The sequence below is a fragment of the Melopsittacus undulatus genome (assembly GCF_012275295.1).
Source record: "Melopsittacus undulatus isolate bMelUnd1 chromosome W unlocalized genomic scaffold, bMelUnd1.mat.Z SUPER_W_unloc_4, whole genome shotgun sequence".
NCBI lineage: Eukaryota > Metazoa > Chordata > Aves > Psittaciformes > Psittaculidae > Melopsittacus > Melopsittacus undulatus.
Genome location: NW_022993946.1, coordinates 1726627 through 1870805, shown reverse-complemented (window position 1 = coordinate 1870805; position 144179 = coordinate 1726627). Strand labels below are relative to the sequence as shown.

At 43.6% G+C, this 144179-nt stretch overlaps 1 protein-coding gene and 1 long non-coding RNA gene across 5 annotated transcripts; both read right to left on the bottom strand.

The window, feature by feature from the left end:
• Positions 1–25062: 25062 nt before the first annotated feature.
• On the bottom strand, positions 25063–128628 carry LOC117438279 (unconventional prefoldin RPB5 interactor 1-like). 4 transcript variants are annotated; one of them, XM_034073810.1, is made up of 11 exons: positions 128299–128628; positions 90111–90145; positions 87164–87242; positions 84076–84211; positions 66056–66144; positions 65778–65838; positions 45317–45578; positions 44578–44842; positions 43883–44025; positions 41809–42067; positions 25063–25179 (listed from the first exon to the last, which is right to left on the bottom strand). In XM_034073810.1, the coding sequence occupies exons 1-11, from the start codon at positions 128368–128370 to the stop codon at positions 25162–25164; spliced, it is 1419 nt and encodes a 472-aa protein (XP_033929701.1). In that variant the 5' UTR covers positions 128371–128628; the 3' UTR covers positions 25063–25161. The 4 variants fall into 4 exon arrangements, with proteins under 4 accessions (XP_033929701.1, XP_033929699.1, XP_033929700.1 ...); XM_034073808.1 differs by lacking the exon at positions 25063–25179 and adding an exon at positions 38726–39559; XM_034073809.1 differs by lacking the exon at positions 25063–25179 and adding an exon at positions 38726–39559 and having other exon boundaries at positions 45401–45578.
• Positions 128629–142601: 13973 nt separating this feature from the next.
• On the bottom strand, positions 142602–144119 carry LOC117438268 (uncharacterized). Its single transcript, XR_004550678.1, has 4 exons — positions 143784–144119; positions 143290–143424; positions 143083–143201; positions 142602–142996 (listed from the first exon to the last, which is right to left on the bottom strand). It is a non-coding gene; the product is annotated as an uncharacterized lncRNA (long non-coding RNA).
• Between the last annotated feature and the right edge of the window lie 60 nt (positions 144120–144179).

The following is a 144179-nucleotide window of genomic DNA, read 5'->3' as shown; positions in this document are numbered from 1 at the left end:
CTCCTCCCTGGCAGAGCATGAGCTACTGCTGAACCCATGACACCAAAGCTCATCTCCCCCTCCACCTGTTTCGCTAGACACGGCCAATGGGCATCTTCTGTTGCGGTCGATTAAAGAGACAAAGGCATATACCTGCCTCCAAAGGTGTGTCCAGATTGACACTCACATGTTTGAACATCAGAACAGTGGGTGTCCTGAGTGCCGTTCTGCACTAATTGCTCATGAACTGTCATGACTCGACATCGATATTGCTGTTCTCAGTGAAGTTCGACTTCATGAGGAACATGGTGCCGGCTATACACTCTACTGATCAGGCAAATCCAAAACTGAAAGTCATCTTTCTGGAGTTGGCTTCATGATTAAAAAGTCCATCGTCTCTAAACTTGAAAATTTGCTGATAGGTCATTCCAATCGTATTATCTCCTTAAGTCTTCCACTACACAATAAGCAACATGTTTTTCTTTTCAGCATATATGTTCCAACTCTGCAAGCTGACCCTGCAGAAAAAGACAAATTCTATTCCGATATGCATCGCCTCACTCAAAAGGTTCCTATAGATGATAAAGTCATAAACCTTGGTAATTTCAATGCCCAAGTAGGTAAGAACTTTGAAGCTTGGAAAGGAGTACTAGGCAAGCACAGTATTGGTAGCTGCAATGATAACAGTCGCCTCTTGCTAGAGTTTTGTGCAGAGCAGCAGCTTACCATCACCAACACTATTTTCCAGCAGAAAGACAGCCAAAAGACAACCTGGATGCATCTTTGATCTAAACATTGGCATTTTATTGATTATGTCTTAGTGCGCCAGAGAAACATTCGTGATGTCTGTCACACCTGAGTGATGCCTAGTGCAGAATGTCAAACAGACCACCGCCTTGCACATTGCAAACTTAACTTCCACTTCAAGCCCAAACCTAAGAGGGGCGGCATTCCGAGGAGGAGGCTCAATGTTAAAAATCTTCAAATAGCTGCGGTGAGGGACAGCTTTCAGGCTAACCTTCAAACTAGGCTTGAAGACCACCTTATAGATTCTTCTCCTGAAGCACTTTGGCAACATATTAAAATAGCATCCTGCAGTCCTCTGTTGAATCCTTTGGGTTCTCCTTAAAGAAAAACAAAGACTGGTTTGACAATAACAATCAGGAGGTCCAGGAATTGCTGACAAAGAAGAGATCTGCCCATCAAGCACACCTTGCTCAGCCACTTTGCCATGTAAGAAAAGAAGTCTTTTGTCTTGCATGTAGTAAACTCCAACAGAAACTTCGAGACATCCAGAACAAGTGGTGGCTCAACCTAGCAGAAAAGACTCAATTATGTGCAGATTTGGGTGACCACAGAGGATTCTATGAGGCTCTGAAAGCAGTGTATGGACCCACATACCAGGCTGAAGGCCCCTTACTTAGTGCAGATGGCCAAACACTTCTTACAGATAAAATATCCATACTGAATCGTTGGTCTGAACATTTTCAAACATTCTTTAGTGCTAACCGTTTAGTCCAAGACAAAGGAATCCAGCACATCTTGTAAAAAACGAGTTGGATATAGCCGCTACCATGGGAGAGACTCTTAAGGCTATACAGCAGGTAAAAACTGGCAAGGCAGCTGGGTTCAACGGAATCCCACCCAAAATCTGGAAGCACGGAGGCCAAGCACTTGATGCTAATTTTCACGAGCTAGTTGTGTGCTGTTGGGAACAAGATAAATCACCATCAGATTTTCGTGATGCAATCATCATCACTCTGCATAAGTAAAAAGGTGTAAAGTCAGACTGCTCAAGCTACAGAGGTATCACTTTGCTTTCCATTGCTGGAAAAGTTCTTGAAAGAATACTATTGAACAGATTAGTACCCACTATCGCAGAAGAACTTCTACCTGAAAGTCAGTGTGGTTTCAGATCTAATAAGAGTACCACAGACATGGTATTTGTTCTCAGACAAATACGTTCTCAGACAAATTTGTTCTCAGCAGTTCAATTATCTGGGAAGCATTATTTCCTTGGATGCCACAATCGACAAATAGATAGATAACAGAATAGCAAAGGCCTGTAGAGCCTTCGGAAAACTCCATAAAAGAGTCTGGTGCAATAAACACCTGAAGAAAAGTACGAAGATTAATGTCTATAGAGACATTGTACTGTCTGTTCTTTTATATGGGTCTGAATCATGGGTTATCTACCGCCATCACCTGCAACTCCTGGAACGCTTCTATCGGCGCTGCCTCCATACAATTCTAAACATCCATTGGACTAGGGGTCACCAGTATCGAGGCCATATTGCTGAAATTGCAGCTGCGCTGGGCAGGGCACGTCTCTAGGATGAAGGATCATCGCCTCCCTAAGATTGCGTTTTACGGTGAACTTGCCACCGGTTGTCGCAAGAGAAGTGCCCCAAAGAAGAGATATAAGGATTCCCTGAAACAATATCTTAGCTTTGGACAAATAGACTATCATCAGTAGTCCACCTTGGCCTCCAATTGGGAGACTTGGAGACACACTATACATAATACCATTGTCTCCTTTGAGAACACACGCAGAACTAGTCTCGAGGAGAAAAGACAACTTAGAAAGAATCGCGCCCTGCCTATACCACCCAAGGACACCTTTCCTTGCGCTTTTTGCAACCGGATTTGCCTATCCCACATTGGCCTTTTTAGCCATCAGCACGCTTGTAGTAAGCGTGGGTAAAATCCTTCCCAAATCTTCGTTCGTGAAGTCAAGCCATGATGATGATGATAACTTGTATCTATATATTTGTATGCATGAGGGAAACTTTCTAGAAAATTATGTAATCCATATGTAGCCTCATGAATATGTATGTATGCCTAGGGGCTATATAATGATGGCTTGTGTAGCAATACGGAGACACATTAGGAGGAACTATCCCCTTTGTCTCCCAGTGCCGCAATAAAGAATACCTGCTTGTGAACTTGAAAACTTTGTTGGCAAGTTTGTTCCTGGAGTTTTCTCTGAATCATAACTCACAAAGAGTTATAAAGCAGGTATATTTATTGCGGCTCCAGGTGCGAGGGGGATCGCTCCTCCTAACTCGCACACCGAGAGCTCAACAAGCTAGATATTTATTATACACAAACATACATATTCATCAGATTTCACAAGCATAATAGAAGATTATTGCAGCTAGTTCCAAGAACTCATTAATACCTTTCCCCTCTCCTCTATGCCTGTGCACTGCCATCTGGTGGTCTTGGGCTGGCTTCTTCTGAATGAAGTAAGAGGTCTTCCTTGCCATGCACTTTTCACCCTTGGCACAGTTTCCCCAGCTGGCAACCTCAAGTCTTATAAAGACTAGCTGAATGTCGTGGTTTAAACTAAATCTGCACACTCCTTTGTTTCCCCTCCCCCCCTCAACTTTTCCACTCCCGGAGGGATGGGAAGGAGACTGCCTGATCAAGAGGAACCTGTGGATGAAGAACTCTACAGACAAATAGGAAAAGCCTCACGCTCTCAGGCCCTTGTTCTCATGGGGGACTTCAACCACCCTGACATCTGTTGGAGCGACGGTACGGCCTGGCACAAGCAATCCAGGAGGTTTCTCGATTGTGTGGAAGACAACTTCCTTCTGCAAGCAATATAGGAGCCAACAAGGAGAGGTGCCCCGCTTGACCTCGTGCTCACCAACAGGGAAGGGCTCATTGGAAATGTGACTCTCCAGGGAAGTCTTGGATGCAGTGATCACGAGATGGTGGAATTTGAGGTCCTCAAGACAGTGAGAAGAGCGTGCAGTAAGCTCACTGCCCTGGACTTCAAGAGAGCAGACTCTGGGCTCTTCAGGAACCTGCTTAGCAAGGGATATAGGCCTAGAGGGCAAGGGGGCCCAAGACTCTTGGTTAATATTCAAGGATCACCTGCTACAGGCTCAGGAGTGTTGCATACCAACTAGAAGGAAGTGCAGCAGGAGGGCCAGGAGACCTCCTTGGATGGATAAGGAGCTGCTGAGAAAAATTCACAAGAAAAAAGAGGCTTATAAAAGGTGGAAGCAAGGAGAGGTGGCCTGGGATGAATACAGGGATGTTGTCAGGGTAGTTAGGGACCAGGTTAGGAAACCTAAGGCCCAGTTAGAGCTAAACATGGCTAGGGATGTGAAAGATAACAGGAAGGGATTTTATAGGTATGTAGCGGCTAAAAAACAGACTAAGGTCAATGTAGGCCCCCTCCAGAAGCTTTCAGGAGAACTGGCTACACAGGACTTGGAGAAGACTGAGGCTCTGAATGGCTTCTTTGCCACGGTCTTCACTGGCAAAGACTCTGACCACAGCACCCGAGTCTTGGAAGGCGGACGCCGGGACTGTGAAAACCTAGACCTTGGGCCCACTGTACATGAGGATCTGGTTCGAGACCATCTTAAGAAAGAGAATGTACACAAGTCCATGGGACCTGATGAAATCTATCCGCAGGTCCTGAAGGAGCTGGCGAATGAAGCTGCAAAGCCACTGGCCATCATATTTGAAAAATCATGGCAGTCAGGTGAAGTTCCAGACGACTGGAAAAAGGGAAATATAACCCCCATTTTCAAGAAGGGGAAAATGGATGACCCGGGGAATTACAGACCAGTCAGTCTCACCTCTGTGCCTGGCAAAATCTGGGAACAGATTCTCTTGGAAGGCATGCTAGGGCACATGAAAAACAACAAGGTGCTTGGTGACAGCCAGCATGCCTTCACTAGGGGAAAATCCTGCCTGACCAATTTGTTGGCCTTCTATGACAGGGCTACAAAAGTGATGGACATCATCTACCTGGACTTGTACAAAGCATTTGACACTGTCCCACATGACATCCTTGTCTCTAAATTGGAGTGTCACCAATTTGATAGGTGGACCACTCGGTGGATAAAGAACTGGCTGGATGGTCGCACTCAAAGAGTTGTGGTCAACGGTTCAGTGTCTGGCTGGAGATCAGTAACGAGTGGTGTCCCTCAGGGATCGTTGTTGGGACCGGTCTTGTTTAATATTTTTGTCGCTGACATGGACAATGGGATTGAGTGTGCCCTCAGCAAGTTTGCAGATGACACCAAGCTGTGTAGTTCAGTTGATACGCTAGAGGGAAGGAATGCCATTCAGAGGGACCTTGACACACTTGTGAGGTGGGCTGATGCCAACCTCATGAAGTTTAACCATGCCAAGTGCAAGGTCCTACACCTGGGTGGGAGCAATCCCAGGCACAGCTACAGGTTTGGCAAAAAGGAAATTCATGGTAGTCCTGCGGAGAAGGACTTGGGGGTGTTAGTCAATGAGAAAACATGAGCCAGCAGTGTGCACTCACAGCCCAGAAAGCCAACCGTATTTTGGGCTGCATCAAGAGGAGCGTGACCAGCAGCTCAAAGGAGGTGATCCTGCCTCTCTACTCTGCTCTCGTGAGACCTCCCTTGGAGTCCTGTGTGCAGTTCTGGTGCCATCAACATAAAAAGGACATGGAACTGTTGGAACAAGTCCAGAGGAGGGCCACGAGAATGATCAGGGGACTGGAGCACCTCCCATATGAAGACAGGCTGAGAAAGTTGGGGCTGTTCAGCCTGGAGAAGAGAAGGCTGCATGGAGACCTCATAGCAGTCTTCCAGTATCTGAAGGGTGTTTACAGGGATGCTGGGGAGGGACTATTCATTAGGGACTGTAGTGACAGTACAAGGGGTAACGGGTTGAAACTTAAACAGGGGAGGGTTAGACTGGATATAAGGAAGAAATTCTTTACTGTTAGGGTGGTGAGGTACTGGAATGGGTTCCCACGGAAGTTGTGAGTTCTCCATCCCTGGCAGTGTTCAAGACCAGGTTGGATGAAGCCTTGGGTGATATGGTTTAGTGTGAGGTGTCCCTGGCCATGGCAGGGGGTTGGAAGTAGATGATCTTGAGGTCCTTTTCAATCCTAACTATTCTATGATTCTATGAGAGCCGGAGGAATACAACTCCCATGGATTGAGGTAAAATCAGTCCAGCAACCAAGGCACAACAAAAATCACCACTGATACCACCAACAAATCAATGTTAGAGGAAATAAACAAGGAGAGAGAATACAATACCACCTGCCGACACGAGCCCAGTCCGGAAGAGAGAGCTAACCCCTCCCCTCCTGGCCAGCTTCCAGTCCCTTCCCCGAGCAGGACGTGCTGTGGTATGGAATACCTCCCCAACTAGCCCAGACCAGGTGCCCTATCTCTCCCTCCTCCCTGGCAGAGCATGAGCTACTGCTGAACCCATGCCAGTGAAACAGGTTCTTGTCAGACATTCATCTTCTTTAGGGAAAAGGGTCCCTGATTTTAAACAATGTGTTTTAGCTACCTATTCTATTCTGAGTTATAGTTTAACCACAGGACTAGCAAGAACCAGAACATACCTGTTCCCTATACTAAGTTATGACACTCAGTACATAGTTTGAAGAAAACTCTGAACCCTTTCCTTAGTCCATTACTATTCCTCACTTCAGAACCCCCTCGCACCCGGCGCCACAATAAACATACCTGCTTTATAACTCTTTCTGAGTTATGAAGTTCTGTTCCATAAACCAAAGTGGTATTCCATACCACAGCACATCATGCGCACTATTTAAACTGGGGGCAGTTACCCGGAAGGGCTAGTTTGCTGCTCTGATGGGCCTGGCTATTAGTTAGTGAGTGTTGACTGATTTTATTCTCTTCCCTTGTTATTTCCCTTATCATTATTATTATCGGTGGTAGCAGTAGTGGTTTTTTGTTATACCTTAGTTACTGGACTGTTCTTATCTCAGGCTCTGGGAGTTAGCTACATTCTTTCCATTTTCCTCCCCATCCCTTTCAGGATCGGGTGGAGGAGGAAGGGAGGGGAGTGGGCAAGTGGCTGCATGGTTCTGATTTTCTGGCTAGGCTTAAACCATGATAGGTCTCTGTGGTGCCCAACATAGGGGCATGAAGAGTTGAGATAATGACAGATCTGACCAGAGTGTGTCTAATTGTATTTGTGATAAGCATTTATTGTTTCGGACTAATAGTCACTCATCACAATGCTGATTTATTGGCTCTCAAAGTTGTTGTGCTTGATCTCAGAGTTTCAGCATGTCATACCTTACAGCCAGTATTTGCTGTTTTAGTGTTTGTCAGCTGGGGGACCTGGCCTAATGTTCTTGTTTCACTGTACTTCATGGTAATGACTTGTAATACAATAGACTCATGATCATGAAACTGGGCTGGCTTTTGTTCCCATTGTGGTCATCACCTCTATACTTTGGGAGGCATAAAATGAAATTTTTTAGCAACTACACATCATTCTTTTTCCTTTCCTTGGGGGCTCAACCTACAGAGAAGATATTCCCTCACACCCTCTGCACCCCACCAGGCTATTTATAGTAGGAGTAGATTCTAGAAAACTTGAAGATCCCGAATATCTTTTCAATGCCTTTGAAAGCACCCTGCTCTTCTTGCTGAGAACCACCTTGTTGCTGCATATGCTCTTTTGTTTTGCCTACAGCTGATGGCTTGGCTTCACAAGCGAAGATTTGGGAAGGGCTTTAACCACACTTACTACAAAGAATGATGACCAAGGACAAGTGGGATATGCAAATCTGGTTGGAAGAAGGATGCTTAGGCAATCAGGAAGTGTCCAACCAGGACTGTCATCTCCTGAGTAATCTTGAGCTACCCATGCACTGGTCCACCTGCATGCAAGGTTGGATCTGCAGCTTCCCATGCACCTTGTCACCTGCCGTTTTGACCCTCGCCTGTCCATACAGACAAGTGAGAGTAAACACTTCCAGCCTGTGCAGTGGATTTTTTAGGTGAGGTGCAGCTTGCGCAGAACTGGCCACACTCTTTACACCTGAGGTTTAACTGCCATGGCCTAGCTACCTAGGATGGTGACAGCAAAGTCCACAGGTCGTAGGTTTTGCAAGACTGTCCTTCTCTTAGATGGAAGACCATACAAGGCTAGACGGGCTCTATCAGCCTGTGTTTGAAGATAGGAATTTTGAAGAATGCCTATCTTTGCTAACAAAGACTCAGGAAGGGCTTTAATCCACACATTCTGAGCAAGACTGCCATTTCCTGGGTCAGTCTCGAGCGACCAATGAACTGAGCAGGATTACTATTGCAACAACACATCATCAGTAGGGTAAAACTAACCTGTCTCATGACATTCTAAACCCAACTCTCTACACCACCCTGAAAACACCCGGTCTTGCCTGAACGTGAAAGATAAGCAGGATCTGGCTCAGCTATTCTCTAGAGATAAATGACAGCATAGGAGGACCACCAAGAGATTTTCCCTGAGGCTGGACATTCATGTGTGACAGAGCATGTGGGAGAGTATGGGCAAGTATCTAGTCCAGTGCACCACTCTAGTGCTTTGGAAGCATCAAACATGGAAACAGCTGTATGGAGTTCCTGACGACAAGTTGCAGAAACTGCTGAAGGAGAGGGTGAATCGAGTCAGTTTGCAGAGGTGAAAGCCATTCAGCTGGCCCTGGACATTGCTGAACAAGAAAAATGGACAGTACTTTATCTCTATACTGAATCAGGGATGGTGGCAAATGCCCTGTGGGGGTGGTTGCAGCAATGGAAGCAGAGCAACTGGCAATGCAGAGGTAAACCCATCTGGGCTGCTGCATTGTGGAGCATATCACTGCCCAGGTACAGAACTTAGTGGTGAAGGGACGCCATGTAGATGCTCATTTATCCAAGAGACGGGCCACTGAGGAACTCCAGAAAAACCAACAGATCAAGCTGCTAAGATTGAAGTGTCTCAGATGGACTTAGATTGGCAACATAAGGGTGAATTATTTTTTGACCCAGAGGACCTATGACACTTCAGGCAATCAGGGCAGATATGCAGCATATAGATGGGCTCATGATCAGGGGGTGGACTTAACAATGAATACTTTTGGCTAGGTTATTTGCAAATGAAAAACGTGCTGCAGTTAAGCAAGCCAAGTGGTTAAAGACTCTCTAGTATGGAGGATGATGGCTGAAGTACAAATATGGGGAGGCCTGGCAGATAGACTACATCGCACTCCCACCAAACCACAAAGGTAGGAGCAACCACCGGATGGCTGGAATCATATGCTATGCCCCAAGCCACTGATTTGGAGAAAACTCCAGGAACAAACTTGCCAACAAAGTTTTCAAGCTGACAAGCAGGTATTCTTTATTGCGGCGCCGGGAGACACGGGGGATAACTCCTCCTAACGTGTGTCTCCCTATTGCAACATAAGCCATCCTTATATAGCCACTGGGCATACATACATATTCATGAGGCTACGTATGGATTACATCACCTTCCAGAAAGCTCCACGCATGCATACAGAATTGTGGTGGTGGTCTCTGAGGGTCGTTTACTTCTTCCAACAATCTTCATCACTTCTGGCAGCCTTTGAAGCACGCGCAGTAGATGCTTGTACCAGTTTAATTGGTTCGTTAGCACCAGAGACATAATAACCATCCTATCCTCCTACTTATCAGTTAGTTTACCTGTAGCCTATCCTGGACACCTGCTATACCCAGATACTCCTAAATCCCCATGTCCTGTTTTTCTAGACTGTTTTTCTTAAGACTACATCAAATATAACGATTTATCTTGTGCCAGTATGTTCTCTAGCTATGTTCTATTTTTTTCTATGTATTATGCACCTCAGTAATTTTCCACTGCTACTGTTACAAAGCCATTGAACTTAACATTGCTTAAAACTAATTCTAAAGGTTTATATATTCCATTTTGTGATTTTGCGTTCCCCTTGTTTCACCACTGACTGGAACACTATCCTGGGCCTTGAGAAACAGATTTTGTAGCGACACAGCACCCCAGAGAGAACTGAGCCAGACAGTGGGACTCATTTCTGGAACAACCTTATAGACACTTGGGCCAAAGAGCATGGCATTGAGTGAGTATATCAGATCCCCTACCATGCATCAGCCTCTGGGAAAATCAAACAGTCAATGGGCTGTTAAAAACTACACTGAGAGTAATGGGTGGTGGGATATTCAAACACTAGGATACACATTAACCAAAAGCCATCTGGTTGGTCAACACCAGAGGATCTGCCAAAAGGGCTGGCCCAGCCCAGTCAGAACTTTTACATACTGTAGAGGGGGATCATGTCCCTGTGGTGCACAAAAAGAATTTGCTGGGGAAGATAGTCTGGGTTATTCCTGCTTCAGGTAAAGGCAAACCCACTCATGGGATTGCTTATGCTCAGGGACCAGGATATACTTGGTGAGTAATGTGGGAAGATGGGGAATTCTGATGTATACATCAAGTAGATTTGATTTTAGGGGAAAACAGCCAATGAACTCAATTGTATGCTATTGCCTGCTATGTAGCACTTTTATAGCCCACCAACTAGATGTCTTCAGGTCATCGTCGACTGGCCCTGACTTCCCAAACTGACACTCAGTTCCCTCATCCAGGTCGTTGATGAAAATATTGAACAGCACTGGTCCCAGCACCGACCCCTGAGGGATTCCACTAGTCACAGACCTCCAGCTAGATTCTGTGCCATTGACCACAACTCTCTGCCTTCTTCCTTTCAACCAGTTCTTGATCCACCTCACTACTACTTGATCATCAAGCCCACACTTCCTTAGCTTATCTATGAGGATGCTGTGGGAGACAGTATCAAATACCTTACTGAAATCAAGAAAAACCACATCTACCACTCTACCATCATCCCTCCACCTAGTCACTTCCTCATAGAAGGCTGTAAGGTTGGTCAAACATGACTTCCCCTTCATAAAACCATGTTGGCTCTTCTTAATGACCCCCTCATCCTTGATATGTCTAGAGATGGCGTCAAGAATAAGTTGTTCCATCACCTTTCCAGGGACGGAGGTAAGGCTGACTGGTCTATAATTACCCGGGTCCTCCTTCTTGCCCTTCTTATAGACTGGCGGGACATTTGCCATCCTCCAATCCTCAGGCACCTTTCCCGTTTCCCACAACTTACCAAAGATGATGGAGAGTGGCCTAGCAATGACCTCCGCCAGCTCCCTCAGCACCTGTGGGTGTATTCCATCCTTACCCATTGATTTATAGATGTCCAGATTGCATAGCTGATCCCTAACCCAATCCTCATCTACCAAAGCAAACTCCTCCTTTGTCCTGACTCCTTCTGGGGCTAGAGGAATCTGGGATCACCGGGGAGAGTCTGCAGGAGTAAAGACAGAGGCAAAGAAGGCATTCAGCACCTCTGCCTTCCTTATATCCTCTGTCTCCAGGGCACACACCTCGTTCAGCAGTGGGCCTATATTGCCTCTTGTGTTAGTTTTATTTGCTATGTATTTGAAGAAGCCCTTTCTATTGTCCTTAACCCGACTAGCAAGATTAAGTTCCAAGGAGGCCTTAGCTGTCCTAATTGCCTCCCTACTTCCTCTAACAACTGTCCTGTATTCCTCCCAGGTGGCCACCCCCTCCTTCCATAATCTATAGATTCTCTTTTTCCACATGAGTTTGTGTAATGGGTTCAGCAGTAGCAGTCATGCTTTCTCCTTCTTGGTGGCTGGGGCAGTGCTGTGTTTTGACTTTCGGGCTGGGAGCGGTTACTGGTGGCGCATACGTTTTTGAGTTACTGCTTAAATGTTTGGTTTTTGTCCAAGGCCGTTTCTAAGCTCATGCTCTGCCAGGGAGGAGGGAGAGATAGGGCGCCTGGCCTGGGCTAGTCGGGGAGGTATTCCATACCACAGCACGTCATGCTCAGGGAGGTAACACCAAGTTGGCCGGAAGGGGAGGGGTTAGCTCTCTTCTGGGCTGGGCTCGTTTCGGCGGGTGGTATCGTATTCTCTCTGCTTGTTTATTTCCTCTAACATTGATTTATTAGTGGTAGCAGTAGTGATTTGTGTTATACCTTAATTGCTGGATTGGTTTTATCTCAATCCATGGGGGTTGTATTCCTCCGGTTCTCCTCCCCATCTCTCTGGGAGTGGGAAGGTGGGGGGGGGGGGGGGGGTGGAAGGTGCGTGTGGTACTGCGGGAGACTGAGGTGGGGTTTTAAACCACGACAGTTTGCCCAGCAGTTCCTTGTTTAACCACGCTGGTCTCCTAGATCCCTTACTTGATTTCCTACCCACTGGGACACTCTGATCCTGAGCTTGGAAGAAGTGGTCCTTGAGTCCTGACCAACTATCTTGAGCCCCTTTACCACCTAGTACCCTTTCCCATGAGACTTCCCTTAGAAGTTGATTGAACAGGCCAAAGTTGGCCCTTCGGAAATCCAGAGCTGTGGCCTTGCTAGGTATTCTATTCCTCCCACACAGGATCCTAAACTCCACCATCTCATGGTCACTGCAGCCAAGGCTGCCATTGACTATCACCACTTCAACCAGACCCTCCTTGTTGGTGAGTACTAAATCTAGCAGCTCTCCTCTCCTAGTTGGTTTGTCCACCATTTGCATTAAGAAGTTATCATCAATGCACAGGAGGAACCTCCTAGACTTCCTTCTGACCATCATCCCAACAAAAAGTGAACTTTGATGAAATCAGACGAATTCCATGGTGTCATCAGCAGGCAATGATCCAACACTGCACACAGCCTCTCCTTCACAGGAAAACTGTTACAAGAGATGGAACCCGACATCATGGACCAGATGAACTCAGCAGCTTTATAGGGATTGGTCCATGCACTAAGGAATGATCTTTCTCTCTCTCTCTCTCTCTGTGGATGTTTATATATATGTATATATATGAGATAAGTGTGATGGTATATTGAAAATGTGTGATCTGAGCATGACGTGAATGGTATGGAATAAGGGTTGGATACTGTCCTGCGTTCAGCAGTAGCAATAATTTTTCTCCTTCTTAGTAGCCGGTGCAGTGCTGTGTTTTTGACTTTCTGCCTGGGAACAGCGCTGATAACACTGATGTTTTCAGGTGCTGCTTTTTATGTTTACTCTGACCAAGGACTTTCTGAGTCTCGTTCTCTGACAGGAAGGAGTGGAAGCCGGGAGGAAGCAGAGACAGGACACCTGATCCAAACTGACCTGAGATATTCCACATTACATTTTTTCAATTCTCCTCCCCATCCCTCTGGGGGGGGGGGGGGGGGGGGGGAGAATGAGCGAGCGGCTGCATGGCTCAGTTGCTAACTGGGCTTAAACCACGACAGTATCCTACTACAAGTAAACGATATTGAATCAATTAATATTAATATTCCTGCAACAAGTCACCTCAACCAGAAGAGATTATGTAACTATGAATTTAACTTTTTCCATATTTCTTCAGAACCCCAGGAGGTATCATCCATGTCCATTTCATGAAATATTTTAGTTTGTTCCAAATTTCCTCCAGATCTTTTTCAATTCTGCCACTTTGGTCTATACAGGAACAGCAACTCTCACTGATTACGGAACAAACACCTCCTTATGAAGCCAGTAACATACTTTGAACCGTTCAGTTCTGTAATACCACTTTAGATAGGCTAGTTCTTTCTTTTTGTTCTGCTTGCATTATATCAATGGGTTTACTTTCCATTTTCTCTATGGTTGCTGAGATATTTACAATTGCTTTCTTTAATTCACTTACTCCCAAAGATGGAATTAGCCCTCTCACAAAACTATGAAATGCGGTGTTCTGTTCAGCAATAGGGTTAAACCCTGGCTTAATCCTTTTAGCAAAACTTCTAACCAAGGTTCCAGAAGTATATATGTCAATAATAGTAAGATTTGGTATCACAGCACCTAAGGTGCATGGCCCCTTCCAGTTGGGGGGTAGAGTCTTATGAGCATTTTCTCCACATAACCAATACCATCTTTCCCTTTATGAACGGGCCACCACCGAACTACAATACCATCTATATTAATAGTATGATTGCAATTTGAATGGTGACCTACATCTGTGGCATTTAAACAAGCATGATCTCCTACCCTGGTTCCTGTTGTAATATATCTTTGTACACAGGTATAATGTTTTCTACTTGGATTAGAATTAATTATCCCAAGTCTTAACCTTTCACTCAGACATAGATTGCTGGTGCTCACCCAAAAATTTGTCCATGAGACAGTGTTAGGAATTGGAACTCCAATTAATGGAAGGTACATATTTTCTCCTGATTTAGGCAACTGTGCACACACCCAACAGTCACTACCATTAAAAACTCTAGTAACACTCTGCACTAATTTCAGGTATAAGTTTTGGTTCCAAGCTTGTGTGCCAATTATCATATGAGTCCAAAATATGACTGACACAATTTCATACGTAAGGGTCCTGAATGTTTGATCTGCCATGTCTTCTCTGGCTCTGGTGCTTTCTTTATTCTTGAATAATGTATCCAAGCAGGTTGTTCCTTTATCTTCACTACTGTAGAGGTAGTCAATAATATCTGGTATGGTCCACTCCATTTCTCCTTTAGGGGATCTCTTAAAAAATTTTTAGCATAAACCTAGTATCTGGATCTGAAAGAGTGAATTGGATAATCCAAACCTCTTGCTCTTGTCCCTAATATTCTCTTATTTATATCTTCTAATTGTTTTCCCTGATTGATCAGAAACTGTCAGAGATAGCCTTCTCCCACTTCCTGAAGACTTTCTCCTTTAAACTGGGACTGATATGGTCTTCCATATAGAATTTCAAACAGGCTAACTTCTTCTTTCAAATGAGGTTTAGTTAGAATTCTTAATTGATCCAGTGGTAAAGCTTGGTACCAATATAAATTAGCTTCCTGACTTATTTTACTAATTTGCTGTTTGATCAGATGTTTTATCTTTTCCACTTGCCCACTGGCCTGAGGCCTGTATGGAACATGTAGTTGCCAATCAATATTATTTTTTCTACTAATTTCTTGTAATGATTTTGCGCTAAAGTGAGTCTAGGTCAGAATAAATTGCCACTGGTACTCCAAAATGAGGTATTATCTCCTTTAATAATGTTTTAATCACTCATCTTCTGTTATTTATCCTACAAAGGAATGTTTCTGGCCAGCCTGAAAAAGTATCTGTTAACACCAACAAATATCGATAACCCAAGAGACCAGTAACGAGTGGTGTCCCTCAGGGATCGTTGTTGGGACCGGTCTTGTTTAATATTTTTGTCGCTGACATGGACAATGGAATTGAGTGTGCCCTCAGCAAGTTTGCCGATGACACCAAGCTGTGTAGTTCAGTTGATACGCTAGAGGGAAGGAATGCCATTCAGAGGGACCTTGACACACTTGTGAGGTGGGCTGATGCCAACCTCATGAAGTTTAACCATGCCAAGTGCAAGGTCCTACACCTGGGTGGGAGCAATCCCAGGCACAGCTACAGGTTGGGCAAAAAGGAAATTCATGGTAGTCCTGCGGAGAAGGACTTGGGGGTGTTAGTCAATGAGAAAATCAACATGAGCCGGCAGCGTGCACTCACAGCCCAGAAAGCTAACCGTATCCTGGGCTGCATCAAGAGGAGCATGACCAGCAGGTCAAAGGAGGTGATCCTGCCCCTCTACTCTGCTCTCATGAGATCTCACTTGGAGTATTGTGTTCAGTTCTGGTGTCCTCAACATAAAAAGGACATGGTGCTGTTAGAACATGTCCAGAGGAGGGCCACGAGAATGATCAGGGGACTGGAGGACCTCCCATATGAAGACAGGCTGAGAAAGTTGGGGCTGTTCAGCCTGGAGAAGATAAGGCTGCATGGAGACCTCATAGCAGCCTTCCAGTATCTGAAGGGGGCCTACAGGGATGCTGGGGAGGGACTATTCATTAGGGACTATAGTGACAGTACAAGGGGTAACGGGTTGAAACTTAAACAGCAGAGGTTTAGACTGGATATAAGGAAGAAATTCTTTCCTGTTAGTGTGGTGAGGTACTGGAATGGGTTGCCCAGGGAGGTAGTGAATGCTCCATCCTTGGCAGTGTTCAAGACCAGGTTGGATGAAGCCTTGGGCCGCATGGTTTAGTGTGAGGTGTCCCTGGCCATGGCAGGGGAGTTGGAACTAGATGATCTTGAGGTCCTTTCCAATCCTAACTATTCTATGATTCTATGATTCTATGTTTAATGTGTTCCCATTTTGCATTCAAAAGTCCTTGTTCTTTACAGATGGCACCATGTGCATGGACAACACCAAATGCATATTTAGAATCAGTCAAAATATTTATCGCTTTGTCTTTAGCCAATTCCGAAGCTCCCATTAATGCTATTAGTGCAATTTGTGCAGCTCACTTAATCCATGTAGCATTGGTTGCATGGTGTGTAGAGGAGACCTTTCCTTTGAACATCCAGTCCAGTAAGGGCAACTGGGGTGCCAGGAGGAGCTATGCTTCAGTGCAAATCACTTCCAAATCAGCTTGAAACTCTCTGTAGGGTACCAGTATCTCTTTTTCATTTGGGATATAGCTGGCCTCAGATCCTCTGTATCCCCAACTCCAAAAGCTCCCCTGGAGCTTTCTGCCAGAGGCTCCGGGTAGGACCATTCTCCCTGGCTTTGGTGTAGAGTACATTTTTGACATCTGGCCCTGTCCGGACTGGTCTAAGTGCTACTGCATGAACTATCGTTTAATTTGCTCAAAGGCTTCTTGTTGCTCAGGGCCCCATTTAAAATCATTTTTCTTCCAGGTCACATGATAGAGAGGGCTTACAATCAAACTGTGATTCAGGATGTGCATTCTCCAGAACCAGACAGCACCCAAGAAAGCTTGTGTTTCCTTCTTACTAGTTGGTGGAGACATTGCTGTTATCTTGTTGATCACATCTGTGGGGATCTGATGACTTCCATCTTGCCATTTTATTCCTAAAAATTGAATCTCCTGTGCAGGTCCCTTGACCTTACTCTGTTTTATGGCAAAGCTGGCTTTCAGCAGGATTTGGATTGTTTTCCTCCCTTTCTCAAAGACTTCTTCCCCTGTATCACCCTACACAATAATGTCATCAATGTATCGCAGGTGTTCTGGAGCTTGCCCCTGTTCCAGTGCAGTCTGGATGTTTCCACGTCTGAGGCAGTCGTTTCCAAGTGTACTGGACACCCCTCCAAATAAAAGCAAAATGTGGCCTGCACACTGCTGCAAAAGGAAGTGAGAAAAATGTGTTAGCAATATCAGTTGTGGCATACCACTTGGCTGCCTTTGACTGCAGTTCATAATGAAGTTCTAGCATGTCTGGTATGGCAGCACTCAATGGTGGTGTGACTTCATTCAGGCCATGATAGTCTACTGTTAGTCTCCACTCTCCGTTAGACTTTCGCACTGGTCATATAAGTCTATTAAAGAGTGATCGGGTCCTACTGATCACTCCTTGACTGTCCAGTCTACAGATCAGCATATGGATGTGATATAAGGAAAGGAAGTGCCTGGAAAACAGGGTTAAAATACATTTAACTTAACTTAGGTCTAATATAGAGAACGATGTTTGTGTTGTAAGTCTGTGGTATGACAACAGAATTTAATACTCTTACTAACAAGAATGAAATGTTTCCTTTCATCCTGCTAATAAGTGAAGTATTTCTTACCATCCTTCTTATTATCAGTTAGTTTGGAGACAGTGACTCCCGAGCATCTGCTCGCTTGGGAGGCAATAAATTTTGTAGACTGTCGTGGTTTAAACTAAAATCCGTACAGTTCGCTCACTCATTCCCCCCCCCCCCCCCCCCCTTGCTCCCTCAAGTCCCGGAGAGTTAGGAAGGAGAATACAAAGAATGTAGCCCCCACGGATTGAGATAAGAATGGTTTAATAGCTACGGTATAACATAAATCACTACTGCCATTACTACTACAAATGATAATGATACAGCAAACAAGTGAAGAGAATACAACACCTCACCAGCCACCGACCCATAACTCACTCCACCCTGCCCAGCCGAACACCGCGTGGTCCCTTCTCCATTTCCCTCCAGAGCTCCACCCCTCCAGCTCTCTCCCCCAGTTGCATCCTGGGCATCACGTGCTATGGTATGGAATACCTCATTGGCTAGCCTGGGTCAGGTGTCCTGTCTCTCCTTCCTCCCGGCCTCCCCTCCTCCCTGGCAGAGCACGCACTCAGAGAAGTCCTTGAATAAAAACACCCTCAAAACATGCTTGCTATCAAGCAACCGTTCCCAGCCCAGAAGTCAAAACACAGCACTGCACCAACTACAAGAAGGAGAAAAAATGACTGCTACTGCTCAACCCATGACATAGATGAAGGTCACAATGTTTTAAATCTTTGCCAGCTATCAGAAACTTGCAGATACGGCTGGTTTCAGCTAACTTGTGTTGACACAGGAGTCCTTGACAACGCAGAGACGATCAATATAATCAAGCAATTGCCAAACTTTATTAGATACAGTGCTCTTCTTATACCCTTACTCCCTTATGAACAGCCTTGGATACTGAGCTCTAATTGGTTAGTCTAGAGGTTACTACCATTTACAAAGCTAAAGTTTATAACTTGTTATAATTGCGATTAAATACCTTACTCTAAAAATACAGCGGGAAACTACAACCTTGGCAGAGATCATTCTCTGCATGTCCTCAGTGGAAAATTACAGAGGCCTAACAAGACAATTGACCTTGTTTATGCCTGCCAAGAATCTTCTTACTTTACAGTAATAAGGCTCAGGGTATTGGGATCGCTCACTATGTGGCCTTGGTTCTTTAAGAATTCCCACAAATTTGTGTTTACTGGGTCATCCAACTGTGCCAAAGGTGAAAAGTGCACACTGAGGAAGACTGCTTACTTCATCTTGAAGACCCCTGCCCACATGAGGTAGACTACTTAATTCATTTTGAAGACCCCTGCCCACAACTATTGGAGGTCAGCGTGCAAGCGCCAAAAAGGGAGGAGACTTATGATAATGAGTACATAAAATAATTGTAATATACCCACCGAACTCTCGGGAACCTAATGAGTATGCAAGTTTGTTTGTAATAAATATCTGCTTGCTTAACCCTTGCATAACACTTGTGATCCCCCTTGCACCCTATGCTGTAATAAACACACATGCTTTATAACTTTCTCTGAGTTGTAGAATCTGATTCCGTGCTTCAGATGGGAATCAGCGAGTCCCAGTTGGTGCAATATTGCCATCAGTGCACTGTTGTGGTCGCAACTGGCACTTGTTGTTCTTTGACCTTCAGCAGCTCCACAACAGAAGGATCCTCTGAGAGACCAGGCAAGGTGGACAGCTGCTCAATTTCCTCTGTCTCCAAAGAAGCAATACCAAAAGCCCATCGGTACCTTTTTGGGTCTTTGAGGTAGTCTATGCTGAGGATGCATGGAGCCTCTGGACCAGTCACAATGGGGTGCTTTTGTCACTTCCTCCCAGTCAGGCTGATTTCAGCCTCCAGTACAGTCAACTCTTGGGATCTTCATGTCAATCCAGAAATATAAATGGATTCTACCCCTTGACAGCTTGATGGCATCAGGGTACACTGTGCACTGGCATCTACTAGAGATGTATATTTTTGTGGGACTGATGTGCCAGGCCATCTGATCCACACAGTCCAGTAAATCCGATTGTCCCCTACCTCCACCTGGCTGGAGGCAGGGCCCCTCTAATAGTCATCACATTGGTCACTTACATCTTGTTGACAGGGTTTAGTCTTCTTTATCACAGGAGCTGGAGTAAAATCAGCTCTTTCGCTCCATCTGGGAACCTGTTCACCAGAGACTGAAGCTGCAGCTCTCATGGGGTGATCAGTCATGGCCCTTGCTCCTCTCTTCAATTCACCCACACGTTCCTCCAAGGCTGAAGTAGGTTTTCCATCCCACTTTGTCATGTCTTCTCCGTGATCCCGCAGGGAAAACCATAGGGTGGCCCGTGGTGTGTATCTTATATATTTTCTCTCTCGAGCAATAGGACGCCTTTTGTTAATAGCTGAAACGCGTGTTGGCACATGTGAGGAGATGGATAGATCAGATGGATCATCTCTCAATTGCCTGAGGTCCTGGGACAGTTTTTCCACAGCTGAAATGATGGAATGGGTGAGATTATCTTCCAACTCTTGGAGTTTATGAACCATTTCATCCACTGTTAGTGGTACTATGTCATTTCAGGTTGCCAATGAATGGGCATATGATGACGGTGCCTTCTGTGTAAATTTCCACCACATGGGTCATATACATTCAACTTCATCTGGATCTATGGATATATTCCCATTATTCAGCTTGATGTGATAGATCATCTCTACGATGGCCAATACCCTCAGAGACTGGATGCCTTTCTCTAAAGTAGTCCATTTGGCCAAATGACTCATAACATCATCCTTATATAGAAACCTTTCTTTCACAGCTGCCAGGAGCCGCTTCCAAAGGCTGAGGGACTGTTTCTCTCTTGCAATTGCTTTGTCAATTCTCCCTTCTCTAGCAAGTGATCCCAGCTGCTTGGCTTCTGTACCTTCTAGTTTGTGACCATTGGCTCCATTGTCCCAGCACTGAAGCAACCAGGTGATGATGTGTTCCCCTTGCTGACAGGTAAAACCTTTTTACATATTCCAGAGCTCATTTGAGGTCCAAGGTCGATACGTCACCTCTTCTTCTTCATCATGTGATGATGACTCCTGGTCAAATGCTGGACCAGGTGGTGAGTACATTGTTTCTTCATCTTGCTACATCTTTCTTGCCTCCTTTCTGTTTTTTCTCTTGTGTACAGGGGCAATCAATATTGGCACGAATTCATCCTCTGGTTTAGCTGCAGTGATTATCACTGTGGCTTTGGTAGCTGCTGTACTTGTCACAGGGTTTGAGTAGCAGCTGTACTTGTCACCGGGGCTGGTGTAGCTGCTGTGCTTGGAGCTGGAGTAGCTGTGCTGTCTGTTGCTGTTGGAGTTTGAGTCACTACTGTACTTGTCACTGGGGATGGTGTAGCTGCTGTGCTTGTAGCTGGAGTAGCTGCACTGTCTGTTGCTTTGCCCTCAGATCCAGGGACTTTTTTTACCTTTTGAAGGTGCTGGATTGTGTTGAACAAGGCCCTGTAAGCATAGGCCAAGCCCCAGCATATTGCCATGATTTGTCCCTCTCTGGTATGATCAGAATGACAACACACCTAATTTAAGTGTTTTACTAAATTTTCTGGATTTTGCACTTGTTCAGTGGTGAAATTCCAAAGCACTGGAGGGGCCCACTGGCCTAGATACTTGCCCATACTATCCCACACACCCTGCCACTCATGGCTGTCCAGCCTTGGGAAAAATCTCTTGGTCCTCCTATATTGTCTAACCCAAGACAAGGCCCAGACCTGACTCTGCTTAACTCTTGGGACCAGATGAAATGGTCATGGGCAAAACACACTCTGTGCCAATGTGGTGATCCCCATCACAATCAGCAAACAGGTCTCAAGGTTATTTAAAGGCCATTCAAAACCTTCAAAACTCTCAAACGACGCTGTAAACAGTCGGGGGGGGGGGTGGTTTGGAGGGTAAGAGAATGTCTCCTTCACAGGTTGAACACCTGAGAAGAAGAAAAAAGATGTATAATTGCTAAGCACTTCTATTATATACCTCCCCAAGTATAAAGGTGGTGGCCACACTGGGAACATAAGCCAGATAAATTTCATTATCAATGATTCTGTTGTACTGCAAGGCACTGCCATGAAGTACAATGAGACAAGAACCTTAGCCCAAGACTCCCAGCCAATAAGCACTAACACAGCAAATACCGATTGTATGTAAGGTATGACATTCTGAAACTCTGAGATCAAGAGCAACAACTTTGAGAGCCAATAAATCAGCATTGTGATGAGTTACCATTAATCAGAAACAATGACTGCTTTTCACAAATACAATTAGACACACTCTGGTAAGTTTTGTTGTTATCTCAACCCTTCATGCCCCACGCTGGGCACCAAAACGAGCTGTCGTGGTTTAAGCTCAGTTGTAAATCAGCCATGCAGTCCTTGCTCACTCCCCCCCATTCCTCCCCCCGCTCCCGGAGGGATGGGAAGGATAATCAAAAGAATGTAACCCCCATGGGCTGAGATTAGAGCAGTCCAGTAACTAAGGTATAACACAAACCACTACTACTACCACCAATAATAATAATTATAAGGGAAATAACAAGGGAAGAGAACACAATACCACCTTTCGACCAATACCCAGCCGAACCGAGCAGTGAACTAGCCCTTCCAGGTAAACCTCAGATTACATTCTGGGCATGACATGTTGCGGTATGGAATACCTCTTTGGCTAGTGTCATGGTTTGAGCATGTTTTGAGGGTATTTTTTGTTCAAGGTTTTTTCCAGCCAAGTGGAGGAGGGGAGGCTGGGAGGAAGGAGAGGCAGGACACCTGACCCAGGCTAGGCAATGAGGTATTCCATACCATAGCACGTGATGCCCAGGATGCATACTGGGGAAAGAGAAAGCTGGAGAGGTAGAGCTCTGAAGGAAAATGGAGGAGGGAGCACATGGTGCTTGGCCAGGCAAGGTGGAGTGAGTTATGGGTCGGTGGCTGGTGAGGTGTTGTATTCTTTTCACTTGCTGTTTGCTGTATCATTATTATTTGTAGTAGTAAATGGCAGTAGGGGTTTTGTGTTATGCCTTAGCAATTAAACCGTTCTTATCTCAATCCGTGGGGGCTACATTCTTTGGATTCTCCTTCCTAACTCTCCGGGAGTTGGGGGACTTGGTTTAAACCACGACAGCTAGTTTGGGTCAGGTGTCCTTTCTCTGCTTCCTCCTGGCTTCTCCTCCTTCCTGGCAGAGCATGAGACTCAGAAAGTCCTTGGTCAGACTAAACATTTGAGCAGTAACTAAAAACATCATTGTTATCAGCGCTGTTCCCAGGCCGAAAGTCAAAAACACAGCACTGCACCAGCTACTAAGAAGGAGAAAAAATGACTGCTATTGCTAAACCCAAGACACCTGGTATTTTAAAAAACCTGAAGGAGATAACCAGTGGTCTCCTTTCTGTTCCAGGACTGCTGATACAACATGGGACACTAGTACAGCAATATTTTGTCCCAAGGTAAATTTGAGTGCCTCTTCAATACTAATAACACAGCCCTTAGGCATCTGAGCCATCCAGCTGTTTCGAAAATTATGCCACTGCCCTTCTGTAGGGTCCTAATTTCTGACCAAGGACCCCCAAAGCTATTCCCTGTTTTTCATAGGAATATAGCCAAAAGGGTTTACTGACATCTTGAAGTCCCAGAGCTGGAACTCTTGTTAGTTCTATTTTTAAAATTCTATAAGCTTCCTTTTCTGTATCAGTCCATTCTAAAGAGGGAGTATTTCCTTTTAACAGTTCATATAGTGGTCTTACCAGAACACCATAATAATGGAACCAAAGTCTGCACCATCCAGTCATTCCCAGGAACGTCCTGAGCTCCTTGATGGTCGACGGTTGTGGAGTTTGAGAAATGGCTTCTTTCCTAGCAGCTCCAAGTTCTCTCTGTCCTCCTGTTATTTCATATCCTAGGTAGGAAATTCGGGTTTGTATTAGTTGAGCCTTTTGTTTGGATACCCAATAACCAGTCCCAGAAAATTTATTAATTCCACCGTCCACTGGACACATTCTTCTTTTGTTTCTGTATCAATTAATAGGTCATCCACATATTGTAACAGAGTCCGCATCTGAGTGGGTGGCTTCTATGATTCTAGTTTCAGTGCTAACTGATTTCCAAAAATTGTTGGACTGTTTTTAAACCCTTGAGGTAAAACTGTCCAAGATAACTGAGTTTTCCTTCCCATGTCAGGTTTTTCCCATTTGAAAGCAAATAAATTCTGGTTTTCCTTGGAAAATGGTAAGCAAATGAAAGCGTCCTTTAAATCCAGGATGGCAAACCATTTCTGATTTAATTTTAGTTTCGTCAGTAAAGTATATGGATTAGCCACCACAAAGTGAATGTCCTTTAAGAATTCCCACAATAACACACCAATATTTTTAGTTGTTGCTAAGCAATGTTTACTGCTATCATGGATTTTTCTGTCTCATGCTCTGCAAGTGAGAAGGGGTACGGGAAGTTGGGAGGAAGCAGACACAGGACACCTGATCTAAACTAGACAAAGGGGCATTCCATACCTCAGCAGGTCATGCCCAGTATATAAACCGGGGGGAGTCACCTGGAAGGCCCAGATTGCTGCTTGGGTTGGGCTGGGTATGATGGCAGGTGGTGAGCAATTGTATTCTCTCCCCTTGTTATTTCCTTTATCATTATTATTATTGGTGGTTGCAGTAGTAGCAGTTTTGTATTGTACCTTAGTTACTGGACTGTTCTTATCTCAACCGATTGGGTTTACATTCTTTTGATTCTCCTCCCCATCCCTCTGGGAAAGAATGGGGGAGAGAGTGAGCAAGCGCCTGAGTGGTTTGGAGTTACTTGCTGGGCTTAAACTATGATAGGGAGTTTGTGGCAAATTCAACTATTCTAATTGTTGTTTGAAAAATTATGATAATGGCAAAATATATAAAACAGATCATATCCAGAATTCAAAAATTGACTCATGTTCCTGTCCAAACCTGGAAAAGATGGGAGTTTGACCCTTTTTCCTGGCTGCCTGGAGGCCCATGGGCTAATAAATTTTATGTGGGCAGAGATCCTTTGTGGTAAGATGTTGAACTATAAAGAGACAGACAGAATTTCCTGCTCTATACATCATCAGACTAGGGAAAGCTGATAATTTCATAGAATCATAGAATTATAGAATAATAGAACAGTTTGGGTTGGAAAGGAACTTCAAAGGTTATCTAGTCCACCCCCCTGCAATGAGCAGGGATATCTTCAACAGGATCAGGTTACCCAGAACCACATCCAGCCTTGCCTTGAATGTCTCTAAGGCTGTCACATCCACCACCTCTCTGGGCCAGTACTTTACCGTCCTCATTGTAAAAAAATTCTTCCTGACATCTAGCCTGAATCTCCCCTCTTTTAGTTTAAAACCATCACTCCTCATCCTATCACAACAGGCTCTGCTAAATAGTCTCTATCCACTATATAGAATCCACAGGTGTGCACAAATATATCTATATGCCCATGGTCATGAAGGTCACGTAGGCATTTGCATCACATATTTATACAAAAAAAAATAGGCATTACAAGGCCTATGACATGCTTAAAACAAGACAGATTCAAGAAACATGAAGTTAAACACTTAAACTTGGAAGCCATTAATTGCCTGGCATCAACCATACCTCGGAAACACTTATGAAGGGCAGCCTTTCATCAAGCAGATCTCCTCTCAAGGTCACCAAGAGGGTTGCTCAGTGAAGAGCTGCAGAACTTCACATGAAGTTATCAATTCACATGTCTGTGGTGTCTGTTTCCACAGCAGAGGCTTTCCCACAGGGGTCCAACTCCTCAGCCTCAGGACCACAAAGTCATCTTTCTCCGCCTTCCTATCAACACACAAATGAAACAGCAGAACTTTTACTCGCCCATGCAGAATAGTTGGAGTTAAGGTACGAAACATGCAAAAATAAACCACTTGGAATATTTATTAAAATCTGTTTGATTAAATATGATTTGCTGAGCTGAGTAGCTCCAGAGAAGGACACTTCAGCACCAGAGTATGGGGAAAACACAGAATCCAGGAGTATCAATCCTGATCAGCCAGAGCCACTAAGGGAGCCTTAAATCCATGTCAGGACTTGCCCAGGAGCCGGCAGCTCTGATGACATGAGCAGCTGACTCATAGGGGCCAATGCCAGGAGGGATGGCACCACCCCTGAGGGGATAAAACACCACACGGGGGAGCAGGCAAACAGGGTGTGGTGCAGCAGTCAGGGAGTCTGACAAAGAAGGGGAAGAGCTGCTTCAGTAGGAGACTTGCCAGGCAGGACAAGGCAGCTTTAAACCAGATGTGTTGGGGGAGGGAGGCACCGATCCATCCCAAAACTACCAGTCAGATGCCAGCACCTGTAATGAATGCTCAGAGTGATGCAGAGCCACTTCAACTGCTCCAGCCAATGAGTTGGCTTTATATGGAGCTTGGCTCAGATGCCTCTACACAAATGCCCCTAGCATGGGATATAAATGAGAGGAATTAGAGATGTGTACATGTCTACTGGAGTGTTGGAATGGAAGATTATAGGCTCCTTAGAAAAGACAGCCCAGGCAGACAGGGAGGGGATGTAACTATGTCAGTGATAGGCTGGAGTATGGAACTCTGTCCGGGGACAGGTGAACAATCAACAGAGAGTTTGTGGGTCAGTGTCAAAGGGAGAACTGTGACGGGAGACCTTACTGTGGGGATATGCTACAGGCAACACAATCAGGAGGACTCTGGATGAAGCACTCTATAGACGGATAGGAGCAGCCTCACACTCGTAGGCCTTTATGCTCATGGGGGACTTCAACCACCCTGATATCTGTTGGAGGTATGGTACAGCCTAGCACAAGCAATCCAGGAGGTTCCTTCCTTGTGTGGAAGACAACTTCCTCTTGCAAGTAATAGAGGAGCCGACAAGGAGAGTTGCCATGCTTGAACTCGTGCTCACCAACAGGGAGGGGCTGGTGGGGAATGTGATGCTTCAAGGCAGCCTTTGCTACAGTGATCATGAGATGGTAGAGTTCGAGATCCTCAGGACAGTGAGAAGAGCATGCAGCAAACTCACTGCCCTAGACTTCAAGAGAGTAGACTTTGGCCTCTGCAGGAACCTGCTTAATAAGGTTCCATGGGGTAAAGCCCTAGAGGACAGGGGGGCTCAAGACTGCTAGCTGATATTCAAGGATCACCTGCTACAAGCTCAGGAGTGTCGCATCCTGACTAGAACGAAATGTGGCAGGAGGGCTAGGAGACCTCCATGGATGGATAATTGTGCTGTGGTTGTGTTAGACTATCTCCATACTGTTGCCTTTTTGTATCTTATGAACGTCACAATAAGATATGATTGTTTGGCACAGCAGCAGTGAATTATGCCACCCAGACAAGCTTTTAACCTACATGCCTTCACTCTGAGTGAGACACACAGGGATGTGCTCTCTTTAAACAGTTTCCTATTGAAGAGGATTCAATCACCATAATGAATCCGAAGCCAGGCAGCAATCTTCTACACTAAAAGAATTTCTAAGAAGTTGTAGAATTTGTAAAATGAAAGCTCATAGACTAAATGGCTGTGTGTGTGAATCAATTATTGTAGATCTCACAGTAGTCATAATATTTAGTACATATCATAGAGCATTTCAGGTACAATAAGATATGCTAGTTTTTTCCTATTCCTGTTTGAAAGTGGTGTGTGCTCTACCAACTAGTCAATCTTCAGGATCTAGTTAGAACTAGTATTAAGTCAATAAAAAAGTCCATCTGCAGCTGTGGTGCATGTACCAGGATCCAAGGGACTCACATTGCTAAATGGTAATCATATTAAAACTTACACCACTGAGCTGCTCATTGGGAAAACACATGATCTATGGCGAAACACAAAATGCATCAAGGGCTGAAATATTTTTAGAGGTAGAGTAGGGCCAATGCTGAAAAGTTTCCTTATTAATACAATAATTATTTTATTTTGACTGCACCATTTATAACCGTAAAGTCTGTGTCCAGCTACCCATATTCCCATTAATCAGTGATTTGAAGGCAACTGTCATCATTTCATTTTATTATAATTTATAGGTTCATTGCAGTTCACTTAAAAGTTGCAATGAGCAAGACACCCATGGGCAAGAACTGCACCTTCACAGGCTGTCAAGTGCTCATGTCCAGCATTGGCCAGGACGGCAGCAAGCAGCCATGCCCTGAGCAGGGACTGGGGGGATGGGGGCATGGGGGACAAGCAGGAGTGCTGGGGGGAATGTCATTTTAGTTGCTGACATGGTGCTGAGGCCATGCTGGTGGATTAAAAATCTGGATGGGAACCTTGGCTCACAGATAGGACATGCAAACATGGTGGGATGATTCACAGATGCTATGAGAGAAAATAGGAAGGGCACAATGCCTTGAAAAAAGAAATATTGCTGCTAAAATAGAAACCATTGATGGCACCAAAGTACATATCCAAAGAACCTGAGGACACTTCTCAAACCTCCAGCTTGGCCATGAGTTTGCAGCACCCATGCTGCACCCAGCCACTGGTGAGCAAACAGGGACTCCCCCCACATGGCTCTGTGGTTTGGCTGTGCCAAAGCTGCATCACCATGTCACCAAGCCATGCCAGAAAACACCAAATGCACTTTCACATTGTCTACAACCTCCCCTGAAATGCACAGGGTTAGATGGCAAATAGGGTGTCCCTTTAATGAAACTACAACATATTATAAATTATGATAGTTTCATTTTTTTAAGGTTTTAGACAATGTGATTTATTAAAAAAAATGCTGATGTTTTCATTTCAGTCAGCCTAATGAAACCAAGCTGCATCTGCACAGCACTGTATTACAGGGACCTCACAGAGTGGCAGCTCTCCATCACTCCCTACAGTTAAAGGGACCAAACCAGTTGTGCGTGGCACACATGGGGATATCCCGGCTTGGTGTTCCAGTCCCCTCCATCCACAGTCCCCAGGGGCCACTGCAGCACCTTCCTGCCCAAGCCAAGATGGACCCTCTTTGCCCCAGCCCCCAACACATGAGGGACTTCCCCTGAGGATGGCACAGCCATCCCAACTCCATCACCATCACTTTTCTTCCCCTCAAGAGATTTTTCTTTAGCCTCAGTCTCTCTCTATTAAACCATGTGCCTCAGCCTTAAGCGTGGGTTAACACTGTGCCCTTAGTGGAAGCTACTGTATCTGTCAAGGATACCTCCATGATTTATCTCTTCCAGCCCTACAGAAGAGTTCACATCTGGATACACAGTGCCTCTGTATAATTTCCAAATCCATCAGTTCTGCCTGCTCCCTTGGAGACCTCACTGGGGGTCTAAACCTGCTAGAATTACAGCTAATTCCCAATTCAGGCTCTTATTTCCGGCCCTGTCCAGGGTGTTGCAGCCCTGTAGCACTGGGTAGGGATGCGCTCACGTGGTACCCTCCCAACACGCTGCAGCTCACCCAGTCCTTTCCCCAGCCTTTGGTCACATTTACCTTCTTTCAGGGAAACCTCCCTTTGCCATAAGCCAACAGAGACACTTTCTGAAAGAGCTCTTAAGAGTAAGGCTGCAATTTAAGCACATGCCAGCCAATTTAATGAAACCTCACTCCTGCCCTTGGGCAGTGCTGCTGGCTCAGGGTGGCCCTGGATGTATTTTGGGGGAGGGGGTAGGGGTTGGTCCAACCACCTCCCACAGCTCACTACACAGGATAAAACAAACCTTCTGCACCCACAAACCACTGACTTAATGGGGCAAAGTAGCCCCACTTGCAGGGCTGGGCCCAGGTGGCACATCCCATCTTCCTCCTACATCTCAGGTAGCATCTACACAAATATTTAGAAGTATATATATTATTGTTTATGTAAAGTCATAGCTTTCCCTTGATTGCAAGGCATGGTGGGGCTGCTGCTGAGGTTTGCTGCTGACATTTCTGCATTAGCTGGCTTATGTCAATCCTGGCAGTCTGAGAAATTCTATCTTAAGGGCTGTTCTTTATTAAATTTTCAAGATACAAAACTATGACTGACTCTTTTATTTGGTGAATGTATAAATAAAAATTCCAGATCGCTAAAAATAACAATTAAAATATTGCTCAAATTTAAAAGCAAAAAAAAATAAAAAAAAATTGGTGATTTTCTGAGAGCTAGGCGAGGGCTGTGCGAGCAGTCATCATCCCTCCTCAAGGGGTTCTGATAGTGCTTGAGGAGGGGGATGAGGCTGGGGAAAAATGATTGTGCCTGAACTGAACCACTGTGTTTTACCAAATTTTGTCAGTCTTTTACACAACTACTTTATGCAGGATCTATGACATAATTCCTATTTTTTTTTCCACCAGCCAGTATATATGATAAATAAAACAATGCACTGAAAACACTGAAATCTCTCATCGACGTCTTTGTGAAAAAGACACAGATAAATGAGTCTTGGAATCAAAGGCAGATTACATGACCGACCATGTGTCATTGGTTCAGCAGTAGCTCATGCTCTGCCAGAGAGGAGGGAGAGATAGGGCGCCTGGTCTGGCCTAGTCAGGGAGGTATTCCATACCACAGCACGTCCTGCTCGGGGAGGGGACTGGAAACTGGTCGGGAGGGAAGGGGTTAAATCTCCTCCGGGCTGGGCTTGGAGAGGGAACTGGAAGCTGGCCAGGAGGGGAGGGGTTAGCTCTCTCTTCCGGACTGGGCTCATGTCAGCGGGTGGTATCGTATTCTCTCTCCCCGTTTATTTCCTCTAACATTGATTTGTTGGTGGTATCAGTGGTGTTTTTTGTTGTGCTTTGGTTGCTGGACTGATTTGGGCTCAATCAGTGGGAGTTGTATTCCTCTGGCTCTCCTCCCCATCCCTCCGTGAGTGAGAAGGGGGGGGGGGGGGGGGGGAAACAAAGGGGGAACTGTGCAGATTTAGTTTAAACCACGACACCATGTATCATACTCTACGTATTGAACATAGTCTTTGTAAAGATAGAGTGGTAATAAAAAGTGGTATTGTGTGCGGTGAAAGGCTGTGTGGGTCTATGCATGACTAATCTGTCTTTCCGTATTATTTTATTCAATCTTCTCTGGCTTCATGCCTTTGACATTTTTGCTACACTCAGGAAATTTAAGTGAGTAGTGACAGAGCACTGGAACAGGTTGCCCAGGGAGGTTGTGGAGTCTCCTACGCTGGAGATATTCAAGGCCTGCCTAGACAAGTTCCTGTGTGATGTACTCCAGGTTTCCCTGCTCTTGCAGGGGGTTGGACTAGATGATCTTTCGAGGTCCCTTCCAACCCTTGGGATTCTGTGATTCTGTGAATAGGAAATTTTAAAGAATTTTTATAGGACTCCAGTGAAGCCATACACAGAGTTTATCTTTGTTCAGATTTAACAGTTTAAATATTTATTTCCGTTGTCTAGGAAGCAGAATAAACTTTAGGCAGAGGGGGGATGGGGTTGGAAATGCCTAAACCTCCCTTCATATTTTGGCAACTTCTTGGCAGGGCTGGTGGTGGGAGCAGTGATGGGGGCTGATCCTGGTGGGCACGGGGTGCCCAGGGAGCAGAGGGTGATGGATCAGGCCCTGGCAACTTTGTTGCCACGGCCAAAGAAGGGCTGCAGAAACACTGGCTCTCTCCATGCAACTTGAGTGGGAAGGGGATGAAATGTGTAAAGGGCTACTGTGAATATAGGCTTAAATATGATCCTCCTGCATCAGCCAATTTCTCTGACAAGATATTGCAAGGGTTGCTGTTTCTTAGGAAATAATGATTTTATCGCATCTCTTTAATAAATTTATAATGTGATACACATAGAATCAAAGAATCATAGAATAGTTAGGGTTGGAAAGGACCTTAAGATCATCTAGTTCCAACCCCCTGCCATGGCCAGGGACACCTCACACTAAACCATGCCGCCCAAGGCTTCATCCAACCTGGCCTTGAACACCGCCGAGGAAGGAGCTTTCACAACCTCCCTGGGCAACCCATTCCAGTACCTCACCACCCTAACAGTAAAGATTTTTTTTCTTATATCCAATCTAAACCTCTGCTGTTTAAGTTTTAACTTGTTACCCCTTGTCCTATCACTACAGTCCCTTGTGAAGAGTCCCTCACCAGCATCCCTGTAGGCCCCCTTCAGATACTGGAAGGCTGCTATGAGGTCTCCACGCAGCCTTCTCTTCTCCAGGCTGAATAGCCCCAACTTTCTCAGCCTGTCTTCATATGGGAGGTGCTCCAGTTCCCTGATCATCCTCGTGGCCCTCCTCTGGACTTGTTCCAACAGTTCCATGTCCTTTTTATGTTGAGGACACCAGAACTGCACACAATACTCCAAGTGAGGTCTCACGAGAGCAGAGTAGAGGGGCAGGATCACCTCCTTTGACCTGCTGGTAAAACTTCTTTTGATGCAACCCAGAATACGTTTGGCTTTCTGGGCTGTAAGCACACACTGCAGGCGGCTCATGTTCATTTTCTCATTGACTAACACCCCCAAGTCCTTCTCCACAGGACTACCATGAATTTCCTTTTTGCCCAACCTGTGGCTGTGCCTGGGATTGCTCCCACCCAGGTGTAGGACCTTGCACTTGTCATGGTTAAACTTCATGAGGTTTGCATCAGCCCACCTCGCAAGCATGTCAAGGTCCCTCTAAATGGTATTCCTTCCCTCCAGCATATCAACCGAACCACACAGCTTGGTGTCATCGGCAAACTTGCTGAGGGTGCACTCAATCCCACTGTCCATGTTACCAACAAAGATGTTGAACAGGATCAGTCCCAACACCGATCCCTGAGGGTCACCACTTGTTACCTGTCTCCAGATGTACATTGAGACGTTGGCTACAACTATTTGTGTGTGGCCATCCAGCCAGTTCTTTATCCACCAAATGGTCCACCTATCAAATTGATGTCTCTCCAATTTAGAGACAAGGATGTCGTGTGGGACAGTGTCGAATGCTTTGCACAAGTCCAGGTAGATGACGTCAACTGCTTTGCCCCTATCCATCATTTCCGTAGCCCCATCATAAAAGGCCACCAAATTGGTCAGGCAGGATTTTCCCTTAGTCAAGCCATGCTGGCTGTCACAGTAAATTATCTGCATCTATAACATTACTGAGGATAAGCAGCATGGTTTTAGTAATTTATACCAGAGACATGCATTATAAAAATAGGAAATTTATTTCCTTTGTTAAATTGTGCAGAAGTCTTTTCCTGAGGAACACCAGACACATTAATCTCCAGAGATCCACTCACTTGTATTTAAGCTGTTGAACTGTTCACTGTTTTTGTTTTCTTTGTAACAGTTGAAAAAAACATTTTGTGAGCCAGAATTGACACTGTGGGTATTGTTCCTGCTCACATAAGTTATTAAAATAATTACTAAGCTATTTTGAGGTAATTTAAAGCTTTCTTTAAAATTTAAAGGCAGATCTGAAGGAATTTGTGTAAATTATTTTCATGGATGCAAAATGAAGTGTTGCAGTTAGCTCACACGGGCACCTCCTGGCAGTGCAGCCCCATTGCTCACCGCACCCAAGGGGCTCCAAGATGGCCATTGCTGGGTCAGTTTGTGGTGAAACTGCAAGATGCCATGGGTTGGAGAAACCATTGCTCATGGGGGGCTGCAGAGGGGCTCATGCCAGACCCCAGAGAAGCACCCACAGCATCACCCTGAGCTGCAGTGCTCAGCCCTGCTCATGCTCCAGGGGGGAAAGCAATTTCTGCTGCTCACCCTCATGAAAGTGAGCCCAAAACTATTTGGGATTTGTTGGCTGGCTGCAGACACCTGCTGCACTCACTGCCTTGGGGCTAATCTGGCAGGATCCTTACCTCCCATCCAGCCCAAAAGAGCCCAACAGTGGCTTTCCTCATCAGCTACCAACAGCCCAGCATGGCTTGAAACTGGGGTTGGTCACCCAAGTTGGGGCAGGGGGAGTGATCAGTCCCCATGGATGCAACTCCAGAGGGGTGGACCGTGTGCTGGTGAATTTTTCTGTATACACAGAACAGGCAAGAACGGAGTTATGATGTATCAGGAGGTGGTTTTGGGGGTGGTGGTGATTTTTTTTTTGAGTATCACCACTAACCTTCCAAAGAGACCAAACTGCACTGACCAACTGGGACCTCCATGCACTGGGTCACCCCATTAACTGACAGCCCATCCTTCTGAAATGTGCACATTGCCAGCAGATGTTCCTGATGTAATCATGCTTATCATCTTACTTCAAAATTTCAATGGGTAAAAATTCCCCATCTTGGTGTGAGATTGCATAATGAATTCCCTCTGCCTCATATGGAAGGAATGGAAAAATACCACTTTTCAGCTTTGCACAATGCTTGATGTAAGTTTCCAAAAACAAGTGCTCTAGTAAACCCAAAAGTGTAGAATAATGCAAATCATTTATAGATCCCTGGTAATAGATGTGGCTTCTGTTACTCCATTACCATATCAAGGATTACTCCTGCTCCTTCAGGAAGGACACAGCACCCTCCTCCTCACAAACCATTACCATAAAGAAGGATAAACAACAAATAACACCTTATCATTAGCTACATGGAGCAGTTCCCATTGATTTATGGTACTAAACACTGCAAGGCTGGAGCAGGTTGTGAGCCCCTTTTCTGCAAATGGAATTTCCACAGAAGTATTATAAAACACAAGGAGCCACCTTACCTGGGCTGGGTTTTTTTTGTTTTGTTTTTTTTTAATGTTTTACAACTTGCAGGAATTCTCCCCAGTATAGGCCATTAACAACCCCGAGATGGAATTTGCATTTTTATAACCTTGTTACTTAAAAGTGAAACAGTAGAGGGAAGGACTTAGTGGCATCATTCCCTGCACGCTTTAATCCCAGACTGAGCTTTTTATACCTTGTGATGCTGTAACTAACCTCAAACCTAAAGCAGCAGGAGGGCAACAAACCTCTGAATACAGCAATGACATGCTTTACAGGCACACTCTCTGCAACAGCATGAATGAAGGGGGGGGGGGGGAGAGAAACCCCGTTGCCTAGGAAACCCTCCAGTCTTGGTAATTGTTACTGTAACTGGTTGCACACCCCACCTATAACAGAATGAATAATTAATTATCGGCGCTGACTGCCAGCTTTCCGCTGTAGCTTCTGCTCGGCACTGCGACCTACTGGTGCGCGCCGGGAACTGCAGACCCGCAACCCACCCTAACCCCCCTCCCACATCCCCACATCTCCCACAACTCCCTGCTCACCCCAGGGTGGGGTCACGTCATGCAACACTAGGGACACACACGGTGTCACGGCAGCGGTACATCATGCACCTCGCATCATTGCATCATCATGTCATCAAATGGTTTGGGTTGGAAGGAACCTTAAAGTTCATCTAGTTCCACCCCCTGCCATGGGCAGGGAAATCTTCCACTAGACCAGGTTGCTCCAAACCCTGTCCAACATGGCCTTGAACACTACCAAGGATGGGGCAGCCACAGCTTCTCTGGGCAATCTGTGCCAGTGCCTCACCAACCTCACAGGGAAGAACCACAGCAAAGAATCACAGGTCACCTCATTTGTTGTGCAGCATTGAAGGACTTCTGCTGGCAGACTAGTTTGTTTAGAAATTAGAATACTCAGAGTGATTTACTGGATTTGATTTAAAAGACACAGCAGGAGTTGGCAAAATTCACATATCATGGAGTTAATGTGGGTTAGATGGAGCTATTTGTAATACAAAAATATTTTGGTATATATAAAGATATATACCAAATACATACATCTGATTTCTTTTAATCACAGATTGGTTTTTTGCAACATAAATCAGTTTGTTAAAATGAACAGCTAAAACAGCTGGTTTAGACACTCTTGAAATACAAAAAATCTGCTGCTTTAGATGCTCTAAGTGAGCAATGAAAAGTGCTAAGTGCAACTAGTCTTACTGGAGAGAGGGAAATATATCCAGTTTACCTCTGAGCGCACATTACAGGCTCCACCAGCCCAGGCCAGGCTGGCAGATACCAGCACAGACCCAGCTACGGGAACACACAACAGCAATGGCCTCCACTGTTTCCTTCAGCTTTCCAGACCAGACTGCTTCAGCTTCAGGATGGAAAACAACTTGTTCTCTGGGTGCAGGGCAGCTGCCCAACTAACTTGTAGCCAGTTTGACTCCCAATGAAGAATAGAAGGGGAGCAGGTAATTTGCAGTGCATAACTGATGCAACGATGGCCCTGCAAAGGGCTGTGTGGGGTGGCTGTGCAGCATGGCATGGCCTGGCATGGCATGGCGTGGCTGGGACACACTGACTTGTCCTTTTGGCCATATAGTGTTGATGCAGGCTGCTGCCACCACACTCAGTTTGGACCAAAGACATCTTGTGGAGCAATGGGCCACATCCTTTCTGCTGAGGACACGCAAAACGTCTTGAGAAACACCAGGAAAAACCAAACCCCTTTCCTCAGTGACACTCCCCAGCAGATGAGGAGCCCTTGCAGCAGCAGGAAAAGCCATCAAGGGTGTTTCAGCAATAAACTGTGCCCTTATTATTACTGAGGTGAATACAACCTCTAACTGCAGCACTGGGGGAAAAAAGACATATCAACAGATTAATTTGCCACCAGGGACCCTACATGCCTCAAATCTGGGGCATCATTGCTTCATCCTGGTGTTTTCTTCATCCATGCACTGGTGGTCACCTGTATCCACTTGGCTTCAGTGTTGCACAGAAAGCAAATTTTCAGTCCTTGTTGAGACAGACCTTCACATGACCAGTTTCTTACTCTTTAGATTTTTATCTACATTGGTAGATTTAAACTTTGTTCAGCATTTGCAAACATTCTATAAGAAACCTGCATCCATCTTTTCTTGCTCTAGGCACTGCACAGTGAATCTAGTGGTAAAGCCCAATGAAGAGCCTGAATATGAAGGACCATTCCAGGCTGCAAACCCTCTGTAACCCTCTGACAAATAAATATACTGCAGAAAGGGCACAAACACATTTAGGCTCCCTATAAGGGAAAACACTCATGTGCTTAGTTAAGCGTGTGATAAAATCTATTCTTCTTTGCAAAATCTTTGAAACAAGCACATGCCAGAGTGCATTCCTGAGTAAGGATGCTTCCCTGAACTGAGGCCATAATGCATTTGTCCTGCTTTTTCCAATGAGCAGGGATTAGGGGTGTGGGGTGTGGGGAAGAAAACAAGCAAAGAACTAATTTTGATTTGAAACTGATCTATGGTGATAAGGGGCATTTGGTTTTGTTGAAATAAATAGAAGTGGGAAGTATTTCAGAAGATATCTAAATAAATATTTTAAAGTGGGTTTTTTTTTCTCTCTCTCTCTTCTTTTCCCTCTAATTACTCATGTCTGGTTGTCTTGGATCTCAGCCCCTTGTTATTTAAAATACATATTCATGGAACCATATTTTACGGTTGCACTGTTCTGGTTACAAAATAGCTTCTAATTTTCTAGGACATAATTTTATTTTTGTTAGCCAAGAATTAATTAAAGAAAATATAAATAACCTCCTTTAAATATTTAGCCACAAATAGAGGGTGGACTGGCATTGATAGCTTATTTTAGTATTAATGAAATATGCTTTAAAAAAAAAATCCACATTTGAGCATGAATCGAGTTAAGCATTGACACTTTCAATGTGATCCTCAGGATCTGCTTACAAGGGAGGTTTCCCCCTCTCAGCTGAGCTCTGGGCACAAGAGAGGGACACAACTTCCCCTTCAGTTCTTCTTTCAGCAAATCATGGTTTGCTCTGTCTAATGGGAAGACAGAGCTCCACAGCCTTGGGGGCTGCTCCTCAGGCAGGGACCTGGTTATTGGTCCCTTCTCACCCTCCTGCTGCCCAGCACCTTCTGCCCATGGAGCTATGCCACCTTCCCAAACACGCAGCAGAGAGCATCAGAGTGCAGCCTTTTGTAAAGGTCACCTGAGGAAAAGAAGTCCCAATGCCTCCACAACCCTTGTAAGCACAGAGAGAAAATAGGGATGAAAACTGGGGAGTTGGCGACGCCGTGTTAATGTACAAAGCTGCACTATTAACTGTGAGGAGACATTCCAGGCCAAGCTGGATGTGGTTCTGGGCAACCTGATCTAGTTGAAGATGTCCCTGCTCATTGCAGGGGGGTTGGAGGTCCCTTCCAACCCAAACTATTCTATCATCTGAGAGTAAAGGTGCAGTTATTTTAGGGGAAGGTGAGGAAACAGCATTAGCTGATGCCCTGCTCATAGACTGCCAAGGTTTGGAAAACCAAATGTTGGTGGTTCTCAGGGTGCCCCTTCACAAAGCCACAGAACTGCAGCCAAAAGCAAACTCTTTCTTACACCTCCCAGGTCTTTTTGCCTCACTTCTTAGGCTGAAGTTTGATGATGTCAGCTGAAGAGTAACATGAGTTTAAAGTACTCCAGCTCCTCATGCCCTCTGCCAATGTTTTCCCTTGCCCTTGCCACTCTGTGCTGATACAAACATGCTGAGAGATTAGGAAACTCACTAGCTTAAAAAAATCACACACAACTATTGAAAAAAAAACCCAAACACCCAAACCCAGTAGTTTGTTTTTTAAACCCAGCTATGTGGAGACGGTGTTCTCACAGGAGAATGAATATTTGGTACATGAGCTCTGAATAACTCCAAAAGATACAGCAAGGCCATGAGAGGCCTGAGGAAGCTAAAGCAAGCAAGATAAGAAGAAGCTGGAATTTACTGAGAGATGAGAACTGTGGACTGTTGGCAAGCTTTCAAGGTCAAGTTCTCACACCTGTGCTTAACCAATTATATGTTAGTCACTAAGGGTCTTCAAGACAAGTATCCAATCATGATATGCCAAATTGCTGTAGGTGTGTGTAAATCAATAGTATATAAGGAGTTAATGCTTTGCAATAAATGGCTTTTTGCCTGATCATATTGATCTGTGACTGAGTCCATTCTGCGGCACAGCTCCTTCACCTATTATAATTCAAGGGGTGGCCCTGACTAAAGCTGTGTCAGCATGAGGGAGGGGATGGCAAGAAGACAGAGAAGGAGCTGCTGGGCAGGGGCTCCTGAAGGCAGGATTGCTCTCAGTCGTGGAAGGATACACAAGGATCCATGAAACTGTACCCTAGTGCTGCAGCACTGACGCATTTTGAAATAAAGTTGAAGCATTAAGCCATTTTTCCTTAGTGCTGACTCCCTCTGGGAATTCCAAAGACAATTACAATGTTTTCCGAGTATACAAAAGAACTAGGAGATTTGCAGTCAGTGTTTAATTTTCTCTCCTTAAGAGCATTCAATTTCTATGCACATTCTTTAGCAGCGGGCTAAAACACAATGGCAGAAGAGAATGGACTGCTTTTATGTCCATGTGGTAGTAAACACTTCAAATCTAAAAAAACAAGTTCAAAATGAAAACATCTCCGTGTTCTTTCCAAAATTGTAGTAAAGCAACAAGAACCACACAACTTTCACAGCATTTTCACTGAAAATTTAATTTTACAAAATACCCTTTTCCATCAAAGAAACTTCCCTGCAATGTACATGAACATTTTATAGATCTGTACAGTGAGATGTTTGAAAGAAGGAAAAAAATTTCAGCAGACACCTAGTTGCAAAACCTACAGAATCACAGAATCCCAAGGGTTGGAAGGGACCTCTAAAGATCATCTAGTCCAACCCCCACGGCAATGTGAATACAAGTGTCTTAAAATGCTAAAGAAAGTAATGCAATGTAACTGATGAATCTATTTGAAATGTGAAAAGTTTCCTTAAAATGGTCCATATGGTATGTAGAACATCACAGCTGGCACTAAACTGCCTGTATTTATGTTTAAATACAAAAACAACATATGCAAGGAACAGTTTTTTGAAAAAGAACCCAACTGCTGCTCTTGTAAAGCAAACATACATAAAGGTGGTGACAGCACACAGGGAAACCCACCGAGATGAAAACTCAAGTGTTCAAACACTGAACCTTTGTTTTTTTAAACTTGCCAATAAATGTTTCGAGGATAACAAATGCCAAATTAACAAGAGGACACTCTTTTAGGGAGTGAGATGTCACACATACAGTTCTACATAGTCTCAACAAATATGCCCAGATATATCTGGTTGGCTGAGCAGGACCTAGCTGGGCTGCTGCATCCTGGCAGCTTTGAATTTTGAAATCCTATTTGGAGTTTCTTCTGATGCTTTGGACAAGACTTCCTCTGATTTCTGCTCCAGAATGGTAGGCAGGACAGGGTGAGCAATGACTGGGTGGGGAATTAAGGAGGGAGACAAAGATTCTTTTCCTATAACAGTTCCGGAAAATGCCTACAACAGAGGAGAACATTCAAAATGAGCTAATAAAATGCAAATGTGAAGCTATGCCCATAAAGGTCATTACCCTATATTAGCCTGATTAGGATTGTTATTTCTCTTAATCAAAAGTTAAGAAATATCTTTAAATCAATGACTGTTCCTTACATAAGTAATCAAACTGTAATTAACCTCAAAATATAGCTTGTTCAAAGGTAACTGAATGAAAGACAGCATCTTTTAAGTACTACTTCATCTCATTCCTACCACATAAATGATCTAGAAATTTGCTTCCTCACTGACACATACTCAAGAAATAAAACAGCTGATGTAATATACTGTTTCATTTTGGATAAAGAATGCAGACTTTGAAAAGTTGAAGCATGTAATTGTTTCCATCATACATCATATTTTATGACTTAATATCTTCTAATTTCATCAAGCTGACACACTGCATACAAATTGGCAAGCACGTGTTTTGTTTGTTCTTTCCTCCTTACCAAATATGATCAAAAAATGGTGAAAGCAATTTATACTTAAGAGAAAGGCAAACTTGCTTCCAACTATTTCTCTCTATAAAAGGTTTAATAAAAACATTTAAAGATTAAAAATTATAATTTATATGCAGTTGATTATAGGACTTAATCCTTTATAACTTAGCTAAGAAATTATACTTGTAAAATGCTGGGAAAAAAGCAGCTCAGAACTATTTTTCATAAACATATTTAAGAAGAAATCACCCTGCTATATATTAAAAACAGGCAATTAAAAATGCCTAAGGGCAAGGGGAAGCAGTTTACACCCAAGGTTTGACGCTCAGACTGAGCACAAAGGAACATGCACCAGATTTATTAATTATGTTTAGTTCTGCTTTTTCATAACTCAGTTACCAAGAAAAACAAAGCAAAACAAGCCAGCCATTCTTTTCTTGTAGGATCTGCAAAAAAGCAGTGGGGTTTTGTTTTCTGCTCCAGTAGCCAAAGTCTGCCTAAAGCTGTGCCTGTACACAACTGCCTTGTTCTAACAACACGCTGATTTTCAAAAACAGGTAAGCAGAATCGTGGTCAAATTAGAAGCAAAAAGAAAAAAGTTACTGTTTTGCAGACATTTCAAACACCCAGAAAACCAACCAAAACCACAGCAATGGCATTTAAGAAGGCATGCCTAACTGGAGTACCTTGCTCTCTCTCCTTCAGTTACTTAAAAACACATTATACTGTAGAGAATAATCATGACATATTCAGAAAATGGACTGAGTGTACTTAGATGTTTTATAAAAATATAGCAAATATATTCCAGAAAGTCTACAACATGAAGTGATAACTCTACAGATGGATCTTTCACCATCAATCACATCCTGCCTCGATTTATCTGTAGCTGTTTGTATGTAAAGTGATAATAAACAATAGCTTTTATGAGGAATTAATTTACTGTAGAAAACTATTTTTCTAAAAATAGGGTTTTCATTGAACTTGCCCATTTCATTGGAAACTACTGAAAACTGTTTCATCTAGCTTGAAAAAAATAGTGTAAGTTCTTACATAATAAAAATTAAGAATACTTAAGAATGCTCTGAATTTCAGAGCAGCAGTTATATTTAATTTTTGTACTCACCCGGTTGCTAATGCAACTGTACATTTTCCCTTATGTTGTATAGTCTCTTTCCTTTATGATGAAGCCCTGAAAGTTCCAAACATGCGAAAATAGATTTCCTCGGGATCACTAATGGCCCTAGTCTGGAATTGGATGAGTAGAGGTGTAGTGATTTCTTCCACAGGTCAATTCCTTTGCCTTTGGCAAGTCCAAATGATAATTCAGCTGATACTTGTGTCTATTAAAACTTAAAAACACCACCTGGAAAGCTGCCAGGCAGCTGTACAACACAGGTTGCAGACAATCAACTCTTCCCTCTCATCAACTATGAAGCACAAATTTCTCTTTTTTTTTTTTTTTTAATCCTGCTATATATCCTGCAGGGACATTTTCAGGATGACCCAGTAGACGTGACGCTGGTTTCAGTCACACCAGAAAATGACTAATTTGCCAAATCTTATGTCCCAGGGAAGCCCCTGCCTTGTCTCCTCCCCTCTGCCCCCAGGATGCGTATGACAGAACTTATCACCCCATAATGTCCTCCTGAAGCAAACTAGGTAGGAGATAGAAAATTATTTTAAAGAAAACAAGCTGATAGTATAGGCAACTAAAGTAATTAGATTTCTTGTTTTTATCCCTGCCAACAATCAATAATTGATTAAAAACTGTACCTCAGTTGTCCCTGAAGAGGAAGGAAGCTTTTTCGGTAGCTGCTGCTGCCCCTCCGCCTCCTCCTCCTCCAATATGCTTTCGCTGTTGTCACTCTGAGTGGCTTCATCACAACTAATACTCCTCTGAACTCCTCGTCTATCATCAAACTCAGCAGCACTGTTATCACTGGTATTGCTACAAACACTGTTCTCTTTGCTTCGAGACTTCAAAATTGATTTACGAGGGACATATTCTCCATTCACAATATCAACAAAGACTCTATAAATGAAAAAGTTAGTTTTAATAAATCATTTCAGGATCAGATGACAAATTTACAGTGATCTTTTGTACAAATTAATTATTATGTGTTTTTCCAACTTTTTTTGCTGCAGAATTACAATACTGTACCTTCAGAGGCATTTTATTTACCAATGTACAAGAATCAATTCTGCAGAGCAAACACTGTTATGCCATTTATTCAAGCATTAAGTTGGTACACTCTTCTAGCAGAAAACATATAGCTTTTTGAAAAGTGTTAGAAAACAGAATAGTGCAAGTTACCAAAGTTAGAAAAAAGGTAAACTAGACAATTGTCAGAGTTGTTTCAGTGAAGCGAAACAGAAGATCACAATGATGGAAGGCTTTCTAGAATTAAGTCTTTGTCAAGTGTAGAATATAAAAACAAATGCTTGAAACATTCATTGCACATGGAAAGGATGAAGCTTGTTCCTGACAAGTGCCATAATCTCCTGCTTTCAGTCAGAAAAAAAAAAGGGGGGAAAAATCAGCTTTTAAGATCAGATCATCATGAAGACTGTTTTCAAGTATTATCAGATTGTAAACTGGTAAAGAGCCCTCTTCCTACAGTTTGTACTCCATCTCCATGAGTTAAAGAAGTCAAGGATAGGTGGAGGAGAAAAAGTCGCATTAGAAGACAGTGCCAACTTTATCAAACTCATGAAGGAGGAGCCCAACAACTGGATGAGTTTTAAGGGTGTTACTTGTTTCTTAACAGCTTTATTCATCAGGCACTCCTGGAACACCTGCATCTCTCTACAGAAGATGGGGTTCCTTTGCAGAGCTCTGGGAGAGCACCATGGAAGAGTCCTTTACCTCATCTTCACTCCCAGAAGATGTAATTACAGGATGGGTTTTAACTTTTCCCGCTTTGTGACACATTTTTTAAGATATTTAGGTGCCTGAATACATCAACATAAAAATGCAGTGTGATTTTCACAAGAACTTAATTAACCAAACTAATAGGTGTCTGTGTTCATCTTTACAAACCTAAATACTTGGTTTTACTCTCCCATCACCTTAGTTTTGTATTTATAGAGTCCTCTATGCCCAAAAGCATTTTTCAAGCTCTCTGACTGAGAGTGTTCTACAGGTGAGCACTTTTTTTTACAAAGAATAGAGAGAATGACTAAAGTCAGGGAGAATAAATGCAAGACAAACTATGCCAACAGAGACCTGAGTATATTCTGAAGATACTGGAAGGAAGAGACAAAACCCAGCAATTAGTAACTGGTAAAGAAGGAGTATTATAAGGGATAGATCTGGTCAGTTATGCCTGAAAACAAACACAGAAGCAAAAGACATGTAATTAACCGGAACATATAACATCACTGCTGTATCCCTTTATCCAGATGATATGTACTGGCAAATTTACCTCAATTTCAGGTAGTCTGAAAAAGTAGATGAATGATGAATTGCTAGTTGGAAAAGGAAATTTTAAGCTTAGAAATGTTTTGTGGATATGAAAGTGTGGCACCATGTGGAATCACAGAATCCCAAGGGTTGGAAGGGACCTCAAAAGATCATCTAGTCCAACCCCCCCGCAAGAGCAGGGTAACCTAGAGTACATCACACAGGAACTTGTCCAGGTGGGCCTTGAATATCTCCAACATAGGAGACTCCACAACCCCCCCGGGCAACCTGTTCCAGTGCTCTGTCACTCTTACAGCCACAAACTCATTTTTAAGTAGTAAACTCATTTCCAGCCATTTCTTTCAGGAAAAAGTAGGCTCTGTTTCATACTATAGGTGAACAGAAATGAAAAGAGAAGGGCTGCTGAGGGGAAATCTCACACACCGGTAAAAGTCTGCTGGGGTTTTGATGTTAGGCAGTTCTGGAGTTGCATGGCCAATGCCACTGCTGTTCTGCCTTTTACGCTTGGCCTCTTCTTTCTTTTCACTGAATTTCAAAGTAGTATTTTTTCCTGTGTTTATTCTTACCTGAAAATTGAACACAAATGATGGTCTTGACAATAAAATCAACAATCACTGGGCTGCAGATCAACTGACTTCTGACATTTTCCTATTCAAGCAGTTGAGAATTATGAAGCATAGACAAGTTAAACGTAAGAATGGTAACATTCACAGTGTGAGTTGTTTATTCTTTACCACTTGCACTAGACTGGGGCATTTCTTTGCACTAATATGCACAGATTTTGCATATAATACATGAAAATCTGCTTATTCAAACTCTGCTCAACAGCTGAGCTGTTCAACAGTTAATTTCAAGTCCAGTAAAAAGTAATTTTAAAAACTCCTAGACAGGATACTACCTTTTACAACAGCCGGAAGCCAGGACAATAAAGTATACATTTGAAGATCATTTTTTTAATGCCATATTTGAAACTGCAGTTTTAAACATTGGGTTTCAAGCCCTTGAAAAAAATCCAACATGTCACCTATAATTATTATTCTACATTATCTACATTATCTAAAATTTTCTATCCAATTTTATCCAATCTCTTAAGGAGATAAAAATAATAAAGTACAAACCCTTTTAGGTTCGACAGTGTGAGAGAAAAAAATAGTTGGAACAGAGTTATCTCCAATATCTATGTCATCTTCATCATCACTGTGATAAAAAGTAGAGCCGTTAACTTGGCCACCAAACAAGTCTGAATTTGTTACTTCTTTATGGAAGTCACCCTGAGTAATACAGTCTTCTGCTCTATACATCCCATTCAGATCTGTCCTCTTATCTTCTTTCTCTTCAGAGGAGCTTGTATCTTCTTCATTTGTCTCAACTGTATTAGGCATCCTATGAAATGAAAAATATCCAACTGAACTGAGGTAATTCATACTCGAGAGACACAGGCATATAAAATAATGAACAAGCCTGTACGTAACTTTCTTTAGCCAGTTACTGTATTTTTAGCCAGATGGTGAAACCTTTTCTATACTCTATAAGAATATGTCCTTCCCATGTCAATTGGAAATACCAAAACTGTGACATTCTGGCTAATGATATATGTATTGCTTTAGTATCAGAACAGATCTCAGGATACCGTTAAATACTAAATGTGTTAACTCCTACATTGCAAACAATGGATTTTACTTCCCCCTTTTTTATCATCCTAAAGAAAAAATACTATACTGCTGGATTGCCATGGTTGCACAACAGAGGTAGGTTTTAGCACCTTTGGCCTCGCAATGCATGTTTTATTCATGTTCCACCCTTCTTCCACCTATTATAATTTTAACTGCATCAGCCTAGTCAGATATTTGCACTCACTGCAAGATCCTTTGTGTACAAACAGAATCACACGCCTGTAGCTTTCTGAGCTCCAAACATGACAGTGCTACTGCAGCACTGTACCTGTCGAGTTCACCAAGAAGCTCTTGTCTCTCAAGCTCTTCCAAGTGGGCCCACAGTTCCTCCTCTGACTGAAAATGGCCCATGAATTTTGTATCACTTCCATTCATTGGAAAATCCACTTCAAAAACATTTGATAATTTTGGCTTTGAGTGAGCTTTGTGAGCAGTTCCATATTTTTCTGTGTAACAGCAACAAAAAAAAAATGCAATTACTAAAGCAATTGAAAAAAAACCCAAAAAACAAACAAACAAAAAAAGCCAACAAAAAGTACTGGGGGAGTGGGGAAAACCCACAAGGGAATTAAAGGATATGGGTAAAACATTTTCTATTTCAAATTATTGTTTACCTGTTTAAGTAAAACTGTCAATGAACCAGAGCACCAGCACAGGAAAATACCCTAATGGTCTCTGGATAATATTTTCTCTAAATGCATATTACTTTCTAAGTGCTGTCTTTTATTTAGCTTTTCCTGAATTAATGTCTGAGTGATTCAATGATCTTTAGAGTTAACCTATCAAACCAGTTAAGAAGATTAAATAAAAATTTACCAGCCTACTCAAATTTACTGATTTACTTGGCACATCAGCTAGCTAAAAATTTTGTATTGCGTACACTGTATTAGCTTATAATTTAGGAAGGTCATTTGAACACCAAAGACATACTGAATTGTTTATTGATTTCTTGATTATTCAGTGTTGTGGTTACTTCCTTATGTTCCTGTATGTTGTTGTGTTTTGATTTTTTTTTTCACTTTAAAGTTTAATAAACCAAAATATTAAAACCAAAATAGAACAATCTTAAGCCACACAAAGGGCAAAGCTGTGATCTAGAAATCTTGCTTGTCAAATATTTAAACTGCTAAATCCTAATTGAGGGAATGTTTCCTCATTCAAGTAATTAGCTTTAATTTTAAATATTTGTATAATGTGTGTGTATGTAAATACATACACATATGTATGTATGCAGATGTACCAGGACTCATCTATATAACACAGGACGCAAAGGCAGTTGTGAGGCAAAACTTACGGTTTCACTCATGTATGAATCTGAAGGATTTAATCTTGATCAACGCTTTTTATGTGTCATGGGTTCAGCAGTAACTCATGCTCTGCCAGGGAGGAGGGAGAGATAGAGCGCCTGGTCTGGGCTAGTCGGGGAGGTATTCCATACCACAGCACGTCCTGCTCGGGGAGGGGACTGGAAGCTGGCCGGAAGGGAAGGGGTTAACACTCCGGGCTGGGCTCGGGGAGGCAACTGGAAGCTGGCCAGGAGGGGAGGGGGGAGCTCTCTCATCGGGCTGGCCTCCTGGCAGCGGGTGGTATCGTATTCTCTCTCCCTGTTTGTCTCCTCTAACATTGATTTGTTATTGGTACTGGTAGTTATTTCTGTTATACCTTGATTGCTGGACTGATTTTACCTCAATCCGTGGGAGTTGTATTCCTCTGGCTCTCCTTCCCATCCCTCTGGGAGTGGGAAGGTGAGGGGGGGGGAGGGGAAACAAAGGGGGAACTGTGCAGATTTAGTTTAAACCACGACAGTTTTTGGTGCCCAACGTGGGGCACGAACCCACGAAATAACAAAAAATCTGACAGGATTTATAGTCATTTGTCACAATGCTGTTTTATTGGCTCTCACAGTTGTTTCTCTTGAACTCACAGTTTCAGGATTTTACCAATTACTTTTCATATATATTAGCTGTGTTAGTGTTTATCAAGTATGGGGTTTGGGCTAAGGTTCTGGTCTCATTGTACTTTATGTTAATGACTTGTAATACAATAGAAGCATTGATCATGAAACTGATCTGGTTTATGCTCCCGGTATGGTCACCAACTTTATATTTTGGGAGGTATATAATAGATGTGCTTAGGAATTTCACATTTTTTTTCTCCTTCTCGGGTGGTCAACCTGTGAAGGAGACATTCTATCCTCCCAGTGTTCTCTCCAGATGGTCTACAACATCATTTGAGGGTTTTGAAGTTTTTGCATGGTCTTTTAATACTGTTGAGACTTGTATGCTGATTGTGATGGGGATCACCATAGTAGCACGCATACAGAGTGTGTTTTGCTCACAGTTATTTCATCTGATTTCAAGAGTTAAGCGGAGTCAGGTCTGGTCCTGTATTGGGGTTAAACGATGAAATAGGAGGACCAGGAGATCTTCCCAGAGGCTGGACAGTCATGAGTGGCAGGGTGTGTGGGATAGTATGGGCAAGCATCTAGGTCAGTGGGCCCCTCCAGTACTTTGGAATTTTACTCCTGAACAAGTGAAGAATCCGGAAGAATTAGTCAAACACCTAAATGAGGTGTGTTGTCGTCCTGGCCATACCAGAGATGGACAAATTACAGCAACGGGCTGGGGCTTGGCCTATGCCTATAGGGCCTTGATCGACACTATCCAACACCTTCAAAAGGAAAAAAATGTCCCTGGATCTGAGAGCAACACAGAAGTCAGCGCAGCTGTTCCAACTCCAAGTACAGCAGCTGCACCATCCCCAGCGGCAAGTACAGTTGCTACCCAAACTTCAGCTCTGACAGACAGTGCAGCTACCCCAGTAACGAGTACAGCGGCTATTCAACCCTCGACTGCGACAGACAGTGCAGCTACCCCAGCAACAAGCACAGTTGCTACTCAAACTACAGTGATAATCACTGCATCTGAACTAGAGGACCAATTCGTACCAATATCGGTTGCTCCTGTACACAAGAGAAAAAACAGAAAGGAGGCAAGAAGGAAGAGGCAGGATGAAGAAACTATGCATCCACTACCTGGTCTACTATCTGATCAGGGGTCATCATCACACGACGAAGAAGAAGAGGTGACTTCTCGATCTCGGACCTCAACTGAGCTGCAGAATATGCAAAAAGATTTCACCCGTCAATCAGGGGAGCACATCATCACCTGGCTGCTCCGATACTGGGATAATGGGGCCGATGGTCACGAACTAGCAGGTACAGAAGCCAAGCAGCTGGGATCACTTGCTAGAGAAGGGGGAATTGACAAAGCAATTGCAAGAGAGATAAAGTCCCTCAGTCTTTGGAGACGGCTTTTGGCAGCTGTGAAAGAGAGGTTCCCGTACAAGGATGATGTTATGAGTCGTTCGGCCAAGTGGACTACTATAGACAAAGGTATCCAGTCCCTGAGGGAATCAGCTATTGTAGAGATAATCTACCACACCAAGCCGAATAATGGGAATGTACCCATAGACACAGATGAAGTCGAATGCACTCGACCCATGTGGCGAAAACTTACACGAAACACACTGTCGTCATATGCCCATCCATTGGCAACGGTAACCTGGAATGACATAGCACCACTAACAGCGGATGAAATGGTTCATAAACTCCGAGAATTCGAAGACAATCTTACCCCTTCCATCATCTCAGCTGTGGAAAAACTGTCTCATGATCTCAAACAGTTGAGGAACGATCTGTCTGATTTATCTAGCTCCTCACGTGTGCCAACACGCGTTTCAGCTATTAAAAAAAGGCGTCCTATTGCTCGAGAGAGAAAATATATAAGATACACACCACGGGCCACCCTATGGTTTTCCCTGCGGGATCACGGAGAAGACATGACAAAGTGGGATGGAAAACCTACTTCAGCCTTGGAGGAACGTGTGAGTGAATTGAAGAGAGGAGCAAGGGCCATGACTGATTGCCCCATGAGAGCTGCAGCTTCAGTCTCTGGTGAACAGGTTCCCAGATGGAGCGAAAGAGCTGATTTAACTCCAGCTCCTGTGATAAAGAAGAATAATCCCCCTCAACACGACTTAGGTGTCCAAGATTGTGACGACGATGACTATTAGAGGGGCCCTGCCTCCAGCCAGGTGGAGGTAGGGGACAATCGTATTTACTGGACTGTGTGGATCAAATGGCCTGGCACATCGGCCCCACAGAAGTATAACTCTCTAGTTGATACTGGTGCACAGTGTACCCTGATGCCATCAAACTGTCAAGGGGTGGAACCCATCTATATTTCTGGAGTGACAGGAGGGTCCCAAGAGTTGACTGTACTAGAGCCTGAAATTAGCCTGACTGGGAAGAAATGGCAGAAGCACCCCATTGTGACTGGTCCAGAGGCTCCATGCATCCTCGGCATGGACTACCTCAGGAGAGGGTACTTCAAAGACCCAAAAGGGTACCGATGGGCTTTTAGTATAGCTGCCTTGGTGACAGGAAATTAAGGAGCTGTTCAATTTGCCTGGTCTTTCAGAACATCCTTCTGTTGTGGGGTTGCTGAAGGTCAAAGAACAAGTGCCAATCACAACCACAACAGTGCACCGGCAGCAATATCGCACCAACCGAGACTCCCTGATTCCCATCCATAATCTGATCCATAGACTAGGGAGGCAGAGAGTGATCAGCAGGACCCACTCACCTTTTTATAGCCCCATATGGCCAGTGCGAAAGTCTAGCGAAGAGTGGAGACTAACAGTAGACTATCGTGGCCTGAATGAAGTCACACCACCATTGAGTGCTGCCGTGCCGGACATGTTAGAGCTGCAGTATGAATTAGAGTCAAAGGCAGCCAAGTGGTATGCCACGATTGATATTGCCAATGCATTTTTCTCAATTCCTTTGTCAGCAGAGTGCAGGCCACAGTTCGCTTTTACTTGGAGGGGTGTCCAGTTCACTTGGAACCGACTGCCCCTGGGGTGGAATCACAGCCCCACCATCTGCCACAGACTGATCCAGACTGCACTGGAACAGGGGCAAGCTCCAGAACACTTGCAATACATCGATGACATTATTGTGTGGGGTGATACAGCAGAAGAAGTTTTTGAGAAAGGGAGGGAAATAATCCAAATCCTGCTGAAAGCTGGTTTTGCCATAAAACGGAGTAAAGTCAAGGGACCTGCACGGGAAATTCAACTTTTGGGAATAAAATGGCAAGATGGACGTAGACATATCCCTACAGAAGTAATCAATAAGATAACAGCAATGTCTCCACCAACTGATAAGAAAGAAACACAAGCTTTCTTGGGTGCTGTGGGGTTCTGGAGAATGCACATTCCAAATTACAGTTCAATCGTAAGCCCTCTCTATCATGTGACCCGGAAAAAGAATTATTTCAAATGGGGTCCTGAGCAACAACAAGCCTTCGAGCAAATTAAAGGAGAGATAGTTCAATCAGTGGCCCTTGGACCAGTCCGGACCGGTCCAGATGTGAAAAATGTACTGTACACCGCAGCTGGGGAGAATGGTCCTACCTGGAGCCTCTGGCAGAAAACTCCAGGGGAGACTCGAGGTCGACCCCTTGGTTTTTGGAGTCGAGGATACAAAGGCTCGGAGGCCAGCTACACCCCAACGGAGAAAGAGATATTGGCAGCTTATGAAGGGGTTCGAGCTGCTTCGGAAGTGATTGGCACTGAAGCACAGCTCCTTTTCGCACCCCGCTTGCCATTGCTGGGCTGGATGTTCAAAGGCAGGGTCTCCTCTACACATCATGCAAATGATGCTACTTGGAGTAAATGGGCTGCACTAATTACACAACAAGCTCGGATAGGAAATCCCAGTCCTCCAGGAATTCTGGAAGTCATCATGGACTGGCCAGAGGGCAAAGATTTTGGAATGTCACCAGAGGAGGAGGTGATGCGTGCCGAAGAGGCATCACCATATAATAAATTGTCAGAAAGTGAAAAGCAGTATGCCTTGTTCACTGATGGGTCCTGCCGTATTGTGGGAAAGCATCGGAGATGGAAGGCAGCTGTATGGAGTCCTCAGCGACAAGTTGCTGAAACTGCTGAAGGAGAGGGTGAATCCAGTCAGTTTGCCAAGGTGAAAGCCATCCAGCTGGCCCTGGACATTGCTGAGTGAGAAAGGTGGCCAGTACTCTATCTTTATACTGATTCATGGATGGTGGCAAATGCCCTGTGGGGGTGGTTGCAGCAACGGAAGCAGAGCAACTGGCAACGCAGAGGTAAACCCATCTGGGCTGCTGCATTATGGCAAGATATCGCTGCCTGGGTGCAGAAGCCGGTGGTGAGGGTATGCCATGTAGATGCCCACATACCTAAGAGTCGGGCCACTGAGGAACACCACAATAACCAACAAGTGGATAAAGCTACTAAGATTGAAGTAGCTCAGATGGACTTCAATTGGCAACATAAAGGCGAATTATTTTTGGCCCAGTGGGCCCATGACACTTCAGGCCATCAGGGCAGAGACGCAACGTACAAATGGGCTCGTGATCGAGGGGTGGACTTAACAATGGACACTATCGCCCAGGTTATTCATGAGTGTGAGACATGTGCTGCAATTAAACAAGCTAAACGGTTAAAAACTCTTTGGTATGGAGGACAATGGCTGAAGTATAAATAAGGGGAGGCCTGGCAAATTGACTATATCACACTCCCCCCAACCCACCAAGGCAAGCGCTATGTGCTTACCATGGTGGAAACAACCACAGGATGGCTGGAAACATATGCTGTGCCCCACGCCACTGCCTGGAACACTATCCTGGGCCTTGAGAACCAGATTTTGTGGCGACACGGCACCCCAGAGAGAATTGAGTCAGACAATGGGACTCATTTTCGGAACAACCTTATAGGCACTTGGGCCAAAGAACATGGCATTGAGTGGGTATATCACATCCCCTGCCATGCACCAGCCTCTGGGAAAATTGAACGGTACAATGGGCTGTTAAAAACTACACTGAGAGCAATGGGTGGGGGAACTTTCAAGCATTGGGATACACATTTACCAAAGGCCACCTGGCTGGTCAACACCAGAGGATCTGCTAACAGGGCTGGCCCAGCCCAGTCAGAACTTTTACATATTGTAGAGGGGGACAAGGTTCCTGTAGTGCACATGAGAAATTTGCTAGGGAAGACATTCTGGGTTACTCCTGTTTCAGGCCAAGGCAAACCCACTCGTGGGATTGCTTTTGCTCAAGGACCCAGATATACTTGGTGGGTAATGCAGGAAGATGGGGAAGTCCGATGTATACCTCAAGGGGATTTGATTTTAGGGGAAAACAGCCAATGAACTTAATTATATGTTGTTGCTTGCTGTGTAATATTTTTATAGTCCATCAACTAGATGTCTTCAGGTCACCAGCAACTGGCCCTGACTTCCCTCTAACCATCGTCCCAACAGAGAATGAACTTTGATAGAACCAGATGAGTTCTGCAGTAAAGGGATGATCAACATCAGCAGGCAACAATACAGCACTGCACACAGACTCTCCTGCTACAAAAGACTATTACAAACTTAACATCATGGACCAAATGGACTCAATTGCATTATAGGGATTGGTCCATGTATTAAGAAATGATTTCTTTCTCTCTGTCTGTGTGTATGCAGATGTATATATATATATGTATCTATATAATGGTATATTGAAAATGTGGGATCTGAGCATGACATGAATGGTATGGAATAAGGGGTGGATAATGTGTCATGGGTTCAGCAGTAGCTCATGCTCTGCCAGGGAGGAGGGAGAGATAGAGCGCCTGGTCTGGGCTAGTCGGGGAGGTATTCCATACCACAGCACGTCCTGCTCGGGGAGGGGACTGGAAGCTGGCCGGAAGGGAAGGGGTTAACACTCCGGGCTGGGCTCGGGGAGGCAACTGGAAGCTGGCCAGGAGGGGAGGGGGGAGCTCTCTCTCATCGGGCTGGCCTCCTGGCAGCGGGTGGTATCGTATTCTCTCTCCCTGTTTGTCTCCTCTAACATTGATTTGTTATTGGTACCGGTAGTTATTTCTGTTATACCTTGATTGCTGGACTGATTTTACCTCAATCCGTGGGAGTTGTATTCCTCTGGCTCTCCTTCCCATCCCTCCGTGAGTCGGAAGGTGGGGGGGGGGAGGGGAAACAAAGGGGGAACTGTGCAGATTTAGTTTAAACCATGACATTATGGAACATGCCTATGTAGTGATAGGTATTAAAGAAGAGAGGATGCTTTTCCCAAAGCATTTTCCAGCCAAGTTTGACTTTAGATTGCTGTGCTGTCTTACATTTCTTACACTACTAATGAAGTAACTTTTTTGAAGAATCTTTTTGTGACATTGCTGAACAACTAGCTTATTATGAGAACTCTCTTGGAGTGTTGTGTACTGTTCTGGTGTCCTCAACATAAAAAGGGCATGGAACTGTTGGAACAAGTCTAGAGGAGGGCCATGAGGATGATCAGGGGAGTGGAGCACCTCTCATATGAAGATAGGCTAAGGAAGTTGGGGCTGTTCAGCCTGGAGAAGAGAAGGCTGTGTGGAGACTTCATACTAGCCTTCCAGTATCTGAAAGGGGCCTACAGGGATGCTGGTGAAGGACTCTTCACAAGGGACTGTAGTGATAGGACAAGGGGTAACAAGTTAAAACTTAAACAGCAGAGGTTTAGATTGGATATAAGAAAAAATTCTTTACTGTTAGGGTGGTGAGGTACTGGAATGGGTTGCCCAGGGAGGTTGTGAAAGCTCCATCCTTGGCGGTGTTCAAGGCCAGGTTGGACGAAGCCTTGGGTGATATGGTTTAGTGTGAGGTGTCCCTGCCCAAGGCAGGGGGGTTGGAACTAGATTATCTTAAGGTCCTTTCCAACCCTAAGTATTCTATGATTCTATGTTAGAGACATACCAAGGGAAAGCAGAGATGTTTATTGACAAAGCGGGAGACACTGATCCTACGACACTTTAATTACAACGTGTGATTTTTTACCTCTTTGCCAAACAGTAGACTTCTATTTGCTCTGATAGACACCAGTATATAAATGTGACATTTGCTCACAACCCCATTAAAAGCACATTTTATTAACCAGGAAAAGAAACCTAGTTTGTACTTTAGCTCATTTTGGGATAAGCCACCTATATTTAAAGAACAGAGCATTTTTGGTTGTTTTTTTTTTTAACTTACAGTGAAGATCACTAAAAATGATCTCCAGAGCCATCTGGAAAATCTGACCAAAATCCAGAATCACTTATTTTGGTGAAAAAAAAAAAACGCTCTGTAAAGCATGAAAAAACCCAGCCTTTTAGAACTAATTAATATAAATCCCTTTAAAGCTTCAGAGGTAACTCAAGATACACACTTATAGAATCATAGAATACTTAGGGTTGGAAAGGACCTCAAGATCATCTAGTTCCAACCCCCCTGCCATGGGCAGGGACATCTCACACTAAACCAGTCCCTAACAAATACTCCCTCCCCAGCATTCCTGTAAGCCCCTTTCAGATACTGGAAGGCTGCTATGAGGTCTCCACGCAGCCTTCGCCACGCTGAACAGCCCCAACTTCCTCAGCCTGTCTTCATATGGAAGGTGCTCCAGTCCCCTGATCATCCTCATGGCCCTCCTCTGGACTTGTTCCAACAGTTCCATGTCCTTTTTATGTTGATGACACCAGAACTGCACACAGGACTCCAAGGGAGGTCTCACGTGAGCAGAGTAGAGAGGAAGGATCACCTCCTTCAACCTGCTGGTCATGCTTCTTTGATACAGCCCAGAATACAGTTGACTTTCTGGGCTGCAAGCACACACTGCAGGCGGCTCATGTTCATTTTCTCATCGACCAACACCCCCAAGTCCTTCTCTGCAGGGCTGCACTGAATTTCCTTTTTGCCCAACCTGTAGCTGTGCCTGGAATTGCTCTAACCCAGGTGTAGGACCTTACACTTGGTGTGGTTAAACTTCATGAGGCTGGCATCAGCCCACCTCACAAGCATGTCAAGGTCCCTCTGAACGGCATTCCTTCCCTCTAGCGTACCAACAGAACCACAGAGCTTGGTGTCATCAGCAAAACTGCTGAGGGCGCACTCAATCCCACTTTCCATGTCACCGACAAAGATATTAAACAAGACCAGTCTCAGTACCGATCCCTGAGGGACACCACTCTTTACTGGTCTCCAGCCGGACACTGAACCGTTGACTACAACTATTTGCATGAGCCCATCCAGACACTTCTTTATCCACTCAGTGTTCCACCTGTCAAATTGATGTCTCTCCAATTTAGAGACAAGGATGTCGTGTGGGACAGTGTCAAATGCTTTGCACAAGTCCCAGTAGCTGACATCAAGTGCTTCACCCCCGTCCATCAGTTCCGTAGCCCCATCATAGAAGGCCACCAAATTGTTCAGGCAGGATTTCCCCCTAGTGAAGCCATGATGGCTGTCACCAAACACCTTGTTGTTTTTCATGTGCCCTAGCATGCCTTCCAGGAGAATCTGCTCCAAGATTTTGCCAAGCACAGATGTGACACAGACTGGTCTGTACTTCCCTGGGTCATCCATTTTCCCCTTCTTGAAAACGGGGGTTATATTTCCCTTTTTCCAGTCATCAGGAACTTCACCTGACTGCCATGGTTTTTCAAATATGATGGCCAATGGCTTAGTAATTTCATTTGCCAGCTCCTTCAGGACCTGCGGATAGATTTCATCAGGTCCCATGGACTTGTGTATGTTCAGGTTCTTAAGATGGTCTCGAATCAGATCCTCTCATTCAGTGGGCCCAAGGTCTTTATCCTCACAGTCCCAGTGTCCGCCTTCCAAGGCTTGTGTGGTGTGGTCAGAGCCTTTGCCAGTGAAGACTGAGGCAAAGAAGTCATTAAGAACCTCAGCCTTCTCCAAATCCTGTGTTGCCAGTTCTCTCGAAAGCTTCTGGAGGGGGCCTACGTTGTCCCTGGTCTGTTTTTTAGTCACTATATACCTATAAAATCCCTTCCTGTTATCTTTCACATCCCTAGCCATGTTTAGCTCTAACTGGGCCTTAGGTTTCCTAAGCTGGTCCCTAGCTTCCTTGACAACATCCCTGTATTCATCCCAGGCCACCTCTCCTTGCTTCCACCTTTTATAAGCCTCTTTTTTCCTGTGAATTTTTCTCAGCAGCTCCTTATCCATCCAAGGAGGTCTCCTGGCCCTCCTGCTGCACTTCCTTCTAGTCGGGATGCAACACTCCTGAGCTTGTAGCAGGTGATCCTTGAATATTAACCAAGGGTTTTGGGCCCCCTTGCCCTCTAGGCCTATATCCCATGGAACCTTGCTAAGCTGTTTCCTGAAGAGGCCAAAGTCTGCCCTCTTGAAGTCCAGGGCAGTGAGCTTGCTGCACGCTCTTCTTACTGTCCTGAGGACCTAGAATTCGACCATCTTGTGATCACTGCATCCAGGACTTCCCTGGAGAGTCACATTTCCAACGAGCCCTTCCCTGTTGGTGAGCACGAGGTCAAGCAGGGCACCTCTCCTCGTCGGCTCCTATATTGCTTGCAGAAGGAAGTTGTCTTCCACACAATCGAGAAACCTCCTGGATTGCTTGTGCCGGGCCGTATTGTCACTCCAGCAGATGTCAGGGTGGTTGAAGTCCCCCATGAGAACAAGGGCCTGAGAGCATGAGGCTTTTCCTATTTGTCTGGAGAGCACTTCATCAACAGGTTCCTCTTGATCAGGTGGTATGTAGCAGATCCCCATAGCAATGTCTCCCATCACCGATTTCCCCTTAACCCTGACCCACAAACTCTCTGTTGTCTGCTCACCTGTCCCCAGAGAGAGTTCCATACTCTCCAGCCTATCCCTAACATAAAGGGCAACCCCCCTCCCCTCTTACTGGGCCTGTCTTTTCTAAAAAGCCTGTAACCTTCCATTCCAGCACTCCAGTCATAGAAGCCATCCCACCATGTTTCTGTGATGCCTATTATATCATAGCCCTGTAGATGTGCCCACATCTCTAATTCCTCTTGTTTGTTCCCCATGCTACGGGCATTTGTATAGAGGCATCTGATCCGAGCTCCAAATGAAGCCAGCTCATTGGCTGGAGGAGCTGGAATATCACTAAATTGCTCCGATCATTTATTATAGGTGCTGCCAACTGGGTGTGTTGGGATGGAATGATGCCCCCCTCCCCAACACATCTAGTTTAAAGCATCCTTGACAAGGCTGGCAAGCCTCCCAGCAAAACCACTCTTCCCTTTCTTTATCAGAGCAGCTCCACCAGCCCCCAGTAAGCTTGGCCTACAGATTTGGGCCCCATGTTCAAGGCACCCAAACCCTTGACTATGACACCACCCTTTTAACCATTTATTAACCCATCCAATCCTCCTAGCCTTTGGAAGGTCCTCCTCTGTGTCCTGGAGAATTGATGAAAAGACTATCTGAGCTCCACAGCCCCTAATCACCTCTCCCAGGGCTCCATAGTCCTTCTTTGTACTCCCCAGGCTACTACTATCTATATCCCTAGCACCCACATGTATCACTAGAAGCTGGTAATGGTCTGTGGGACTTACTAGAGCAGGCAGCCTCTCTGCAACATCCCTGATCCATGCCCAGGTAGGCAACACACCTCCCTTGCGACCGGGTCAGGCCGACAGATGAGCACTTCTGTCCCTTTCAAGGCAGAGTCCCCTACTCTTATGACCCACCACTTTTTCCTGGCGGCACCAGTAGAGATCTTCTGTACCAGTGCAGTAGCCGGCTGTTTCTAGTGCAAGTGCGTTTCCTCACATGCCCCCTGCAGGACAGCAAAGCGGTTCTGGGTGGGGACAGTTGATTTAGGAGGAAGCCACTTGCTTTTAATTGTCTTCTTCCTCCTTTTGTTGTTTTTTTTTGTTACTAATTCCCAGCTTCCCAGGTTAATGGCCTCCTTCTTTCCTCCATGAGTTAGAGGGGAAGCTTGAGGCCCCTGCACTGTTTGGGCCTGGAGCAAGCAGTCCTGCTAACTCTCAGCTTCCCTGACATCTTGCAGCTTCTTGATAGCATCCCGCAGCTCAGCCACCTGCTGCAGGAGGACCTCCACCAGGGAGCACTGAGTGCAGCCCTGCCCATTCTGCACTTTTTCCTCAGAAGACCAGTGCAGGAACTCTCTACACTCTGAGCTCTGCACTGCAGCCTCCCCTCTTACCAACTCTCTCTGGGTGCCTATGCTGGCCACCGTCAGGACAGCCAGGGGAGAGCTCCCAGAACAGGCCCTGGTCATACGGCAAGTGCTCACCATCCCGCTCAAACTGCCATGCAAACTGCTTCACTGTGCTCCTGGTCACTCACGCTCCCTGGGGCACTTTTTAACCACTCACAGCTAATGCTGCTTCTCCTGGCTCCGCCCCCTGTGAGTCAGCTGCTTGCATCAGCTGAGCTGCTGGCTCCTGGACAAGTCTTGTCGAGGGTTTGAGGCTCCCTTAGTGGCTTTTGCCGCTCTGAGTTGAGGCTCCTAGGCGCTGATCTTCTCCTGCTCCAGTGGTGAAGGCATCCTCTCTCTAGCTACTCACCTCAGCAAGTTAGTAAATGGTAGTCACCAACAAATTCTTTTTGGCATTAAAAGCTTTGCTGCCTAGTAAAATAGTGCATCCACTGAGGATGGGGAATACCTTTTACCATTTGAGTGCTGTCTAGCACATAGGGAACAAACTGCCTGCCAACAATACTAATGCCTTAGCCCTGTCTGTGTGAAGGGCAAGACTGCTCCAGATTCAAACCGGCCATCATCGGCCATTCTCAGTCAGTTGCTGAGGTGAGTGGCTTGTGAGAGGATGCCTGCAATACCAGAGCGGAGCGGGGGGAGATCAGCATCCAGGAGCCTCACCTCAGAGCAACAAGAGCCACCGAGGAGGGAGCCTCAAGTCCTCGATAGGACTTGCCCAGGAGCTGGCAGCTCAGCTCCCGTGAGGAGCTGACTCACCAGGGGCAGAGCTAGGAGGAGTGGCACCAACTGTGAGTGGTTAAAAACCTACCCAGGGAGCTCGGCGACTAGGAGTGCGGCAAACAGAGCGCGGCAAACAGAGCGGGTCGAGGCACTTCGCACGGGCAGGAGAGCGGGATAACCACCTCATCAAGAGGACTCGCCTGGAGCGCAGGAGGAGGAAGGAGGGCTTGTTTGTGTAGGTTGATCAATTGACCAGATAGATCATGGTCACAACACAATCAAAAGCTGTAGTGAGTAATAATGTGGGTATCCAGACTGAGTCTTTCTGCAGACATGCAGCCATGCAGGTTTCTGACTGCAGTGAATGCCTGAGCTTGGCATTTGTATTGGAGGGAGCAAGTGACACTGCTTGTGTTCGCTGTGAGCAAATAAATGATCTGCTCAGGTAGGTGGTTGAACTGAGGGAGGAGGTAGAAAGGTTGAGAGCCATCAGAGAATGCAAAAGTGAAATAGATTGGTGGAGCCACACCCTAAGGCAGGGGCAGAGGGAAGTGGTTGAAGAAGTGATGGATCCCCTTCCTTCCTACCATCAGACAGAAGGAAAAAACCTAAGGGACAAGGATGTATGGAGGGAGGTCCCTCCTTGGAGAGGTAAGCAAAAACCCTCACAATCCCTTCCTCCCCCCAGTTGACCTTGAATAACAGGTATGAGGTCTTGGGACTACAGGGCCAGGTAAATGGAGATGGAGAGGTTAATCTATCTAGTGAGTCACCTAGGGCTTGTCACTCACCCCCATGCCTTAGAACTTCCCCAACCAAAAAAAAAGAAGAATAATTGTGGTGGGTGACTCCCTTCTGAGGGGAACAGAAGGTCCCATTTGTTGACCAGATCCATCCCACAGGGAAGTCTGCTGCCTACCTGGGGCTAAGATTAGAGAATGTAAAAAGAAACTCTCTGATCTGGTGCAGCCCTCTGACTACTATCCACTGCTGGTTTTTCACGTTGGCAGGGATGAAATTATTACAAGGAGGGCAACGGTAATGAAAAGAGACTTCAGGGCCCTGGGACGGCTGTTTAAAGGGTCTGGAGCACAAGTGGTGTTTGCCTCCATACCTGTTACAAGCAAGGGTGAAGAGATAAATAGGAAGAGTCTGCAGATTAATGTATGGCTACGTGACTGGTGCCAAAGGCAGGGTTTTGGGTTTTTCAATCATGGGCTGCTATATGAGACACCTGGTTTGCTGGTGGCAGGTGGGATACTCCAGTCCCAGAGGGGGAAAAGGGTTTTGGGGCAGGAGTTAGCAGGGCTTATTGACAGGGCTTTAAACTAGATATGAAGGGGGGAGGGGATTTAACTGGGCCTTTTGGGGACAAGCCCAAGAGAAACATGCTAGGGCTTGAAGGATGGCGGATTAGGAAGGACTATCAATCTATTGTTTCATTTATGGGAAAGTTGTTTAGACCCTGTCCCAGTAGGGGAAAAAGGGTACTAGGACAAGAGTTAGCAGAGCTCACTCACAGAGCTTCAGGTTAGATTCAAAGTGCGAGGGGGTTGTAGCTGGGTTTGTACTAGTGGGGCATTGTTCTAGTATTAATGAAGACCAGAAGGCCTCCTGCCTCCCAAGGGTGCCATCAGCATGCTCTGCTTGCTCCCTGAAATGCCTGTACACCAATGCACGCAGCATGGGGAATAAACAGGACGAGTTAGAAGTCTGTGTGCGGTCTAAAGGTTATGATCTAGTGGCAATTACAGAGATATGGTGGGACAGCTCACATGACTGGAATGTGGTCATGGATGGCTATGACCTTTTTAGGAAAGATAGATCAGCAAAGCGAGGTGGTGGAGTTGCTCTTTATGTGAGAGAGTGACTAGAATGTGTTGAGTTCTGTCCAGGGGCAGATGAGGAGCAAATGGAATGTCTGTGGGTACGAATTAAGGGACAGACTGGTACGAGTGATACAGTTGTGGGGGTCTATTATAGACCTCCTGATCAGGACGAAGGAGTTGATGAGGCTTTCTACAGGCAACTGGAAGTAGCTTCACGACTACATGTCTTGGTCCTCTTGGGGGATTTTAAGTACCCCGATATTTGCTGGAAGACTCACACAGCCAATCATTCACAGTCTAGGAGGTTCCTCCAGTGCATTGATGATAACTTCTTAATGCAAATGGTGGACAAACCAACTAGGAGAGGAGAGCTGCTAGATTTAGTACTCACTGACAAGGAGGGTCTAGTTGAAGTGGTGATAGTCAATGGCAGCCTTGGCTGCAGTGACCATGAGATGGTGGAGTTTAGGATCCTGTGTGGGAGGAATAGGATACCTAGCAAGGCCACAGTTCTGGATTTCCGAAGGGCCAACTTTGGCCTGTTCAATCAACTGCTCAGGGTAGTCTCATGGGAAAGGGTACTAGGTGGTAAAGGGGCTCATGATAGTTGGTCAGCATTCAAGGACCTCTTCTTCCAAGCTCAGGATCGGAGTGTCCCAATGGGTAGGAAATCAAGTAAGGGATCTAGGAGACCAGCGTGGTTAAACAAGGAACTGATGGGCAAACTCATGTGGAAAAAGAGAATCTATGGATTATGGAAGGAGGGGGTGGCCACCTGGGAGGAATACAGGACAGTTTTTAGAGGATGTAGGGAGGCAATTAGGACAGCTAAGGCCTCCTTGAAACTTAATCTTGCTAGTTGGGTTAAGGACAATAGAAAGGGCTTCTTCAAATACATAGCAAATAAAACTAACACAAGAGGCAATATAGGCCCACTGCTGAATGAGGTGGGTGCCCTGGAGACAGAGGATATAAAGAAGGCAGAAGTGCTGAATGCCTTCTTTGCCTCTGTCTTTACTCCTGCAGACTCTCCCCAGGGGCCCCAGATTCCTCTAGCCCCAGAAGGAGTCAGGACAAAGGAGGAGTTTGCTTTGGTAGATGAGGATTGGGTTAGGGATCAGCTATGCAATCTGGACATCTATAAATCAATGGGTAAGGATGGAATACACCCACGGGTACTCAGGGAGCTGGCGGAGGTCATTGCTAGGCCACTCTTCATCATCTTTGGTAAGCTGTGGGAAATGGGAGAGGTACCTGAGGATTGGAGCATGGCAAATGTCACGCCAGTCTATAAGAAGGGCAAGAAGGAGGACCCGGGTAATTATAGACCAGTCAGCCTTACCTCCATCCCTGTAAAGGTGATGGAACAACTTATTCTTGATTCCATCTTTAGACATATCAAGAATAAGGAAGTCATTAAGAACAGCCAACATGGTTTTATGAGGGGGAAGTCATGTTTGACCAACCTTACAGCCTTCTATGAGGAAGTGACTAGGTGGAGGGATGATGGTAGAGTGGTAGATGTGGTTTTTCTTGATTTCAGTAAGGTATTTGATACTGTCTCCCACAGCATCCTCATAGATAAGCTAAGGAAATGTGGGCTTGATGATCAAGTAGTAGTGAGGTGGATCAAGAACTGGTTGAAAGGAAGAAGGCAGAGAGTTGTGGTCAATGGGGCAGAATCTAGCTGGAGGTCTGTGACTAGTGGAGTCCCTCAGGTGTCGGTGCTGGGACCAGTGCTGTTTAATATTTTCATCAACGACCTGGATGAGGGAACTGAGTGTACCCTCAGCAAGTTCGCTGATGACACTAAATTGGGAGGAGTGGCTGACACACCAGAAGGCTCTGTAGCCATTCAGCGAGACCTGGACAGGCTGGAGAGTTGGGCAGGGATAAACTTGATGGAATTCAACAAGGGGAAGTGTAGAGTCTTGCATCTGGGGAAGAACAACCCCATATACCAGTACAGGTTGGGGGTTGACCTGCTGGAAAGTAGTGAAAGGGACCTGGGGGTCCTGGTGGATAGGAGGATGACCATGAGCCAGCAATGTGCCCTTGTGGCCAAGAAGGCAAATGGCATCCTAGGGTGCATAAGAAAGGGTGTGGTTAGTAGGGCAAGAGAGGTTCTCCTCCCCCTCTACTCTGCCTTGGTGAGGCTGCATCTGGAATATTGCGTCCAGTTCTGGGCCCCTCAGTTCAAGAAGGACAGGGAATTGCTTGAAAGAGTCCAGCACAGAGCCACAAAGATGATTAAGGGAGTGGAACACCTCCCTTATGAGGAGAGACTGAGGGAGTTGGGTCTCTTTAGGTTTGAGAAGAGGAGACTGAGGGGTGACCTCATCAGTGTTTACAAATATGTAAAGGGTGGGTGTCAGGATGATGGAGCTAGGCTTTTTTCAGTGATATCCAGTGATAGGACAAGGGGCAATGGATGTAAACTGGAGCATAGGAGGTTCCACGTTAACATCGGGAAGAACTTCTTTACTGTAAGAGTGACAGAGCAGTGGAACAGGTTGCCCAGGGAGGTTGTGGAGTCTCCTATGTTGGAGATATTCAAGGCCCGCCTGGACAAGTTCCTGTGTGATGTACTCTAGGTTACCCTGCTCTTGCAGGGGGTTGGACTAGATGATCTTTCGAGGTCCCTTCCAACCCTTGGGATTCTGTGATTCTGTGTGATTCAAATCCCCCTTCTCCCCACGACCAGCTCCCGGGGCATCACCTGTATCTGCACTGTCCCAGGCAGTTTCCCAAGAGAAGTTCCTGTTCTCTGACCATCAGCACCCTCAAACAACATCCATACCTCTTTGTAGGAAGGAGGACCCTTCCATCCTTGACAGAAATACACCTAATATTTTTTCTGTAGAGCAGGACTCCAGTATCTCTACAGGGCTTTATGGTACTCTGCTTTGTGCATCTAATCAACAGTAATACAGTGTCCTTGTTATTCAGCATCCCTCAATTTTTAGAATCTCTTACTCTTAATCAATTTTGTGGCCAATCTTTTTTTAATTTTAAGGATTCATGGCTTAAAGATATCACTATTCAATTACATCAGCTTATACGTTAATCCTGAGTTAAAATTCAAATTCAATAGCAACATCTGGAGACCTGTAATGAGTGGTTTCCCTCAGGGATCAATACTGGGACCAGCCTTGTTCAACATCTTTCTCAGTGACATGGACAGTGGGATTGAGTGTGCCCTCAGCAATTTTGCCAGTGACACCAAGCTGTGTGGTTTGGTTGATATGCTGGAGGGAAGGAATGCCATTTAGAGGGACATTGAAATGCTTGTAAGGTGGGCTGATGACAACCTTATGAAGTTTAAGCATGACAAATGCAAGGTCCTACACCTGTGTCGGAGCAATCCCAGGCAGAGCTACAGGTTGGGCAAAGAAGTGATTCAGAACAGCCCTGCGGAGAAGGACTTAGGGATGTTGTAAGATGAGAAAATGAACATGAGCCGACAGTGTGCGCTCGCAGCCCAGAAAGCCAACTGTATTCTGGGTTGCATCAAAAGAAGCGTGACCAGCAGGTCAAAGGAGGTGATCCTGCCCTTCTACTCTGCTCTTGTGAGACCTCACTTGGAGTATTGTGTGTAGTTCTGGTGTCCTTACCGTAAAAAGGATATGGAACTGTTGGAACAAGTCCAGAGGAGGGCCACGAGGATGATCAGGGCACTGAAGCACCTCCTGTATGAAGACAGGCTGAGAAAGTTGGGGCTGTTCAGCCTGGAGAAGAGAAGGCTGCGTGGAGACCTCATAGCAGCCTTCCGGTATTTGAAGGGGGCCTAACAAGGGTGCTGGAGAGGGACTCTTCACAAGGGACTGTAGTGATAGGACAAGGGGTAATGGGTTAAAACTTAAACAGCAGAGGTTTAGATTGGATATAAGAAGTTCTTTACTGTTAGGGTGGTGAAGCACTGGAGTGGGTTGCCCAGGGAAGTTGTGAATGCTCCATCCCTGGCAGTGTTTAAGGCCAGGTTGGACAGAGCCTTGGGTGATATGGTTTAGTGTGAGCTGTCCCTGGCCATGGCAGGGGTGTTGGAACTAGATGATCTTAAGGTCCTTTCCAACCCTAACTATTCTATGATTCTATGATTAAAAAGAAAATAGGTGACTAAGTAATGTTGGAATGCAACCCCCCTACTCTTCCACCTGATAGCATTTTTCATCATCTCATTCAGAAAAGGCTGAAAAGTATTTTATTGATTTTTTAATATAAATTGAGGTAAGCCAAGCAATCAGAGTAGCTTGTGAGGATTTGATTTGGTATAATTACAAAATTAATAAATATAGTTTGGAAGGATTAGTTGACAATCTATTTCAATTTGATTTTCAGATTACATCCTCCCAATTTCTTTCTGCTACACTTCAGTGTTAAGCATTGACTTGACTACCAAGGTAAGTACATGGTTTCCTGAACATCAGCAAGTGCTTCAACAAAACAATGGTTTTCCCTCCTCATTCTAACAAAACGTCTGTCTGTTATGAAACCAGATCAGATCTCAAAGACAACATACGACAACCACTTGCTGCTCCAGTATCCACTGTGCTCACTCACTGCCACTACAAAGCACCACCATTCACTTCATACACTAACAAAAAAATAAAGGGAAATATTAAAATCCAGAAAAATGGAGTCAGCAATAAACTAATAATATGCTCAGGATACTTATCCCCATCTTCCACAGAGATACAGCCCATTTACATGTGAACGAAACCAGCTCCTATGCTGATGAAATCCAGGCTGCCTCAGGATATTCACAAATTGTTGGTTTAGTTACTTCTTTTTCAATCTCAGTACAGATTGGTGCTGATAGAGAATGTACACAACTCCCACTTCAGATGAATAATTTTTAAATTGAATAAAGCAATTTTTTTAATGTAAAGGATACAGTGAAATGATTTGGTCAATCCCACATAAGGAGTATTAATCCTAGAAACGAAATATTTTGCTTACTATTAAATTAAGACATGTTTATTAATAAATCATTTACCTTTTGTTTCAATACTATGATCTTCAATTTCTTCTCTTATGTCAACAAAATCACCTGCAGCCTAATTAGAAAAATGGAAAGTTAGGATTATTAAATGCACTGGTTTATGCTTATTAACAGCTCAGATATTTTTCAAATAATGCATAGTGACAAATGCAGTGATATGCAAGACAGGAATGACTACATTATTTTTACCCTTTTATCAATCTGAATATACATAATTTTCCAGATTTTTACAAATATTACAGAATTGGGATGAAACAAAACAATTCACTTACATCACTCATTTTCTGCAGATCTTTGAATTCAGCCCGTGATTCAAAATTCTTCATGACTTTTTGCAAATCATCCAACACTTTTCTTACATCTGAAAAAGAAAATTACAATTGCTCTGCAAAACATAACATATGTGCCCACAGCATTAACATTTTAACTGAAGTCATTTCATGCTGAAAATATAATGATTTATAATCCAGCTTTAAGGAAAATAAAAAGCTAAGTTCTCCTCATTCTATTTTGGTTTTTTCCTTTTAAATGTACTGCTTTAAAACATGTTCTCTCACAATTTGTCAGTGATCTACATATAGTGCATGTTACTTTGCAATTATTAAAATTTAGGACTACTGCTGTTTTTCTCAACACAGGGCATGTAACTAGGTTCCAGATGTTGCACGGTATTATCAACTTCCTATACAGCAATTGCTTAGTTTGTGTTATCATACATAAAGCAATATTTCACAGCAGTTTGCATAGATAATTTTAGTCCAGCTGGGCAACAAGTGAATGGACAGTGCATATAAAAAAAATTAGTCTGTTTCTTTCTTGGATATATTTCTGAGTTAGACTGAGATGTATTGAAAAATGCAGTTTGCTCCTGAGAGATATTGTTCTCTACTTTCTGATGAATAAAAAGCAGAGGTTCACCACGAAAAATAGAGGTCTATCTCACACACAAATTCTCTCTTCTAGGAAACCATGTTGCATTTAGTTAAATCTCTAAAATTTCAATATTAAATTTAAAATAGCTCATTATAATTTTATTTTTTTTAATTAGACACAAGTGCAACAAGTTCAGGTTATTAATACAGAATGGTAAAAGTATCTCAGACACCCTCTGACCACGCTGGTTTTAAACACATATTTCTTACCAGTGGCAGTAAGTAAAGTAAGCTTTATTTCACTCTATTAAACAGAATATTGCTTGGGTCACATGCCAATAAAAGGAGAAAAATAGTGACACAACAGCCCCCACCCCCAAGACCCTCTCTGATTTCCTACTGGTTTGCAGCAGGCACTCAATCAGTAAGCAGATCAGAAGAGGTTTGAGGGGAGAAAGAGTAAAATCCCTTTTGTGATTACAAAAATGCCAAGTCTGTCAAAGGTCTAAGCAGCTAAAATATTTTTAAAAGAACAAAAAGTAGGCAAGGGTGCCTGAAATTATGCATGACTGTGTTAATATGTTCCCAAATAGTGGCATATTTCCACTGAGCCATCTTTTAGAATGTGCACTGCTATGTTAAATAAAAACAGCCACTTATGCTGTAGCCATGAACGGGTTACAAAAAAAGACTGCATTAACAAAATGGAAATTACGGTGCAAACAGTTCATAAAATCTCACAGCCCTGATGTTGCTCTAGGTCATTAAATTTCTGTAACAATTAGACCTTTTCTCACAGCAGCAAATCGGACTGGTTGCCATGGCAAATCTGAGCCCTTAAGTCACAGATCTTTGATTGCACAAAGGTCAGACTCAGACAGCCTAATAACTCAAGGATCTGTTTGACAGATTTCATCCAAGCATGGTCACGTAACAGCATAAAACTGTGACAGCAGTTGTTAAAAGCAGGGGATCAGAGAAAAGGTTAAGGTTATGGAATGCCTTTGCTTTAGTAAACTCAGTCAGATAATGTGTCTAACTAGCTTTAGATCTAAGGAATGTTATTTTAGGTAGGAGGTCAAATCAATAACTTTTTTCAAGAAAACTGGAAAATTAAAAATGGCAGCTAGGTAAGCTAAGTACATTTTTAAAACTGATGACATATAAATACCGTGAAACTAAAGTTGAAGCCTTGGCTTGTCAATGTGCTCAGAACTGATTGTTCACTGATGTTTTCATCAGGAAGAGCTGTTACTTCTAAGGAAATTCATCACAAAGCAAATACTACCTTAAAACACAAAACTGTTCAATTTTCAACCAGGTACGTGAGTGTTCAAGTATGAAAAAGCCACTCCAAACAGCTAAGCTCCCACATCCATTTCTTTAAGTTGAATACCCAGGACTGTGTCATGAGATGGGTTCTGCATATGTTACCCTCATAGGGCTCATTTCAGTAGTTCAACATGTTGCAAAACTTGAGTGGTTGTCCTCTAGAGCAGCTGGCAAAACAGTTGAATTCAGAGAGCTGCTGGTCACCCCAAGAACAGGGACCAGCAGGAACAGAATGGGCTCTACACAACCACGTCCCATGAGAAATAGCAGAACCACCTGAAAAGCAAATGCTTTCTATTCCAATATGCATCATCTCACAAGACCAGGCCCTAAATCACTAGAACAAAGCCTTCTACTTATTTCACATGATATTTGCACAGTCAAAATGTTAACTCCTGAAACCAATCCATAGATTTGGTAGGAAAACATCAAATCTCCTCACTCTTCCTTAGCTCACTAGTAACAAACTTTGAGTGGCATGCCATTACAAACCAGCATTAAAAACATTTGGAAGAAAAATTTCAAATGCCAGTAACCAAAATGAATCTGTTTCTCATGCCCTAGTATTTTTATTTTGCCATCAGATCTAACAGTAATACATCAGTAAAAAATATAGTATCATTTACCCATTCCTAATCCTTTAATAAAGGTATTACTTTAGTGCTATTATATTTATATGTCTTTTCTTTCAGTTTTCACTAAATCTGTCTGATCCCTACGATAGCACAAAGGACTCTACATCTCTATATTAACAATATTCCAGATGGTTTTAAATCTTAAAAACTATGCTGACAGTAAAAAAATACTGCCAAGTGCAAATGGACAGTGAGAAATAAAAAAATATTTTTTTCAAGATTGGGAAAACAAAATCACCTTTTCTTATCCCTCAGCTGCTTATAGCATTTCACAGAAATTTATGGAAAAAATACTGAAAATTGTATAGGAGGCAGTATAAACAAGAACATCAGTTATGCATATATCAAAATGTACAATCAAGGGCTATTCTGTAGTGTTGTGGTTTAAGCCCAGCCGGTAACTCAGAACCATGCAGCTACTCACTCACTCCTCCTCCCCCCCCTTCCTCTTCCCTCTCCCGGAGGGACGGGGAGGAGAATTGAAAGAATGTAACTTTCATGGGTTGAGATAAGAACAGTCCAGTAACTAAGGGATAACATAAAACCACTACTGTTACCACCAATAATAATAATGATAAAGGAAGACAATACAACTGCTCACCACCTGCCGACCAATACCCAGCCCTTCTAGGGTAACTGCCCTCAGTTTATATACTGGGCATGACATGCTGTAGTATGGAATACCCCTTTGGCTAGTTTGGGTCAGGTGTCCTGTCTCTGCTTCCTCCCAGCTTCCCCTCCTCCCTGGCAGAGCATGAGACTCAAAAAGTCCTTGGTCAGAGTAAACATTACTTAGCAACAATGTCATGGGTTCAGCCGTGGCAGTCATTTTTCTCCTTCTTGTAGCTGGTGCAGTGCTGTGTTTTGACTTCTGGGCTGGGAATAGTAGCTTGATAGCGAGCATGTTTTGGGGGTGTTTTTGTTCAAGGCTTTTTCTGAGCACATGCTCCAGCCAGGTGGAGGAGGGGAGGCCGGGAGGAAGGAAACACAGGACACCTGACCCAGGCTAGCCAATGAGGTATTCCATACCATAGCACGTGATGCCCAGGATGCATACTGGGAGAGAGAGAGCAGGAGGGATGGAGCTCTGGAGGAAAATTGAGGAGGGAGCACGCAGTGCTCGGCCGGGCAGGGTGGAGTGAGTTATGGGTCAGTGGCTGGTGGGGTGTTGTATTCTTTTCGCTTGTTATTGGCTGTATCGTTATTATTGTGTTATGCCTTAGCTATTAAACTGTTCTTATCTCAATCCGTGGGGGCTACATTCCTTGGATTCTCCTTCCTAACTCTCCGGGAGTTGGGGGACTTGGTTTAAACCACGACACAACAACTAAAAACATTGGTGTTATCAGCATTGTTCCTAGGCTGAAAGTCAAAACCACAGCACTGCATCAGCTACTAAGGAGGAGAAAAATGACTGCTACTGCTGAACCCAGGATATGTAGCTAACAAACAGCATGAAGAAAAAGTAATCTTAAAAGCCAGTAGAGACAGGGTTTACAATTTAAGAATACCATGTGAATACAGATTATGGGTTCAGCTTCACTTAAGCCCAAGAAAGACAGTTGTTAAAACTGGCAGGTCATGGTATAAAGACTCCTATGCTTGCAGATAACAACTGGACAGGTTAGTAATTACTTAAAATCAGAATGGAAAAAAAGACAAATTAACCATTTGATTCATTAAGAAGAAGTTGCAGATCTTTTGTCTGTAAATCTGAACACAAACAGTGAAACTACTCGCAGAAGAAACATGGGGTGAACCACAGTGTCGTAGGAGTTAAGCAAACATATACACTGCAACTTAATTTGGGTAACAATTCCTTTCAGCAGTTCTTATACATGGGAAGGAAGGTACATATGCTATCTTCTATTGGAACAGGCTGAACAAAGCAGCATACAGTTACCTGCACTATAGAATCATAGAATTGTTAGGGTTGGAAAGGACCTTAAGATCATCTAGTTCCAACCCCCCTGACATGGGCAGGGACACCTCACACTAAACCATATCACCCAAGGCTTCATCCAACCTGGCCTTGAACACTGGCAGGGATGGAGCATTCACAACTTCCCTGGGCAACCCATTCCACTGCCTTACCACCATAACAGTAAAGAACTTCTTCATTATATCCAATCTGAACTTCCCCTGTTTAAGTTTTAACCCATTACCCCTTGTTCTGTCACTATAGGCCCTAATGAATAGTCCATCCCCAGCATCACTATAGCCCTCCTTCAGATACTGGAAGTCTGCTATGAGGTCTCCACTCAGCCTTCTCTTCTCCAGACTGAACAGCCCCAACTTTCTCAACCTGTCTTCATATGGGAGGTGCTCCAGTCCCCTGATCATCCTCGTGGCCCTCCTCGGGACTTGTTCTAATAGTCTGTCCTTTTTATGCTGAGGACACCAGAACTGTACACAGTACTCCAAGTATTCCCAAAAAGTTAATTAAGGAGATAAGTAAACCATTCAGCTCATGTTGCAAGCCAAAAAGCTGAATTTTCGGGTCAATATGAAAGTGAGCAAGAACTGCCTTTTTCAGTAAAAATCTTCTAAATACAAAAAAAAAAAACAAACCAATATCCCGGTGGAGTGTCTGTATGACAAAATTAAGACTGGTATTTGAAACATACTGTTAAAAATCCTTTGAAACTTCATTCCTGTTACGATGTTCAAACATTTTTGTTACAATGGACAAGTGAAATACACTGATGCCATAACTGTACTTTCAGCACACAGCAGAAAGCTCTTCTGGCTGGGCAACTACGCTTTATTGCAATTTTGCAAACCTACTTTAAGAACTACCCTGCTCACAGACATTAGTTCATTGAAGATATTGCTTGCTATATCACCTCATGCAAATTAAATAATGAATCATTTCAATAACAATTTATAAAATATTAAAAAAACTTAAGTTTCATTTTTACCTTAAAGTTGCCATAAAAAACAAATTAATTTGCAAAAGAAGGTCATAAACGCCTGAAAAGGAAACACAGCTTTGCTAAGACTTAAGAATTGGGGGAAAGAGGGCACAATTAAAGTCTTATACTAATAATATTAATAGACTTACACTCTTTTTTCAACACAAAATTAATACAAATGCAAATTTTCAGGAGGGAAAACTTACTACATAAATTAGTTTCAACAGAGGATCTGTAAGACCTTGTACCTATTGGTCCTATATTTCAGGTTGCATTTATGATAACGATAGGCCTTTCACATAAGGATGTGTGAAAACATATTAATAAACACAAAATGATTACAAAATGCACTAAGTAGACAAAATGAATTTGTAGATGTACTGAGAAAATAAAATCTCTTTAGTGATTCACAGTTCTACAAACAGGTTCAGATCCCTCCTCCCCCTCAGCACATGCAGAAGAGGGAATTATGCATGAAGCAGTCAATGCGAAACACAACTACCACCATGCATATGAGATTACTCTCATTCTAATTTGAACAGATTCAATATTGTATGATTTGCTCCCCTGATGTGCATCAACTACAATTACTTAAAAATATACTACTTGCAGTAAATAGTTCAGAAAGAAAATTATGCATTTTGGAAAAGGCTACTCCAGCAAATGCCCGTTCTTTCCAAAAAGAAGCACAGAGAAACAGCTCCGACTTTTGGGGTATTTCAAAAGCGTTAGACTTTAAACCAAACAACAATCTACGTGTCAAAAGTGCAGTCATGTCTATTAGTTAAGGTTGTGATTAACACATAAATGTATTCGCTTTTGCAAATAATAGGTGTGGTTATGTGTATACAACCATATGAGTTTACAGTAACAAAACCAAAGCTTGATAAGCATACAAGATAAGACAACAAGTTAAAAAAGGGTCAGAACTCTTGAGCAAAATGGAGTCACATAGTAAATGAATCTGTAAAGGTAAAGAAAGAGGGGGAGGGGTGCTGCGGAATGGACTCAGAGATCAATGTGATCAGACAAAAAGCCATTTATTGAAAAGCATTAACTCCTTATATACTATTACTTACACACACCTACAGCAAGTTGGCATATCATGATTGGATACTTGTCTTGAAGATCCTTAGTGACTAACATATAATTGGTTAAGCACAGGTGTGAGAACTTGACCTCGAAAGCTTGCCAATAGTCCACAGTTTTCATAACTCAGTGAATTACAGCTTCTTCTTATCTTGCTTGCTTAGGCTTCCTCGGGCCTCCCACGGCCTTGCTGTATCTTTCAGAGTTATTCAGAGCTCATGTACCAAATATTCATTCTCCTGTGAGAACACTGTCTCCACATCTCCCCCTTTTTAGTTTTACTAAAAGTTTTTTACAGTTTGGTGTGTCTGCTCTATCACTGCTTGACTTGTGTAACATAACCGCCCACTACTCCAGGCACCATTATTTCAGTAAGATTAGTCTGATTTGAAGTCACTTGAACTTTTATAACATGTGGCATACCAGTGAATCCTGAACACCATGTAACAGGTTGGAATATTTGGGATTTAACAGATGTGCTCACATCAAGGTGTGGCATGGCATGTGTCTCCACCACTCTACGCCTGCTGGGTTGCAGCCAGCAGCAGAGCTAAAGGTTCTTCTTAGTGACAGACACAGAGGCCACCCCAGTCTTGCCCTTGATTGTGGTAGCAGGCGTTTGGTCAATCTCAGTCTTTGCACCTTGTTGTCAATGCAGAGTTTCACCTGCTTCATCCAGTAACAAGTCACTACTACAGCAAAGCACACAGATTTACATTAGCAGAGTAACTATCACAGAGTGCAGCAGCATGTTGAAGATGCTGATGGCAGCGAGTGACTAACCAAAGAAATTTCTTGCAGTGGAGTTCTCCCACCCTCTTAATTTGTTCCATTACCTGCTTTATAACACTACCATCATCTTAGAATCTTTCTAGCTTTTGTCTTAGCATTTTCTAGCAGCTGCTGCAAATTAGCATGCTCTAACATCTCTTTTACAAGTGACAAATCCATACAATACAAGGTATACTTTCTTATTAGCAACTGGGTAGTAAATACAGGTGGTTTTATATGCAAAATCACAACCTCTAATAATTTACAAGCACGCATATTCAAGTTGTTACTTTTCAGTTGTCTTCAAGTGATGTTTTGCAATCATTCGTTTTTATCTTCCTCTATCTCACTCTTCTTGGGATATTCACAGTCAGCTCCTGTAGCTGATGCATCGGGTTCTTCCACTCATCTGTCCCACTCATGGCAAGGCTTGACAAACTTTGCAGGCAGCCACCATGGAACTGTAAGTTCGAAGACACAAATATACCCCTTCCTCCCAGGTTATCAGTTCTTGAGAAGTAGAGAGGTTAAAGTGATTCCTTAAAGCAGAAGCATTCTGATGCAAAAGGAATGTGAAGCAGTTGCAGAAATAGACTGCACAGTGTTAACAGTCAAGGAGTTTGCTCCATCATTATACACCCTTTTTTTTTTTTCTTTTTCTCTCACACATGCAGAATCAAAAGCAATACTTCCTAACCCCTATGGCTCAGACCACATTGTAACATTATAAAGGGGGTTTCCTTGAGCCCTTTATATTTGATCAGCCTGTCAGTGTCCCAAGAAAGACAAGACCCTTGTGTCCAACCAGCCTGTCTGCATTCCATTGTGGGAACTGTACAGGACAGCCCACTGTATCGGAGGGGGATTCGACTAACCTATTCAGGGACCCATGCTGACAGAGTCACTGAATCAAATCCTTTATGTGCTGTTGACAGTACACTGGCTGGAAAACAAGCTTGAAGCAATACATAACAAAACTACAGTCACTAATAACAGCTAGAATGAGTTAATTATTTAGCATGCATAAAATTCTTACCCAAAAGGTGTCCCTATGGGGAGAAGGCAGGTTCAGCCCATCAACTGATCCCAGAAGTTCCATTGAACTTCTCCCCTCCTTTTTTTTTTTTTTTCCAGAGTCGCTCACCCTGCTTTGCACAGCTATAAATGCCAGCCTATTCGGCCACTATAAATGCCTTCCTGCTTGGCAATGGCACTTTTGCATTAACCCTTTCTTGCCTGAAATGTTAAACTGCTACCTGTTAAAAACTTTTACATGAACCTGAAAACAAAAAAATATATACAATACTGTCTACCCTCATCACACACATACACACACACTTGGGATTCAACAAGCACACTCCACCCAACTGCAGTATTTGAAACACAAAATCCAGACGATCATTACTCCCACTTCACAGCCCCACATGCAGAGCGTGGCATAAGGACCTTGTGAAGACTATCAGGAAACCAGCTCCGAGAAGCATCATCCCAGTGCGAGGTGGCAGGCTCAACCTTAGCGGGCATCCCCGCAGAGGCTCTGCCTCCCTCACATCGCATGAGGCTTGGGCTTTTATACTGACCAAAATGCACACTCATTCCAACACAGGTGGCCAGCCTATGCTGGAAGAAGTTGCCAGCAATATCTATAAAGGTCTCCAAAGGTCACTAGAAACATGGACATACTTATATCTACCAACTTCTAGTACATGAGTATCACAGAGACTGTATCAAAGGATTTGCGTATGGGGTCCAAAGTCTATGGTCTGACACATTCTGCCCGATACCCCTGATAAGAGCGTACAAGAGACCTTCCCATCTCAGGTGGGAAGCACACACACCATGGGAAACTGCGCAATACATCCGCATCCCCCACCCATCTCACTTCTCCCTTTACAGATGCCCATTTATCATGAGGATATGGGGGATATAAATCAGGCTTCTTTTCCAGATGAATAGGCTCCAGGTCAAAAGCACCATCCAGGTCAGCATCGGAATTATCAGGCGACAGAATCTCAGGAGCAGCAACAGCAAACTGATGAACGTGCACAGGCTCCTTCTTGGGATCCATAGGATCTGAGTTGAAAGGATCGTCTTCATCCCCGTCTTCAGTCTTCACAGCCATAGTGGCAACTGGCGGAGGCTCGGGCGGGAGGGCGGGGGGGGGGCGCTGGTCCCCATGATCTCATTTTTTTACTTTAACGTCTCTAAAACAGTTCTTTAAATGACTAACAAACTTTTCACAGCGTCATTGCCTTTTGTGGCTGCATTCCACAGCTTAACTCCTGCCCCATTCCACAAAGATATCTCAATTCTGGTAGACTCATCAGTCTCTGGGTAATGAGTCTTCAACCATTTCAACATTAACTTTAAGTCTGTCTCTTTAAGGGTTGCTCCCTTCACCTTAAGAAAGACTGAAAACATCCATAAAACGGAGGCTTCTTCCTTAGCAATTTTTTCCCAAGTCTCGAGATTAAAGGCTTCGCCAACTCCCACAATTAACTCCTTCTCCTTACTCCAGAGCAACAATCTTTTTAGCATAGCTTCATCATAGTCTGTCCCTCTCACAGAGAGGATATGTTGGAAGAGCTTAAGTATTACTTCTTCTTCTTTACTTAACTGTTTTCCCATCCTTAAGCTCCCTTCCAACCATCCGGCTGCTCACCTTACTTGCACTGCGCAGTGTCTCCCGGGCTCACAAGTCTCTGATCCGAGGATTTCACCTCTGAGGCTTCTGCCTCCGGATCTTGATCCAGCCAGATCGATTTCAGCCGATTTCTTAGCAGAACCACGATTCACACCCTCTTCTGTTTCAATGTGAATTTATAGAGGGTCCCTGTTCGGGCATCATTTGCCGCGGAATGGACTCAGTCAGAGATCAATATGATCAGACATAAAGCCATTTATTGAAAAGCATTAGCTCCTCATATACTATTGCTTACACACACCTACAGCAAGTTGGCATATCATGATTGGATACTTGTCTTGAAGACCCTTAGTGACTAACATATATTTGGTTAAGCACAGGTGTGAGAACTTGACCTCAAAAGCTTGCCAACAGTTCACAGTTCTCATCACTCAGTGAATTCCAGCTTCTTTTCTTACTTGCTTAAGCTTCATCAGGCCTCTCACGGCCTTGTTGTATCTTTCAGTTATTCAGAGCTCATGTACCAAATATCCATTCTCCTGTGAGAACACTGTATCCACATCTCCCCCTTTTTAGTACTCCGTTTTTTTTGGCCAAGAAGCATGATGGGTTTGGCTTTTGAAAGAATGTCCTTGGAGTGTTGTCTATAAGGATTTGGGGAATCACAGACATTATTTTAGTTACTTCTGGAAACTGTATGTTACGCTGGGATTTAAATAGTAAGACAAGAATAGTGAGAACAGGTTGATCTATTTTGAAAAGTCAGACTGTGTGAAACAGGACAAACTGAGAGGAAGCTGAAGCCTGGTCTACCTTGCTGGGTTCAGTTAGTCTTTGGGCAAGTTTTATGGATATAACATGGCAGGGGGGCTGGAACAAGATGATTTTAAGGTCCCTTGCAACCCAAACCATTCTGTGATTCTATGATCAGCCATTTCTAGCACAATTACAACTGACCCCTGAACAAAAGAACACCTATCATGCAGTCTGTTAATGCAGCATGTTAATATTACTGAGGCTGGAGGTAAGGTATCATGCAACCTACTGCATATACTTCACTTATGAAACCTTTGGAGATGGAAAGTATTTTCTTGCAGAAGCAGAGCACTACAGTACACTTACAAGAACTATTAATGGGTTGAGTTATGGCATGCTATTTTAAGTGCATTACTTATTTTCTTGCTTTTAAAGGCCTGTATCAGTAGATCGATTAAGGATTTTTAAGTGTATTTCAATATATATATATTTAATCTGCAATAAAATATGTTTTCAGACAAGATTTTTTAACAAACTATCACAGGTTATTTGAAAGAAGTAAAATCTGCCGTTCTACAGAAAAAAATATCTACTAAGAGCTTTTCAAATCACCTTTCTCTGGTTTACTATTATTTTCCATTAATTTTTCTAGAGATTCATTTGTTTTAAGATTCAAAAGAGAATCCCAATTGCTTTTTGTGTATATGGATTTAAGTTCTCTTTGTGCTTGCAACCACATAAATAAATTCATTCTTTATAAGAGTAACTGCACTAGTTTATAAAATGTAATGCAACACTTTTTGCAGCTGCTTTGCGCCTTTTAAAAACAACATTCATTCTGTTTTCCATGTTCCTTTGCTATGAAAGCCAAAGTCATTTGGATTTTCTTCTGAAAAAATGTGTATAGATAATTTGGCTTTAGGAACACAATTAAAGTTCAAAAAGGCTTATTTGAATCACAATATATAACCTACAGAAAGGAGTCTATGCTCCTTACTTTATTCCACTATGTTCTGTTAAAATACATGGACTGTGGTACTGTGAGAAACTCAGCACCTCCTGGGAACTGCAGAGCAAATCTAGAGCGCTTAGCACTGCCCCGAACCAGCTCCTGATGTAAACAAGGGTAAGGAAGGAACTGATGTAGGTTATCAAACTAAAAAGTAATCATCACAAGAAATGGCAAAAAAGATGTTCAAAAGCACAGTGAAAGAAAGTTCTCCAGCATGAAGAAAAAGAGCAGATTTTAATATCTTTTAATCAAGAAAAGCAACGGCTAGATTTCTCTGTAACATTGCCTGCATTTTTTGTTCTTTCTCCCAAAAAAATCAAGTAGGTAAGTTTGTGTTATGTTCTTTAGAATATAAAGGAAGTTATTTTCACCCCTGAATGAAATACTAAAACTTCTAAAGGCCTCACTCATTCACAGATGGAAAATGGAAAGCCTTCCTATCATATATTTTGGAGACAATATCCTTTTTTTTCTGGAAATGCTGATAAGGAACAAATTCAAACTGGTCCTCATTCACCTGGACCATCTTATTTAAAAAAATGGCATCTGTTAAATCCCATATACTAAGCTATCAGTCAATTTTGATTGACACAAATATTTGCATTAAAGGTTACATTCTGCAATTTACAATTGGGTACTATCACAATACTGTATTTTAATGTAGTCAGTATTTTAATTTCATTAATTCATCTGCAGCATGACAGTGTAAGGGTATTCTTACATATACTGAAGACACAGTTGCTAAGTAGTTCACCAACTCTCCTTTAAGTAGGATTTTGTTTTTATCTGACAAATTTTTAACACAATAAAACCACTCCTAGTTCTGTGTGCATGTTTTCATTTCCCACCTTTTAAAGTGTTTAGACATTTGGAATATCTAGCATCCTGAAATAATCTATAAATATTTACAAGAAAAATTTAATTTCTTTCTACAGTAACTACCACAGGGACTATTGTAATGAAAAATTTCCCATTTTAAAGAATTAATGTGATTATGGATATAGAGAAAAAATGCAATTTATATCATCACAAACACATAAAACATACACATTGAAAAAAATAATCTTTATTCCCTCTAAATTCTGAGACAATACAGTCTTGCCTTGAGGAGAACAGAAATATTAAGAAGTACCTTAAGCAAGATAATTGTAAGAGAAAAACCTACAATTGCATTATTGTTGTGCTAAACTGTGACATACTTAAAAAGCTAATTTCTTTTATTATAATATAATTTGGTATACATATCCTTTGTTCACATTTTTCACACAAACGTGTGCAATGTGTTTCCCATTATCTGTACTACCTGGCTTAACAAACTGCAATAAACTTAAAACAATTACAAATATATTGGCAGTTCCATAAAATTCACTGGATCTTTTTTTTTACAGTTTTGGAACTAACTGAAAATCTAGGATGTCACAAAAATGCACAGCAAATTAAGACCTCCTGCAACTCAGATATTATTCAAGAAGACATGATCGATATTTTATGAAAAAGTAACATTTGACATGAGTGACTGTCCCAAATTTTACCAAATACATTTCAACAAATCACAGTGCTGAACAGTTTGCATCTAAATCAGAAGCTAAGCATGCAAAAATGTAGTCCCAAAATAGGGCTTTCTATAGCTATGACAGTTAAAGTGCATTTAAAATGCAGTACAGTAACCCTTCAATTATTCCTTTCAGTCAAATAAATTTTAAAAAGAAATTTATCTGTTGTGGCTGGGCATTTCTCTATTCCACAGAAGCAAACATTTTTTTCACTTGCTCTCCTTTAAAAAGCAAATTTAACAAAACTACTGAGACAAAGAAAGATGACCTAATTAGTACTAAGCAATATTTAAAGCTTTTATATATAGTACACTCTTATTGCTACCCCTAACTTACAAGGATTTATGTTCACTGACATTGTTTGATTTATCTCGCACTACTACTGCTTAAACATGCAAATTCCTATTGTCCATTCTTGCACAAATCCAACACATACAGAAGGAATCAAACTGTAAAGAAAATTTTCTGTGAACCTTGATTAAATTAACTGTTAGGGCAGTGGCATCCTCAAAGGCAAACTGGGTCACCCCTGGTGACCAGAGGTCTTCAGTGGGCAGACCTCCACAAAACAAGTCAAAGGCAATAAAGAAAACTCCCCAGAATCAGCAAGAAACAACACTCAGAAGTGAGTTACAGGAATCTCTTACCCTTTTCTACCTAAGAGACAGTCCCACTAAAAAACTTAAGCCCCAAGCTCTCCCACTCCTCACCATTCAGGAGAATGGGACACAAGATGTGGTAAGCAATGAAAATGTGTGCCTTGTATTTATTTCCTTAAAACTTATGTTAAAGTACTAAATTACTAGTGCTATACTAATTAAGTTCATTTTGGTTAATCTGAACAGATTTGACCAGCTAGTTATGAAAAACATACCCATCTAAATTAGAGTAACATCAGGTCACTGAAGAAACAAACCATCAACAAATATTGAAAGCTGTTTGGGAAGCAATTCCAGCATGAGCCTTTCTTTGCTCTATTCAGACCCCAGTTCCTATGCATCACATGCTGGTTGTAAGTACATGCTTAAAAAAGCTTTGCTGTTGTTAGGACGTTCTGGCTAGCACACGGGACATTCGGGACTGCTTGCAATGTAATCCTCTGCAGGAAGCATGCCCTCTTTTACAGTTTGTGTGACCTATGCATGGAATCTATATCCAAAACAAACCAATTCTGCACTAAAAATCAAATCACATTGTGTCAATGTAATTATAACACCCAGTATATATTGTCCTGTAAACTATGCTCAGAAAATGCAAGTGAAATCAGAAGACATACATATGAAAACAACTACACAAAAGAGTCTTTAAACTAATGCTTGTAAAAGATCAGTCTTTCATATTTGTGCCATGAGTGGCCAATACACATTATCCAGCAATGGCCTACAGGTCTTTCACATACATAACTTTTTTTCTAGGTAAACTAATAAAATCCCCAATATACTCCTCTAAGTTGCCCTTATTTAGTGTGAAAATGAGTGAAAGTTTGTCAGTTGTATTTTTTAAAGGACAAATGAGTATCTATGAAATTTTTTTTTTTAGAATCATATGTACTAATATGGTTTTTGTCATCCAAAACTGAAAATGGTCCTTTAAAAAAATATTTTAGTTAATATCTGTGTTTTGGAGCCTCCCACTGGCAGCCATCACACAGCTGAAGTGAACTACCAGCTGCATGGAGGGTTTATATCCAACATCAAAGACTATTTTGCTTTAACAGAAATTAGTATTTCTGAGTTTGTATTCTAAATGCAAGTTAAAAGATCATAAAGGAAAGAATACAGCATTTATTGTGCGTCTCCCAGCAGACTACTTAATGTTCAAACATCTACTATGCAAAGGTCAAATGATTTCACTGAATGTACTGGTGACAAAAATATACTGCAGCACTGAAAAAAGTATCAGATGATCAAGAAAAAAGATAAGGACCTGAAATCTTACAAGAGTCACAATAAATAATGTAGATTCAGTTCAGTAAGAAAGAAAATGGCAAAGTTGTGTCAGGAGAACGAGATTAAGATATATCAGGTAAAATAAAAATTCTATACATTTGGCAATGTTCTTCATAAAGGAATATTTTATAGTAGTGCAGAAAATGAATTTTTATTAAAATTTTACTTTTCTTACATAAATATTGCTTGCACAGAATTGAGGAAAAAACCCAACTTATTCAGATAGGGAAGCTCTGAGGTATTCTGCTGCAGGCAGCAACATGAACTCCAAAATTCTAGCATAAACAGTTGTGGTAGCTGTAGCAGCCACAGGGTAAAGCTGCACTGAGCACTCATTCAGGAATGAGACAGATTACAGGTCAAACCAGTACAAAAAAAAATTACTCAAACACTTACCTGAAGCAGGCAGAAAAGGCTATTAGGTACCAACTTATTTTCCATTTCATTGTGCTTTTCCTTCCTTGACATTTACATCAAATATTTTAGGCCCTCACTCTTTCTAACATAAAGAGGTTCCAAAGTGCACTATGCACACTACTTTCTGGTATCCCTGGCTCTTCAAAGCCAAGATCTCATCAACAACTAAAAAGAGCTGGAAACAAAACCAGGAATTGTCTTGTCTGCCTCTGTGATGTACTGGTATGGAAGATAAATTTGGTGGTCATCGACAGCACAACATCTGGGGAGAAGCAGTGGATCTCTCCACACCAGCGGATAGTAACGCTGAGGGCAGGAGGCAGAAATGCACCTGGGCAGCAAGTAAGAAAAAAAAACCAAACCAAAAAGCAGGAGTAAAGCATGTGTAGAGGAAGAAGAAAGCGGGAAAATTATATGGACAAAAAAAAACCCAAAAAAAAACCAACTAAAACACAGGAGAAGGCAGCAAAGAAAGACAAGAGAACAGAATACAGGTTTATAATATATATGCAGAATATATAAACAGAATATAAGGTAACTAAGAGCAAAAGTACAATGTGATGTCCACTTTCTGGAAGAAAATACAGCATTTCACACATTAAAGAAAAGTGAAAGGGGGGTTTACTTTGGTTTGTTTTTTTTTTCTTTTTTTATTTTTGAATATATCAAACATTAACAAATATTGACTAATCTTGCATTCTAACATCTAACATCAAAACCTGAATTTTGGTAACTTAAGCTGATGCATCATGAAAAATCATGGCAGTCAGGTGAAGTTCCCGATGACTGGAAAAAGGGAAATATAACCCCCATTTTCAAGAAGGGGAAAATGGATGACCCGGGGAATTACAGACCAGTCAGTCTCACCTCCGTGCCTGGCAAAATCTTGGAGCAGATTCTCCTGGAAGGCATGCTAGGGCACATGAAAAACAACAAGGTGTTTGGTGACAGCCATCATGGCTTCACTAAGGGGAAATCCTGCCTGACCAATTTAGTGGTCTTCTATGATGGGGCTACAGAACAGACGGACAGGGGTAGAGCAGTTGATGTCAACTACTGGGACTTGTGCAAAGCATTTGACACTGTCCCACACGACATCCTTGTCTCTAAATTGGAGAAATCAATTTGATGGGTGGACCACTCAGTGGATAAAGAACTGGCTGGATGGCCACACAGAAAGACTTGTGGTCAACAGTTCAATGTCCGGCTGGAGACCAGTAACGAGTGGTGTCCCTCAGGGATCAGTGTTGGGACTGGTCTTGTTCAACGTCTTTGTTGGTGACATGGACAGTGGGATTGAGTGTGCCCTCGGGAAGTCTGCCGATGACACGAAGTTGTGTGGTTCAGTTGATACACTGGAGGGAAGGAATGCCATTCAGAGGGACCTTGACATGCTTGTGAGGTGAGCTTATGCCAGCCTCATGAAGTTTAAACATGACAAGTGCAAGGTCCTACACCTGGGTCGGAGCAATCCCAGGCACAGTGAGAGGCTGGGCAGAGAAGAGATTCAGAGCAGCCCTGTGGAGGACTTGGGGGTGCTGGTCAATGAGAAAATGAACATGAGCCAGCAGTGTGTGCTTGCAGCCCAGAAAGCCAAACATATTCTGGGCTGCATCAAAAGAAGCGTGACCAGCAGGTCGAAGGAGGTGATCCTGCCCCTCTACTCTGCTCTCGTGAGACCTCACTTGGAGTACTGTGTGTAGTTCTGGTGTCCTCAACATAAAAAGGATATAGAACTGTTAGAACAAGTCCAGAGGAGGGCCACGAGGATGATCAGGGCACTGAAGCACCTCCCATATGAAGAAAGGCTGAGAAAGTTGGGTCTGTTCAGCCTGGAGAAGAGAAGGCTGAGTGGAGACCTCATAGCAGGGGTAACAGGTTAAAACTTAACCAGGGGAAGTTTAGATTGTATATAAGGAAGAAGTTCTTTACTGTTAGGGTGGTGAGGCACTGGAATTAGTTGCCCAGGGAGATTGTGAATGCTCCATCCCTGGCAGTGTTCAAGGCCAGGTTGGACGAAGCCTTGGGTGAGATGGTTTTGTTGGAGGTGTCCCTGCCCATGTCAGGGGGGTTGGAACTAGATGATCTTGAGGTCCTTTCCAACCCTAACTATTCCATGATTCTATGGTCATTGAAAAAGGAAAAAAAAAAGCTCTGGCTAGGTCTTTAAAAATATATGACATATCCAATAAAATATAAAGATGGAAAATAAGGTGCTAAACTGGTATTATATCTGAATAAGACTTCTGTTAATGAGCTCATAAAATCACAGTGTAGATGCTATTAATTTTATATATTATTACAAAGACAATTTTGACTATTAATTTATGTTCAGAAGCATACATACATTTTCTTCTGTGCTCAACCAGCTCAACAGCCTGCTTTGTTGAGCATTTTGAAAACCAGTTGTCCCCAAGCAGAACAGTAACCTCATTGGTGTGGAGAAGTTTTCCTGGCATGAAGGCGAGAGGACCAAAAGGTACCTGTGAAAGGCAGAGAAGAAACTGCTGAAAATTACAAATGAAAATAAAGCCTAGACAATCATTCATGCCTTAGTTTTTAACAAAAAATAAAATACAGAGTTAAAGAAATAAAAATTCTACAGCAGTTATTTAATGACTAATCCCTCATATCTATTCAAATGACCAAATCAATTTAAATTTAGTATTGTACTTACAAAATCTGAAAAATATTTAACTAGGCAAGTTGGTTTTTGACATAAAATTATGGAATAGTGGAATGCTCGCATGGAAAACAATCCACTTAATCTAAACATGTAAGACTTGATGACAAAAATATTACCATTTGGGTGAGTTACATGTTTGCTATACACAGACTACATTCATTTCCTAATAACAGCAAGTTTACCTTTACTAAAATGTTAAAAATACTTAAATAGGTATGGTCAACTCAAATTTAAGTTGCTTTTCTCAATATCTGTCTTGCTAATAGTAAGTACCTAGAAATCTCAGCATAAGTTTGTAGGGCTACTAGCAGGATCACAGACTGTGCTTAAGCTCACTTTGTTTTATCATTCACCAGTCCTCAACCTTCAAGCAATGCTCCACCAAGCAATACCTATCCTCTAATAACTCTCCAAATACTGACTCAGAATACTTCAGACAGGAGTACACTGGGGATAAACACATTTTACAACTTTAAGAGATGCTTCTTAAGATGTGTAAGCCCTGTTCTAACACATATTACAATGCCTGGAACATTGTCTTCATGAATTAAGACACCTTCCACAGCCCACATTTTACAGACAGTGCTTAGGCAAGTCCTGTTGCTAAGAAGCCTTGTCCACCCTTATGCCTGCCTCCTGCACCAGCCCCCTCAGACCTACTGCCACCTGTCTGGTTGCCTTTGGGCTTCAATTGCAAAGGAGACCAAAATCAAATTGAAGTTAAAATGAAGGTGGCAAAAGACTAAAAACCACATCCACTTCAAGTTTTCTCTTTCTTAGGGTAAAAAGAGATCTGTCTCAGCCAGTTTGTATCAGTTCCTTCTACTTTATTCCTCTGCCACCTCCTTCATTTCCTCAGGATAGCCACTTGCTTTCTCATCACATTTGTACTGAAGCAGAGCACTCGGCCTAGTGGATCAGTTCCCTTGGAAAGTGTTCTGCCCTAGCTGCAGTATCCAGAAGGGTACCATGGCTTTAAACAGTTCTCCAGCAGGCAGCATCCTGACATTAAGGCTATGCCAAATGTGCTTTTCCTACATGTGTACCCTTCCCAACTTGGTTTTCAAGTAGCAGACTCCACTATTTGCCTGTACACTCTTCTCCCAAAATGATGAAAGCAAAATTGAAAACATATGAAAATATTTGGCTAACGGGATAGCAACCACTTACATACATTTAAAATAACAGATGTGAGTTGACACTGCTGCTTTAACTAAGAATAAGCCCTAGTTAGATGTCCTGGGTTCAGCAGTAGCAGTCATTTCTCCTTCTTGGTAGCTGGTGCAGTGCTGTGTTCTGACTTTCAGGCTGAGAACGGTTGCTGATAGCAAGTATGTTTTGAGTTACTGCTCAAATGTTTGGTTTGTCCAAGGCCTTTTCTGAGCTCATGCTCTGCCAGGGTAGAAGAGAGGCTGGGAGGAAGGAGAGACAGGACACCTGACCCAGGCTAGCCAAAGAGGTATTCCATACCATAGCATGTCATACCCAGGATGTAACCGGGAGTTACCCGGAAGGGCTAGGAGACTCTGGGGAGATGGAGGAGGTATCGGTCGGGCAGGGTGGGGTGAGTTATGGGTCGGTGGCTGGTGAGGTGTTGTATTCTCTTCATTTGTACTTCCTTTATCATTATGATTATTAGTAGTATTATCAGTATGATTATTATTAGTAGTAGCAGTAGTGATTCGTGTTATACCTTAGTTATTAAACTGTTCTTATCTCAACCCGTGGGGGCTACATTCTTTGGATTCTCCTTCCTAATTCTCCAGGAGTCGGGGGAGCAAGGGGGGGAGTGAGTGCACAAGCTGTGTGGATTGGTTTAAACCACAACATTAGTTTTTGGTTTGTTTTTTTTTAAAAAAGGGGGTTTGCTATGCTTCAAAACAACACAATCTTTTTGCTTTACAACATGTGGACACACATATACACATAGTAAATGGACTACACACATAAAATCCAGTGCTGCATCATTAGCACAGGAAAGGGAAACATTCACTTTTTCCACATGGTAAGAATACTCCAACACCATCTTACTAACAACTCAACTCTATACGCTGAGCCAAGCTGTCAAAGGAAGAAAGCAGCCAGGCACTCTGGGCTGAAACCAGCCATTCAGTTATTTACAGTACAACTTCCCTCCCTTCAAATATATAACTTGAATTGAACCTGAGAAGGGAGGAGGGACAAAAGAAAGAGAGAAAAGCCAATTTGGTCAAAATTCTGGTGAGCCAACAGGGTAAAGTTTACACAGGGAGCTGTGCAGCTATTAGGGAAGATTCAAAGCACCAGAAAAGATCACTATGTCAATGTGAAGATCTGTGAAACAAAAATTAGCAGCACCTTTCTATGTAAAAATCAGTGTTCTAGGGTTTATTTCCATGAATCAGGAAATACTATGGCCACACTCTTCTCAGGAAATGACTAAATAACATAAGTCATATTATGTTATGACTTCACTGCTGAACAACAGACATTCAGTCATAATTACAGTTTTTTATACAAAAGATTTACATATCAAATATGTCAGGTTTACTATTAGCATTTATGTCATCGGTTCTCAGTTATCAGTAACACTGTAATTTACAATGGATTTCAAAGAGAAACAAAAGCAAAGGTTTAACTATTACCATAATAAACATAACATTACCAAGTACTACATGGCCACCTGAATAACACCTCACTACCAGTGCAGATACCAGAGTTGCTAAACATTTTAGCCCATTTCCTTGTGTGAACTCTACAGCGTACATACCATGATATCGTAAGACAGTTTATTGGGCAATGTATGGAGTTGATCCTGAAGAGCCTCATAATCACTCTCCACCTTCTTCCTGTTGACAAATTCGAGATGATTCAGTTTCATGTCTAAAGTAAAGAGTTAACATTTTTCTGCTAGTAATTTAACAATAAACAAAAAATACAGAAAAAGAAACTATTTTACTCTTAAACACATACAATTGATAGATTAATAACTTATTTATAAAAGACTTGGGATAACAAACATAATATATTATTTTAGAATAACATGTATTAAAATAGAGTCATGATTATTTTAGATTGTGCATGTCTCTTTCTGAATTTGAATTTTTTATGGTGCAAATAATCAGTTCTTTCACTAGGATCTGGCATTTCTCACTCCATGTTCAAGTTTAATAGTTATGCCACCATCAATATTTAGAAAAATAACTGAAAATCCAGTTTATACTTTATAAGAGACAAATTCTTCCAAGTAGCACTTTTAATAAAGAATTCATGACCTTGTTTTGAGCTGACATAAATGGGCAGCATTTTAATTCATTCTGATTTTCATATGAACTTTGTGTTCCTACAAGGAGTCAAGATGTATGAAAGATGGCTTGACCACCAGGATTCTGTCACATCTTCAATCCTTAACAAGGAACACTGCAGGTGAGGAACATCCCTTCCGCTGCCTCTCCATCCAAAATGTAAATAAGTCTCATGCTGCATGTTGCCACCCAAGAGAGAACTGGCTCAGAAGACTTGAACAAATTATTCCCACAGAAAATACCTGGCTCTCCAGAGGACTTTGCAAGATGCACCATTTCATTTGCTGCAGGGATTTTTATTTGTGTGCAAAACAAGCAGCTAGAACCCCTCTAAAAAAGCGTTCTTTTGTTAAGATATTATTAAATACTTAAATTCAGCTGGAAAACTATTTTAATGGACTACTGCCATTCTAAAGGTGGTCAGAAATCAGCTCCTGCTTGAAGTAGCCAGGCACAGAGGTGAGACTGACTGCTCTGTAGTTCTCTGGGTCTTGCATTTTCCCCTTCTTGAAAATGGGGCTTACATTTCCCTTTTTCCAGTCATCAGGAACTTCACCTGACTGCCATGATTTTTCAAATATGATGGACAGTGGCTTAGCAAATTAATTTGCCAGCTCCTTCAGGACCCGTGGATGGATTTCACCAGGTCCCATGGATTTTTGTACGTTCAGGTTCTTAAGATGGTCTCGAACCAGATCCTCTCCTACAGTGTGCCTAAGGTCTTCTATATTGTTTGGTTGTACTTCAAAACAGTAAATGTGTACATGGTAGTAAATTCTGCAATAAAAGGCAACTTGAAGGCATGGAGCAGCACACTTAACAAAACTGACCTGAGAAGCAAATTACATGTTTTCTGAGAATTCAGGAAATCAATCAATAAATGTGCTGAAAAATGAATGTCATATTTGGTAACACAATTCTCAAAATACTATCATTGATTTTCCTAGACTCATAAGCAGAGTGAAATCCTTTTCAGTATTCATTATGACTCTTTCACAGACACCCCCTTGTCGTGGGGAAAGAGCTTGCGTGCCCTTGTGAGGTTGGGATCTATGCTGGTGGTGGCATATGCCTCCGGTAGGGTCTCCCATGCCAGGCAGGTCTCAACTGAAGGGTCATAACAAAGTGTGTCCATGGGCAGGATGGGCTCACTAGCCTTTAGGCAACCATCCTAGGAGAAGGATGACTCTAATTCCGAACCTGGGCAGATGGAGCTTGCTTAGCCCTGTAAGGCCATCCATCTATGAGAAGGATACTCTAATCAAACCTACGACCTTGCTGTCACCGTCCAAGCTTGCTAGGCCCTGGCAGATAAACCTCAGGTGTGAAGGGTGGGGCCTTATTTCAATAATATTTCCCTTACTGAAAATTAATGCAGTCTCTGGATTTTAAATATAAATGAAACACTAGTTTTAGATTTTTTTTTGTGAGCCAATAGTTAGAATTTAATACGATGATGTGCATAGATTGCCTTGATTTTTTTTCCTCTTATCCAGTGCTTGCAGCCTATGTGCATTTAAAGTAAAAACATTTGAGACACACTAAATATAAATTATTTGCTTGGAGACCTTTCAGGCATGAAGGAAAAGCCTCTTAAAAAAATTTAAATGCTATATGCTTGATGGTGTATAACCAAAGTTTTAATCTCACCACTAAAGGGGCAGTTGATGTGATTCTGCAATAACCCTTCAGACAACAATCAAGACAGCTCCTGTTGTCCTCTCAGTAAAATCATGGTAAACACAGCATGGATATATTGTAATTTGATATGTGTAAGATCAACTGTTATATCTCACAGTAACATATAAGGTTTCATTCACCATTAAATGTACATTTTCCTCACATGCCATAGAAAACTATTATTTACTAAGCATGTTTTCTATTAACCATAGATTGCCAACAGAGAAAAAAGTGCTCTGAGATATTTTTTCTGTAACCACTTCTTTCTAAGCATCACAAACTAAGCTTTATCACACACTTTACTGGGGGGAAAAACAGGGAAACATGACTTTCAGAGTGGTTTAGAACATGGAGGGGGTGAAGCAGAATTTCCTACTTGCTCCATAGTTAGAAAGATATCAAGAATCATTAATTCTACCCTGGGAGTACCTTTGCACCAACCAGGCAAATTCAGCATTTACACACAAGGTTACTTGGGGTAACAGCAAATGAGATGGGTATCTAAAACAGAAGTATAAACAGTGTATTTGTGATTTAAAGTAATTATATCGGTGGAAAATATATACATTTTTAAGAAAGTGCACTGCAACAATGCTGACCTATCACTAACTTTAATCCACAAACATGTAAATAGTATTTGGCTATCATCCGAATCAATAGCAATACTTCATTAAAATATAATTAGGCTACTCATCAGTATTTTAGGCATGTAATAAAAATTTTTTCACTTACCAGTGCTGGATTTTTTCTTGGCAGCTAGTGACCACCTGTCATTAAAACAGATAACTACTCATGAGGAAACAAGGCTAAGCACACAGCTTCAATGTCAATGCATCAGAAACTAGAACAGCAACATTACAGATTTGGTAGTATCTCTATATACATTTCTATTTGTCAGTGTGAAGGCATGTGAATGGTAGTTCTTAAGCAGCACACTTTATCACACAGTAATGCAGACTGATAACTACAGAAAAAAATTACAGCTTTTCAGTTCATATTTTGGTACAATACTTCCTCCATAACTATTACATGATACATGAAATAAGTAGTAGGTTGTGTGATCTGCAAATCTATTTTCAGTGTCACGTGTTTGCAGAATAAGAAAACAACATACATTATAACATAATATTAATGTAACCTCCCTACTCATTCATTAAAAAAAAAATCAAATGAACCCCACAGCACCAAAAAAATATTTTCCACCCTCAGTACATCAACAAATGTCTCCACTGCCAGTTAGGATTTCAAAAAGCACAAATTAATTTTGTGGTGTTTAAATAGAAGAATACCTGACACCATTATGGGCTGCTGGCTTCCCTCCTGTTCTTTCCAGGTATCACAGAAAGAAGAAGTTTTAATCTGAATATTTCACTTTATGCCACAGGCTTTTTCAAGAGATTCAAAATAATTTACAAAATAAAGGGCATTGCTAAAATTAAATATTTTTTAACTGTATTTTTTAAACTATATAGGTATAGCAAACAGACAAGATGATGAAAACAGTGACCCTCTCTGCCATAACGTGAAGATTTTGTCTTTCAAAACATATTCTGATCTCTGAAAAATGGTTACCAAAAATATAACACAAACAATTTCATTCAATTATATGAAATGTGATGAAGCCATGAGGCATGTGTCTAGACATCTTCTCACTATAAGTATTTTCTAGATGTTTATTTTTTACAAATTTTGCTTTTCCTATAGCCAAAATAATGCTAACATTTTGTCATGGCTTAAACCCAGCCACACAGCTCGTTCACTCATTCCCCCCCTTTCTCCCTCAACTCCCGAAGAGCTGGGGAGGAGAATCAAAAGAATGTAGCTCCCACAGGTTGACATAAGAACAGTTCAGTGACTAAGGTATAACACAAATCACTACTGCCACCACCAATAATAATAATGATAAAGGAAATAAAAAGTGAAGAGAATACGACACCTCACCAGCCACCAACCCATAACTCACATCCCCCGTGCAATCGAGCACCGACTGATACCTCCTCCAACCCCCAGAGCACTAGCCCTTCCGGGTAACTCTTGGTTACATCCTGGGTATGACGTGCTATGGTATGGAATACCTCTTTGTCTAGCTTGGGTCAGGTGTCCTGTCTCTCCTTCCTCCCAGCTTCCCCTCCTCCCTGGCAGAGCATGAGGCTCAGAAAGTCCTTGGCCAGTGTAAACATCTGAGCAGTAACTAAAAACATTGGTGCTATCAGCACCATTCCCAGGCCAAAAGTCAAAACACAGCGCTGCACCAGCTACCAAGAAGGAGAAAACATGACTGCTACTGATGAACCCAGGACACATTTGAAAGCAATTAATGGGAAAATTTGCAGAGAAAATAGTAACATACATTCAAGTACCACTGAAATCACTGGAGCAGATATTTTTTTCCCACACAACAGGATGAAAGGCTTTTTTTTTTTTTAGTTAGCATATGTGCAGCTATTGCAGAACAGAGCTCAGACCCTGCACTCCCTATCCAGGGACTACTTTGTGAGCTAATAATTCTTTAAACAAAGTACTTACATAAGAAAGATCAGCTTTACATTTGTGGTTATACTATTTCATAATCCATCAGGAAATTCAGCAGGTAGCTTGCCCTGCGTAAGCCAAGTTTAAATCTATCATTTGCTTTAAACGCCTACAAATCAAATGCCCAGCAAATACTTTCCTTAATGTGCAAGCTAAGGTTAAGAGTAAATATACAGACTTCTACATTATATCAACTCAGAAATCTAATTCATACTATTAATATTAAGCCCATTTTAAGAGAAAAGTTCCCATCAAAGGTATAGATTACATAGAGCAGGGTAATAACGCTAACCCACAATGGAGCCCACCATCCAGAAGTACGAGAGTTAGAGCCTATTCTATCAACATCCCTCATCCTTTCAGTTGGTAGAGATTGTGAAGCACGCAACATAATTTAGCACACAGAAATGTTTATGAAATCCTTTTAAGAAAGTTCCAGTTTAATTGTCCTATTGCAGATGAAGAGGGAAAAGACAAGAAGCTTCCAATTCCCAATACGTGACTTCCTATGCATAAAGTGAGCTAAAAGCACAAGAAAGGCCCTGAAAAACCAGAAGAGCATGTTTATCAACATGATAATCTTTTTGTAGCTGCATATTAACAAGTTACATATTCATAATAATTTACATTATTTAGAGTGTTATTGTAAAAGTTTGTAGGAGAAACTCTCTAAGACTCAAATTGGAGTTTTAGAGGCAGCATTCTTTATTGCAGCTCTGGGCGCATAGGCAAAATGTTTCGCAAAGGTGAGCACACCCAATACTTGCCAACAGTGGCTATATATTTAGCATACTCACGCATATTCATAGATTTTCTAGGAACAAATGATAATATTTTCATCCTAATTACGCATGCACTTTCTTGCTGAGTGAGGGTCTTTGGTGGTCGTTGATAGTCTTCCTCACTGTGCTTACTGAATGACCTCAGTGCTTGTGCAGGCTTGCAAGAACCTAGTGCTGAGTTAGCAGTTGGTGTGTCCTTGCTTCTGTTCTGTTCCAGTCTTGCTCCACACTGGCGCCACTCTGCTATCTTGAAGGCTGACATCCTTTGTCTTATTTATTGTCCCCTTAGTTGTTATCAGTCCCCTTACATTCCTTCCCCCATCAGCCGAACATTCCTTTCTCTTCCTTTCTCTCTACGTGTTAGTAAGTTAGAACAGTTTGGCCTATTCTACTATGTTAAAGGCACACACACTATTGTTATTTTAAGATTTAAGATTACAAGAGGACCTCCTATGAAAATTTCCAGGCTGTATCCATTAGCTACAGTGTTAAAGGTTACAGAAGATAGTCTATTGAATGTTTCCAGGAAGATTTTTTAATTAGCAAATATGCAAATTGGGCACAAATGCCTTTTATGTTTTTTAAATAAGCCAGTCAGTAAAACAGCACAGAGGCATATGCTGTTCTCCATCACCCTTTACACCCTTTTTTAAAAAAAGAAAAATCAATCAGACAAATCAATTTTAATTTAATTGTTCTTTTTTGATACAATTTTTCTTGAAGGGATACTAAAGGATGGAACAAACAACAAATCTTTTTGTTTCAGAAGCCAGCATAAAAGAAGACCTTGTACAGAAATACTAAAAAATACCACCTAAAAATGTTTCAGACTGCACTTCGGGTACTGAACTCTATTGAAAAGTCTCACAGTTTAAGCCCGACGGGTAACTCAGAACCATGCAATCATGAGCTCACTCCCCACCTACCCCACCACCACCTCTGGGAGGGATGGGGAAGAGAATCAAAAGAATGTAAATCCCATAGGTTGAGATAAGAACAGTCCCATAACTAAAGTATAAAACATTAACAACAACGAGAGAGAATATAAAAAAAGGGAAGGGGAAAAAAACTCAAAAAAAGCTCAAGAAACACAAGAGCTGATACCCAGCCCAACATGAGAAGCTATTTGGGCCTTCTGGGTAACTCCCCCTAGTTTATATACTGAGCATGACGTGCTGTGGTATGGAATACCCCTTTGGCTAGTTTGGGTCAGGTGTCCTGTCTCAGCCTCCTCCTGAATTCCCGTGCCCCTCCTCACTAGCAGACCATGAGACTGAACAGTCCTTGATTAGAATAAACAATACATAGCAACAACTAAACCACTGGAGTGTTATCAGCAATGTTCTCAGGCTAAGGCCAAAACACAGCACTGCACCAAATACTAGGAAAGAGAAAAATAACTGCTATAGCTGAATCCAAGACAGTATCCACCCCTTATTCCATACCTATTAATGTCATGCTCAGGTCCCATATTTTTCTTTTTGTTTGTTCTGTTTGTTGCTTTAATATACATATATATATATAAAGAGACAGATTGTTGGGGGTCGAGCATGGGCGCTTTAACAGGCTTGCAGCAAGCTGTGAGAAAGTGAACCTCTGACCCCAGGCTGGAAGAGGAAGCGTCAAGGTCAGCAAAACAGGAACGCAATAACAAGATGCCAGAAGCATGATGTAACGCTAAGCTGAAGCGAAGGTGTGAAACCAATCAGGAGAGGTAAAGTGGAGCGTGTACCTCTCGTGGGCAAAGTGAAGCAGCCAATCAAGTAATGCGTGATCGCGTGTAAGACAGTATATTAAGAGCAGCCTTGTAATCAATAAACGGAGCATTTTGTGAACCTACATCGTATCGGTATTTTCTCCCCTCCACCTGGCCGCGGCATTCTGGTGACCCCGACGTGATACCAGGAGAGAGAGAGAGACCGCGGACGAGAGAAGGTGGAGATCCCGGCTGCCCGAGAGAGGCAGGCTGTCCGAGAGAGGCAGGAAAGGAGCTCAAATTACGTGGCCACGGCTGACCGGTGAGTCAGGCAGACTGCGGTCTGGTTCGGGATGGGTTTCGCTGTATCAGCGATAGAAAAGGCTACGATAGAAGGAGTGCTATGCGTAGCGAAGAAAACAGGGTACTCGATACCCCAACAGGAACTTGTGGACTTTTTATTTTGGTGCCGACGAAGGGGGTTGTTAGAAAATATGGGACAGTTATTCTCCAAAGATCAATGGCGTAAGATAGGGGAAGAATTGTGGGAGTCGGTGAAGCTTTTAATCTCAAGACTTGGGAGAAAATTACTAAGGAAGAAGCCCCTGATTTATGGCTGTTTTCAGTCCTTCCTAAGGTGAAGGGAGCAACCGTTAAAGAGACAGACCTAAAGTTAATGTTGAAATGGTCGAAGACACGTTACCCAGAGATTTATGAGTCTACCGGATTTGAGATATCCTTGTGGAATGGGGCAAGAGTTAAGCTGTGGAATGCAGCCACGAAAGGCAATGAAGCTGTGAAAGGAGTTAAGCTGTGGAATGCAGCCACGAAAGGCAATGATGCTGTGAAAAGTTTGTTAGTCATTTGGAGAACTGTTTTAGAGATGTTAAAGTCAAAAAAAAAAATGAGATCATGGAAACCAGTGCCCCCCCCCCTCCCCCCCGAATCTCCGCCGGTTGCCGCTATGGCTGCGAAGACTGAAGATGGGGATGAAGATGATGTTTTCGATTCAGGTCCTATTGACCCCGAGAAGGAGCCTGTGCACGTTCATCAGTTTGTTGTTGCTGATCCTGAGATTCTGACGCCTGATAATGCCAATGCTGACCTGGATGGTGCTTTTGACCTGGAGCCTATTCATCCGGAAAAGAAGCCTGATTTATATCCCCCATATCCTCATGATAAATGGGTAGCTGTAAAGGGAGAAGTGAGATGGGTGGGGGATGTGGATGTATTGCACGGTTTCCCGTGGTGTGTGTGCTTCCCACCTGAGATGGGAAGGTCTCTTGTATGCTCTTATCAGGCGTATCGGGCGGAATGTGTCAGACCGTGGAGTTGGGACCCCGTGTACAACTCTTTTGGTGCGGTCTCTCTGTGATACTCATGTACTAGAAGTTGGCAAATATAAGTATGTCCATGTTTCTATCGACCCTTGGAGACCTTTATAGATATTGCTGGCAACTTCTTCCAACATAGGCTGGCCACCTGTGTCGGAACGAGTGTGCATTTTGGTCATTATAAAAGCCCAAGCCTCATGCGATGTGAGGGAGGCAGAGCCTCTGCAGGGACGCCTGCTAAGGTTGAGCCTGCCACCCCACACTGTGATGATGCTTCTCGGAGCTGGTTTCCTATAGTCTTTACAGGGTCCTTGTGTCACGTCCTGTATGCGGGACTGTGCAGTGGGAACAATGATTGTCTGGATTTTGTGTTTCAAATACTGTAGTTGTGTGGAGTGTGCTTGTGGGATCCCATGCGTGTCTGTGCCTGTGTATGTTTGTAATGAGGGCAGACAGTGTTCTGTGTATTTTTTGTTGTCAGGTTCATGTAAAAGTTTTAACAGGTAGCAGTTTAACCTTTCGGGCAAGAAAAGGTTAATGCGAAAGTGCAGTTGCCGATAGGCCAGTGGTTTTAGCTGTGCAAAGCAGGGTGAGCGACTTTAAAAATAAAAACAAAACAAAAAAAAAAACAAACCAAAAAAATAGAAAAAAAGAAAAAAAATAGAAAAAAATATAGAAAAAAAAATAGAAAAAATAGAAAAAAAAAATTAAAAAATTAGAAAAAATTAGAAAAAAAATAGAAAAAAAAAGGGTAATGATAACACATTCTAGCTGTTATTAATGACTGTAGTTTTGATGTATATTGCTTCAAGCTTGTTTTCCAGACAATATGCATGTGTAATCCAAAAAAAAAAAAAAAAAAAAAGATGAGTGGAAGAACTTGATGCATCAGCTACAGGAGCTGACCATGAAACCCCAAGCAGAATGAGATAGAGAGAAACAAATGATTGTAAAACATCACTTGAGGGCAACTGAAAATTAACACCTTGAATATGCGTGCCTGTAAAGAAGCTATTATTAGAGGTTGTGATTTTGCATATAAAACCACCTGTATTTACTAGCCAATTGCTAACAAGAAACTATACCTTGTATTGTATGGAATTGTCACTTGTGAAAGAGATGTTAGAGCGTGCAGATTTGCAGTAGCTGCTAGAAAATGCTAAGGTAAAAGCTAGAAATATTCTAATATGATGGTACTGTTACAAAGCAGGTAATGGAACAAATTAAGAGGGTGGGAGAACTCCACTGTAAGAAATTGCTTTGGTTAGTCACTCACTGTCATTAGCATCTTCAACATGCTGATGCACTCTGTGATAGTTACTCTGCTAATGTAAATCTGTGTGTGCTTTGCTGTAGTAGTGACTTGTTACTGGGTGAAGCAGGTGAAACTCTGCACTGACAACAAGGTGCAAGGACTGAGATTGCTTACCACAGTCAAGGGCAAGACTGGGTTGGCCTCTGTGTCTGCAACCAAGAAGAACCTTTAGCTCCGCTGCTGGCTGCAACCCAGCAGGCGTGGAGCGGTGGAGACACATGCCATGCCAGACCTTGATGTGAGGGATGGCCTCCGCTGTTATCAGAGAGCCATCCAGGAGAAAAAGGGCAGGCCCAGCTGTGTACAACTATCAACAGAACCATACTGACTGCCAGCAAAAAGTATAAAGCCGCAGAACAACATAAAGAAACAGCAATGATAGAAATCTGTGTAAAATCTTTGTAATATCTGTTCTATTATGTGTGACCATGGGTAATGGACAATTATACTGAGCACATCTGTTAAATTCCAACTATTCCAACTTGTTACATGGTGTGTAGGATTCACTGGTATGCCACATGTTATAAAGGTGACGTCAAATGACTTCAAATCAGACTAATCTTACTGAAATAATGCTACCTAGAGTAGTGGGTTGTTATGTTACACAAGTCCAGCAGTGTTAGAGCAGACACACCAAATTGTAAAAAAACTTTTAGTAAAACTAAAAAGGGGAAGATGTGGAGACAGTGTTCTCACAGGAAAATGAATATTTGGTACATGAGCTCTGAATAACTTCGAGCGATACAGCAAGGCCGTGAGAGGCCCGAGGAAGCCTAAGCAAGCAAGATAAGAAGAAGCTGTAATTCACTGAGTCCTGAGAACTGTGGACTGTTGGCAAGCTTTCGAGGTCAAGTTCTCACACCTGTGCTTAACCAATTATATGTTAGTCACTAAGGGTCTTCAAGACAAGTATCCAATCATGATATGCCAAATTGCTGTAGGTGTGTGTAAGCAATAGTATATAAGGAGTTAATGCTTTGCAATAAATGGCGAGTGTAACTCCTTGACTGTTAACACTGTACAGTTTACTTCTGCAGCTGCTTCACATCCCCTTTGCATTAGAATGCTTCTGGGCATGTGTTGTATGAATCTTTCTGATCATTCTGAATCTATTCACAAGAAATTGTTTGAATTTAAAGAACTTACTGTAGAAACAAATCCTATAGACTCTTGGTTAAAATCGTTAGGAATAAGTAGTTGGTTAAGGAGTTTAATCATGATGTTTAGCAGACCAATAATGATTATGTTGTTAATTTTGTTTTTTGGACCTTGTTTGTTACAATGTATTATGCAACACATGCAGCAGATGACGAACGCCTTATTTGAAAAAAGAGGGGGAGATGTTGGGGGTCGAGCATGGGCGCTTTAACAGGCTTGCAGCAAGCTGTGAGAAAGTGAACCTCTGACCCCACGCTGGAAGAGGAAGCGTCAAGGTCAGCAAAACAGGAACGCAATAACAAGATGCCAGAAGCATGATGTAACGCTAAGCTGAAGCGAAGGTGTGAAACCAATCAGGAGAGGTAAAGTGGAGCGTGTACCTCTCGTGGGCAAAGTGAAGCAGCCAATCAAGTAATGCGTGATCGCGTGTAAGACAGTATATTAAGAGCAGCCTTGTAATCAATAAACGGAGCATTTTGTGAACCTACATCGTATCGGTGTTTTCTCCCCTCCACCTGGCCGCGGCAGACAGATATTATTCCTTAGTCCATGGATCAACCCTATGAAGTTCACGGAGTTCATTCAGTTCATGATGTTGGGCTTCATCTGTTGTAACAGTCCTTCAGGGCAGGAGAGACAGTGTATAGCGTTGCGTGTTGACAACAGCACTGAACTTGTCTGGTTTTGTCAAAGTTTTGTCAAAGTACATCTGGGTCTCTGAGCAAAAGCAATCCCATGAGTGTGTTTGCCTTTACCTGAAACAGGAATAACCCAGACTGTCTTCCAAAGCAAATTCTTTATGTGCATCACAGGAACTCTGTCCCCCTCTACAGTATGTAAAAGTTCTGATTGGGCTGGATCAGCCCTGTTGGCAGATCATCTGGTGTTGACCAACAAGATGGCTTTTAGTAAATGGGCATCCCAATGCTTGAAAGCCTCACCACCCATTGCTCTCAGTGTAGTTTTTAACAGCCCATTGTACCGTTCAATTTTTCCAGAGGCTGGTGCATGGCAGGGGATGTGATATACTCACTCAATGCCATGCTCTTTGGCCCAAGTGTCTATAAGGTTGTTCCGAAAATGAGTCTAATAGTCAAACTCAATTCTCTCTGGGGTGCTGTGTCACCACAAGACTTGTTTCCCGAGATCTAGGATAGTATTCCAGCCAGTGGCATGGGACACAGTGAATGTTTCCAGGATCCGATGGTTGTTTCCACCATGGTAAGCACATGGTGCTTACCTTGGCGGGTCAGTGGGAGTGTGATATCAATCTGCCAGGCCTCCCCATATTTGTACATCAGTCATCGTCCTCCATACCAAAGAGGCTTTAACTGATTGGCTTGTTTAATTGCAGCATGTTTCACATTCATGAATAACCTGGGCAACACTGTCCATTGTTAAGTCCACTTCTCAATCATAATCCCATTTAGATGTTGAATCTCTGCCTTCATGGACTGAGGCGTCATGGGCCCACTGAGGAAAAAATAATTCACCCTGATGTTGCCAATCTAAATCCATCTGAGACACTTCAATCTTAGCAGCTTTACCCACTTGTTGGTTGTTCTGGTGTTCCTCAGTGGTTGGACTCTTGGATATATAAGCATCTACATGGTGTACCTTCATCACCAGGTTCTGCACCCCGGCAGCAATATCTTGCCACAGGGCAGCAGCCCAGATGGGTTTCCCTCTGAGTTGTCAGGTGCTCTGCTTCCATTGCTGCAACCACCCCCACAGGGCATTTGCCACCATCCATGAGTCAGTGTAGAGATAAAGGACTGTCCATTTTTCTCATTCAGCAATGTCCAGGGCCACCTAGATGGCTTTCAGCTCTGCAAACTGACTCAATTCTCCCTCTCCTTCAGCACTTTCTGCAACTTCTTGTCAAGGAGGCTATACAGCTGCCTTCCATCTCCGATGCTTTCCCCCAATGAGGCAGGACACATCAGTATACAAGGCATATGGCTTTTCACTTTCTGACAGTTGATTATACAGTGGGAACTCTTCAGCATGCATCACCTCCTCCTCTGGTGACATTCCAAAATCTTTGCCCTCTGGCCAGTCCATGATGACTTCTAGAATTCCTGGACAACAGGGATTTCTTATTTGAGCTTGTTGTGTAAGTAGTGCAGCCCACTTACTCCATATAACATGGGCTGCATGATGTGTAGAGGAGACCCTGCCTTTGAACATCCAGCCCAGCACTGGCAACCAGGGTGCCAGGAGGAGCTGTACTTCAGTGCCAATCACTTCTGAAGCAGCTTGAACCCATTTGTATGCTGCCAGTTGCCGCAGAATGAACTCAGAGATCAATATGATCAGACAAAAAGCCATTTATTGCAAAGCATTAACTCCTTATATACTATTGCTTACACACACCTACAGCAATTTGGCATATTATGATTGGATACATGTCATGAAGACCCTTAGTGACTAACATATAACTGGTTAAGCACAGGTGTGAGAACTTGAGCTTGAACGCTTGCCAACAGTCCACAGTTCTCATCACTCAGTGAATTCCAGCTTCTTCTTATCTTGCTTGCTTAAGCTCCCTTGGACCTCTCATGGCTTTGCTGTATCTTTCAGGGTTATTCAGAATTCATGTACCAAATATCCATTCTACTGTGAGAACACTGTCTCCACAGCCAGTATCTCTTTTTCAGTTGGGGTATAGCCAGCCTCGGATCCCCTGTATCCCTGACACCAAAAGCTGAGGGTTGACCTCAAGTCTCCCCTGGAGCTTCCTGCCAGAGGCTCCAGGTAGGACCATTCTCCCCAGCTACAGTGTAGAGCACATTTTTGGCATCTGGCCCGGTGCGGACTGCTCCAAGGGCTACTGCATGAACTATCTCTCGTTTAATTGCTTCAAAGGCTTGTTGTTGCTCAGGGCCCCATTTGAAATCATTTTTCTTCCAAGTTGCGTGATAGAGAGGGCTTACAATCAGACTGTAATTTGGGATGTGCATTCTCCAGAACTCCACAACACCTAAGAAAGTTGGTGGAGACATTGCTGTTATCTTGTTGATCACATCTGTGGGGATCTGGAGACTTTCATCTTCCACTTTATTCCCCAGAACTGAACCTCCTCTGCAGGTCCCTTGACCTTAGTCCGTTTTATGACAAAACTGGCCTTCAGAAGGATTTGGTTTTCTTACTCTTCTTACAAACATCTTCCCCTGTATCACCCCACATGATAATACCCTCAATGTACTGCAGGTGTTCTCCGCAGCTTGCCCCTGTTCCAGTGCAGTCTGGATCAGTCCATGGTAGATGGGAGAGCTGTGTTTCCACCCCCAGGGCAGTCAATTCCAAGTGTACTGGATGCCCCTCCAAGTAAAAGTGAACTGCAGCCTGCACTCTGCTGCCAAAGTGTCCTGGGTTCAGCAGTAGCAGTCATTTTTCCCCTTCTTAGGAGATGGTGCAGTGCTGTGGTTTTGACTTTCAGCCTGGGAACAACACTGACGATTTTAGTTGTTGCCAAATATTGTTTACTCTGACCAAGGAATTTGTGAGTCTCATGGTCTGGAAGGGAGAAGGGGAAGCCAGGAGGAAGCAGAGACAGGACACCTGACCAAAACTAGCCAAAGTGCTATTCTATATCACAGCACGTCATGCCCATGATGTAAAACTGGGGGCAGCTTCCCGAAAAGCCCAGATCACTGCTTGGGTTGGGCTGGGTATCGGACAGCGGGTGGTAAGAGGTTGTATTTTCTTCCCTTGCTATTTCCCTTATCATTATTATTATTTGTGGTAGCAGAAGTAGTTTTGTGTTATACCTTAGTTACTGGATTGTTCTTATCACAACCTGTGGGAGTTACATTCTTTTCATTATCCTCCCCATACGTCTGGGAGGGGGGGGTAGGAAGAAGGAGGGGGAGTGAGTGGCTGCATGGTACTGAATTACCAGCTGGCCTGAAATCATGACAGTTCTTTATGGTGTCCAATGTGGGGCTCAAAGGGTTGAGATAATGACAGATCTGATCAGACTTTGTCTAACCGCAGTTGTGATAAGGATTCACTGTTTTGAATTAATAGTCACTCATTCTAATGCTGATTTATTGGCATTCAAAATTGTTACTCTTGATCTCAGAGTTTCAGCATGTCATACCTTACTTCCAGCCAGTATTTGCTGTCTTAGTGTTTATTGCCTGGGGGGCTTGGGCTAAGGTTCTTGTTTCATTGTACTTTATGGTAATGACTTGTAACACAATAGAATCATTGATCATGAAACTGACCTGGCCTGTGTTCCCAGTGTGGTCAACACCTCTATTGGGAGGTATATAATGGAAGTGTTTAGCAATTACACATCTTTTTTTCCCTCCTTGGGTGGTCAATCAATGAAGGAGACATTCCCTTATGTTCCCAGCTCCCCCACCAGACTATTTACAGCATAATTTGAGTGTTCTGAAGGTTTTGAATGGCCCTTGAGGACTTCCTGCTGATTGTGATGGGGATCACCATGTTGGCACACATACAGAGTGTGTTTTACCCACGACCATTTCATCTGATCTCAGAAGTTAAGCAGAGTCAGTCTTGGGTCTTGTCTTGGGTTAGACAACAATATAGGAGGACTAAAATTTTACCCGAGGCTGGACAGTCATGAGTGGCAGGGCGTGTGAGATAGTACAGGCAAGTATCTAGGCCAGTGGGCATCTTCGGTGCTTTGGAACTTTACCACTGAACAAGTGCAATATTCAGAAAAATTAGTAAAATACTTAAACAAGTTGTTTTGTCATCATGGTCATACCAGAGAGGGACAAATCATGGCAACGTGCTGGGGCTTGGCCTACAGTTACAGAGCCCTGTTCAACACTATCCAGCACTTCCACAGGGAAAAAGATATCTCTGGATCTGATGGCAAAGCAACAGACAACCCAGCTACTCCAACTACAAGAACAGCAGCTACTCAAACCCTGACAGCAACAGACAATGCAGCTGCTGGTGCTACTCAACCCCTAAGCATAGCGGCTACACCAACCCTGTTAGCAGATACTGCAGCCACTTCAACCACAGTGATAGTCACTGCAGCTAAACCAAAGGACCAATTCATGCCAATATTGGTTGCCCCTGTAGGCAAGGGGAAATGGAAACAAGAGGCACAAAAACCAACCTGTACAGTGAAGATGAAGAAGCAGTGCACTTACTACACAGAATAGCATCTGAACAAGAGTTATTATTACATGGAACAAAAAAAGAACAAGAGGTGACTTCTCGACCCTGGAACTCAACCAACATACAGAATATGCAAAAAGATTTCACCTGTCATCCAGGGAGCACATCGTCACCTGGTTGCTCTGATGCTAGGACAATGGTGCGACAGTCACGAACCAGAAGGTAGGGAAGATAAGCAGCTGGGATCACTTGCTAAGCAAGGGGGAATTGACAAAGCAATTGGAAAAGAGAAACAGTCCCTCAGCCTTAGGGGGAGGCTCTTGGCAGCTGTGGAAGAAAGGTTTCTATACAATGATGATGTTATGAGTCGTTCAGCCAAGTGGATTACTCTAGAGAAAGGCATCCAGTCTCTGAGGGAATCAGCCATTGCAGTAATGAACTATCATAGGCCGGATGCCAACAATGCATCCGTAGATCAAGATGAAGTAGAATGTACACGATCCATGGGGCGGAAATTTACACGGAGTGCACCATCATCATATGCCCACACATTGCATTCCATAACCTAGCATGACATAACACCACCAACAGTGAATGAAGTGATTTGCCAGCTACAAGAGTTCAAACAATCTCACCCCTTCCATCATTTCAGCTGTCGAAAAACTGTCCCAGGAGTTCAAACAATTGAGAGATGATCTATCCAATCTATCCAGTTCCCCACGTGTACCAACTCACACCTCAGCTGTTAACAAAAGGCATCCTACTGCTCAAGAGAGAAGATACAGAAGGTATACTCCATGGGCCACCGTATGGTTTTACCTGCGGGATCACGAACAAGACATGATGAAGGGGGATGGAAAAGCTACCTCAGCTTTGGAGGAATAGGTGTGTGAATTGGAGAACAAAGGTCAAGGCTGATCATTCCATGACAGCTACAGCTTCAGTCTCTGGTGAGCAGTTTCCCAGATGGAGTGGAAGAGCTAATTTTACTCCAGTTCCTTCTACTTATGTCTTCTACAAGACATAAGTAATCAGTGTTGTGATCACTATTCCAGGGGCCCTGCCTCCAGCCATGTGGAGGAGAGGGACAATCAGATTTACTGGACTGTGTGGATCAGATGGCCTGGCACATCAGTTCCAAAAAAATATACGGCTCTAGTAGATAATGGTTCACCCTGTAACCTGATGCCATCAAACTACTAAGGGGTAGAACCCATTTGTATTTCTGGAGTGACAGGAGGATCCCAAGAGTTGACTGTACTGGAGGCTGAAATCAGCCTGACTGGAAGAAAGTGGTAAAAGCACCCCACTGTGAGTGGTCCAGAGTCTCCATGCATCCTCAGCATAAACTAACTCAGGAGAGGGTACTTCAAAGATCCAAAAAGGTACTGATGGGCTTTTGGTATTGCTGCTTTGGAGACAGAGGAAATTAAGCACCTGTCCACCTTGCCTAGTGCATCAGAGACAATAGATAACGGTCGGTGGTGAAACACACAATGATAGTACTGTTTGTCTGCTTTGGCTCCTCCCCAGAGAGTCCTGCTTTGCTGCTCCCTGGAAAGTCCAGTTTTGGTTCCTATCTGGAAAGTTCCACTTTAGAACTCCCTGGAAAAGTCTCAACCCTTGGAGACCTTTCTACATATAGCTAGCAACTTCTTCCAACATAGGCTAGCTCCCTGCATCGGAATAAGTGTGCATTTCTGTCATTATAAAAGCCTGAGCCTCATGTGATGTAGGAGAGGCAGAACCTCATACCACCCAGGTCAACACTGCCTCCACGGGGACGCTTGCTAAGGTTGAGCCTGCCACCTTGCACTGCGATGATGATCCTCAGAGCTGGTTTCCTGTTTGTAAACTGGAGAGCCAAGGAGTGATCAGCAGGACCTGCTCACCCTTTAATAGCCCCATTTGGCTGGTGCAAAAGTGCAACAGAGAGTGCAGACTAACAGTAGCATATTGTGGCCTGAATGAAGTCAACACCATTGAGTTGCCATACCAGATATGCTAGAACTTCAATATGAACTGGAGTCAAAGGCAGCCAACGGGGATGCCACACTTGATATTGACAATGGATTTTTCCCAATTCCTTTGGCAACAGAGCACAGCCCACAGTTCGCCTTTTTTGGAGAGGCATCCAGTACACTTGGAACCAACTGCACCAGGAGTGGAACCACAACTCTATCATCTGCCATGGACTGATCCAGACTGCACTGGAACAGGGGCAAGCTACAGAACACCTGCAATACATTGATGACATTATTGTGGGGGGGATACAGCAGAAGTTTTTGAGAAAGGGAGGAAAATAGTCCAAATCCTGCTGATAGCTGGTTTTGCCATGAGTAAGGTCAAGGGACTTGCACAGGAGATTAAATTTATGGGAGTTAAATGGCAAGATGGATGTGCCCAGATTCCCACAGATGTGATCAACAAGATAACAGCAATGTCTCCAACAACTAATAAGAAAGAAACATCACACACACTTTCCATATCACAGCACATCATGTCCAGTATATAAACTGATGGGATTTACCCAAAAGGCCCAGATCACTGCTTGGGTTGGTCTGGGTATCGGATGGTGGGTGGTGAGTGGTTGTATTCTCTTCCCTTGTTATTTCCCTTATTATTATTCATGGTAGCAGTAGTAGCTTTGTGTTATACCTTAGTTACTGGGCTGTTCTTATCACAACCCGTGGGAGTTACATTCTTTTAATTCTCCTCCCTATCCCTCAGGGAGCAGGAGAAGAATGAGGGGAATGAACGAATGGCTGTGTGATTCTGAGTTACCAGCTGGGCTCAAAACACGACACAAAGGAATTGAGAAAAATGCAATGGCAATATCAATTGTGGCATACCACTTTGCTGTCTTTGACTCCAGTTCATACTGAAGTTCTAGTATGTCCGGTACGGCAGCACTCAGTGGTGGGGTGACTTCGTTCAGGCCACGATAGTCTCTTATCCATTAGATTCTCAGAGTGGGTATATGGGGCTACTAAAGGGTTAGCAATTCCTAATGATCACTCCTTGGTTCTCCAGTCTGCAGTTCAACTTATGGATGGGAATCAGGGAGTCTTGGTTGGTGCAATATTGTCACTGGCGCACTGTTGTGGTCACGATTGGCACTTGTTGATCTTCCGCCTTCAGCAATCCCGCAACAGAAGGATCCTCTGAGAGACCAGGCTAGGTGAACAGCTGCTTAATTTCCTCTGTCTCCAAGGTAACTAAACGAAAAGCCCAATGGTACTCTTTTGGGTCTTTGAAGTACCCTCTCCTGAGGTAGTCCATGCCGAGGATGCATGGAACCTCTGCTCCAGTCACAATAGGGTGCTTTTGCCATTCCTTCCCTGTCAGGCTGATTTCACTCTCCAGTACACTCAGCTCCTGGGATCTTCCTGTCACTCCAGAAATATGAATGGGTTCCACCCCTTGACAGTTTGATGGCATCAGGGTACACTGTGCACCAGTATCTACAAGAGGCTTATACTCCTGTGAGACTGATGTGCCAAGCCATCTGATTCCCACAGTCCAGTAAACCTGATTGTCCCTCTTCTCCACCTGGCTGGAGGCAGGGCCCCTCTAATAGTGATCATAAGATTCTTCACTTCTTGTACAAAGGGATTAACATTCCTATTCATAGGAGTTGGAGTAAAATCAGCTCTTCCATTCCATCTGGGAAGCTGCCCACGAAAGACTGAAGCAGCAACTTCCTTGGGAAGATCACCCCTGACCGTTGTTTTCCTCTTCGATACACACACCCATTCCTCCAGAACTGAGGTAGGTTTTCCATCCCACTTTATCATCTTCTCTGTGTTCCCACAGATAAAACCATAGGGTGGCCCGGGGCATGTACCTCCTATTTCTTCTCTCTCGAACAGTAAGGTGCCTTCTGTTAATAGCTGAGACGTGGGCTGGTACACTTGGGGAGCTGGATAGATCGCCTCTCAATTGTTTGATCTCCTGGGACAGGATTTTTTCCACAGCTGAAATGATGGAAGGGGAAAGATTTTCTTCAAACTCTTGGGTTTGATGACTCACTTCATCCAGTGTTGTTGCTGCTGCATCACTCCAGGTCATTGATGCCAATGAGTAGGCATATGATGATGGTGAACTCCATCTATACTTCTGACACATGGGTCTTGTACATATGACTTCATTTGGATCTACAGGTGCATTCCCAGCGTCCAAGTTACAGTAGATCATCTCTACAATGACTCATTCTCTCAGGTACTAGAGGAATCTCTATATCATGGTCCGCATGGCTGAGAGACATATAACGTCCTTGTAGGGATACATTTCCTTCACAGCTCCCCCTTCTCCAGCAAGTGATCCCAACTGCTTGTCTTACCTATCTTATAGTTTGTGACTGTCAGCACAATTGTCCAAGCATGGGAGCAACTAGGAAAGGGATAATGGGTTAAAACTTAAACAGGGTGTCATGGTTTAAACTCAGTCAGCCAACTCAGCCACGCAGTCTCTCTCTCACTCCCCCCCCTCCCTCCCCCCAGCCCCCAGAGGGATGGGGAGGAGTGTGGAGACAGTGTTCTCACAGGAGAATGGATATTTGGTACATGAGCTCTGAATAACTCCAAGGGATACAGCAATGCCGTGGGAGGCCCAAGGAAGCCTAAGCAAGCAAGATAAGAAGAAACTGTAATTCACTGAGTGATGAGAACTGTGGACTGTTGGCAAGCTTTCGAGGTCAAGTTCTCACACCTGTGCTTAACCAATTATATGTTAGTCACTAAGGGTCCTCAAGACAAGTATCCAATCATGATATGCCAAATTGCTGTAGGTGTGTCTAAGCAATAGTATATAAGGAGTTAATGCTTTGCAATAAATGGCTTCTTGTCTGATCATATTGATCTCTGACTGAGTCCTTTCTACGGCAAATGGTGACTGAACAGGGACCCTCTATAAGTTCACATTGAAAAGGAAGAGGGTGTGAATCGCTGGGCCATGAAGAAATCGGCTAGAATCGATCTGGCTGGACCAAGATCGGGAGGCAGAAGCCTCGGAGGAGGGAATCCTCGGATCGGAGCCTTGTGAGCCAGGAAGACACTGCGCAGTGCAAATAAGGTGAGCAGCCGGACGGTTGGAAGGGAGCTTAAGGATGGGAAAACAGTTAAGTAAAGAAGAAGAAGTAATACTTAAGCTCTTCCAACATATCCTCTCTGTGAGAGGGACAGACTATGATGAAGCTATGCTAAAAAGATTGGAGCTCTGGAGTAAGGAGAAGGAGTTAATTGTGGGAGTCAGCGAAGCTTTTAATCTCGAGACTTGGGAGAAAATTACTAAGGAAGAAGCCTCTGATTTATGGATGTTTTCAGTCCTTAAGGTGAAGGGAGCAACCCTTAAAGAGACAGACTTAAAGTTAATGTTGAAATGGTTGAAGACGCATTACCCAGAGATTGATGAGTCTACAGGATTTCAGATATCATTGTGGAATGGGGCAGAAGTTAAGCTGTGGAATGCAGCCACGAAAGGCAATGATGCTGTGAAAAGTTTGTTAGTCATTTGGAGAACTGTTTTAGAGATGTTAAAGTCAAAAAATGAGATCATGGAGAGCAGCGTGCCCCCCCCCCCCCCCGCCCTCCCCCCCGAACCTCTGCTGGTTGCCGCTGTGGCAGCGAAGATTGAAAACGAGGATGAAGATGATGCTTTTGAGTTAGGTTCTATTGACCCCGAGAAGGAGCCTGTGCATGTTCATCAGTTTGCTGTTGCTGCTCCTGAGATTCTGACGCCTGATAATGCTGATGCTGACCTGGATGGTGCTTTTGACCTGGAGCCTATTCATCCGGAAAAGAAGCCTGATTTATATCCCCCAGATCCTCATGATAAATGGGCATCTGTAAAGGGAGAAGTGAGATGGGAGGGGGATGCAGATGTATTGCACAGTTCCCCATGGTGTGTGTGCTTCCCACCTGAGATGAGAAGGTCTCTTGTATGCTCTTATCAGGGGTATCGGGCAGAATGTGTTAGACTGTGTAGTTGGGACCCCATATACATCTCCTTTCATACAGACTCTCTGTGATACTCATGTACTAGAAGTTGGTAAATATAAGTATGTCCATGTTTCTATCAACCCTTGGAAACCTTTATAGATATGGCTTGTCACTTCTTCCAACATAGGCTGGCCACCTGTGTCGGAATGAGTGTGCATTTTGGTCAGTATAAAAGCCCAAGCGTCATGCGATGTGAGGGAGGCAGATCCTCTGCGGGGACGCCCGCTAAGGTTGAACCTGCCACCTCGCACTGCAATGATGCTTCTTGGAGATGGTTTCCTGGTAGTCTTCACAAGGTCCTTGTGCCTTGCTCTACATGTGGGACCATGTAGTGGGAGTAATTATTGTCTGCATTTTGTGTTTCAAATATTGTAGTTGTGTGGAGTGTGCCTGTGGGATCCCATGTATGTGTGTGTGTGTGATGAGGGCAGACGGTGTTCTGTGTATTTTTTTTGTTTTGTTGTGTTTTCTTTTGTTGTCGGGTTCATGTAAAAGTTTTTACACCTATTGGGTAAGAATTTTATGCATGCTAAATAATTAACTAGTTCTAGTTGTTATTAGTGACTGTAGTTTTGTTGTGTATTGCTTCAAGCTTGTTTTCCAGCCAGTGTACTATCAACAGCACGTAAGGGATTTGATTCAGTGACGCTGTCAGCGTGGGTCCCTGAATAGGTTACTTGAATCACCCTCCGATACAGTGGGCTGTCCCGTACGGTTCCCACAGTGGGATGCAGACAGGCTGGTCGGACAAGGGTCTCGTCTTTCTTGGGACACTGACAGGCTGATCAAATATAAAGGGTTCAAGGAAACCCCCCTTATAATGTTACAATGTGGTCTGAGCCATAGTGGTTAGGAAGTATCGCTTTTGATTCTGTATGTGTGAGAGAAAAAAAAAAAAAAAGGGAGTGCAATGATGGAGCAAACCCCTTTGACTGTTAAAAATGTGCAGTCTGTTTCTGCAGCTGCTTCACATTCCTTTTGCATCAGAATGCTTCTGCTTTAAGGAATCACTTTAACCTGTCTATTTCTCAAGAACTGATAACCTGGGATAGGGGGTATATTTGTGTCCTCCTACCTACAGGTCCATGGCAGCTGCCTGCAAAGTTTGTCAAGCCTTGCCATGAGTGGGACAGATGAGTGGAAGAACTCGATGCATCAGCTACAGGAGCTGACCATGAATACCCCAGCAAAATGAGATAGAGAAAGAGAAAAGCAAATTATTGCAAAACATCACTTGGGGCAACTGAAAAGTAACAACTTGAATATGTGTGCTTGTAAATTATTAGAGGCTGTGATTTTGTGTATAAAACCACCTGTATGCCACGTGTTATAAAGGTTCAAGTGACTTCAATTCAGACTAATCTTAATGAAATAATGCTGCCTAGAGTAGTGGGTTGTTATGTTACACAAGTCAAGCAGTGATAGAGCAGATATACCAAATTGTATAAAACTTTTAGTAAAACTAAAAAGGGGGAGATGTGGAGACACTGTTCTCACAGGAGAATGGATATTTGGTACATGAGCTCTGAATAACTCCAAGGGATACAGCAATGCCGTGGGAGGCCCGAGGAAGCCTAAGCAAGCAAGATAGGAAGAAGCTGGAATTCACTGAGTGATGAGAACTGTGGACTGTTGGCAAGCTTTCGAGGTCAACTTCTCACACCTGTGCTTAAGCAATTATATGTTAGTCCTAAGGGTCTTCATGACAAGTATCCAATCATGATATGCCAACTTGCTGTAGGTGTGTGTAAGCAATAGTATATAAGGAGTTAATGCTTTGCAATAAATGGCTTTTTGTCTGATTACATTGATCTCTGAGTCCTTTCCGCAGCAGAGGAGAACTGAAAGAATGTAACTCCCATGGGTTGAGATAAGAACAGTCCAGTAACTAAGGTATAACACAAACCACTACTGCTACCACCAGTAATAATAATAAGGGAAATAACAAGAGAAGAGAATACAACCGCTTACAACCCGCCAACCGATACTCAGGCCAACAAAGCAGCAATCTAGCCCTTCCGGGTAACTGCCCCCAGTTTTACATCCTGAGCATGACATGCTGTGGTATGGAATATCTCTTTGGTCAGTTTCGGTCAGGTGTCCTGTCTCTGCTTCCTCCTGGCTTCCCCTCCTCCCTTCCAGAGCATGAGACTCACAAATTCATTGGTGAGAATAAACATGACTTAGCAACAACTGAAAACATCAGTGTTATCAGCGCTGTTCCCAGGCTGAAAGTCAAAACCACAGCACTGCACCATCTCCTAAGAAGGGGAAAAATGACTGTTACTGCTGAAGCCAGGATACAGGGGAAGTTTAGGTTGCATATAAAGTTCTTTACTATAAAGGTGGTAAGGCACTGGAATGGATTGCCCAGGGAAGTTGTGAATGCTCCATCCTGAAGGTGTTCAAGGCCAGGTTGGAGAGAACCTTGGGTAACATGGTTTAGTGTGAGATATCCTTGCCCCATGGCAGGGGGGTTGGAACTCAATGATCATAAGGTCCTTTCCAATCCTAAATATTCTATGATGTGCTCCCCTGGAAGACAGCTAAAATCTTTTTGTACATTCTGCAGGTCAGTGAGGGTCTGAGAAATCACCTCTTCCTCTTCTCATTCCTGTACTAATTTGTCTGGTTCAGATGTCACCCCTTCTAGCTCATGCATTAGAACTTTATCTTTGTTCACTACACAAGATTATTTTGTGCCTTTTGTTTGTTTTTCCTCTTGCTTATAGGGGCAACTGATTTGATTCAGGTGCAGTGTGTGCTACTGGGGTTGGAGTGGCTGCAATGGCTGCTGTCAGGGTTTGAGTAGATGATGTGCTTGTCACTGGGGTTGGGGTAGCTCCTCTGCTTGGAGTCTGAGTAGTTGTGTTGTCTTGTTGTTGTCATTGTTTGAGTAGCTGCTGTGCTTGTTGATGGTGTTGGGGTACTTGCTGTGCTTGGTATTTGAGTAGCTGCATTGTCAGTTGCTTTGCCATCAGATCCAGACATTTTTCTCCTGCTCCTTACAAAGCAGGGCTGTGTAGGCATAGGCCAAGCCCCAGATTTGTCCCTATCTGGTATTGCCAGGATGACAGCACACCTTGTCTAAGTGTTCTGTTATTTTTTTCCAGATTTCGCACTTGTTCAGGAGAGAAGTTCCAAAGCACTGAAGGGGCCCACTGGCCCAGGTGCTTGCCTATATGATCCCACACACCCTGCAACTCATGACTGTCCAGCCTTGGGGAAGACCTCTTGGTGGTATTCTTAAATAGTTGTTTAACCTTAGACAAGACGCAAACCCATCCCTGCTTAGCTTTGAGATCAGACAAGATCGGGCATTCTCAGGGTGGTATGGCTGTGGGTAAAGCACATATGGTATTTGTGGCAACATGTAGATTCCCAGCAAAAGCAGCAGGCAGGTTTCAAGGATATTCAAAGGATATTCAAAAACCTTTAGAATTCTCAAATGCAGATGTAAATAGTCTGGTGGGGAAGCAGAGGCTGTGAGGGAATGTCTCCTTCATAGGTTGACCCTCTGAGGGAAGAAAAAAAAATGTATAACTGTTCAAAATTCCCATTATATGCCTCTCACAGTCTAGAGGTAATGGCCACAGTGAGAATGCTTACCAGCCCAGTTTCATGATCAATGATTCTATTGTATCACAAGTCATTACCATGAAGTACAGAAAAATAAGAACCTTAGCCCAGGCCCTGAAGACGATAAACACTAAAACAGCAAATACCGGCTGCAAGTAAGGCGTGTGCCGTGGTTTAAGCCCAGCCAGGAACTCAGAACCATGCAGCTGCTTGATCACTCCTCCTCTCCCCACTCCCGGAGGGATGGAGAAGAGAATCGAAAGAATGTAAAACCCATGGGTTGAGATAAGAACAGTCCAATAACTAAAGTATAATACAAAACTATAACTACTGCTACCAATAATAATAATGAGAAGGGAAATAACAAGGGGATAGAATACAATTGCTCACCACCCGCTAACCAATATCTAGCCCAACCTGAGGAGCGATCTAGGCCTTCCAGGTAACTCTCCCCAATTTCTATACTGGTCATGATGTACTGTGGTATGGAATTCCCCTTTGGCTAGTTTGGCTCAGGTGTCCTATCTTGCCTTTACCCCAGCTTCCTGTGCCCCTCCTCACTGGCAGAGTATGAGAGACTGGACAGTCCTTGATCAGGGTAAGCATTACCTAGCAACAACTAAAACTTTAGTGTGCTATCAGCACTGTTCTCAGACTAAAGTAAAAAACTCAGCAACTGCACCAGGTACTAGGAAGGAGAAAATAACTGTTACAGCTGAACCCAGGATACCTTTCTTCCTTCAAACAGCAACTTGATAAAATTTAGTGCATCATAAGCCCCTAACCAGACAGAGGCATACTGTAGGACGGCCGTGAGAGACCACACCTCTGTGAACCTATAACCCAAATCATAATTCCTTCTGGATTAAAAAAATGATAAAGCAGGCAAGTACACATTGGTTCTGCTCTCATTACTACTAGGCTGAGCTATTTAAAGGGAAGCACACGTTGCTGCTTTCAGGGAATTTCTTGTTTCTAGGTTTCACAAACAGAGCCACAGAAGTGCAGGAGATTCAGCCTTAGACCTACAATCATCTCCCAGGTGTCCCCAGGTTCCACCATGCCAATCTGAACCCAGTGCAGCTTGCAGGCTAGTGACTAGAAATCATTCCCAAACAACTTGTACCAGAAGTATGGGCCTGGATGATGATTCAGTGATATCTGATGATGTATTTCTTCTTAATCTCTGTTCTCTCTATGCAGTAATGATCTGATGCAATACTAATTTTCCTCTGTACTTTACTTATATATATATATCTCTAATTTGCTTTAGTATACTTATTTACTATATATATAAATATATTATATTTATATTATTATTGATATATATTTGATATATATATCAAATTAGCGTACTTGTTTGCTTTAGCGTGCCTGATCACTTTAATGTGTTTGTTTAATAAACTGTGTATATTATACAGGTAGCGTGTGGTTGTTTTGTGGCATACCCTGCCTGTTAGCAGAACCATTCAACCAAAGACTTCATTAGCTATCTGAAGGCAGGAAATTCCTTTTGTGTCCAACACTTTTCTCTCTTCCCAATCTATCTATTTATAGCCCACCTTCTCCAAGATCTTCCATCTGAAGAGCTCAAAAACTTACCCATGAATTAAAGTTTAGAGCACTTTGGTAAATTGCTACACTGATTTCACAGGCTGAGTAACTTAACCACTAACACTGGAACTGGGCTAGGATGAGAAGCCTGTTGTTTCTGTATATGCTCCCATTCCTAACAGCTGAATAGAATTCTCCTGGGTGCTTCTAATTACCAAAACAGTGCACAAATAGTTCTGCTCTCCTCTCCAGTCCAAGACTATTTTGGTTTAATTAGGTAGTTCTCCAAGGTGGAATGCATGAATGTGAATGTGTCTACTACTCAGCTAGGCACTGCCTACAAGTTTGGGTTTAGCACACAGAGGGTAATTCTCTCTCTCACCTGTTCTTAACAGCAATAAGGCGAGCTGCCAAGCCAGAATTGTATTTGTTTCAGTTTGTGAAAAACTGTAAGCAACAGAGCTGGTACTGGTATCATCTGTAGACAGTTTTAGGTCCCAATGCTAAACCTGCTGCATCCAAGTCACAGTAATGTTCAAGTCTAAAGAACTAGAAACTGTTATTTAAGATTAAAGTAAATTTCAACAAGAATGATGGAAATAAAAATGCCCTGTCAGCTTAGGAAGAGTTCCTGAATGAACGAAAAGCTATTTCCACACTTATGGTTATCAATGCGGAAATATGCAGCATGGCACAAAAGCAAAGTTTCATTTAAACTATCTGCAACTCAGGCATCTGAGAGGCCAAGTAAATGTGTGCTGTTTCTACATGCATACTTGAGTATTTTGCTTCAAAACTGCGGCTCATAATCTGGCTGGTCCTCTGAAATGAGAAGCTAGGAACATAGATGTGTTTCTATTTCTTCTAGATGGCCTTGAGCAAATTACAACCTCTCAGCCTACATTTCTTCATCTGCAAAATGGGGATAATATTATTAACCTATCCACTTCAGAGTGTTTAATGATGATTAATTCATGTGAGAAAATCACTCTAAAGACATAAGAGCCCTATATGTGATAAGTCATTATTTACCATTTGAAAAGTAATCTGAATAAAATCAGATATGCAAATCATTTGTTTACAGGTAGCAATAATATAATTTGTGACTATTCAATCTTGAATTAGTCTCACTTTAAACATCCCTTTCAATCATATTTCCAGTTACTTAGGGAAAATGACAGTATGGAATACTTTTTGTGAAAGCAGAGCAAGTAATGAGGTAGTAATTAGGTAAGGGCCTAATAACATCTAAACCCAATTATTTGCCTTCAGAAGACTGTCCCTGCCATTTGGGCTGTATAAATATCTCAGTCTCAAACTTGGTTCTGTTGTTCAGAACCTCCAACAAACTACAGTGGAAGTGGATGCTGCTTTTCTGAAATGCAGATCCATGCTTGCAAAGCTCATGATAAATCCAAGATCATTTCCACTAGTGACCCAATTCAGATGACTTTGACTCTGCACAGTTTTAACTGCTTAACCTTCTACATCCAAGTATTTACCACAGTTGATACACGCACATAAGCCACCTCCATCTGTAAATGTCTGTAGCATCAAAACCTGCTCTGCCACACAACTCATGCATGAGATTTCTCTGTCATACCCCCAAACTCTAAAAGTTTACCGACGAAATAACTAGCTCACAATATGACTTTATATTACAGAAGAACACTAATGGGTGATCAAACATTTAATCATTTCTTGGTAACAAGGATGTAACAAGACACATACAAAATAAATATTTAAAATGAATTTTCATTTTTTCCTCCAGGAAGCTACACAGTACTTGCCTAAAAAATAGCAATCGTTGATGGAGAAAGACAGAATTAACATTTGCACAACTGTTTTTCCTAGAGCCCCATTTTCAAACAAAAAATTAAATAAAACTTAAAAGTCCTTCAGTCTCTTGGCACACTGTATGATCTAATTGAAAAGGAAGAAAGCATTTATTAGATCATATTACTCAAAAACACTACATTTCAAGAAATTATTAACATAAATCCCCCTTTGGGTGGAAACTTGCCTTTTGAAGAAAAATGGGAAGAATACTTAAGGAAAAGAGAATGAAAGAAATATGAATCATGGCAAACATTTCTTTCTAAAGGAAAAAATCTAATTTAAAAATATAACCACAATTTTTACCTTTCTCTACAAGAAAACAAGTGAAGACCTATTTTTATATTAATTGTGTACACAAAAGTGGGTCTCAGTTTTGCAGAAAAAGTAGTACATTATTATTATTTATCAGTAAATAAAATCTAAGTTCTGAAAAAAAATATTTTTGGGAGCTTAAAAATTCTACTTGAAATATCAAAAAATTATAAAGCGGACAGTAAACACCTCATCTTTTCTTTGCCACTGGGATCTCTGCCATCTGGACTATTTTACGATGTGACCACTGTTATAGGTGACATGACAAATGAATTGGAGATATCTTGTAGTAAGCGTGGCACAGGTAAGCATGGGACAGCCAGGCAGGCAGGGTCACTTCAAACGAGCCAGCACCCTTCCTCTTCACATCCAACCATGAGCTCCCAACGCCTTTGGGGTATTTTGCTGTTTCTCAGTCCCATTTGGGAGTCATTTCAAGTCATGAACTCAGCAAAAACCTCAAAGGCAGCAGGATGTTTTCCGCTAAGAGGGCAAGTTTAATTACCTCTGAACCAAAAGAACTGGTGCAAGAGAGCAACAAACTAAAGTCTCATATTTCACTGGTAGCAAGTCAGTATCCATGTCATGTAACTCTATCTTGAGACAGAGCTAAGGAACTTAGCTATCTTAGTATTTTAACTTACTTCAGGCAAATGCATTCATGTGGCTATACCATATCCGAGCTAGCTCAGGTACCAAGACAGCAGCAGACCAACATAAGCATAGAACTCCCATGATCTAACTCACCAAACATCTCCAGCAGGTTTTGCAAGCTTTTATGTAGCCTACAGTGCAATGACTATGCTGCTAGCAATACTTGAGTTAACTAGCTTAAAATTGCCACAAGCTGTGGCACCTGCTTCGCAGACATATCTTCAGGCTGTGGTTCAACATTCAGCCTCAATCCTGAGTAAACTCATCCCTCCCTGTCTCCAACTACTCAGCTCCACCATCCTACCCTTCCAACCCTGACATAATCTGCTGACAGACATCTGTGACACTGCACAGTCAACCAGATCAGGAAACCACGGTGGCTGAAATATAATCCAGGAAGAAAAAAAAAAAAGCAATAAAGTCAACAACAAAGTCTGGGTTTAAGCTGGATCCCAACCCAGGCCACTGACAGCATCACCGATGTGCCACCCTAAAATTGTTAAAAGACAGAAACAAGCAGTCATAAAAAAAAAAAAAAAAAAAAAAAAGATATCCTTCCCGGATAACTCACACGATCATTAAGGAAATTTTTGAACAAGGGACTGAGGCTGCTGCTCACAACTGCTCTAACTTGGGACGAGCATAGCCACAGTTCAAAGGGCCAGCCCAATTTCACCTATCGTTGGCTCTGCATCTCCCCCACCACATTTGTGCTGGCATCTGACATGACCATTGTGTCTGTGTTACTGGATTCCTCTTACCCCCAGCAGGCTGAATGCAAGCTTTAGTACAAAAGTGGTTGAGGGGTTCACCCTTTTTATAACAGTGAAGTGGCAGCCTATGCAAACAAACAAGAGGAACCCCAAAACCAGCAACTGCACGGTGCAGCCCTATGTCCTAACACTCCACTACAAAAAAAATAAGTCTCAGTGCAATTGCTGCTCTGAGGGCCTCAAGATGGCAAGCTCTGAGCTAGCAAATCCATCTGGAAGACTGAAGCTCCAGATTAAAACCAAATACAATTTCACAAGATCAAAAGAGGAAAGGAATACATGGGATATCCAAATCAACCTGAAAAGACAGGTTATGAACAGGATTTCTGGAGTGGAGACCTGCAAAGATATTAGAGACACTGAAGACAATTCCCAAACAGTACCCTAGTCACATCTACTCACAGAATCTGCAGTAGGAACAGGACACTTCAATTACATCAACAAAATTTAAATATTATCTCATCTACACAGCTTAGCTATCAGTGAGACAGGACACATACAGACTTGCCCACTCCAAAATAAAGGTAGCACTCTTTGAACTCTTTTGTGAATAGTTTTTACTTTAATTATAATTTTAAAAAATTAAGATCCGATAATTCATTTCACAATTCTTGACACGATATAATACCAGTGGGTACTTAATTCACAGTAATAAGAACATAGACAAATATTGACTATAAAAAGTGATGATCATAGAATCATAGAATAGTTAGGGCTGGAAAGGACCTTAAGATCATCTAGTTCCAGCACCCCTGCCATGGCCAGGGACACCTCACACTAGACCATATCACCCAAGGCTTCATCCAACCTGGTATTGAACACTGCCAGGGATTCACAACTTCCCTGGGCAACCCACTCCAGTGCCTCACCATCCTAACAGGAAAGAACTGCTTCCTTATATCCAATCTAAACTTCCCCTGCTTAAGTTTTAATCTATTACCGCTTGTCCTACCACTACAGTCCCTTGTGAAGGGAGGTGGTTGCTGCCACAGCTGTGAAGACTGAGGACTGGGATGAAGACGATCCTCTCGATTCAGGACCTATTGACCCCGAGAAGGAGCCTGTGCACGTTCATCAGTCTGCTGTTGCTGCTCCTGAGATTCTGACGCCTGATAATTCCGATGCTGACCTGGATAGTCCTTTTGACCTGGAGCCTATTCATCCGCAAAAGAAGCCTGATTTATATCCCCCAGATCACAGAATCACAGAATCACAAGGGTTGGAAGGGACCTCAAAAGATCATCTAGTCCAACCCCCCTGCAAGAGCAGGGTAACCTAGAGTACATCACACAGGAACTTGTCCAGGCGGGCCTTGAATATCTCCAACATAGGAGACTCCACAACCTCCCTGGGCAACCTGTTCCAGTGCTCTGTCACTCTTACAGTAAAGACGTTCTTCCTGATGTTAACGTGGAACCTCCTATGCTCCAGTATACATCCATTGCCCCTTGTCCTATCACTGGATATCACTGAAAAAAGCCTAGCTCCATCATCCTGACACCCACCCTTTACATATTTGTAAACACTGATGAGGTCACCCCTCAGTCTCTTCTTCTCCAAGCTAAAGAGACCCAGCTCCCTCAACCTCTCCTCATAAGGGAACTGTTCCACTCCCTTAATCATCTTTGTGGCTCTGCGCTGGACTCTTTCAAGCAATTCCCTGTCCTTCCTGAACTGAGGGGCCCAGAACTGGATGCAATATTCCAGATGCAGCCTCACCAAGGCAGAGTAGAGGGGGAGGAGAACCTCTCTTGCCCTACTAACCACACCCTTTCTAATGCACCCTAGGATGCCATTTGCCTTCTTGGCCACAAGGGCACGTTGCTGGCTCATGGTCATCCTCCTATCCACCAGGACCCCCAGGTCCCTTTCCCCTTCACTCCTTTCCAGCAGGTCAACCACCAACCTGTACTGGTACATGGGGTTGTTCTTCCCCAGATGCAAGACTCTACACTTGCCCTTGTTGAATTCCATCAAGTTTATCCCTGCCCAACTCTCCAGCCTGTCCAGGTCTCACTGAATGTCAACACAGCCTTCTGGTGTGTCAGCTACTCCTCCCAATTTAGTGTCATCAGCGAACTTGCTGAGGGTACACTCAGTTCCCTCATCCAGGTCGCTGATGAAAATATTGAACAGCACTGGTCCCAGCACCGACACCTGAGGGACTCCACTAGTCACAGACCTCCAGCTAGATTCTGCCCCATTGACCACAACTCTCTGCCTTCTTCCTTTCAACCAGTTCTTGACCCACTTCACTACTACTTGATCATCAAGCCCACATTTCCTTAGCTTATCTATGAGGATGCTGTGGGAGACAGTATCAAATACCTTACTGAAATCAAGAAAAACCACATCTACCACTCTACCATCATCCCTCCACCTAGTCACTTCCTCATAAAAGGCTGTAAGGTTGGTCAAACATGACTTCCCCCTCATAAAACCATGTTGGCTATTCTTAATGACCTTCTCATCCTTGATATGTCTAGAGATGGCATCAAGAATAAGACGTTCCATCACCTTTCCAGGGACGGAGGTAAGGCTGACCGGTGTATAATTACTCAGGTCCTCCTTCTTGCCCTTCTTATAGACTGGCGGGACATTTGCCATTCTCCAATCCTCAGGTACCTCTCCCATTTCCCACGATTTACCAAAGATGATGGAGAGTGGCCTAGCAATGACCTCCGCCAGCTCCCTCAGAACCGTGGGTGCATTCATAGAATCATAGAATAGTTAGGGTTGGAAAGGACCTTAAGATCATCTAGTTCCACCCCCCTGCCATGCAAAGGGACACCTCACACTAGACCATATCACCCAAAGCTTCATCCAACCTGGCCTTGAACACTGCCAGGGATTCACAACTTCCCTGGGCAACCCACTCCAGTGCCTCACCATCCTAACAGGAACGAACTTCTTCCTTATATCCAATCTAAACTTCCCCGGCTTACGTTTGAACCCATTACCCCTTGTCCTACCACTACAGTCCCTTGTGAAGAGTCCCTCTCCAGCATCCCTGTAGGGCCCCTTCAGGTACTGGAAGGCTGCTATGAGGTCTCCATGCAGCCTTCTCTTCTCCAGGCTGAACAAACACAACTTTCTCAGCCTGTCTTCATATGGGAGGTGTTCTAGTCCCCTGATCATTCTCGTGGCCCTCCTCTGGACTTGTTCCAACAGTTCCATGTCCTTTTTATGTTGAGGACACCAGAACTGCACACAATACTCCAAGTGAGGTGTCACGAGAGCAGAGAGGCAGGATCACTTCCTTCGACCTGCTGGTCACGCTCCTTTTGATGCAGCCCAGGATACGGTTGGCTTTCTGGGCTGTAAGCGCACACTGCTGGCTCTTGTTCATTTTCTCATTGACTAACACACCCAAGACCTTCTCCACAGGACTACCATGAATTTCCTTTTTGCCCAACCTGTAGCTGTGCCTGGGATTGCTCCCACCCAGGTGTAGGACCTTGCACTTGGCATGGTTAAACTTCATGAGGTTGGCATCAGCCCACCTCACAAGCATGTCAAGGTCCCTCTGAATGGCATTCCTTCCCTCTAGCATATCAACAGAAACACACAGCTTGCTATCATCGACAAACTTGCTGAGGGCACGCTCAATCCTACTGTCCATGTCACCGACAAAGATATTAAACAAGACTGGTCCCAACACCCATCCACCGATTTTTAGATGTCCAGATGGCATAGCTGATACCTAACCCAATCCTCACCTACCAAAGCAAACTTCTCTTTTGCCCTAACTCCTTCGGGGTCTACAGGAATCTGGGGCCCCCAGGAAGAGTCTGCAGGAGTAAAGACAGAGGCAAAGAAAGCATTCAGCACTTCTGCCTTCTTTATATCCTCTGTTTCCAGGGCACCCACCTCGTTCAACAGTGGGCCTATATTGCCTCTTGTGTTAGTTTTATTTGCTATGTATTTGAAGCCCTTTCTACTGTCCTTAACCCGACTAGCAAGATTAAGTTTCAAGGAGGCCTTAGCTGTCCTAATTGCCTCCCTACATCCACTAACAACTGTCCTGTATTCCTCCCAAGTGGCCAGCCCCTCTTTCCATAATCCATAGATTCTTTTTCCACGTGAGTTTGCCCAGCAGCTCCTTGTTTAACCACGCTGGTCTCCTAGATCCCTTACTTGATTTCCTACCCATTGGGACACTCCGATCCTGAGCTTGGAAGAAGTGGTCCTTGAATGCTGACCAACTATCATGAGCCCCTTTACCACCTAGTACCCTTTCCCATGAGACTTCCCTTAGAAGTTGATTGAACAGGCCAAAGTTGGCCCTTCAGAAATCCAGAACTGTGGCCTTGCTAGGTATCCTATTCCTCCCACACAGGATCCTAAACTCCACCATCTCATGGTCACTGCAGCCAAGGCTGCCATTGACCATCACCACTTCAACCAGACCCTCCTTGTTGGTGAGTACTAAATCTAGCAGCTCTCCTCTCCTAGTTGGTATGTCCACCATTTGCATTAAGAAGTTATCATCAATGCACTGGAGGAACCTCCTAGACTGTTAATGATTGGCTGTGTGTGTCTTCCAACAAATATCGGGGTATTTAAAATCCCCCATGAGGACCAAGTCATGAGGCTACTTCCAGTTGCCTGTAGAAAGCCTCATCAACTCCTTCGTCCTGATCAGGAGGTCTATAATAGACTCCCACAACTGTATCACTCGTACCAGTCTGTCCCTTAATTCGCACCCACAGACATTCCACTTTCTCCTCATGTGCCCCTGGACAGAACTCAATACATTCTAGTTGCTCTCTCACATAAAGAGCAAATCCACCACCTCGCTTTGCTGACCTATCTTTCCTAAAAAGGTCATAGCCATCCATGACCACATTCCAGTCATGTGAGCTGTCCCACCATGTCTCTGTAATTGCCACTAGATCATAACCTTTAGGCTGCACACAGACTTCTAACTCCTTCTGTTTATTCCCCATGCTGCATGCACTGGTGTACAGGCATTTCAGGGAACAAGCAGAGCATGCTGATGGTACTCTCGGGAGGCAGGAGGCCTTCTGGTCTTCACTAATACTAGAACAATGCCCCACTAGTTCAAACCCAGCTACGACCCCCTTGAACTTTGAATCTAACCTGAAGCTCTGTGAGTGAGCTCTGCTAACTCTTATCCTAGTACCTTTTTTCTCCTGCAGGAAAGTATATTACACCTTCATCACGACACTCCATTTTAACCAAGATATGTAGTTCTTTAGTATAATTTCACATTGAAGCTGAAGTGTTCAATTTTTATTAGCCAATTTGCAGAAATTATGAAAAGCTTCCCTATGATAAAATATAATTGTGGCACATCAGCCTAACAAAGGCTTAATTAATGGTCTCCTGGGTCTCTTTTCCACTGGAGCAGATCTGTTGCAGAAGAGTCTTAAATTTCCTTACAGAGGGGTATACCATGAACTGGGAATAATTCTATGTGGTTATGTCCAACACCTTAGGCCTGTCTGACACTAATGTACTGTTCTGGGTTAGGCTGTAAAAGTTTTTTTCCTTCTTAGTAGGTGGTGCAGTACTGTATTTTCAACTTTAGTCTGAAAATAGTGCTGATAACACACTGATGTTTTTAGTTGTTGCTAAGTAATGCTTACTCCGACTGCGAACTTTTCCATGTCATGCTTTGCCAGTGCAGAGGGGTGCAGGAAGCCGGGAGGAAGCGGAAACAGGACACCTCACCCAAAGTAACCACAGCACGTCATGCCCAGTATAGAAACTGGGGGGAGTTACCTGGAAGGCCCAGATCATTCCTCAGGTAGGGCTGGGTATCAGTCAACAGGTGGTGAGCAATTGTATTGTACATCATTTGTGTTTATTGTCTTTTCCTCTTTTAGTTTCAGATTCTCTCCCTTGTTATTTCCCTTATCATTATTATTACTGGTGGTAGGAGTATTAGTTTCGTATTATACCTCAGTTACTGGACTGTTCTTATATCAACCTGTGGAATTTACATTCTTTCAATTCTCCTCCCCATCCCTCCGGGAGTGGGGGGAGAAGAAGGGGGAAGTGAGCAAGCAGCTGCATGGTTCTGAGTTACTGGCTGGGCTTAAACCATGACATCCAACAGGGAAATTATTCTTCACCAGATTCTACTACCTTGAAAATTAACTGAAGGAACCCAAACAGATGACTGATTATTCTATGATCACCGATTACTGGTATAACAGGTTACTACCCATGCAGAACAAGCAATGCAGAGCAGATTCTCTTACTGGTCATCCATATCAAGGGTCAGTGGTTATGTAGATCACAGCAATGACAAGAACGAGCTGTTCAAAAGTAGACACATTCCTGCACACTTTATTTCAGACAAGGCACATTTTTTACATCATATATGTGTTACTCAGTTTTCTTACTCTTAGCTAAACCAGCATGTGACAAAGCAATACACACTGAAGTCCTCAATTATAGCCGAGGAGCTCTAGCATGCATCTTAGAGGCAGCTTTAAGAAATTTCAATCATATGAGAAAAATGAGCAGAAAAATTAAAAGGTGTGGTGACTGGGCAAATGCACTTGTGCCAGTGATGCACTAAATATGCCCATGAGTTCCTCCTGCACCCACAGAGAGTTCACTGCAAGGCTAGAACATACAAGACCAAAAACCTCCTTGCTAAATTAGCAGGGCTCACTTGCCTCAGATCACAAGCACAATCTGAAAGAAAAGGTATCTCGAGTTTTGAATTACAGCCACACAATGAACCAACCTCCAAACTTCCAGGAATCATTTCTGCTTGGCTCTTTCAAACCTGTTTTAAATTTAATCAACGTTTTTAAGACAAGACATAAATTTCTGACTCATCTCATCTCCTCTTCAAGTTAGCCCAGGAGATGACTCAGTTCGGCGGCACCAGCCAGGCCTTGCACAGGGCCTACCTGCAGGCCCGTGTTTTACAAAGGAGAATGACCAGCCCTGTGCCTGGAGAAAACACAGAGAAGGGGAATGAAGATGAAAAATGTCTGCAGGAGAACGCCAGCACACACACTGCATGCGTATGGACTGTAACAATCTCTACACTATGTCAGGGTGAGCACCCAGGCAGCAGACACAGGGCAAGCCCTGATTCTGACACCTTCCAGTCATCCACCTAGCATGAAATCATAGAATAATTAGGGTTGGAAAGGACCTCAAGATCATCTAGTGCCAACTCCCCTGCCATGGGAAGGAACACCTCACACTAAACCATGTTACCCAAGATTCCATCCAACCTGGCCATGAATACTGCCAGTGAATGGAGCATTCACAACCTCCCTGGGCAACCCATTCCAGTGCCTCACCACCCTCACAGTAAAGAACTTCCTCCTTATATCTAATATAAATTTCCCTTGTTTAAGTTTTAACCCGCTACCCCTTGTCGTGTCACTACAGTCCCTAACGAAGACTCCCTCCCCAGCATCCTTGTAGGCCCCCTCCAGATACTGGAAGGATACTACGAGGTCTCCACGCAGCCTTCTCTTCTCCAGCTTTCTCAGCCTGTCTTCATATAGGAGGTGCTCCAGCCCACTGATCATCTTCATGGCCCTCCTCTGGACTTGTTCCAACAATTCTATATCCTTTTTATGTTGAAGACACCAGAAACACACACAATACTCCAAATGGGGTCTCACAAGAGAAGAGTAGATGAGCAGGATCACCTCCTTTGACCTGCTGGTCATGCTCCTTTTGATGCAGCCCAGGATGCAGTCCCTGCATCTGCCTTCCAAGACTTGGGTGGTGTGGTCAGAGCATTTGCCAGTGAACACTGAGGCAAAGAAGTCACTGAGAACCTCAGCCTTCTCCAAATCCAGGGTAGCCAGTTCTCCTGATAGCTTCCAGAGGGGGCCCATGTTGTCCCTACTTTGTCTTTTGTTTGCTACATACCTATACAAGCTTTTCCTGTTATCTTTCATATCCCTTGACAGATTTAATTCTAACTTGGCCTTAATTTTCCTGACCTGGTCCCTAGCTTCCTGGACAACATCCCTGTATTTTTCCCAGACTGCCTATTCTCACTTGCACCTTTTATAAGTTTCCTTTTTCCTTGCTTCCTCAGAAGCTGCTTACCCATCCAAGGAGGTCTCCTGGCCCTCCTGCTACACTTCCTTCTAGTTGGGATGCAATACTCCTGAGCTTGTAGCATGTGATCCTTGAATATCAACCAGCAGTCTTGCCCCCCCCCCCCCCTCTAGGTCCTTACCCCATGGAACCTTACTGAGCAGATTTGTGAAAAGGCCAAAGTCTGCTCTCTAAAAGTCCAGGGCAGTGAGCTTGCTGCACACTCTTCTCACTGTCCTGAGGATCTCAACTCTACCATCCCATGATCACTGTAGCAAAGGCTGCCTTGGAGCATCACATTCCCCACAAGCCCTTCTCTGTTGGTGAGCAAGAGGTCAAGCATGGCACCTCTCCTTGTCAGCTCCTGTATTATTTGCAAGAGGACATTGTCTTCCACACAATCAAGCCTCCTGGATTGCTTGTGCTGGGCCATACTGTCCCTCCAACAGATATCAGGATGGTTTTTAAGTCCCCCATGAAGACAAAGGCCTAGGAGTGTGAGGCTGCGCCTACCTGTCTATAGAGCGCTTTGTCCATACAGTCCTCCTTATCAGGCAGTCTGACACAGATCCCTACAATAATGTCCCCCATCGCTGTTCTCCCCTTGACCCTGACCCACAAACTCTCTGTTGACTGTTCATCTGTCCCCAGAGTTCCATACTCTCCAGCCTATCCCTAACATAAATAGCTACTCTACATCTCCATCTGCCTGGGCTGGCTGTTATAAAGAGCCTATAACCTTCCATTCCAATACTCCAGTCATAGGAACCATTCCACCACGTTTCTGTGATGCTAATGATACCATATCCCTGTAGCTGTGCACACATCTCCAATTCCTCATTTACTCCCCTGTTGGGGGTCGAGCATGGGCACTTGAACAGGCCTACAGCAAGCTGTGAGAAAGTGAACTTATGACCCCAGGTTAAAAGAAGAAGAAGTGTCAAGAACAGCAAAACAGGAATGCAATAACAGGATGCCAGTAATTGCAGAAGCATGATGTAACGCTAAGCTGAAGCAAAGGTGTGAAACCAATCAGGAGAGGTAAAGGGGAGCGTGTATCCCTCGTGGGCAAAGCGAAGCAGCCAATCAAGTAATGCGTGATCGCGTGTAAGACAGTATATTAAGAGCAGCCTTGTAATCAATAAACGGAGCATTTTGTGAACCTACATCGTATCGGTGTTTTCTCCCCTCCACCTGGCCGCGGCACTCCCCCTACTATGGGTGGTTGTATAGAGGCATCTGAGCTGAGCTCCTAATAAATCTGACTCATTGGCTGGAGTAGCTGAGATACCTCTGCATTGCTCCAAGCATTTATTGCAGGTGCTGGCAATTGACTGGGAGTGTTGAGATGGATCGATACTCCCCCTCCCCCAACACATCTAGTTTAAAGCTGCCTTGACCAGCCTGGCAAGTATCTTCCCAAAGCAGCTTTTCCCCTTTGTCAGGTCAGCTCCACTATCCTTCAAGTAGACCTGTCCTCCCAAAATGAGTCCCATGCTCTAAATAACCAAACCCTTAACTATGGGACCACTATTCTAACCATTTATTAACCTTCCAAATCTGCCTAGCCTTTCCAAGGTACTCCCCTTTAATCTGACAGATTGATGAAAAAACTATCTGAGCTCCGGAGCCCCTAACCACCAGAGCTCTGTAGTCCTTAATGTTCTCTAGGATACTGCTATCTATATCACCAGTACGCACACAGACCACCAGAAACAAGTAACAGTCAGCGGGACTTACTAGACCAGGCAGCCTCTCAGAAGCATCCTTGATTTGAGACCCTATCAGGCAATACTCCTCCCTCGAGACTGAGTCAGGCCGACAGATGGGTATCATTTTACCTTTCAAAGCAGAGGCATGCGTCGTTGCAAAAGGGTATTCCGGCACCGCCGCCAACAACTAAAGGGCTGGGGGGGCTCTCGGTGCCCCTTCTCCCAGGAGAGGCGGTCATGGAGCAGGCTGGCAGGAGGATGCCAGCCTAGCCCGTTCTGTTCCAGGGGCTTGCTCAGCGTCCCCCAGGCCTCGGCCCGACTACAGCCACGATCCGCCTTACCCACCAGCAGTGACGCCAGCGACATCACGTTCCCGCCCACCGCCTCAATACCGCCTACCTCCCAGTCCCAGGAAGCCGCTTCATCCCTTCCATCTTCTCCCCTCCCCCACTCCCCGCCCGTCCCGGGCCCCGGCAGCGTCCCTCCTCCCGCGGCCCTGCCCTGTCTCCTTGGCCTTTACCTTTTCGTACTCCTGGCGGAGGCGATCCACCAGCGCGCGGCTGAGCGGCGAGGCGCCATTGAAGGCCTCCATGCCCGCCGGGCCAGGCCCGCAGTCTCTGAGGGTGCCGCTCCGCGGCGCAAAGAGGGCGGCGAGGGGTAGGAAGCTGTGGGACCGGGCCGATCTCCTCAACAGAGCGAGTAAGTCCTATAAAAATGTTTGTAGAAGACGAAGCGCCTGCTACACAGCCACATCCACGCGAGTATCGTCACCACCTAAGCCCAGAGAAGCATCTCACACTCGCATTATGGGCCGCACCGCAGCCTGGGCCGGGAAAGTGCCTGCAGCTGGGTGCTGACCGCCGCCTGAGCTGCTGCACTCTGGGTAGTCAACCAAACCGCCCGGCAGCTCGTCGCGCCCGCGGGAAACGCCCGGCTGCGAGCAGCGAGAGGCAGCCGCAACGGCTCTCTCCACCACTGCGGCGGATTAAGAGCGATTGGCTGCCTCAGCAGCCCTCACACTGCATTTATTCAGAGCACAGGTCCAGGCCTTGAGTGCATAACATCGAGCCACCCTATGCAAAGGGGTTTGATAGGCCTACAGTTACAGAATCACAGACTGGTTGGGCCTGGAAGTGACCTTAAAGCTCATTTAGTTCCAACACCCTGCCATAGGGAGGGACACGTTCTATTAAACCAAGTTGCTCCAAGCCCTATCCAGCCTGGCCTTGAACAGGAATGGGGCAGGCACAGCTTCTCTGGGCAACCAGTACTACTGACTCACCGCCCCTCACAAGGAAGAAATTTGTTCAAATATCTAAATACACAGAACAATGCATCTTTTATAAAAGAGAGGTGACATTACAATAACTGATGCCAAGCATCATAAAATGGGTTGATAGGGACCTTAAAGCACAGGCAAACACCTTCCACTAGATAAGGTTGCACAAAGCCCCATCCAAATACATGCTCTGTAGAGCTGGTGGTGTCAGGACATCCAGAAGTGAATAGAAAGTAGGGTGAAGCGATCACCTGGGTCAGGGCAATCCCAAGCACAGCTATAGGTTGGGCAGAGAAGTAATTGAGAGCAGCCTTGCAGAAGACTTGGGGGTGTTGGTCAATGAGAAACTGAGCCCTGTTGGCAGATCATCTGGGGTTGACCAACCAGATGGCTTTTGGTAATTGTGTATCCCAATGTTTGAAAGTTCCACCACCCATTGTTCTCAGTGTAGTTTTTAACAGCCCATTGTACTGTTCGATTTTCCCAGAGGCTGGTGCATGGTAGGGGGTGTGATATACCCAGTCAGTGCCATACTCACGACTGGCACTTGTTGTTCTTCGACCTTCAGCAATCCCACAACAGAAGGATCCTCTGAGAGACCAGGCAAGGTGGACAGCTGCTCAATTTCCTCTGTCTCCAAAGCAGCAATACGAAAATACCATTGGTACCCTTTTGGGTCTTTGAAGTACCCTCTCCTGAGTTAGTTTATGCCGAGGATGCATGGAACCTCCGGACCAGTCACAGTAGGGTGCCTTTGCCATTTCCTCCCAGTCAGGGTGATTTCAGCCTCTAGTACTCTTGTGACCTTCCTGTCACTCCAGAAATATAGATGGGTTCCACCCCTTGACAGCTTGATGGCATCAAGGTACACTGGGCACTGGTATCTACTAGAGCCTTATAATTCTGTGGGATGTATGTGCCAGGCAGTCTGATCAAATCCAATTGTCCCCTACCTCCACCTGGCTGCAGGCAAGGCCCCTCTAATAGTCATCACAGAATACCAAGGGTTGGAAGGGACCTCAAAAGATCATCTAGTCCAACCCCCCTGCAAGAGCAGGGTAACCTAGAGTACATCACACAGGAACTTGTCCAGGCAGGCCTTGAATATCTCCAACATAGGAGACTCCACAACCTCCCTGGGCAACCTGTTCCAGTGCTCTGTCACTCTTACAGTAAAGACGTTCTTCCTGATGTTAACATGGAACCTCCTATGCTCCAGTTTACACCAATTGTCCCTTGTCCTATCACTGGATATCACTGAAAAAAGCCTAGCTCCATCATCCTGACACCCACCCTTTACATATTTGTAAACACTGATGAGGTCACCCCTCAGTCTCCTCCAAGCTAAAGAGACCCAGCTCCCTCAACCTCTCCTCATAAGGGAGGTGTTCCACTCCCTTAATCATCTTTGTGGCTCTGCACTGGACTCTTTCAAGCACTTCCCTGTCCTTCTTGAACTGAGGGGCCCAGAACTGGATGCAATATTCCAGATGCAGCCTCACCAAGGCAGAGTAGAGGGGGAGGAGAACCTCTCTTGCCCTACTAACCACACCCTTTCTAATGCACCCTAGGATTCCTTTTGCCTTCTTGGCCACAAGGGCACGTTGCTGGCTCATGGTCATCCTCCTATCCACCAGGACCCTTTCCCCTTAACTACTTTCCAGCAGGTCAACCCCCAACCTGTACTGGTACATGGGGTTGTTCTTCCCCAGATGCAAGACTATACACTTGCTGTTGTTGCATTTCATAAAGTTTCTCCCTGCCCAACACTCCAGCCTGTTCAGGTCTTGCTGAATGGCAACAAAGCCTACTGATGTGTCAGCCACTCCTCCCAATTTAGTGTCATCAGCGAACTTGCTGAGGGTACACTCAGTTCCCTCATCCAGGTCGTTGATGAAAATATTGAACAGCACTGGTCCCAGCACCGACACCTGAGGGACTCCACTAGTCACAGACCTCCAGCTAGATTCTTTGCCATTGACCACAACTCTCTGCCTTCTTCCTTTCAACCAGTTCTTGATCCACCTCACTACCTGATCGTCAAGCCCACACTTCCTTAGCTTATCTATGAGGATGCTGTGAGAGACAGTATCAAATGCCTTACTGAAATCAAGAAAAAACACATCTACCACTCTACCATCATCCCTCCACCTAGTCACTTCCTCATAAAAGGCTGTAAGGTTGGTCAAACATGACTTCCCCCTCATAAAACCATGTTGGCTGTTCTTAATGACCCCCTCATCCTTGATATGTCTAGAGATGGCGTCAAGAATAAATTTTTTCATCACCTTTCTGGGGACATAGGCAAGGCTGACTGGTCTATAATTACGCGAATCCTCCTTCTTGCCTTTCTTATAGACTGGTGTGACATTTCCCATCTTCCAATCCTCAGGCACCTCTCCCATTTCCCACAATTTATCAAATCATGTTGGTGACTTACATCTTGTTCACAGGGATTAGTCTTTGTCATAGGAGCTGAAATAAAATCAGCTCATCTACTCCATCTGGGAACCTGCTCTCCAGAGAGTGGAGCAGCAACTTTCTTGGGAGGATTAGCCTTGACCTTCATTCTCCTCTTCAATTCATGCACCCGTTCCTCCAAAGCTGAGGTAGGTTTTCCATCCCACTTCGTCATGTCTTCTCCATGATCCCTCAGGTAAAACCATAGGGTGGTCAGTGGCGTATACCTTCTATATCTTCTCTCTTGAGCAGTAGGACCCCTTTTGTTAATAGCTGAGACTTGTGTTGGTACATGTGGGGAGTTGGATAGATCAAATAGATGGTCTCTCAATTGTCTGAGATCCTGGGACAGTTTTTCCACAGTTGAAATGATGGAAGGGGTGAGATTGTCTTTGAACTCTTGGAGTTTATGAACCATTTCATCCACTGTTAGTGGCACTATGTCATTCCAGGTTACTGTTGCCAATGAATGGGCATATGACGACAGTGCATTCCGTGTAAATTTCTGCCACGTAGGTCGTGTACATCCAACTTCATCTGGATCTATGGGTACATCCCTAGAATTCGGCTTGATGTGATAGATCATCTCTACAATGGCTGATTCCCTCAGAGACTGGATGCCTTTCTCTAAAGTAGTCCACTTGGCCGAATGACTCATAACATTGTCCTTGCATGGAAACCTTTCTTTCACAGCTGCCAAGAGCCGCTTCCAAAGGCCGAGGAACTTTTTCTCTCTTGCAACTACTTTATCAATTCCCCCTTCCCTAGCAAGTGATCCCAGCTGCTTGGCTTCCCTACCTTCTAGTTCATGACCGTCAGCCCCACTGTCCCAGCATCGGAGCAACCAGGTGATGATGTGCTCCCCTGGTTGATGGGTAAAATCTTTTCACATTTTCTGTAGCTCAGTTGAGGTCTGGGGTTGAGATGTCACCTTTTCTTCCTCTGATTCATGTAATATCTCCTGGTGAGATACTGTCCCGGTTGGTGAGTATATTGTTTCTTCATCTTTCTTGCCTCTTTTTTGCTTTTTCCCTTGTGCACAGGGGCAGCTTATATTGGCACAAATTGGTCCTCTGGTGTAGCCGCTGTACTTGGCGTTGAAGTAGCTGCACTGTCTGTTGTGGTCGGAGTTTGAGTAGCTGCTGTACTTGTCACTGGGTCTGGTGTAGCTGCTGTACTTATCACTGGGGCTGGGGTAGCTGCTGTAATTGTCACTGGAGCTGGAGTAGCTGCACTGGCTGTTGCTTTGCCGTCAGATCCATGGAAATTTTTTTCCTTTTGAAGGTGCTGGATAGTGTTGAACAGGAATCTGTAAGTATAGGCCCCAGACAAGGCCCAAACCCGACTCTGCTTAACTCTTAAGGTCAGATGAAATGGTCATGGCTAAAACACACTCTGTATGTGTGCCAACATGGTGATCCCCATCACAATCAGCAGGCAGTTCTCAAGGGTACCTAAAGGCAATTCAAAACCCTTAGAACTATCAAACGATGGTGTAAATAGTCAGGGGGGGTGGGGTGCTGGGAGAGTCATGGAATGTCTCCCTCACAGGTTGACCACCCGAGGAGGGAAATAATGATGTATAATAGTTAAACACATCTATTATATACTTCCCAAGGTATGGACTCAGTCAGAGACCAATATGATCAGACAAAAAGCCATTTATTGCAAAGCATTAACTCGTTATGTACTATTGCTTAGACACACCTACAGCGATTTGGCATATCATGATTGGATACATGTCTTAAAGACCCTTAGTGACTAACATATAATTGGTCAAGCACAGGTGTGAGAACTTGACCTGGAAAGCTTGCCAACAGTTCTCATAATTCGGTGAATTCCAGCTTCTTCTTATCTCGCTTGCTTAAGCTTCCTCAGGCCTCTCATGGCTTTGCTGTATCTTTCAGAGTTATTCAGAGCTCATGTACCAAATATCCATTCTCCTGTGAGAACAGTGTCTCCACATCTCCCCCTTTTTAGTTTTACTAAAATTTCTTTTACAATTTTGTGTGTCTCCTCTATCACTGCTTGACTTGTATAACATAACCACCCACTACTCTAGGTAGCATTATTTCAGTAAGATTAGTCTGATTTGAAGTCACTTTAACCTTTATAACATGTGGCATACCAGTGAATCCTGCACACCATGTAACAGGTTGGAATAATGGGGATTTAACAAATGTGCCCAGTATACTTGTCCATTACCCATGGTCACACATAATAGAACAGATAGTACAAAGATTTTTGTCATTGCTGTTTCTTTAAGTTGTTGAGTTCAGCGGCTTTATACGTTTCTCTGGCAGTCAGTATGGTCCTGTCGATAGCTGTACACAGCCATATCCTTGACCCCATGTCAGCAATGGCACTGATCCTTTCCACTCGTTATCATTGTAGGTCTTTATATAGAACCAGTGGTTTCGGCAAGGAATTGTCTGTCAGATGTCACAATCACCGTATTGCGGAAAGAGAATCAAAACTAGAGAAATTTAAAGAATTTAGTACAAATTGCACTTTTGCTAACTGTCTGTGTGGAGAAAATCCTTGCATTCCCCTTTTTTCTTTTTTTTTTTAATCTACTTTCAGTACCTACTTTAGATGACCCTACTTGAGCAGAGGATTTGGACTAGATCATATCTCCTACATATGCCAACCACAGACTGCTGGGCCTGCCCTTTTTCTCCTGGATGGCTCTCTGATAACAACGGAGACCATCCGTCACATCAAGGTCTGGCATGGCATGTGTCCCCATGGCTCCACACCTGCTGGGTTGCAGCTAACAGTGGAGCTAAAGTTTCTTCTTGGTGGCAGACACAGAGGCCAACCCAGACTTGCCCTTGACTGTGGTAGCAGGCGTTTGGTCAATCTCAGTCCTTGAACCTTGTCAATGCAGAGTTTCATCTGCTTCACCCAGTAACAAGTCACTACTACAGCAAAGCACACACAGATTTACATTAGCAGAGTAACTATCACAGAGTGCATCAGCATGTTGAAGATGCTAATGACAGTGAGTGACTAACCAAAGCAATTTCTTACAGTGGAGATCTCCCACCCTCTTAATTTGTTCCATTACCTGCTTTATAACACTACCATCATAGAATCTTTCTAGCTTTTGCCTTAGCATTTTCTAGCAGCTGCTGCAAATTTGCATGTTCTAACATCTCTTTTACAAGTGACAAATTCATACAATACAAGGTATAGTTTCTTATTAGCAACTGGGTAGTAAATACAGGTGGTTTTATACGCAAAATCACAGCCTCTAATAATAGGTACTTTACAAGCATGTATATTCAAGCTGTTACTTTTCAGTTGCCCCCAAGTGATGTTTTGCAATCATTCATTTTCCTCTATCTCATTCTGCTTGGGGTATTCGTTGTCAGCTGTCAAAAGGTACACACCATTCCAGAATTCAGCTTTGCACAGAAGTCAGTTAGTTGTCAAAGACTATGCCAAAATCCCAGGATTTAAAAGGCTTTTCCTACTGATCACTTCTTACTATTAAGCATAACAAACTTGACAATCCGAGACCTCATAGCAGCCTTCCAGTATCTGAAGGGCGCCTACAGGGATGGTGGTGAGGGACTATTCATTAGGGATTGTAGTGATAGGACAAGGGGTAACGGGTTGAAACTTAAACAGAGAGGTTTACATTGGATATAAGGAAGAAATTCTTTACCGTTAGGATGGTGAGGTACTGGAATGGGTTGCCCAGGGAGGTTGTGAATGCTCCATCCCTGGCAGTGTTCAAGGCCAGGTTGGATGAAGCCTTGGGTGATATGGTTTAGTGTGAGGTGTCCCTTTGCATGGCAGGGGGGTTGGAACTAGATGATCTTAAGGTCCTTTCCAACCCTAACTATTCTATAATTCTATGATTCTATTAGTAAGTGTGCTATGGAAGGATGCCCCAGATATTTGTCACATTTATTATCCCCTCCCTAGCCACCTACATCTGGCTAAGGGAAATCCAAGTAGCCCTACATGACCATTTTATCCTAGTATCCAAAAATTAAGTTTTAATTGATAAGTAGTAGTGGTAAATAGATAGTTACTACATTATTCATACTCCAATTTCCACACTACTAGCAGTCACAACCTGAAAAATGTAAAACAAGCTCAAGGAAGCTTAAGCAAGCAAGGTAAGAAGAAGCTGGGATTCACTGAGTGATGAGAACTGTGGACTGTTGGCAAGCTTTCGAGGTCAAGTTCCAATCAAGTATCCAATAACGATATGCCAAATTGCTGTAGGTGTGTGTAAGCAATAGTATATAAGGAGTTAATGCTTTGCAATAAGTGGCTTTTTGTCTGATCATATTGGTCTCTGATTGAGTCCGTTCCACAGCACTTATCTGACCGTAATTAAAAGAAAAATAGGAATATACATAAAACCAGCTGTTTCAGCATTTTTATTGAAAATGGAAACACATACATAGCAGCATTTACAATGAAGAGTTAAAAATAGGCATCAAGTTATAAACCAATAATTTGAAAAAGAGGCTTTCAAACGTTGTCTTCTGTGGAGACAGTGTTCTCACAGGAGAATGGATATTTGGTACATGAACTCTGAATAACTGAAAGTTACAGCAAGGCCGTGGGAGGCCCGAGGAAGCCTAAGCAAACAAGATAAGACGAAGCTGTAATTCACTGAGTTATGAGATCTGTGGACTGTTGGCAAGCATTCGAGGTCAAGTTCTCACACCTGTGCTTAACCAATTATATGTTAGTCACTAAGGGTCCTCAAGACAAGTATCCAATCATGATATGCCAAATTGCTGTAGGTGTGTCTAAGCAATAGTATATAAGGAGTTAATGCTTTGCAATAAATGGCTTCTTGTCTGATCATATTGATCTCTGACTGAGTCCTTTCTACGACAAATGGCGCCCGAACAGGGACCCTCTATAAATTCACATTGAAATGGAAGAGGGTGTGAATCGCTGGGCCGTGAAGAAATCGGCTGGAATCGATCTGGCTGGACCAAGGTCGGGAGGCAGAAGCCTCGGAGGAGGGAATCCTCGGATCTGAGCCTTGTGAGCCCGGGAGACACTGCGCAGTGCAAATACGGTGAGCAGCCGGATGGTTGGAAGGGAGCTTAAGGATGGGAAAACAGTTAAGTAAAGAAGAAGAAGTAATACTTAAGCTCTTCCAACATATCCTCTCTGTGAGAGGGACAGACTATGATGAAGCTATGCTAAAAAGATTGGTGCTCTGGAGTAAGGAGAAGGAGTTAATTGTGGGAGTCAGCGAAGCTTTTAATCTCGAGACTTGGGAGAAAATTACTAAGGAAGAAGCCTTTGATTTATGGATGTTTTCAGTCCTTCTTAAGGTGAAGGGAGCAACCCTTAAAGAGACAGACTTAAAGTTAATGTTGAAATGGTCGAAGACATGTTTCCCAGAGATTGATGAGTCTACAGGATTTCAGATATCCTTGTGGAATGGGGCAGGAGTTAAGCTGTGGAATGCAGCCACGAAAGGCAATGATGCTGTGAAAAGTTTGTTAGTCATTTGGAGAACTGTTTTAGAGACGTTAAAGTCAAAAAATGAGATCATGGAGAGCAGCGTGACCCCCCGCCCCCCGAACCTCCGCTGGTTGCCGCTATGGCTGCGAAGATTGAAGTCGGGGATGAAGACAATGCTTTTGAGTTAGGTCCTATTGACCCCGAGAAGGAGCCTGTGCACGTTCATCAATTTGCTGTTGCTGCTCCTGAGATTCTCATGCCTGATAATGCCAGTGCTGACCTGGATGGTGCTTTTGACTTGGAGCCAATTCATCTGGAAAAGAAGCCTGATTTATATCCCCCAGATCCTCTTGATAAATGGGCAACTGTAAAGGGAGAAGTGAGATGTGTGGGGGATGCAGATGTATTGCAGTTTCCCGTGGTGTGTGTGCTTCCCACCGGAGATGGGAAGGTCTCTTGTATGCTCTTATCAGGGGTATCGGGCAGAATGTGTCAGACCGTGAAGCTGGGACCCCATATACAACTCCTTTGATACAGTCTGTCTGTGATACTCATATACTAGAAGTTGGTAAATATAAGTATGTCCATGTTTCTTTATAGATATTGCTGGCAACTTCTTCTGACATAGGCTGGCCACCTGTGTTGGAATGAGTGTGCAGTTTGGTCAGTATAAAAGCTCAAGCCTCATGCGATGTGAGAGAGGCAGAGCCTCTGCAGGGACGCCTGCTAAGGTTTAGCCTGCCACCTTGCACTGCGATGATGCTTCTTGGAGCTTGTTTCCTGATAGTCTTTACAAGGTCCTTGTGCCACGTTCTGCATGTGGGACTGTGTAGTGGGAGTAATGATTGTCTGGATTTTGTGTTTCAAATATTGTAGTTGTGTGGATTGTGCTTGTGGGATCTCATATGCGTGTGTGTGTGTGTGATGAGGGCACACAGTGTTCTGTATATTTTTTGTTGTCAGGGTCATGTAAAAGTTTTAACAGGTAGCAGTTTAACATTTTGGGCAAGAAAGGGTTAATGCAAAAGTGCAGCAGGTATTTATGGTTGCTGCTGCTGAGAAGGCTGCTGCCGGTAGGCCGGTGGTTTTAGCTGTGCAAAGCAGGGTGAGTGACTTTGAAAAAAAAAAAAAAGATAATGATAACTCACTCTAGCTGTTATTAGTGACTGTAGTTTTGTTATGTATTGCTTCAAGCTTGTTTTCCAGCCAGTGTACTATCAACAAACGTAAAGGATTTGATTCAGTGATGCTGTCAGCGTGGGTCCCTGAATAGGTTAGTTGAATCACCCTCCGATACAGTGGGCTGTCCAGTATGCAGACAGGCTGGTCGGACACAAGGGTCTCATCTTTCTTGGGACACTGATAGGCTGATCAAATATAAAGGGTTCAAGGAAACCCCCCTTATAATGTTACAATGTGGTCTGAGCCATAGGGGTTAGGAAGTATTGCTCTTGATTCTGCTTGTGCGACAAAAAAAAAAAAAAAAAAAAAAGGGAGTGTAATGATGGAGCAAACCCCTTTGACTGTTAAAAATGTGCAATCTATTTCTGCAGCTGCTTCACATTCTGTTTGCATCAGAATGCTTCTGCTTTAAGGCATCGCTTTAACCTGTCTACTTCTCAAGAACTGATAACCTGGGAGAGGGGGTATATTTGTGTCTTCGAACTTACAGTTCCATGGTGGCTGCCTGCAAAGTTTGTCAAGCCTTGCCATGAGTGGGACAGTTGAGTGGAAGAACTCGATGCATCAGCTACAGGAGCTGACCACGAACACCCCAAGCAGAATGAGATAGAGAGAAATGAATGCTTGCAAAATATCACTTGGGGGCAACTGAAAAGTAACAGCTTGAATATGCGTGCTTGTAAAGTAGCTATTATTAGAGGTTGTGATTTTGTGTATAAAACCACCTGTATGCCACATGTTATAAAGGTTCAAGTGACTTCAAATCAGACCAGTCTTACTGAAATAATGCTGCCTAGAGTAGTGGGTTGTTATGTTACACAAGTCCAGCAGTGATAGAGCAGACATACCAAATTGTAAAAAACTTTTAGTAAAATTAAAAAGGGGGAGATGTGGAGACAGTGTTCTCACAGGAGAATGGATATTTGCTACATGAACTCTGAATAACTGAAAGATACAACAAGGCCGTGGGAGGCCCGAGGAAGCCTAAGCAGGCAAGATAAGATGAAGCTGGAATTCACTGAGTGATGAGAACTGTGGACTGTTGGCAAGCGTTCGAGGTCAAGTTCTCACACCTGTGCTTAACCAATTATATGTTAGTCACTAAGGGCCCTCAAGACAAGTATCCAATCATGATACGTGTCATGGGTTCAGCAGTAGCTCATGCTCTGCCGGGGAGGAGGGGAGGCCAGAAGGAAGGAGAGACAGGACACCTGACCCAGGCTAGCCAATGAGGTATTCCATACCACAGCACGTCCTGCTCGGGGAGGGGACTGGAAGCTGGCCAGGAGGGGAGGGGTTGGCTCTCTCCTCGGGGCTGGGCTTGGAGAGGGAACTGGAAGCTGGCCAGGATGGGGGTGGGGGGTGAGCTCTCTCTTCAGGGCTGGCCTCGTGGCGTCGGGTGGTATCGTATTCTGTCTCCCTGTTTGTCTCCTCTAACATTCATTTGTTATTGGTACCGGTAGTGATTTCTGTTATACCTTAATTGGTGGACTGATTTTACCTCAATCCGTGAGAGTTGTATCCCTCTGCCTCTCCTTCCCATCCCTCCGGGAGTGGGAAGGCGAGGGGGGGGGGGAGGGGAAACAAAGGGGGAACTGTGCAGGTTTAGTTTAAACCACGACAGTTTTTGGTGCCCAACGTGGGGCCCGAGGGTTTGAGATAAGAACAGATCTGAGCGGATTTATGGTCTCTTGTCACAATGCTGATTTATTGGCTCTTAGAGGTTTTTCTCTGGATCTCGCTGTTTCAGGATTTTGCCGGGTACTTTGTGTATGGATTGGATGTGTTTGTGTTTGTCGATCATGGGGCTTGGGCTAAAGCTTTTGTTTCACTGTACTTTGTGTCGGAGGCTTGTAATACGGTGGGGCTCCGGCAGCAGGGGAGGATGGACGTGGCCGTGGACTTGGACTTGTACCAGGCCATCCCGCTGCTCTTCGCTGTCCTTGTCCTTGTCCTCGCCTTCATCTGCGTGAGGCTGCGTGAAGCCAGGAAGGAGCGGCCCCAGGAGCTGCCGGCGGCTGAGGCTGCCAGGGAGAGCGGCATGGGGAACTAAACAGCTGTGGCAGAGCAGCGGGAACAGGCGGGGGAGGAGCGGAGCAAGACGGTAGCTGAGCAGCAGGATCAGGCAGCGGGGGACGTGAGTCCCGCGGCCGTTCCCAACCCCCCGACGGCCGAGAGTGTCCCCCGGAAGTTGCCCGCCGAGCCCCAACAGGATGCAGGAGACCACGCAGCACTTCCCAGCAAGGCAGTGGAGGAACTGAGTCCCGCCGCCGTTCCGAACCCCGCAGCGTCCGAGAATATTCCCGGGAAGTCACCCACCGAGCCCCAGCAGGATACATGAGACTACGCAGCATTTCCCGGCAAGGCAGAGAAGGAAGATCCAGACTCAGGAGAAGAGAAGCTGGTAGTGGGAGAACTGGCAAGCAGGGCAGCTACATCAGCCCCGATCCCAAAAGTTAAGCAGAGTCAGGTTTGGGTGTTGTCTAAGGTTAGACAAGTACATAGGAGCACCAGGAGACTGTCCTCAAGGCTGGACAGTTATGAGTGGCAGGGCATGTGGGACAGTATGGCCAGGTATCTGATCCACTGGGCCCCTCCAGTGCTTTGGAAGCATTGGAAGTGGAAGGCAGCTGTATGGAGTCCCCAGCAGCAAGCTGTAGAACTGCTGAAGGGGACGGTGAATGATTTTGAGCCTGGTGGGCCCAGATATTTCAGGCCATCAGTCCAGAGATGCAACATAGAGATGTCTCATGATCGAGGGGTGGACTTAAGAGTGATGGTGTATTGAAAATGTGGGATCTGAGCATGACGTGAATGGTATGGAATAAGGGGTGGATAATGTCATGGGTTCAGCAGTAGCTCATGCTCTGCCGGGGAGGAGGGGAGGCCGGAAGGAAGGAGAGACAGGACACCTGACCCAGGCTAGCCAATGAGGTATTCCATACCATAGCACGTGATGCCCAGGATGCAACTGGGAAAGAGAGAGCTGGAGGGGTGGAGCGCTGGAGGAAAATGGAGGATGGAGCACGCAGTGCTCGGCCGGGCAGGGTGGAGTGAGTTATGGGTCGGTGGCTGGTGGGGTGTTGTATTCTCTTCACTTGTTGTTTGCTGTATCATTATTATTTGTAGTGGTAATGGCAGTGGTGATTTTGTGTTATGCCTTAGCTATTAAACCGTTCTTATCTCAATCCATGGGGGCTACATTCTTTGGATTTTCCTTCCTAACTCTCCGGGAGTTGGGGGACTTGGTTTAAACCATGACAATATGCCAAATTGCTGTAGGTGTGTGTAAGCAATAGTATATAAGGAGTTAATGCTTTGCAATAAATGGCGTTTTGTCTGATCATATTGATCTCTGACTGAATCCTTTCCGTGGCAGTCTTCCACAGCACTTTTTGCCTGCTTGTCAACAGGGGGTAGTGACTACAGATTATCCAAAGGACAAATAGGCACAGTAACTAATCTGAACTTTAAGCCCTTTTTCTGAACAGCTGGTCACATCAAGCATCATGCTCTGCAGCAGCATTTATAGCACTCTTCAGTGTTCTTTTAAGTGGCTGGTGTACTTGATCCATTTCTTTAAAATATTTTAATGTTAAATAAAAATATTTCAAATCTGTCATGAAAAAAAGGTTTCCTTTTCAGATTCCATAAAAGCTTATGAACTTCATTGGCAGAATTTCTGTAATGGATCAGGAGTTAGGACCAGCAGAACAGGCACTTCAGCAACATTGTCAACAGTTTCTGAAGTCATATTGGTGAAGACTGTTTCTTACTACTTAATGGTGGTGTAAGGACACCAGTGGGGAAAGGTGAAGTCCTGTTCTGCTCAGCCAATAGGGCTTGTTTTGCTTGAGCTTTATCCTGAAAGCACAGGAAAAGGAAAAAAGAAAATATCTTTACTTTGGTATATCTGTGCAACAGAGCAATTTAATTCAGTTTCATAAATTTGATAGATTGCCATTATGGATATTCACCTCTGTATCTAAACCCCCTAGTAGCAACCAATAACTCATGTAGTACACAATAGTTAGTGAATACAAACTCCAAGAGATCAGCATTAACTTTTGGGATCTGATGGTCAGTATATGGTACTTGTATCTTCAAGAAAGCAAAATTCAGAAGATACTGTACAGTAAGAACTTTTATATTATTTAGAAGTTATTAAATAAAAGTTAAGGATAACTTAGATTAACTACAATTTGCTGGACAAGATTTTGATCCTCTGCAAGTTTCTCATGCTAAAACCTACTCTTGCTCAACTTCTCGTTAACCATCACTGCCACATAAGTGTCCCACAAGATCAGTCTCAAGTGATCAGTCTTTATTTTCTTTTATTCAGACAAGGTTGCATAACCTGTATTTTCTATAAAGAAAGGTATAACATATAGTATTTGAAGTATTCCAGAGGGTAGAAATAAGCTTCTGATTTCCAGGGTAACTGTATGCTGTTTAAGATGAGAGACTTAAGTCACAATCACCTTTTTATACTAAAAAAGTCAGTCCCAAGACAAGTCTCTGTCCCAAGACTTTTGGAACTGGAGTACAACTGTGTGCCTTTTATCATCTGAATACACTCAGTCTCCATCTGGTAATGCTTCACTTCAGTTTACTATATGTTCTAACCAAAGAAGAAACAAGACAAAGATTTCACAGACAGATTTTGTCTTCATTATGCACATGCATACCAGCAAATCCAAGCTGTTTATGTGCATCTGTATAGTGTCCAAGTCTTCAGGAGCTATATGCCTGAAGTGTTTGAGTTTGGAGCTTCCTACTTCCCTTATAGCCATCGCAAATGGAACCATCCATTTCACACATTCCTCTATCTCACACCATTCATAACCTGAAAGACAAATGCTTATGCTTATCTGCCCAAATGAAGACTTAATGTTTGTAAATACTTTAGACTTAACTTATAGATGTCAATACCTGAAACTCAGCATCAACTGCATCAACTCAGATGAGGAGAACAGATACAAAGCAGAAGCTGCAAGTACTCCATATGTATATTCCAAGCAGCCAACATCCAGCACACAGAGGTCCAAGAGCTACAAGACAACATATGATTAATAAATCTATCACAAGAACACTTTCTTTCCAGGTGAAATAGCATTTGAAGGAAGAAGTCAGTCTTACCTTTGCTGTTTGTACAAATATTTGCTGTGGATATTGTGGTAGCAATACCTCATAAAGCTCATTTAAATATGCAACTTGCATGTAAATGTTCAGCCATGATACAACTGTCACTGGATTTCAGTTCCAATTAAGAGCCTGAAAGAGTAAACATTCATAAGACTTCATTATTGATAAAGGTCTTAACTTAAACCATGCAATTTTATTTACTCCAAATCAGAAGCTGTAATTCCAGTTGGTCAAGGCATCTTTGAAACGCAAATCTAATCCTCTCCTGTACCTCTTCCTGGTGATAGGGTGAGGAACAACTAGTTTTGTTAATATGCACATACTGGTGGATGCTTTAAATCACTTGTTACCTAGAGAACAGTTTTCTAATTAGAGAAATTGTGCCTCTTAGCAGCACATAAGATGAACTGAGGCTCTCTGCTTTTAGTCTGATAACACTATATATTTTTAAAAATTAAAGCAGAAATAATTCCACTTTGAAATATTACCTTCTTAATGATTGATTCCATACCGAGGATTTCATCTTCTGTACAAGCTCCATCTGTAACATAGGCAAACTGGTGCAACCTCGGTGGATAAATTTCCTGAAAGATATACACACACTCATGGTGTTCTCTGCCTTTAATAACCATGAATTTCTTGTTCAACCTTCCTGCTCATAGCTTTCACCTTTCACTTTCAATGGATCAGTACAACATGCATTATGTTTGACTACAGTATCACTGAGATGGCATCATAATTGACATAAAGTTTTTATGTCCTGAAGAAAAGTCTACTTACCCCTTGCTTGAGAAGAACAGATTGAAGAGTAATAGCTCTCTTAAAAGACAAACAGTAAGTACTTAAAAAGCACTGTGTTTTAACAGTTCAATTTGTTCTAGTAA

What these genes read in the sequence shown, in the direction of transcription:
- LOC117438279 (XM_034073808.1), bottom strand. Translation starts at nt 128,370, where the DNA reads ATGGAGGCCTTCAATGGCGCCTCGCCGCTCAGCCGCGCGCTGGTGGAT. An exon ending in CAAGAAAAAATCCAGCACTG is followed by an intron (nt 87,243 to 90,110) that starts GTAAGTGAAAAA and finishes ATTTGTCAACAG; the next exon opens with GAAGAAGGTGGAGAGTGATT. An exon ending in ACACTGTCGAACCTAAAAGG is followed by an intron (nt 44,026 to 44,577) that starts GTTTGTACTTTA and finishes TTCAATTTTCAG; the next exon opens with GTAAGAATAAACACAGGAAA.